The sequence below is a fragment of the Elgaria multicarinata genome, chromosome 20, assembly GCF_023053635.1.
Source record: "Elgaria multicarinata webbii isolate HBS135686 ecotype San Diego chromosome 20, rElgMul1.1.pri, whole genome shotgun sequence".
NCBI lineage: Eukaryota > Metazoa > Chordata > Lepidosauria > Squamata > Anguidae > Elgaria > Elgaria multicarinata.
This window is the reverse complement of record NC_086190.1, coordinates 11820683-11930364: the sequence shown is the minus strand read 5'-3', so window position 1 is coordinate 11930364 and position 109682 is coordinate 11820683. Positions and strand designations below refer to the sequence as shown.

Below are 109682 nucleotides of genomic sequence, written 5' to 3'. Positions count from 1 at the left end.
GCCATTGAGAGCCTTCTCCTCCAGGAATCTATCCAATCCCCTTTTAAAGCCATCCAAATGGGTGGCCGTCACCGCATCTTGTGAAAGCGAGTTCCATAGTTTAACTATGTTCTGTGTGAAGAAGTCCTCCCTTTTATTTGACCTGAATCTCCCACCAATCAGCTTCATGGGGCACGTCTGTTAAGGCATCCTGACAGTAGGGGGAAATATTAAAAACATAATAATACTTGGAACGTTCCGTGAGTACTCCGGAACATAAGAAGAAAAGGAACATAAGAAGGGGAGACATGATAGCACTCTTCAAATACTTAAAAGGTTGTCACACAGAGGAGGGCCAGGATCTCTTCTCGATCCTCCCAGAGTGCAGGACACGGAATAACGGGCTCAAGTTAAAGGAAGCCAGATTCCGGCTGGACATCAGGAAAAACTTCCTGACTGTTAGAGCAGTGCGACGGTGGAATCAGCTACCTAGGGAGGTTGTGGGCTCTCCCACACTAGAGGCATTCAAGAGGCAGCTGGACAACCATCTGTTGGGGATGCTTTAAGGTGGATTCCTGCATTGAGCAGGGGGTTGGACTCGATGGCCTTGTAGGCCCCTTCCAACTCTGCTATTCTATGATTCTATGATTCTAAAACTCTGCCCAAACTCCAAAGGAAATGCTAAGCAGTGCTGATTTCATCAGCCAGCTGTCAGAAACAGACCACTGAGAGGCTGCAAATGTATTTGACATCAACATTCATTGTCTCCTCCTCTCAGCCCCTCCGCTTCATTGCATTAATATTCTTTTCATGTCTATCTATTTTTATACCTGTCGGCCCCAGGTGGTTGAGACCACAGATGTTTTTGAAATCCTACCCAACTTTTCTTCCCAGGCTTAGAGGAAACCCACCCACCCCCAAAAGCATCCCAAAGAATGAAAAATAAAATAAAAGCTCTTACTTTTGCTGCCTCCTGGTTTCTAAAACGAGCAAAGCAGCTTCGCCTGGCCTGCTCCAAATCTTTCTCTTTGCGGAGTGTCAAGAGGAAAGGGATTAGATGCTCAGAAAAAGCCCTGCCCACGTGTTTCAATACAATGTCATGGGCAATATTGTTGGCTGGAGAGACTATTCCTCATGCATTTCTGTACAAGATCTGTGACCTTCCCTGTGGCAGAAAAATGAAACAAGCCCCCTCCGTAAAAGACTCAGCTGTCCTGTAACACTTGCAAAACGAAATAGAATTTTAGCTTCTTTTAAGCTTCATCCTTATTTTATTTATTTATTGCATTTTTATACTGCCCAATAGCTGAAGCTCTCTGGGCAGTTTACAAAAATTAAAGCCAGAGAAACCATTCAAAATATAAAACAAACAGTATAAAAGCATAATATAAAATACAATATACAACAAAACACAGCCAGGATAAAATCAAGCAGCAATGCAGAAATCGATACCGATTTAAAATCCAAATTTAAAACAGCAAAGTTAAAATTAATTTGATAGACTGTTAAAATGCTGAGAACATAAAAAAGGTCTTCACCTGGCGTCTAAAAGAGTAGAACGTAGGTCCCAGGCGAACCTCTTTAGGGAGCTCATTCCACAGTCGGGGTGCCACAGCAGAGAAGGCCCTCCTCTTGGTAGCCACCTGCCTCACTTCCTTTGGCAGAGGCTCACAGAGAAGGACCCCTGAGGATGACCTTAGAGTCCGGGCAGGCACATATGGGACGAGGCGGTCCTTCAGATACTGTGGCCCCAAGCCATTTAGGGCATTGAATGTTAATACCAGGACTTTGAATCAGGGTTCAACCTGGACAGGCAGCCAATGAAACTGGAAGAGGACTGGTGTGATGTAGTCTCGTTGGCCAGTCCCTGTTAGTAAACGTGCTGCCCTGTTTTGTACCAGATGATCATTTTCAAAGGCAGCCTCGTGTATAACGCATTGCAGTAATCCAAAGGAGAGGTTACCAGAGCATGGATAACTGTAGCTAGGCTATCTCTGTCCAGATCAGGGCGCAGTTGGTATATCAGCCTAAGCTGATAAAAGGTGCTCTTTGCCACTGAGTTCACCTGTGCTTCAAGTGACAGTTTTGGATCCAAGAGCACCCCCAAACTATGAACCCGATCCTTTAGGGGAGTGCAACCCCCTCCAAAACAGGGTGAACACCACCTAGCCGGACAGGTGAACCACCCGCTAACAGTACCTCCGTCTTGTCAGGATTGAGTCTCAGTTTATTGGCCCACATCCAGTGCCCAGGCACTGATTCAGAACAGCCACTGCCTCACCTGGAACGCTTTTCCAGAACATTTGAGAACTACAAGTTCAACCGCAGCTTTTAAAGCTCAGCTAAAAACTTTTCTTTTTCCTAAAGCTTTTAAAACTTGATTTTGTTCTGACTTTATACTGTTAGTTTTACCCTACCCAGTGCCTGTTTACCCTACCCTGTGCCTGTTTGCTTTCTCTTCCCCTCCTTATTGTTTTATTATGATTTTATTAGAATGTAAGCCTATGCGGCAGGGTCTTGCTATTTACTGTTTTACTCTGTACAGCACCATGTACATTGATGGTGCTATATAAATAATAATAATAATAATAATAATAATAATAATAATAATAATAGATGAAAAGGACAGGTAGAGCTGGGTGTCATCCGCATATTGATGACACCTCAACCCACATCTCTGGATAACCTCTTCCAGCGGTTCCATGTAAATGTTGAACAGCATAGGGGATAAAATAGAGCCCTGTGGAACCCCATGGTCTAAATGCCATCTCACACAGAGCAATAATTCCCCAGCACCACCTTCTGGAATTGGTCATCCGAGAAGGAGTGGAACCACTGCAACACAGTGCCTCCAATACCATGGTCGATGGTATCGAAAGCAGCTGAGAGGTCCAAAAGAACCAACAGGGTTGCACTCCCCCTGTCCCTCTCCTGGCAAAGGTCATCCCGCAGGGCGACCAAGGCAGTTTCCGTTCCAAAACCAGGCCTGTAGCCTGATTGAAATTGATCTAGACAATCCATTTCATTCAAGAGTGCCTGGAGTTGTTCTGCAACCACCCGCTCAAGCACCTTGCCCAGGAAGGGGATATTAGCCACCGGCCTGTAATTGTTAACATCCTCCGGGTCCAGGTTAGGCTTTTTCAGGAGTGGTCTGATTACCGCCTCTTTTAAAGTTGGAGGCACTTATGGTTAAGACTGTTGGCACCAATGGACACCCAGGGCTCCGTGGAATAGATCCAGGGCTGAAGGAAATAGATTCAGGGCCAGGCCCTGTGGGTCCACACCTAGAACATTCCGAGGGAAGCTCGGAAGGTGGCAACAAGGGAGAGGGCCTTCTCAGTGGTGGCCCCCCAACTTTGGAATGAGCACTGAGGCCAGCCTGGCACAACACGGACATAATTTTGGCGCCAGATGAAGACCAACCTCTACTCCCAGGTATTTAATGGTATCTTATGAGGCATTTATGTCTGCTGTTTTAGAAAAGTCTGTTAAGAAAAAAAAACACATTTATTTAAATTGCTTTTAGCTGTTTACATTGTTTTATTTTTTTCTATGTTAATATTTTTAGTCTATTTTGATTATGTTGTGTTTTGTATTGTTATGCATTGTTGTAAACTGCCCAGAGAGCTTCGGCTATAGGACAGTATAGTACATCATCATCATCATCATCATCAAGATTCCTAATAGCCATACAAGATCAAGTTATAGCAACCAAGAACTACCAAAAATACATCATAAAAGATAACAGTGTAACAACAGATTTATGTAGGAATTATCATCAATTCCAAGAAACAATAGAACATGTAAAAGGAGAATGTAATTCACTAAGAACTGAATTTGTGTAATTCACAAATTCAACCTCATCAAACAAACTACACCATACTGTACATACTCACCCAAAACAATCTTGGAAAATGTAAATCATAAAATACACTGGGACAGAACAATTTGTACAGACAAGACAATACCTTGCAATCGGCCGGACGTAACAGTTGTAGACAAAAAAGAAAAAAAACACATACCTCATTGACATAGCAATACCCAATGACAAAAATGTTGTTGAAAAGGAAGAGGAAAGGAGAGAAAAATATACACCTCTGGCCATGGAAGTCAAAGAACTATGGCAACAGGAAAAAGTCACAATTATTCTGTTAGTCACATCAGTCACCGGCATCACATCAAAAAACTACACAGAAAACTTTCCGAAACAGGGCCTACCAAAATGTCTACCAACATCCTCAATAGGAAATTCCTGAATCTATAAAAGACAGCATTTCCTGGCAAAGCCTGCACTGTCAAATAATTAAATCCTTGGGGAGGGGGAAGAAGAAATAATGGAAGAAAAATTCAAAATTATCTGTCTACAGATCTGTAGCCTTGCTTGGACCAATTGAAGCAATACTGTTGACGGGGCACCCTCTTGTGGATGCAGTGTATCAGTACACATCCTAAACCAATTGCTTTATTTTATCTCTTTTTTAAACAATACAGGAAAAAAAGAATGAGGGGACATGATCCTTAAGGAGTCACTGAGAGAATCCATGACATAGAATGAACCCTGACAGCTTGACCATTTAGGATAACTTTGCAACTTTAATCTGATAAAGCATACTCTGGTCCACAAAAGCTTTTGTCATGATAAATGTGGTTGCCTTCAAGGTGCCACAAGATTCTTTGGGGTACCGGTTCCCCTCTATTCGGCACTGGTTAGACCTCATCTTGACTATTGCATCCAGTTCTGGGCTCCACACTTCAAGAAGGACACAGACAAGCTGGAGCGTGTTCAGAGGAGGGCAACCAGGATGATCAGGGGTCTGGAAACAAAGCCCTATGAGGAGAGACTGAAAGAACTGGGCATGTTTAGCCTGGAGAAGAGATTGAGGGGAGACATGATAGCACTCTTCAAGCACTTGAAAGGTTGTTATACAGAGGAGGACCAGGATCTCTTCTCAATCATCTTAGAGTGCAGGACACAGAATAATGGGCTCAAGTTACAGGAAGCCAGATTCCAGCTGGACATCAGGAAAAACCTCTTGACTGTTAGAGCAGTACGACAATGGAACCCATGACTTAGGAAGGTTGTGGGCTCTTCCACACTAGAGTCATTCAAGAGGCAGCTGGAAAAGCATCTGTCAGGGATACTTTAGGGTGGATTCCTGCATTGAGCAGGGGGTTGGACTCGATGGCCTTGTAGGCCCCTTCCAGCTCTGCTATTCTATGATTCTATGATACATCTAGATGCCTAATCAAAAAACAAAACCAGGTTGTGGGCTCTCTCACCCTAGATGTATTCAAGAGGCAGCTGGACAGCCATCCATCAGGTATGCTTTAGGGTGGATTCCTGCATTGAGCAGGGGGTTGGACTCGATGGTCTTATAGGCCCCTTCCAACTCTACTATTCTATGTTAGGTTTAGATGGGTTGTGAACTCATGCCTTCTATTCCTCCATCTGGGCAGCAGGTGGCAGCAGGGGCTCTCCATCGCATTTGATCTCCACCCACTTAACTAAACAGTGCAGAAGACATAAGTTCCACATCTTGCCTATTTACAATAGCTGTCAGCTCTTCGCTCATGCAGGATTCTCTCTGCAGTATGAATAAGAAAGTCTATTAGTGGAGCAAACCATGGTGGTGCAATAGCCAGTGTGCAACCTCTTAAGGATGAATTAACTAAGGAAGCACCGTACCATTGGGCATGTCTACACCTAAGGGGAGGGGGGATGATTCCAGGCTTACCTGCTTTCGGGATCGTCCCTGGCCATCTAAACGGAAGCGTGGTGTCCCAGAAAGGAAAAGGGACGTTGCGCCGTTGTGCCCATCATTTTTTAATTTTTTTTTGCTCCAGCGAAAAAATAAATCAAAACCAAAAACCTGCAGTCCTCGGGATCATCCCAGGACTGCGGGGAAAACCAGGATAAAAGTGTTTCCAGATATCCCGGGGAAACGGCGGGATCGTATATACTATATCAGCCATAAAGACTGATCTCTTCCGGCAAGCCTACCCAGTTGAATTTTAATTTGCCTTTTAATAATGTGCTGCTTTTAATGATGTAGTCGTTTTAAATGTTTTGATTAGTTATACCTGTATTTCTTCGATTCTAAGACGCCATCGATTGTAAGACGCACACTAATTTCAGTACCACCAACAGAAAAAAAAGAGCTTTGATTCTAAGAGATAATAAACGCACCCGCGATTCTAAGAAGCACCCCGTTTTTAGAGATGTTTATATGGGGGGAAAAGTGTGTCTTAGAATCGAAGAAATAGGGTATGTATTTTATGGTGTTTTCATTATTGTTGTACCCTGCCTCGATCCAGAGGGAGAGGCGGGTCACAAATTATTATTATTATTATTATTTCAGATGCCAGGTGAAGACCTCAGCATTTTAACAGTCTATAAATTAATTTTAACTTTGCTCTTTTAAATTTGTATTTTAACTTTGTATTTCTGCACTGCTGCTGATTCTATCCTGGTTGTGCTTTTTTTGTATCATATTTTATAACAGGTTTTTGTACTGTTTAACTTCGAATGGTTTTGATTTTTGTGAACCGCTCAGAGAGCTTCGGCTATTGGGCGGTATAAAAATGCAATGTATAAATAAATCGTCCCTGCCTGCTCCCGGGATCCCCTGTGCGCCACGTGGACAATTCTGGGGTGGGGGGAAGGCAGGTGTAGACAGCGCCATTGTGTGAAAGAAAACAGGAGGGTTTAGCAAATCCTGCTCAAGGTGGGAGGACAGCCATGCTGGATCGGATGAAGAACAAAAAAAGGTGCATCTTGTGGTAGAACTACTCCATTTAATTTAGCGATTCCCAGGGTGGAGAAGGGGGGTCTGACTCAACCAGCCCAGACACCCGCCCCTTCACTGCCGCTTGTTCACCCTTTATAGTCTAAGTTCTCAAGGAAACCACGCCACACTCCAGAAATAGGGACTAAACACTTTTATTCTTCACACTACACAGTTCCGTAAGGGTTCACACATTAAGGTAAACACATAAGAGGTTTGGGGGGGAAACACGGACAAAGGAATGACACATTTAGGACAGCAGGGACTAATACCTCCCCCTTTACACGCTCAAGCCAATTGAATTCACACTCTCTCTCCACTTAACCACCCACCAGCCATAACTCCAGCAAGGTCCCTTGCCCACTTGTTCCCAAACCTGGACTAAAACAAAACAAACATTTAACTCTGCGACTCAACCTCTTTGTTGCTCACTTCGACTTGGCGTTACGCCACTCGAACTGGAACTCTTTCCTTCAGCGGCCGCGTGGAGCTTCCGCCATCCAGCCGGCCCGGCCTGGATGCACTAACTCACCACGCACACACTGGACTCCTGACACCCACAGGAAAGAGACCGGACTCTTAGGTGCCTAGGCCTTTTATCCCTTTCTGGGACCCCCTTGTCACCACACCCACCCTGACCAATAGAAACCCCATAGCAACCCACACCTCTCCCGAAGGGTGGGGGGAATGCTCCCAAACATTGCACAGCTGCAACTTGTTACTCTCCCCCCCCCCCCCCCCGGTACCAGCCCGGGGAGACGTTATCAGGTGCCAGGCACTTCTCATCCAGCACGGCCTTGACATTTCGCTTGCTACTCCCTTTTCAGACACAAAGAAAACCCACTCCCTCTCCCTGGGATGATGCAAAAAGATGTTCTCTTAAAGGAACCATGGGCTCAGCCCATGACACATCTAACTTCAGCATCCTGCCAGGTTGTCACGCTGTCAGTCAAATCAACCGACAGCTCATCAGGCTGTCACACAAACAGTCAAATCTTCCAGCAGCATTTTCTTTAGGGACCAAATAACTTTGGGGGGGGGGGGGAAACGTTGCTGAAGCATTTGGTGGCATTTCATGTGTGTTCTGTATAACTGATTGTTTACTAGCTGCACTGTGCGTTCATTCTGAGTGTAGGTGTGTGTTTTTACAGTAATGGATTTGGGTGGTTTTTTTTGTTAATGTTGTAACAACCAGCTTGGAGGCCTATACCGGTGAGAACGAGAGGAAGGAAGTTAGGCAGATGTTCAGAGGCGATAGAGCTCGCTGTTCCCCCCAGCCTGGTGTTGGACTATAAACCCCATTGTCCCCAGACAGCACAGCCATTGACCATGCTGATGGGGATGGTGGGAACTCCTGCCCAACAGACTGCAAAACAGATTCAATTGAAAATGTGTGAAATTGACACAATAGCACAAGAAGAAACAGTTTCCTAAAGTGACTCTTCTTCTCCACGCTCAGCTTTATATCATTTCCACAGTTCTTTGGCAGGTCTACTTGGGAGTAAACCCCACTGAACTTACTGGAGCTAACATCTGATTAGACATGAATAGGATTGTCTTCTTCATTTCACCCTCTTCCTCTCCAGCTCATCCCAAAAACACAGCATGTGACACCTTTGGGTCTGCTCTCAAAGAAAACCGCTTTGGATTCCTGCAAAACATTCTTAGGGTGCAACCATATGCATGTTTAGACAGGGGGGGAAGTCCTACAACTCCCAGCATCCTCTAGCCAGGGAATGCTGGGAGTTGCAGGACTTTTTCTTCTATCTAAACATGCATAGGATTGCCCCGCTTTTATTTTATTTTATTTTATTGCCTTGGAATGTGTAACGCATCAAAGCACCCCATTTTGAGCAGGGTGAAATGACTTCAGGCTTGGGCTTTATTTTCAGCATGCATTCCGGAGACAAAATCCCAGGTAGGTTCAAGCCCTGCCATCAGCACCATGTACATTGATGGAGCTATAGAAATAAATAATAATAATAATAATCATCATCATCATCATCATCATCATCATCATCATCATCATCATCTCCAGGTAAGATTTGGAAATGCTCCTGTCTAAAATCCCGGGGGTGGGGGTGGAGAATGCTGCCAGTCAATATAGACTCTGCTGAGATCGATGGATCAAGCAACGAGGATGATCAGGGGTCTGGAAACAAAGCCCTATGAGGAGAGACTGAAAGAACTGGGCATGTTTAGCCTAGAGAAGAGAAGATTGAGGGGAGACATGATAGCACTCTTCAAATATTTGAAAGGTTGTCACACAGAGGAGGGCCAGGATCTCTTCTCGATCATCCCAGAGTGCAGGACACAGAATAACGGGCTCAAGTGACAGGAAGCCAGATTCCGGCTGGACATCAGGAAAAACCTCCTGGCTGTTAGAGAAGTACGACAAACATCAGGAAAAGCTTCCTGACTGTTAGAGCAGTACGACAATGGAACCCATGACCTAGTGAGGTCATGGGCTCTCCCACCCTAGAGGCCTTCAAGAGGCAGCTGGACAACCATCTGTCAGGTATACTTTAAGGTGGATTCCAGCATTGAGCAGGGGGTTGGACTCGATGGCCTTGTAGGCCCCTTCCAAATCTACTATTCCATGATTCTATAAGCATCTGATCCATCTATAAGGCACCTTCTTATTACCATATTTCTTAGATTCTAAGACACACTTTTCCCTATAAAACACACTATAAACATCTCTAATAACAGGGTGCGTCTTAGAATCGTGGGTGCGTTTATTATTTCTTACAGTCAAAGCTTTTTTTCTGTTGGTAGTACTGAAATTAGTGTGCGTCTTACAATCGATGGCGTCTTACAATCGAAGAAATGCGGTATGTTCTTGTTAAAATCAGCCCTTTATTCAGAGTCATGAGGACAGGACACTTGCTTTATTTTCAAGCAGCTCAATGGTAGAGCGTAGGCTTGGCAGGCAGTACGTCTCCAATTTGATTCTGTGCATCTCTAGGCAGGTAGAAACCACCGCCTGAAAGCCTGCTGCCAGTCAGTGCTGACAATATTGGACTAAATGGACTGTAATCTAATGCAAACTTCGAGAAAGCCCCATTGATTCCATGCATTAAAACACAGCCATTTTATTTATATACTGCATTTCCAGGTATGTCATGCTCAAACTAGTTTACATTTGGGGGGTGGGGGGTGGGTAGAATTGCATCAATAGCTCAAGTAGACTTGCAACCATATGCCACAAACCCTAACATAAAAAAAAAACCAATTCAAACCAAGGTCCTAGTGTCCAAATCTAAAAACAAACACACCAATTCATTACAAACGTCTCATCAATTAAATAAAGTGTAATATATACCAATAGCACATTCAGGTAGAGATGTCAGAAGAATTTGGAAAGAAACAAATGGTTTTGGATTTCTATGAATCCACAGCAAACTGGCTTTTCTCAAGTTGCATGGATTTATTTACTTACTTACTGGGATTTTATGCAAATTTAGTTGTAAAAATACCCACATAAATTTTTTTTTTAAAAAAAAAACCAGCCATAAATGTGCATTTAGCCCCCATAGGCTAAAGCATTGAAATGCGCATTTTGGAGAGGGATTTGCATGCGTTTGCAAATACAGATTTGCGCAAATTCAGGAAATCGGAAAACCTCCAATTCCGCCAATGAGTGTACGACCGAACAAAATGTTGGAAATGGGCAACAATGCTTGTTGGTTGTTTGGAAAGAGTTAACTTAAACTTTCCTTGATTTGGCTTAATTGATTTAATTGGTTCTGCCCTTTCTTCCGCTCCTATATCTTGACTACTACCCTTCTAATTTGTCTTCTCTGCTCCTCCCTTTTCTTAACTCTCTCTTTCTTGCTCTGCAATGAAGCTTTAGTAGTCGAAGTGACTATATATCTTAGCATAAAGCTATTGTTTTCTTTTTCGCCTTGGCCAGGGTGCCACAGCAGAGAAAGCCCTCCTCATCAAGATATTTGCATATTACCTACACAAAAGATGCCAGACAATTGGTGAAATGCAGCCGGAATGGCTTTCACAAAATTCGTACATCCCTAAATTCAGGTGCTGAGTTATCATGACCCAATAATCAAAGGGGTGGGGAGACAGAAACAAAAGATACCAATGTGATCAGAGGCTTTCCAGAAGTAGAACAAATAACCCCAAAAGGGTGGGATTCACCCCCACTCCTAAATCAGCCTAATGAGAACAGAGCATGCTCAGTGGCTAACAGTTTGGTGGGTGTCTTTTGGGGGCAGGGGGAGACAAGAAAGCCTGGGAAATGGAATGGAGTGCCCAGGAAGAGGGTGTGGCTGGCTGGAACCCTGATCAGGAGCGCGCCATGCTGCGGAGTTGCATTACACGCCCCACGTCAAGCTAAAATCACAGTGTCTCCATATACAGAACACGCACAGGGCTGTGATTGAAGTCCTGTGCAGGTAGTGCAAGGATAACCTTTTCCCCTCCATACGTCACACACTCACCCATACATATATTCCTAAGGGAGGGGAAATGCTCTAACCTACTCCTACCGATCTAGGATTTGCCTGGCTATTCAAGCACAAAAGAGTTCCTAAATAATGTATTGAGACCAGCTGGCAGGGATGCGGCTGATGCACATTTGTTCTGACAGAGCTGAAAACCTCAGCCTGTACCGAGCGAGGGCTGGCAGCCGCTCCCAAGAGGAGAATTCAAATCCACAGCCGGCCATTCTCCCCGTCCCCTCTCCAATCTGCTTGAATGGAGTGGAGCACACCCCCATTTCATTCTCTCTCTGTCTTCTGGTTTATTAATTTTGGCGTCTCTCTCTCTCTTTGCGTTGCAGGCCAGCCTGTATTTTTATTTTATTTTTTGCCTTTTGTTTTCCTTTCCAAATAGCTTCTGCCGCTCCTCCTACCGCTCTTTCAGCCTGGCCTCTGGGTCGCCTCCTTCATATTTTTTATTTTTTTTTAACAAGCCGGGAATGTCTCTACCGCTTCGGAGCAGAAATTCGGCTCGGTAGCCGTGTTGCCGGTTGAAGGTTGTCGACTGGAATCGGCTCCCTACAGAGGAATTGACGGGCGCATCCTTGTTTAATTTTATTCTAAATCTTTCTAGGCCTTCTTTCAAAGGGAGAAGCCGCTATTCTGCATCTGACGCTGGTTAGAAGACCTCGTAGATCTAGAAAAACGAAAACAAAGAAAGGAAAGAAACCTCTCGTGCAAGCACTGAGTCATTACTGACTCTTGGAGGGACGCCAGCTTTTGCTGACGTTTTCTTGGCAGGCCTTATAGCGGTGTGGTTTGCTGTTGCCTTCCCCGGCCGTTATTCCCTTTCCCCCAGCTAACTGGGTACTCATTTTACTCATTTCTGGCTTCCCCAGAAGAGCTCAAAGATGTGAGGTTGTTCCCCTGATTTGTTTTCGGTAGATTTGGGCGACGTTAATCAGCAATCATTTCTGAGCCGAAAACACTTTCAAACACGTCCGTTACAATTTTGCCTGTGTCAGACTGCATTTCCCTTAAACTATAAGGAGAGCACGCTTGAAATAATCTAACAAGGAAGCCACTCAGCAGCATCCAAATTGAACGTCGTAATGTTCCAGATCTGTGTTGCTGTTAGTCGTTTTCCAGTCAGTTTCTTCCCCTTCTCCCCCCCCCTCTCCAAACTGCTCCGTCATAAAGAAATCAATCATTCTGGAAACCAATTAAGGAACTGTAGAGAACTCCGAGAGAAGTTTGAATAAGAAAACACATAATTCCATCTTGAAGAGGGATGACTCACGACGGCAAATCAACAGCCACACACGTAGGCTCTCTTCACCTTCTCTCCTCGGGTGCTGAGTTTTCAGCTTAGGTTTCTTTGGGGGACGATGTCTACGACCTTCCACCCCACGCTCCATCCCCCCCCCCAAAAAAACACACACACGTAGACGGTCAAAGCTGCAAAATGTGCACCACACATACTGCTTCTTGAAGGATGTGGACTCTTCTTATTCACAGCAGAAGGAAAAGATTCCCAAAGGATCATGTAAAACGCAGCCCTTGTGATAAATATTCTCCGTTTATTCCCACCCACCCACCAGTATTTTGAATTTCACTCACACACACTCTCTCACACACATACATACGGGTTCAAGGCAGAACATATTTTAAAGAATATGTTATCTATGAAATATGTCACCAGCTACAAAACGTTGCACTGTCAAGGGCTCCAATTCTGTGTTCCAGCCGGCCATGCCCATTTCCATAATTTACATTCCATCCTGCCCCTCAATAGTCAGCAACCAGGCTGAAGGGACTTGGGATATTCATTCTGGAGAAAAGAAGACTGAGGGGAGACATGTCAGCAGTGTTCAGGACCAGAAATAAGCTACAGCTACCTAGATGCCGATTAAATATAAGGAAAATCTTCCTGATGGTAAGATCGGTGCAACAGTGGAATGGTCTACCCATGGAGGTTGTGGTTTCTTCATTTCTGGAGGTTTTTAAGAAGAGGCTGGAAGAAGAGCCACCTCTCATGGACGGTTTAATTGGTTTTCCTGCACATGGCAGGGGGTTGGACTAGATGATTCGCGTGGCCCCTTGCTGCTACTTTGAGTGGGAAATAGTTCTGATTTGGTTACATAAGCATCCACACTCAGAGAATTGAGTTTGCTTTTAACGTGCGGGATTTACAATAAAGTATTATGGGTCTGGGGGCTGCAAAGGCCTGGGGGCCGTTGGCCATGCTGGCCAGGGATGATAGGGGTTGATAGGATGATAGCCTGGAGAATGATGATAGGATGATAGCCTGGAGAATGATGATAGGATGATAGCCTGGAGAAGAGAAGATTGAGGAGAGACATGATAGCACTCTTCAAATACTTAAAAGGTTGTCACACAGAGGAGGGCCAGGATCTCTTCTCGATCCTCCCAGAGTGCAGGACACGGAATAACGGGCTCAAGTTAAAGGAAGCCAGATTCCGGCTGGACATCAGGAAAAACTTCCTGACTGTTAGAGCAGTACAACAATGGAACCAGTTACCTAGGGAGGTTGTGGGCTCTCCCACGCTAGAGGCCTTCAAGAGGCAGCTGGACAACCCTCTGTCAGGGATGCTTTAGGGTGGATTCCTGCATTGAGCAGGGGGTTGGACTCGATGGCCTTGTAGGCCCCTTCCAACTCTGCTATTCTATGATTTTATGAGAAGGCAGGGTGCATTGTACTGGCGACTTTCTGACCGCAAAATATGGGCTCCACCACTGAGCTGTGCAGGAACAACATTATCATCTCCCGATATCGCAAGGGAGGTTGCAGAGGGGTGGCGAGGAGGCGCTGGGAGGCGTGCGGGAGGCCTGGACCCATAATTTCCATCCTGTGCCCTCCCAGGAGGAGGCTGCCAGCCACAGATCCGTTGGAAAGAAGCAGGCTTTCCGCTCTCGGCTTCCAGCTCTCCAGGTGACGCCTTCTAGGGTCAAGGATGTCAGGTGGCACTAATCTATGGCCGATGAATAATTCAGGGGAAATGAAAGCAGCCTTTTTTCCTTTGAAATCACCCTGAAAGCTCCACCACTTTGGTTTGCGCTTGCATTAAACACACACACACACACACACACACACACTTCCTCCCTCTTTAGGAGTTGGCCATGTAAAAACAGCCACCGCAATTTATGTGTTTCCAAAAAACTCTCAAACAAAAGGTAAGGCGAAATTTGCGCATTCGGATTTGCTAGGCGGCCTGCAGAGTTTAAGCCTTGTGTGTGATGACCTGCCTGAGTGAGGATATGGCCTTCTATTCATTCCTGCTGATATGTAAAGCTAGGGTGACCCTATGGAAAGGAGGACAGGGCTCCTGTATCTTTAGCAGTTGCATAGAAAAGGGAATTTCAGCAGGTGTCCTTTGTATGCATGCAGCACCTGGTGAAATTCACTCTTCATCAACACAGTTAAAGGTGCAAGAGCCCTGCCTTCTTGACCAGATACAAAAGAAGCAGGGTTCCTGCAGCTTTAACTGTGGCGATGAAGAGGGAATTTCACCAGGTGCTGCATGCATACAAAGGACACCTGCTGAAATTCCCTTTTCTATGCAACTGTTAAAGAGACAGGAGCCCTGTTCTCCTTTCCATAATGTCACCCTATTTAAGGCCGTATTGTCATTTACAGTGCAGGAAGCATGTCCTATTGAGGGCAACGAGGCCAACTTCCAAGCAAGCATCGGGGCGTTAATGTGCTTTGTAATGGCGTAGTGGTTGAAGTGTCAGACTGGGAATCGGGAGATCCGGGTTCTAGTCCCCACTCAGCCATGGAAGCCCACTGGGTGACTTTGGGCCAGTCACAGACTCTCAGCCCAGCCTACCTCACAGGGTTGTTGTTGTGAGGATAAAATGGAGAGGAGGAGGGTCGTGTTCACCACCTTGGGTTCCTTAATGAGGAAAAAAGGCAGGATACAAATGCAATTAATTAATCAATTAATTTTAAATTTAGAGAGGATAGCCACACAGCATTAACAGTCAATGTCCTATAAAGCAAGGGTTGCAGTCCTCAGGCTAAGGGGGGGGGATATGCCCCTCTGAGTGTTCCCCATTTAGCCACGCCCACTTCCCCTTTCCCCATTTAGCCACACCCACTTCCCCTTTCCCCGATCGCTGGGTGGCTTCCTAGCCTTTGGGCGTTTCCCCATTCTAAAAGGTTGACATGCGTCTCCTTCAGCTTAGTTACTGGCAGGAAGGGCTTTAAGCCAAAGTATGTTGTTATTTGGGGGCTTTTAGCCACACCTCCTCCTGCCTTTGTCCCCGCCCATCACTGAAACGTGTCTCAAAGTAGCTTCTCTGAAAAGAGGCTGAAAGGAGTTCAGTCATCCCTGCCAGAAAGAACTGCTGTCCAAACCCCGTGAAAAAGGATTGAGTTGTTGCGATCATATGCGAAAGGGAAGTTGGCTCCACATGAGAAAACAGAGATCTACAAAGAGGGAAGAAGGGAGTGCTTTTCTAGCATTCTGGAAACACTGCACAAACAAGAGCCTTTATTTATTTATTTTTTTGGCCACTGACTGGCTAACCAAAGCCCTGGTCTGCTGTTCTGTCCTTAACCAAAGGAGAACTTTAAAAGCTTCTTTCTATTCAGCTGACCTTTTTGTCCATGCCAGTATTGTCTATTGAGTAGGCCAGGGTCTCCCAACATTTCTGGGATTGGTGGGCGCACTGGGGATTTTGAGTGTCGTGGGTGCTCTCACAAAATGTCTGTCACTAGGAAGGTGGGTTGTCCATTCATAAAATGGCTGCCATGGTGCACACGGCTCTCCGACAAAACAGTCATTTCCCAGAAGGCAAACTGGTGAGGTCCAAAGAAAAGTAAAATGAGGTGAAATCCTACGCATGTTTGGATGGAAAAAGCATCCTACAACTCTCAGCATGCCCCAGCCAGGGAATACTGGGAGTTGTGGGAAGTTTTTCTGTCTAAACATACATAGGATTGCACTCTTAAGGCCAAGAGCACAAGGCGAAGGTGAGTTCTGAGCTTCAAAACCTCCAGACACTCTTTCAAACTGAAATCAAGATAGCGCTGGAAGGCTACTGTTCCTTTTACAGCATGGCAGTTTCCCAATTATTTAATTAAAAAAAAAAATCTGAAGAAATGAATTCAAAAGCCTGGTGGGCTTCTAGACAGGTGTCTGCAGGCACATTTGGCACCCATGGGCATCATACAGTTCCACAGGCTCTCCTCTGTCCGGAATCATGGGCAGAGGTGTTTTTTCCATCGCTCGCGACTGGATCCTTTAAACTGGAGATGCCAGGTGTTGAATGTGGGACCTCCTGCATCCCGTGGTTGGTGTTCTACCCCTGTGCTATGGCCCATCTTAAGGGAAGTGAGGTTCACAGCTAATCCAACTTCCTCTTTCTTGGTAGTGGCAAAACAGGCAGGAGAAAGCTGCCTTTATCGATTTACTGGCATGGAAAGTGGAGGGTTGATAGATGATTGGGTGTATGGTCCGACGTCGTTACGGAAGGTGGTCACAACTGCATAATGAACTCACTGACAGCAGAATTCCCTATTAAGGCAAATGCTAAGTTAAACCTGAAGGGATGGGCAACCCATCAGCCCCATAGAATCAGAGAATAGTAGAGTTGGAAGGGGTCTATAAGGCCATCGAGTCCAACCCCCTGCTCAATGCAGGAATCCACCATAAATGCTTGTCTAGCTGCCTCTTGAAGGCCTCTAGTGTGGGAGAACCCACAACCTCCCTAGGTAACTGATTCCATTGTCGTACTGCTCTAACAGTCAGGAAGTTTTTCCTGATGTCCAGCTGGAATCTGGCTTCCTTTATCTTGAGCCCGTTATCCCGTGTCCTGCACTCTGGGAGGATCGAGAAGAGATCCTGGCCCTCCTCTGTGTGGCAACCTTTTAAGTATTTGAAGAGTGCTATCATGTCTCCCCTCAATCTTCTTGTAGAGTTGAATGACCACAGCAATGGCACTGCTAGGCCTCCAGGCTAGATTGAAATCTACAATCAGGCAATTCCTTTATGTACAGCACTAGACTTCTGCAATCCCTGATTCGAGGGGGGCATTTTGAAGTGGAGGCACTCCCCACGGCAAACCCAGTGGCCACACTCCCAAGTAAGAGTCCTGAAATGTAGGGATCCGTATCAACGCACCATTTTTTCAGAGGTTTTCATCTCCATCAGCAGGGCTGTTGCAAAGCTCAGGGGTGTTAGATGTCCAAGCCAGCCCAACATACTTTGCATCACAACAGGGATCGCTCCTAACAAAATAATCTTTGTGGGAAAATCCATTTCCCCGCAGCTACTATGAGGATTGCAGCTAAGCCCAGAGGGAACAGCGAAGTCTGAAGCAGCAGATAATGCCGTCATCCTACATCTCAAAAAGTCCTGGGCTACAACCCTGCTTGTCTCATCACTAATGGTGAGCAGATTATGTTGTGACGTAGGAGCTCTATTTTTGGAGAGGGGAGAGACAGAGAGAGGGAGAGAGAATCCCGGAAGGCTAAGCATTTCTATATTTGCAGCCTTTAATTTGGGAAAGGTGCAGCTGCTACAATAACACAAGCCGTTATCTCAGCAATTTGGGAGGCAGCACAGATCTGAACCAGCAGTCTGGTGAAGGTTGTAGTTTACCTTATGAGTCTCGCACTCCCTCGTCAACGATTAAAGCTTCTTGCAGTTGGGAAGAGAAAACTTTTCTCGCTACTATATAGAAAGGGCAAAAGAGCACGCTTCCCTCGTAATAGCAGGCTACCAACCCACACAAGTGCCGGAACAAAATTTCACCCTTCTCAACCCCAATCTGCAACACGGGACCCCAGTTTTTTTTTTAAAAAAAATTAATCACATATGCCTCCTTTTTCTTACCTACACAGCGAGTATACCAATTTTAACGGCAATTCCTTCTTCCTAGGAAACTGTAACGCTAACGTGCAGAGCGGTGCAAGAAACCTCCAAAGGATGATTAGCGACCGCCCCAAACTACAATTCCCAGGATTTTGCACGGGGGTGAGAAAAGTCGTGACAGGCGAACTAGCATAGATCTCACATACAAGACCATGAGAGGTTTTGCTGGTCATTCCAAAAATGAATGGAGTGTCACCATGAAGATCTTTGCTGGAGGGCCTTCTCTGTAGCGTCCCCCCCCCCCCCATCCTCTGGAAAACCCTCCCTTGTGCAGGAGGCAGAAAATGTAACCTCTTCTAAACACCTCCTGAAAACACACCTTTTCACACAGGCTTTCCCTGGGCTGCAACTGCTGCTGGGTTTTAAGTCATACTTCCGAATTTGTAAAAGTTTTATATTGTGTCTTGTCACGTCGTATTTATGGATTTAATTGTGAACTGCCCTGAGTGCCTTGGTTATTGGGCAACATAAAAATGCAATAAATAAAAATACTCCCACTCTTCCTCAGTGGACTTCACTCAAAATATTTTTTGGGGGGGTGTCATTAATGACCAACTTATAGTCCCAGCCCCACTATTTAAAAACTAGCGTGTCGGGGCAGGGGGGGGGGTCATAGGCAGAAGAGAATCCCCCAACCTTTTAGGGTCAGTGGGCACATTTTGAATTTTGAACCTTCGGTAAACCAAGGCCTCAAGGCCACTCTCACAAAATGGCTACCCGTGGGGTCCTTGTCCTTTTGTAAAATGGCTGCCATAGTGGGCATGAGTGGTCACAACACTCTCGTCCAGACTGGTGAACAAGTTATTTGTTCAGGAACCTAATTACAGGTGGGATGAACTCCAAGACCCGCAGCCATTCTTTTGAACCTAAATAAAGACGGAGGGCCAAGAGACAAAGGAAATCCAAAAGCTTTTAGGGCCAGTGGGCACATTTGAAATTTTGACTATTGGGTGAACCAGGGCTGGTGCTAAGGGTATGGTCAGGTACCTGCGAAGGCTACCCGGCATGGGCCCACTGACAAGACCCCCCTGGAACTACACACACACACACAGCATGCACACTTGTACAGAGGATATATGAACTGCATTTAGAGCGCAAGGTGACGGCTTCCGCGCACGTATTAAGTCATTGTTTGGTGGCCCAATGTTAGAATCCCGTTGATGCAATCATCAGGGACAAAGTGACATCCTATTCCTTGCCATCCCACTGCCTGTCAAGTAGGAAGGGAATTGTGCGTTAACTCAATACCTATTCCCAAGGACGTGGTCTTTCCTCTTCCATCAATTAAAAAAAAAGGTCCATTTATCAAATTCAAAGTGCAGGATCATTTAATATCTTAAATACTCCATAAAACACATGAAGGGTGCCATCCTGTGCATGCCAGCTGGAGCATGCTGGGAGTTGTAGGACTTTTTCCTGTCTAAACATGCACAGGGTTGCACCCTAACTTTTCTTTAAATTACCCTGATCAGACCTACAAAAGAGTGGTAATGGTGAGTGTATACAGGTATAAATGTATACAGCTGGGATTGGAAGGAATCCAAAGACATCATCCAAGCAGGATGACACTTTCTCTTCCCCCCCCCACCGCCCATAGAATAACCCACATAAGCCAGCCCATAGAATAGAATCATAGAATAGTAGAGTTGGAAGGGGCCTATAAGGCCATTGAGTCCAACTCCCTGCTCAATGCAGGAATCCACCTTAAAGCATCCCTGACAGATGCTTGTCCAGCTGCCTCTTGAAGGCTTCTAGTGTGGGAGAGCCCACCACCTCCCTAGGTAACTGGTTCCATTGTCGTACTGCTCTAACAGTCGGGAAGTTTTTCCTGATGTCCAGCCGGAATCTGGCTTCCTGTAACTTGAGCCCGTTAGTCTGTGTCCTGCACTCTAGGAGGATCGAGAAGAGATCCTGGCCCTCCTCCGTGTGACGACCTATCAAGTATTTGAAGAGTGCTATCATGTCTCCCCTCAAACTTCTCTTCTCCAGGCTAAACAGGCCCAGTTCTTTCAGAGGCTCAAAGGCAATACAGAGGGATTACCCAATGCCTTGAGGGGAAGCCAGCCTATCCACTCCACTCTCAGTTCCTGATCGTCAGCCACTATGACAGGAGGAATTTTCCATCCCAACCTATCACCATTCAGATTTGTGGCTCGTGCTTGTCAAGAATTCAGGGAAACGCACCCTAGCAATTCCAGTATGCAGAGCTAACTTTACCAATACACATCCTTGGGTAGCTAATGAAGGCAGTTATCTCACTGCAAAAATGTAGGAAATAAAGATGGTGAGGTGAAGAGTTCCTACCCAAGCGGTACACTGGAGAACAGAGAAAGAGAGCTAATCACACAACCATCAAAAATACCTAGTGGTTGCCCATTTTCACATGCAAAAGCCTTCCACCCTGGTAGCGAGGAGGAGAGAAATCACAGGAGCAAATCCCCCCCTTTTTTAAAAGTAGCACTAGCAGGAGGCAATGTTTTCCAAGGTGCCATCATCTGGCCCTCTGAAGGCTTGGAAAGTGGAATTTCTGCAATGAAAATCTTGGGTGAAGATGTGCAGAAATTACAGCTTCAAGTATCAGACTTTAAAGTTTGGCACGACAGGATTTGAAATCCTGCTATTCACTTCAGAGAAACTTCCTTAGTGCGATTAAGTCATGAAACAACTGGGGGTGAACTGTTAAAAATAAATAAGATTAGGAAAACATATTTTTCTCTGCAGGGAAAAACAGGCCTGTACAGGTTTTCCCTCCTCAAAGCCAATCCAAACCTGCTAAGAAAACTCCCCCATCCCTCTAGAATGAAGCTTTGACGGAAGGCCTGTTTCAACAAATTACTCCTATTACTGCCTGCATCACACATGCACAATGATAAGAGAAACGCATGCACAATAGTTATTTTTAATTAAGTGCATTAGTATGATATTCATTGGCCGTGTTCAGAAGACACCTTAAACCACAGCTTTAACCACGGTGGTTAAGCCAGAAAGCCAGGTCGTGTTCAGAAGACACTTTAAACCAAGGCTTTAACCATGGTGACTAAGGCAAAAAGCCTTATTCACTGTGGTTAAAGCCATGGCTTAAGTTGTCTTCTGAACACGACCGGGCTTTCTGGCTTAACCACCGTGGTTAAAGCCATGGTTTAAGGTATCTTCTGAACGGGGCCATATTGTAGGTCAAATGTGTACATATTAACAGAAGCAGGTACCTGAGAAGAACAACAGGGAGAGGTTGAGGGTGTGTGTGAAGCCACACACAGGCCATGAGCAGCAGCGTGTGTGTTCTGCCTTCCCTGAAAGCTGACAGGGCCCATCCCAGCTGCCCACAGTGAAACATCAGCCGAAGTAGCTCCTTTGCTTTAAAACACATTCACACACACACCCCGTTTGGAACCACGATCACCCCAGCTTCAAGCTGGAAAACCAACAAGGGGCCAAAGGCAGCTCATGTCAAACTGCTTTATTACATCTTAAATAACAGTACATTTTAATATAGTATCTATCTTGCATCCAGCTTTCTTGAAGTACACTGACTTTAAAATTAAATACAAAAGGTGAAGGATACAAGGGTGTGGAGAAAGCTCTACGGAGAGTAAAGATTCATGAGAAGGGGTGGGTCGGTGGGTGGGTGGGGAAGAGGGTTTTAAAAAATTTGAAATGCCAAATCCAGGCCTAAAAACGCACGATTACAGCACATTTTGTACAGAATGTTGCAGAGAGAGGGAAAAAGAACCCAAAATGGATAAAAGCCACTGCTGCAGCGAAGAAGGAGGGGGAATTCTGGTACAGTGAAAGGGAGAATCAAAGTTTGACAAAACATTTGCTACTCTTTAGGGTTTTTTTCCTTTCATTTTCAAAACACAAAGCCAGGAAATGCTGCTTGATTGGGGGCGACGGGACACCTCATCTGATTAAAAAGGGCTCATTTGAGGAGAGCCAACCGGCTGTTAGAGGAGTTTAAAGAATGATCTTCCCTTCCCCACCCCGGAATCAAATCTACAGCAATTGTTTAAAAAGGTGGTTTCTTTCTTTCTTTTAAATTAAGAATAGTGACTACTCCAAGATGTGCATAGCTCGGTACTTTTCATTCTTCATCGGTTTCGTTGTAGGCGTTATGCACAGAGTAGCGACAAGAAATGAGATCAGCAATGGTTACAGCTTTTTTTTTTTTCTCTTTTCCTTTTTTTCCTTAGAAAAATGGACAGGTTATTTCTTGAAAGAAAACACATATAAGGACGCGTTAGTCTCATATGTACTTGAGCATTTCTATAGCATGCGATTCTAAAGAGTCATCCAACCCAACATGGCAAACCAAAAACATTTTTTTTCTTCTCTCTCTTTCCGTTGTTCTTGTTTAACTTAGAAAGTTTAAGATCATTATTTTCAAAAACATTAATTTGTACATTTGTTTCATACACAAAGAACTGATGGAATAGCCAAGCGCTGAACAGGTTTTTCTTTTCAATTCCCCCCGCCCCGCCCCGCCCCACAACCCAAAGAATCTTGTTTGCTGAGATTATGGGGTAGTGTTAGGGCTATAAACCGCCCCCGATTAGGCATCAGAAATGCAAAACTATGCCAAAAAAACATATAACAAAATTGGAACAATGATATGTGAAGGTGGGGTGGAAAAACCTAGACTGCATTTGTTACCCATAAAAGGTGAATTATTTTTTTTAAAAACAAACATTCAATACCATGTACAGCGTGTGCTTGGTTATCTTACTTAACATTATCCTATATATGCAATATTTGTGCAACGATTTGTGACACTAAAGACAGAAATAATAATAAAAAATAATAATTCAGGGACTAAATTAATTTACAGCATTAACAATCCCAGAAACATCTGGGTTTGGATTCCCTTGCCTTGGCTCAACAATTGACTGCAAAAGCAAATTTGCATTTTAAAAAAAAGGAAAGGAAAAGAAATGGAAATATGGACAATTTTTTGTTTGATGTCAATCCTGCTACAAACACGACTTTAAAGTTTGAAAGTGAGATTAAAACAAGGCCCACCCACCCCCAACTCATAAAGTCAGTAAAACCAGATCAATGGTTTGCAATTTTTAAACTACAGTGAAAGTTAAAAGTTGTCTGCTTCACAATGTATTTTTTTTTCCTCTTTTTTTTTTTTTGTCTGGACATGCTTTACACAAGTGCGTGTTTTTCTTTAGTTTTCTAGACGAAAAGTGGTCCCAAAAGGAATGCACAATTTTTACTTCTTTTGCTATTTTGTACGCAACCACAGGAATTCTTCTTTGAGAGATAATTGTGCTCTTCATTTCAGCAATAGGAGATGTGAGAGATCTTGGCCTTTTGGTGGCTGGGTAGGAATGGGGGGGGGGGAGAGGTGGGGGGGTGTCCAAGTTAGTAGATTGGATACATTATTTGAAACCGTTGGAAAAGTCTTCCAGTCAGTGAGGAGTCCACCGCTATTCTGAAACAGAACACATACAAAAAGGTTTAGTTAAACCTTTATAGAACATCATAAACCCTACCAACTTTTAAATAATAACTTCCCCACTCCCCTCAACTAGTTTTAAGGCTAATCTGTATGAAAGCAAGGGAGTCTACCTTTTCTCCCAAATAGCTAGCCTATTCATTGCCTACCAATAACCAATTTCAAGGTCACATAGAACACAATGCAACTTCATATGGCTACTTGGAACCCTCTCACGTATCAACACAGTGGCCCTGTTCAGGCTAAGCCATGATGGGTAAGCGTTCTGAGCTAACCGTGATGGCGTAGCGTGTCATTCGACTACATAACCACGGTTAAACCATGCTCACTAGCCACTTGCTGCAAAGGGGTTAGCGGCCTAACCACGGCTTAGCGTGTTGTTTGAACAGGCCCAGAATGTACGGGAGGCCTAAAACTGCATCCACCAAGTACACAGAAGTTGAACGTGGACGAAATCTGGGTGAAATCTTTGTGTGGGGCGGCTGCTGCGCACAACTTATGCACCGCCCAGCTGTACATGAGAAGGAAAAAAAGCCAGCTCAAGGCGATCGGTCCAGCGGCCCTGCTGGATCACACCATGGGCCTATCTGGTCTAGCGTCCTGTTTCCCACTGTGGCCAACCAATTGTCCCTGGGAAGCCCAGAAGCAACACATGAGAGCAATAGCCCTGTTCCATGGCTGTTCCCCAGTGACTGGTATTCAGACGCATGGCGCCACCGATCCTATAGGTTCCACATAGTCATCATGAAAGCATGAAGGTCCAGAGGAACAGACAAGCTGCAAGTGACCACCTGCCACAGGGATGCCATTAAAAGTTCCCTTGACAAGCACTCTCCATCTCGGTTAGGAGCCCTGGATGGGCACATTCACAGAAGTGAAGGATTTTCCTGCTTATGCAACGGATGTGCGTTCGGGTACCAGTGCCGTGTGTTTGACCCTCTTTTGCTCTAGCTACCCTTAACAGACGCAAGGCACCGTTGACCAGATCTCCTTTCCCTATGGAAATGAATGGGAGCTGTGGTGGAGCAAGGAACTGCTCTTGGGCAGACCCCCATTCCTTTCGACTAAGCCTGGACGGAGCTTCCTGACCGAGATTGCGCTTCATGCTTAGAAGAGCGTTTTCTGAGCGGAGTGCAAAATTCACAAGAGCCTTATTTCGTCCCACTCATTAAGAACATTTTACACAGGAGAGATGGACTGGAACATGATATGTTAAAATGAACCAGCTTTGATTCTTGGGCAGGCATTTCTCCCGTTATTTTTTATTATTATTATTATTATTATTATTATTATTATTATTATTATTATTATTATTTCAGTGCACTAAGCACCCTACACAGACATACAAATTCCTGTGCATTTCACCAGCACAGACCTCGTGCCTGCACAAATTCCTTCTCTAGCCACGGTAAAGAAATTAAAAATACCAGCAAGGGTGATTAAGAGTCCTTGCTGCCCCATTCAAGCTCTACTGAAACAAGCAGAGACCACAGAGAAGCTGCATTGCGATGGGTTCAGGCTACCTTGGAGTGTGTACGTGCACACCCAGAGAAATTTAAGATCTTGTACAACTGAACTGGTAACTCTGTGTATTTCTGTGTGTGTGTGTGTGTGTGTTTTCCCACCCCACCCACCTTTTTGTTGTTTTGTTTAAAGGTACCTACAGACTTTAGTTCCAGATCTTGAGGAAGCTATCCCACGATCCTGTTGCCACTGCCATGCCGTCATCAGTTACACCTAAGCAACTGACACGGTTATCATGGCCTGCTAGGACGCCTAGGAAATGAAGAGAGAGAGAGATAAAGCAAAGCAAAAGCAAAACCCTTTTTCAGATTTGACAAGTTCTGATGATTGTGGTTATGAGAAATCGGCCCAGAAATGCAGGTTGCTTCCCTGTAACGGTAGTTCTTCGAGTGGTCATCTGTGCGCTCACACATTAGGGGCTCTTTGCCTGTGCTGAAGGCCCATAATGTGTGATGCACAGAGACCACAATGAAGAACCCACAGTGCGAACAGAGCCCGGCTTCTTTATTTGTTATTTGGCTCCTCAAATAACAAATGAGAAGGCGACTTCCAAAGGAAGTGATGTGATTGTACTCTTCACTCTGTTGCTCCGATCTTGAGTTTCCTTAGGCACAGGAGGGCCCTCTGAGGTGTGTGAGCAAAGTCCCCCCACACACACATTTTCTTGTTAATCTGAATGCAAGAGAAATCTCAGAGAAGCATCTCTTTCAGGACGTCAGAGCTCCTCCTGACTACCGTATTTCTTCGATTCTAAGACGCACTTTCCCCCCTAAATAAACAGCTCTAAAAATGGACTGCGTCTTAGAATCGATGGCGTCTTAGAATCGAAGCAATACGGTAAGAGGAAAAGAGGAAGCTCCTGCAGCAGCCGCGAGCCGTGCCAGCGAGGAGCTGGGAGGGTAAGCGCCTGGTTTTTTGTTAGGCAAATTTATTCGTAAGTCCCATCGATTTCCATGGGACTTACTCACATCATCCCCTGGTGCACAGACAAGTAAAAAGCGGGACTGGAGAGTTAAGTTTACTCTTTGTTTCAACGCCCCTCCTTCTTCCTGCGCAAACGGCAGTTTCTTCTCTCACAGAGGGAAAAAAGAAAAGGACACAACCATTAGAAGAAAGCGCGGGGCGGGGGGAGGAGGTTGGCTGGGCGGTGAGGGAAGTATTTCTTTGATTCTAAGATGTCCTTTTTTCCCCAAATAAACATCTCTAAAAATGGGGTGCGTCTTAGAATCGATGGCGTCTTAGAATCGAAGAAATACGGTAACAGAGATGTTCTTGCACACAGGATCTCCATGGGCGCATCGGAGCAAAGGCGGAGCTTTTGGCAGAAACAACTGAGTGAATAAATGACTGGAGTCCAAGCGCTCTTCAAGTCGATTGGCACACTGAAAACCTTAGAGAATGGAGCCATTTTGAGGGCAGGGGCGTTTGACCTCTTTTAGCTTGAGGGCTCTTGGGGTCCAAGAGGACAGAGGCATTTCGAAGTTTTGGAATCTGGGAAAAACTGCGCAAACGCTGGGTACACCCAAAAATTGGTGGTTGGAAGAAAGAAGCGTGGCTATCTTGGGAACCCGAGAGGGACAGACTGGGATCTCGGCAGGGAAGGATTTGGCCCTTGGGGTCATGGGGACGGTACCTAGGGGGTTTGTATCCCTGATGCAGAGACTGGATTTGGACGACACACTGCAGCTCAACTGGGTTCAGACGACATGCCGCAACGTGTGGTGAGTTGCGGCGCCCGTGGACACCAGGGTGCATAGCCAACCCCCACTTGGGGGTTGCATCATGTGAACCCCGCCAGCGTGGTTTATGTGAGGGCTGTTATCCCTCACTTAACTCACACTTGCTGGATTCACATGACAAAACCACCCCCCGAGCGGGGTTTGCATATTCAAAATGGCAGCCACATGTGCCCCACGGACTCACTGTGGGTTAAATAACCCAGGGTGGGCTGCCGTGTCATGACACAATGTAAAAGGGTAGTTTCCAGTACGTTTATGAATCTCAGCATGACGAGCAAGCCTGAGTGAAGCCTATGAAGCCACTGTTTAGAACGCTTTCGCCAAATGTTTAGAACGCATTCGGATAGACTTTCCGTATAAAATATGTATAGTGCCAATTGTGACGTTGCCCATCTCAAAAACCCATTAGAGCTTCTGAAACGTCAAGGAAGCCTCCAGTTTGAGTCAGCGGCAGCAGCACTTCAAGCGATAAGAACCCTCCACATTCTGAGGCCCGGCCAAAGCCTGGACGCACGAGCAGCGAACAGCACCTCGGAATAGTTATACCACTGCATAGAAACCAAGTCCAATGACATGGCAGGGCGCCATTCTGATGCAGACGCTGTCACAATCCCTGGTGAGTTTACAGTTAAACCGAGGAGGGGGAATAAAGCTTCATCTCTGAACGTATAAGCTAAGAAGCCTACTCAGGAAACGAAGAGAGCTAGGAAAGACCAATTGTCGGAAGAGCTGTTCTGTTAGCAAGCGGCACGGTGATAGCCAACTTTCTTTAAAACTCAGATTTCCTTTGACTTAATCCACCTTTTGCCTCCCTCCCACCAGACTTTTTTAAAAAAATAATCAGTTGATTGCTTAAAATGAATGGTTTTTAATGGCAAATTTAAAGAAACCACAGTGCAACTGGCACGGATTTTTTTTAAAAAAAACCTCACACTTTCCCCCTCTTCATAAGGTGAGTTATAGGCTCGTCCCACCTTACCTTTTGTGAGTTCTCACCTCCCTGCTCCCCCCACTTGCTGGACCCATAATAAACCGGACAAGGCATACCAAGACAGCCAAGTATTGGCACCTCGGCTGCTTCCTGCGGCTACTGAACCCTCAAGCACCATGGCTTCCCCATCATTATATTTCTAAATTCTTCGCAAAGAAATGCGTCAAAGTATGTTAACAGTGAAAGCCTTGGAATGTATTTTTAACTTTAAGGGTGAACGCAGGCAATAAATGTTATTCACAGAAGGAACGTTTTGCTGAGTGCAGAGTTTTAGATAATAAAATCAGCAGCTACAAATCATTAGTTGGCCGTTACCACTACCTTACCAGCCCACAGTGTGAATTCCCAGAGGAATACTAAGCAGCTTTAAGTATTTCTGTACAGTGTAACTGCCAACTCTTCACCTGAATCGTCCTGAGGAAATACCGTCCTATTAATATCAAGCAGCTGGCGGGTCACATCCATTTTGTTAGGAATTATACAGAATATATACACAAACATACTGGCTGGGTTCACACATCATGCTAACCCATGGTGGGTGGCAAGCTATGCTGGGTAGGTAGTTATGAAAACAACCTACTGTGCTTCTGTCAGACAATCCGCCATCAAGCTACACGGAGGATTCCTGCACTGAGCAGGGGGTTGGACTCGATGGCCTTGTAGGCCCCTTCCAACTCTGCTATTCTATGATTCTATGAGTAGTTTATTTCACACACACACACCCTCGCTCCTCCTCCTCCTGTAGACTTCCCGCCCAGCCAGGCAAGTATCCCAGCTTCCTTTGCGGTGGGAATAGAGATTGCTTGAGAGGAGCAGAGCAGTGGCAGCTTTTTTGGCCACTCTTGCTGAGCAGCTCTGTAGGCAATCTCCATAACCCATGCTGTGCAACAGACAACACGCTAATCCACCATAGGTAAAATAACCCTTACTGAAGACCATGGGTTATCATGGTGGCTTGTTTAGGGGAAATAACCCACCAAGGGAGTTGAGGAATATCTCACAGACAACACACTAATCCATCATGGGTTGTTCCAGAAACTAAACCATCATGGGTTAGCGTGTTGTGTGAACCCAGTCTCTCTAATAAAAGGATTGTGGCCAAGTCCATCTATGAATGTTATGGGCAAGTAGAATTAAGCTCCCACCCCACCCCATTGCCCCAGTGTTGGAGGACTGCATTACCTAAACATGATTGTGTACCACAAGGTACTGGAATTTTGATTTCCTAAGAATTGGTTTTCAAGAAGCATGTTTCTAGTCCTGTGTGTAGGGAAGTGTTTAGAAATGTATCGACCGGAGAGAACCTTTCACCCACTCCTAGGCCCAACGGTGTGCCTACTCTACTTTTGGACAACGCCACATATTTGTTTGCCCTCTCCCACCATACACTTATCAAAATATTTGTGAACAGATTATTCAGCGTAAGCCCATGAATATGCAAATGGGCACAATCGAAATGCTGCATTTGAGGGAGATGTAGAGCTTTTAGAAATCTGAACAGCAATTCGTGATCGGCGATGGGCACAGGCTTCAGATGCCCAGTTTGCAAAATTTCGGCTGGTCGTTATTTTCCGTGACTTCTTGTTCTTTCAAATCTAAACAAGTGGTATGGTTTTTACGAATGCCTCCAGCTGCCATTAGATGCGATAATCACCCAGCAAGAGTTGAATTTTGCCGTGGGTGTAGCTTGGATCTCAGGTTTTTTTTTAACCTGGGCCCTGCCCACCCCAGTTCTAAAATACCCTTAGTTAGTGCTCATACTAGAGGGGGGGGCTTTACCTTTTAGACGGCCATCTTAAGTTACTGCGTTTAGAAGGCTGTAGGGGATTTCATTAATGCTGGGGAGAGTTAGGGGTTCAGACCTTCTCACCCTAATAATTAAAACACTGCCCTTTAGTTGTTTATCCTTTTCTCCCCATCTGCTGTTGATTTCACCCTCCTTTATTCAGGAACTATGTTTGCTTCTCTCTCTCTCTTTCTCTCTCTCTCTCCGTCAGACACACCGTCCCCCCTCCGTCCCTATTTTTAGCCAAAAAGACGCCAAAAGCTCACCTGCTCTGTCAGCTTTGAGCGTGTCCCACACATTGCAGTTGAAGTCATCATAGCCAGCTAGAAGAAGACGCCCACTCTTGGAGAAAGCTACAGAGGTGATGCCACAAATTATGTTGTCATGGGAATAAACCATCAGCTCCTGGTCGGCCCGGAGATCAAAGAGCCGGCATGTGGCATCATCAGATCCTGTGGCAAACGCGTTGCCATTTGGGAAGAACTTAAGGGAAACGAAGAAACACAGAGATAATACACACAGGCAAGGCGATCCAGTCTCCAAAAGCCTTCAACAGCAGCAGGAATGCTATTTCCCACTCCATCAAGAAGTTCGCCACAATAACCGGGAGGCATCTGATGTACACAAGGACGGACACACACTTAACGCCCCATTTCCCCACAAAGAGCTTACGTACACAGATGGCGTTGATGTCAGACTCATGGCCGGTGAAGGTTTGCCGGCACATCCCTTCTCGGACGTCCCACAGCTTTGCAGAGGCATCGCAGGCACCAGAAACAAAACACTTGGAATCAGGAGCAAGGGACAGGCTCATGACATCTCCGGTGTGACCAGTGAATGTGGTTGTTTGCTGACCTGTTTCTATGTCCCAAAGGGCGCTGGCAGGGAAATGGGTTAAAAAGGAACAAATGTCAGAAAACCTTGTCCTGCATCTGATTAAGTGGACTCCAGTCCACGAAAGCTTATGGCATAATAAGTGAGGGAGGAAGCAGCAGCCAGGCACCTCTCCACCGTGCCTGGGTCCAGCTCCAGCTGAGAGCCCCCTCCCTCCTGCTGCCAACTGTCTCTGCAGAGGCCACCAGTGAGGGAGGAAGCAGCAGCCAGGCACCTCTCCACCATGCCTGGGTCCAGCTCCAGCTGAGAATCCCCTCCCTCCTGCTACCAACTGTCTCTGCAGAGGCCACCAGTGAGGGAGGAAGCAGCAGCCAGGCACCTCTCCACCATGCCTGGGTCCAGCTCCAGCTGAGAGCCCCCTCCCTCCTGCTGTCACCTGTAACTGCTGAACTTTCCAACTAAGATTGTAGTGCCTGAATTTGCTTTCCTTTCCCCCCTTCTCCTCCTCCCTCCCAATCCCCTTTCCTTTTGCGTCATGTCTTTTAGATTGTAAGCCTGTGGGCAGGGACTGTCAAGAAATACTTTTGTAAGCCGCCGTGAGAATCTTTTATTGGCTGAATGGCGGGATAAAAAAAATGCTTAAATAAATAAATAAATAAATAAATAATACTTATTTGCTAGCATTTAAACTGTTGCAAGACACACTGTTGCTTTTAACTTTTTACACAACCCCTCGAAAGAGCAATTCTCCCAACATCAGTCCTGGACACCACATTCACACACGTAAACGAAAATAACTGTGCCTGGGAAGGAAAGATATGTCTATGAGGTTCAGGTCTCTTGCTCTCAGACTGGCGGGCCTTAAAAGATGGAAGTTGTTGTCGTCGTCTTTAAAGCCTCCATTATCCCCACCATTAGGAGTACCCAGAGAAGAGCTGTGTTTATGCCAAAATTGAATTTATATTTTTACACACACACTCGATCTCCCCGCAAGTAGAAAGCAGGCTGGGTTAAAATGCCCTACTAACAAGGGAGCAAGAGCGATTCGCCCTCTATGCAGCCTGAAGTGGAACAGAAGAGGGTCAAATCCTTTATTCTGCTGCATGTGTGGGCCAAGTCTCAGCCGCTGCTTGGAGAAGACCTGTGGCATCTAGGAGTTTACCTCCTGGTATAAACAACTAAGGAATGGGCATAAGGCCCCCATCCAGCACAGATTTAGACTGTCACAGCATGACAGGAAAGGTTCTCCCTAATTTCGTTTAGCACACAAGCCCATCTCTACAGTAATGCTACTGGTCTTCTCCTTACCAAGTGGTATCTCCAGAGCTGGTGACAATTTGATTATCGTCCACGAAACGGCAACATGACAAGTAGCCTGCAATGGGAAAAGGGTAAAGAGAGCAAAATATGATTCAATAATACAGACAACACTTTGTGTGCTTTTCCACAGCTACTGCTTTAGTTATGAACTGCCACTTTCCCCAACAGCTGGGCAGAGGTGTAGACCAAAAGACCCCGAGCATCTCAACCCGTTCCAGGTGAAGTTTTTACCCAACAAACTCTCACAATATTGCTCCTAAGAATGGCAGGTTAAAATGCAGGCTGAGGGGCCCAACTCACACGGCTAGAGCGAGCACAGCCGGCCACTTGGCCCTCAGCTCCAGCCCGTTAAACAGGTGATTGAATGGACCTATGTGCCGCCGGCGGAATTGCCATTCCAGCGTGTGAGGGCTCCACCCACTTCCGAAAGGGTGGCTGTTGTGTGCCTGACGGCAGTTCCCCGAAAGCACAGGTCGGCCGGATCCCCTCTTATATCCAAAATAAAAAGGTGATCAAGAAAGCTGCCTATCTGAACCAGGGCATTTTCGGAGACTCAACTCAGAGGTCTCACATTTCTTGCAGCTTGTGGTCATTTAATAACTATCCCTTTGCAAGAACATCCTTGTCAGGTTATCTCAAGATTAAAGAAAAAAGGAAGAAAGACCACCACCACGACAGGTATTCCCATTTCCCCCCCTCGGAGAACGAACCCTTTGGCTGGGCATGATTTTCCACTAGTTACCACGCCCATGAAGAATTAGTTTTAACTTCGCAGCAGTACACAGAAGAGCATATACCTCCTATGAATTAGCTAAAAGTCAGGCCATGCAAGCAACGTACCACAAACACCAGCCTGAATCTGGCTCGATCCATTGGTTATTCATTACATTAAATTGGGAGTCATAAACACTTTGAATTCACTGGATTATAAATAACTATTCATTGCTGAGTAACCTCAGTTCCCCTCTGTGAGCCGTTCTCAGAGAGATCCCTTTCGTCTGTATCAGTAAAGCCATGCAGCGGTGGAAAGACAGCAAGACACAGAGGCCGCCTGAGGTTTCCTCTTAAGAACTGTTAAAGGTTTTTTCCGGAGCCAAGCTGGCAACCGCTGGAGGAAGGAGCCTATGCGCTTGGCCACACCTCGAGATTTTGTTCTTTTACAGAAACAAAAGACAGCGTAAAGATGCGACATAGCTCTGGGGAGAGGGAGGGCTGCAACCTTGAAAGATGGAACGCCTTCTGAGCCAGCTTTTCCCTGCAGATCATCTGATGTATTACTACCGATTTCAGGAGCAAATGGAAAGTTGCAGAGGTTTGCTGAATGCCACATCCGATGGTTATTAGCATAAAGGCACACTGAGCAGCGTCGGAGGATAAATTCTGGAGACCGACAACTTGTCCTCAGTTCCACGGAGCATACTGGCAATACATCAGCATCTAAGAGGCTCACTCCTTTTCCCACATCTCTTTGCCCTCCAAGGGCACATCAATACCACAAAGTAGTTTAACCATCATCCCCCTTCCCAGGGAATCCTGGGAAGTTAGAGGAAGGGATCTCCAACACAGAATTCTCTTTATCAAACTACAATCCCCAGGATTCTTATGGGAAAGCCGCAACAAAAACCAGCATACAAGCAATGTCATGTTATACTCTTTTCGGTGCCTCCTGAAAACATCTGTATTCCAGGAAGCTTTTCCTTAATGTCCAGCCAGGAGTCACTGTATCTGCTTCTTTTAAAATCTGTTTTAAGTGTTTTATTCTGTTTTTCTTTTCATTTTATCTTGTACAACGCTCCGAAAGTTTCAATGGGGAGCGGTATATAAATATTGTAAATAATAAATAAATAAATAATAGTGTGAACAAGCCCTGAGACAGAGTTGATTTTTCCATCCACATACTTCCTTAGCCTAGCCTTAGCCTAAAAAATTTCTATTCACATTTTAGGAACTTTGACCTGAGTGAATCTTATATTCTAGGCTTAAATAATCAGAAGGAATAATTTAAACTAGACCATGGCACTGGACAACAAGAAAATGTTTCGAGATTCCGTCATCCTGTTTACTATGGAAAATTATTTTCAATTTCCACAGGGTAGTTTTTGACAATATTTGCTTCTTCCAAAGGACCACCGTGTCAATTTAGAGAAGGGAAGCAGTAGGATTTATGATGCCAAGGGAAACGCTTGTTATTTAGGTGTAGCTACTTGCAAAACAACGTATTTGTTAATATATTTGTCCCTCAAGCCATTTCTCCTGCTACACAGCTCTAAAAAGCCCCTAAGTAACAGAAATATATTATTATTATTATTATTATTATTATTGCTAAGTTGGCAAAAATTTAGATCTGCAAGAACACATGGGTGCATGTGCAAACATACAGAGGCAGACATACAAGATTAATTTCCAACAATGTCTTTTATCTTCTGGGATGTCTTTAGAAGGACCCCTGCTGTCTGTATACCCCGTTCTGGCCAATTAACTCCAAGCAAGACAATTAAATGAAACTGTATTATAGCCCCTCACTTCAGCATGTTGTACAGATGAACCCTTTTTGATAAACTCATTTCAAGTATCCTGCCCTGCTGTCCATACATTACTGGTGGTACAAGAGCAAAGCATGACAGTCAAAAAGCACATCTCCCTAAAATGTATGGTGTAAAGCAATCAGCCACCACTGCAGCCAAATAACAGCTCCTGTTTTCTCTACCCACCCTGCGATATAGACCCTGGATGGGCACAGAAATCACATTATTTCAGCCTTGCAATTAATGTCCCCAAAATTATTATCCCGCCTGCTTCGGAATACCTCTGCAAAGTCATTTGCCACAAACACTGTCACACCAGCAAGATGGTCACCAATTTTTCAGGGGAAGTCATAGAAGGAACACAGATTAAGAAACCAGAGAGTCGAAACATATCTATTGAAAACAGACCATTCTCACCTGTATGGCCAGCCAGTTCACGGCTTACACGTACGTTGCCTTCACGTGTTTTCAGGTTGTAAATGGAACAGATGTTATCGAGGCCACCACAGGCCACGTAGTTTCCAGATGGAGCGTAAGCACAGGTCATTACCCAGGATGAGCGCAGGGGAATGGCATGGACCTAGAATTAAAAAAAGAAGACATTACGCCGGCCGTTTTGTCAGGTTCCTTCTCCCAAGACAGTCTTACCATGGGCCTGTTAGGAAAAGTGAGTTAGTTGCCACAGGCAGTAGATTTTGGGGTGGCAGTTAAGTGTAACATAGTGAGGGGCAGACAGATCTGACGCATGGGGTGGGGGGAATCCTACAAATCCCACTGAAACAAGACAGGAGCTGCACAAGTGTTATGTAAACACGGTAAACAGGAAGATGGAGGCCCATTTGAATATTCTGGCTCAGCAACAGAATGTCTTGCATTAGGCACTTCTCCCGGTGATGATTCACTTCTAAATTTCTTTTCAGGGTACAATTTTATGCAATTTACCCTCACATTCATCATCTTAGTATTTGCAACAACCTCTCCATGTGTGCGTATGGGGTGGTTGTGGGGAATCCTCACACTGTACTAGACAGAAAACTATCTTTGGGACCTAGCTAAAGGCAGCAGATTTTTTGTTGTTTATTCGTTCAGTCGCTTCCGACTCTTCGTGACTTCATGGACCAGCCCATGCCAGAGCTTTCCGTCAGCTGTCGCCACCCCCAGCTCCCCCAAGGTCAAGTCTGTCACCTGCAGAATATCCTCCATCCATCTTGCCCTCGGTCGGCCCCTCTTCCTTTTGCCTTCCACTTTCCCTAGCACCAGCCTCTTCTCCAGGGTATCCTGTCTTCTCATTATGTGGCCAAAGTACTTCAGTTTTACCTTTAATACCATTCCCTCAAGTGAGCAGTCTGGCTTTATTTCCTGGAGGATGGACTGGTTTGATCTTCTTGCAGTCCAAGGCACTCTCAGAATTTTCCTCCAACACCACAGTTCAAAAGCATCTATCTCCCTTCGCTCAGCTTTCCTTATGGTCCAGCTCTCGCAGCCATAGGTTACTACGGGGAGTACCACTGCTTTAACTATGCGGACCTTTGTTGTCAGTGTGGTGTCTCTGCTCTGAACTATTTTATCAAGATTTGTCATTGCTCTCCTCCCAAGAAGTAAACGTCTTCTGATTTCCTGGCTGCAGTCAGCGTCTGCAGTAATCTTTGCGCCCAGAAATACAAAGTCTGTCACTGCCTCCATGTTTTCTCCCTCTATTTGCCAGTTATCAATCAAGCTGGTTGCCATAATCTTGGTTTTTTTGAGGTTTAACTGCAACCCAGCTTTTGCACTTTCTTCTTTCACCTTTGTCATAAGGCTCCTCAGCTCCTCCTCGCTTTCAGCCATCAAAGTGGTGTCATCTGCATATCTGAGATTGTTAATGTTTCTTCCTGCGATTTTAACTCCAGCCTTGGATTCGTCAAGCCCAGAACGTCGCATGAAACCCAGAATTCCACTTTTAAGCTCTAGGTTCTCCTAATGGTTGCAAACAGGGTTTGAAGAATATTTCAAACGTTTTCGGAGAGAACGCTCAAGGAAAGTGAGCGTCAATTTTTTAGAAGCCCAGGAAGTTGGGATTTGTCCAGGTTCTACAGTTGGTTGATGATGTGGTCTTAAGCTTTCGTTTAGAGCAAGAGTGAGCTTTTCAGGCCAGCGAGCCACATGGCAACTTCTCCAACTCCTATTTTCACTGTGTGCAACCAGCAGAGATCACAGCCTCCGTATTGGAGAGCTACTATGGCATGGTAATTAAGACACTAAGCCATGTATTCTGTATGTCCCCAGTTCAAACTTGCCTCTGCCATGAATTCACTTACTAGGCGGCTTTAGCCAGGCCACCATTCCTCAGGCTCAGTCCTTCATCTGCAAGGGGAGACGCCATGGCTCAGTGGTAGAACACCTGCTTTGCATGCAGAAAGTGCCAGGTTCAATCCCCGGTAGATCCAAGTAGGGCTGGAAAAACTCCTGCCTGAACACTGGAGGGGCGTTGCTGCCAGTCAGTGTTGACAATATTGGGCTACATGGACCATTGGCCTGAACCTTTATAGGGCGGCTTCCTATGTTTCTAATGTGTGCCTTGAGTTTCAGTATGAGATAATGCTGTAAAATTTTAAAAATGTGTTTTTTAAAATATTTTCTTGTTTGAGGATTAGAAGAAAACACCCAGCACATTAGCTAGTTCCTAGAGATGTCGGACCTGGCCACGGTGACGCATGCCTTAGTTACATCCCGATTGGATTACTGTAACGCGCTCTACGTGGGGCTGCCTTTGAAGAGTGTTCGGAAACTCCAGCTCGTTCAAAGAGCTGCAGCCAGATTGCTTGACCGGGGCTGGTTACAGGGAGCATACGACTCCCCTGTTAAAACAGCTCCACTGGCTTCCAGTCTGTTTCCGGGCACAATCAGAGTGCTGGTTATGACCTATCAAGCCCTATATGGCTCGGTTCCAAGTTATTTGAAAGACCGTATTCTCCCTTATGAGCCTGCCTGTGCTTTGAGATCTTCTGGAGAAGCCCTTCTTTCAGTCCCACCATCTTCACAGGGGCGCTTGGTGGGAACATGGGAGAGGGCCTTCTCAGTGGCTGCTCCAGTGCTTTGGAACTCTCTTCCCGGGGAAGCTAGACTGGCTCCCTCCTTGATGGGCTTTCGGAAGCAGGCTAAAACTTGTTTGTTCCAGCAGGCCTTTGGAGAATTATCTGGTCCTCCATCTATGTTAATGACTTATAATTTTGTCGTGTATTTAAACGTTTGTGTGTGTTTTTAATGTTTTTTGTACATTTCTTTTCCTAGGTTTTACAATGTATGTTTTAAACTTTGTAAGGCCGCCTTGAGGCCCAGTATTGGGCAAAAGGCGGGATACAAATAAATATAATAATAATAATAAGCTGAGCATGCCACTGCAATAAGTGTGATGCTCTATTACTAAAAATACAGCGATTTAGGGTGCAATCCTATGCATGTTTAGACAGACAAATATCCTACAACCCCCAGCATTCCCCAGCCTATTTTAGGCCAATTGTAGGCCTATTTTTCTGTCTAAACATGCATAGGATTGCACCCAGAATCACCAAAGAATACGTTTCCTACTTGGCAGCCAATGAAACGCCTCAAAATGGTCGCTTCTACCGCACCATTTGGACATAACACTTTCCCGTCTTTCTTACAAGCACCTACTTTTTTAGAATCATCGTTGCATCCTGTCCAAGTGCAGGACTGCTTAGCTACAGCCGGGCTGTTTCGAGATATTTTTAGACGTGACTTTGTATGTGCAATCTATTCAGAGACTTCTGAAAATACTAATCTAAACCTGCATTCTGGTTATTACAGAACTGTCATCCAATTTCCTATATTTGATGAATACTCTTTACTGACAAAAGTCTCCTAACCCTCACAGGGCCGGGGAAGGAGACACTGCAAGGAGCAAGGATGTGATTTGATAACAATCTGTTAAGGACTTCCTCTAGTAGAGAGTTTTCCAGCTCAAAATGTTTGATCTCCTTGGAGGCAATCCGAGCGTGCTTGGTTGCTTTGGGGTCGATTTTTGCTGGGGAAGCAATGGCACCCTACTGGCTTTCACAAAATTGACTGGAAGTGCGTGAATGGCAAAAGCAAAGAAATAATTTTGGGGGTACAAGTCTTAACCCCCCTTCCTGCTCACTGAACCTGGTGTGCGGCGCTTTTCCAAGTGTGAAGAGAGAATTGTCTTGTAGATTAGTTACCGCCTTACCATTCTCACAACCATGGTGAAAGAGTAGATTTTTCACCCACCCTTTCGATGTAAGTTTCATGTGACTATGTTGAAGTATCTATGAATTTAGAACTGGCAGGGATTAGTTATTTTGGCCTAATCAAATGTAAAGTGCAAGAGTCTTGTATGCGTGATATCAGTGAGAGACAAAACATACTGAAATGAAAGACGTGGATCAAACTTGGCCTCACGTCTTGGAGAAGGTGAGGTGGGAGAAAGAAGAAGGCGAATTTGTAGAAAGACTGAACAACTGCCCTGTAAGGCTGCTAGCAAATAGTAATTTCTGACTGTTTCTCCACACTGAAAAAGCAAATCTGCCACCATACTCTTCAGCGGCTGAAATGCTTCTGTAGGCCCTGTCCGCTTCCTCTTTTTCTAAGTTTTGAAGCATGTATTTCGGCTAAAATGTATTTCCCATTTTTGTTTGCATATCCCTGTTTCTTACCCAGCTGTGCCTTTTATTCAGAAATCACTACAGTGCTCTCTCTTCAGCTTCACTAAGGCTAAACCTTTCCATGTGCTAAGTAAATCTTTTATAATGTGGATCCTTGTCACATGTACCTACAGCCAGGATGTGAAGGCTCTAGAACAGTGGTTCCCAAACTTTTTCAGGTAACCGCCCCCTTGGTTCCACAAACTCATGCCCAGCGCCCCCTACCCTACACTATACAAATCATTATTCAGAGTAGCGGTTTTCAACGACCCACTAAGGAAGATAATAACAATAAAATTCAAAACAGTAACAATTAATGGAAAATTTATTCCAAAGCACCGCCGCAGGCTTGTCGAGGGATGGAGGGAAAAGAGAGCGAACACCTCTGTTTTGCAGCCGGCATGGCGGGGCACACCAAGCAGGGTATGTCTCTTCATTAGTGTTTTGGTGCTTTTGAAATATTTCAATTCACCGTTAAAAGGACTCTTCTTAAATAGTATTAATACATGTGTGGATTCTTCCCCTACATGGCTTAGGACCAAACTACCTTCTCCCATAAAAGTATCCCTGGGTTTTAAGACCTTCTGGAGAGGCGCTTCTCGGAAAAGACCACCTCGAGCGCCCCCCTGCCGCTTCCTTGCTTCTTAACGCCCCCCTATGCAATCCCACCGCCCCCAAGGGGGCAATACCGCCCACTTTGGGAACCACTGCTCTAGAAGGTATTCCCGACTGTTTTTACTACAGAGATCAAAACCAGAGAGGCGATGGGTCACTTCACACAGCACACACCTAAGAAAAAAGTTACCATTCAGCTCCTCTTTTCCCTCATCTCACAAAAGCACCCAAAACTGAGCCAACCCTTGAATTACTCTATACCTGGCCCTCCATATGACCCTCCTTGTCAGAAAACAAAAGCCAAACCAGAAACGACAACAAAACTCAAAGGACTCCTTTGTACGTTCTCTTCCTTTGGTTTATTGTTCTTCTTTTAGCCAAGTTGTAATTAAATAGCAGAAGACTATTAATTGCTCTCACCTTGTTTGTGGTGTAGCTGTCCCAAATGATGAGCTTGCCATCCTGTGATGCACTAACGAGAAGCCTGGAAGGGCGATGTAGGGAAGATAGAAGATAAATGGTAAACAAAGCACACATCAGAAGTGCAGGAGACAAAGTATTAGTTTGAGCTAGCAGCGACTGCTCTTTATCTGAAGATACCATAGTCTTAATCATTTGCATAATTGATATGCAAAATCCTTTACTCCCTTTAACCCCTGAAGTCGTCCTCAAAAGTCCCTTTTACATACGGGAAACCAGAGTAGTGTGAGCTGTCCAAAACCACACAGCCGAGATTAGCAAGGTCTCCTGCTAATCAATTTATTGAACTAGTTCTCACTGGGCACATTTGGACGATCAAATCCAGCATACAGCCTCTTTTGTGGCTGCTTCACTCCTCTGTTCACGTGAGCAAATCAGAAAACCACAGTTAACGGGGGCTTTCTGATACATCCAAACTGGGAACTAAGATTAATAGCTTCCAAACAAGCCAGGATTCAGAAACCAACTTGAAATGACGGGGCTGTATGTGTGTGTGTGTATGCCCCAAACTTGTGCATCTCTGGCCTTGTTAAACCAGGATTTGATCATCTGAACTGGGTCACTGAACACATCAAAATAATAAAAGTTAACACACTCAATTCAACTGGACGTAAGAGGTGTCCTTTCTCTGACACACCCAAGTCTTTTCTATTCTTGAGGATATAAAGAGCTAGGATTCTGTAAGATGCTTAAGAGAGTAGAGATTATTTAACTTGTATAAACAAGCTCAAGTGAATTAATAAGATTGCTTTCATTAGATTAAAAAGACTCGCTCCAACAGCTTCTGCTGATTCAATCAGTATTTGCTACGAGCAGACAAACCCACAAATTTAAAGAAAAAAAGATAACGAGGCAAAGCCAAATATTTATACAATTAAAAAATTATTATGAAGAGATGCGTTGTGGCAGCCAACGGCAAATTCATTCACACTGCTCACTGTGAACTTGGGATCTCTGAACAGTTAAAAGTGTCAGGGATTCAGAAAGAGCATTTGAAAACAATTTAAGGACAGCCACAAAGCTTTCTCTATCTTTAGAGTTCTCCAGAATTCCTCCAAAACCACAACCGTATATTTTTCCTCATACAAGGAGAAAGGGGCGACAGTATTTTTGAAAATGAACATCAGTTCTGCTGCTACCAGAGAAGAACAAGTGTCAATATTAGCTGCAAGTGTTGCTAAATTCCCTCTGTAGGTAAGAGGAAGCCCCACCACCACCACAAACGTACAAAATCTTCACTCGGGGGATCCAAATAAACACCAAGCTTATAATTTAGTAGATCTGGCAACACGGCTGGAAAGTTGAAACGGGTGCCTGTCTCATTCACCACAAGTTCCAACTGCAGATTCATGATTTGCAGTTTCGGTTGTTATCCTTGCTATCCCATTCTTTCCTCCTTCAACTATTCCCCCCTCCCTCTTCCCTCCCCCTGTACAAATTTGTTTATGAACTCCTTCAGGCAGGGACTTGTCGTTTGCTTATATCCCCCACCCACCCCTGAAAAGTGCCATTTACACCGATGTAAACAGCCAGAGAAAGTATTTGAAGCAGCAGCAAAATATATGGATCCTTCAAAGGACTTCCCATGTTTGTCTCTCCACCCACCCACCCTCTCTCCTTGGTAAATTGCCCTGAAATCTCTGGAAGAAAGAATGGATCCAGGACATGAGCATCCAAAACCTAACGCTCTTAGGCCGTTAACAGTTGTGTCAGATCTTGCACGAGGGCAGCCTACCCCAATCTGGCACCTGGAGGTGGTTTTGGATTCCACCTCCCAGCATTCTTGACCGTTGACCAAGCTGGCTGGGGTTGATGAGGTTTGAAGTCTGGAAAGCACCAGGCTGTGCAAGGGAGTCAGGACAGACTTTTTGCAGAACAGAAACATACCTGGAATCAGTCCCCCAGTGCATTGCATAAATTTTAGCCAAGTGTCCCCGCAGTGTTCTTCTGGTGCGCATCTGGATACGGCCCACTGGATCAATGTTGGCTGTGATCTAAATGGGAGGTTAATTGCACACGTTTGCAAGCAGCAGTCACAAAAGCATTTTCTGACAGGAAAACTGTACTGTACAGTAAGACTGTACTGGTTGTGTAAGATCTGTCTCTTGTTGACGAAGAACAAAATACAAATCACAAATCCCAGTAAGAACATTTGGGACATGTTTCCCCATTGCACCAAATAGTTTGGCCAAGGCACTTTACTAACTGCTTGCTTAGGAGATTGTCATGATCAGATCTGGTCTCCCTGATGTGAATCCTGAATTGGACTTGGAGCCTGAAGAAGACGACCAGTCAAGAGAGGAAGAGGGGGAGGAAATTACCTAGGGAGGTTGTGGGCTCTCCCACACTAGAGGCCTTCAAGAGGCAGCTGGACAAGCATCTGTCAGGGATGCTTTAGGGTGGATTCCTGCCTTGAGCAGGGGGTTGGACTCGATGGCCTTGTAGCCCCCTTCCAACTCTGCGATTCTATGATTCTATGAAATTCTCCAAGTCTCTCCAGGAGCTTATTGAACAGGGGTCCAGGCTCAGAGATCATCGCCCCCCCCACTGGAACTCAATCTTTGTTAGAGGGGAGGGAGCATCGGAATTGACAGCTCCCAGAGTCTGCCGCAGGGTCAAGCAGGCAGAGTTGAGAGGAGATGAGAAGCAGTCCGCTAGACTAGACATGGCAGAGGTTACAGCTTGAAATACTTAAAAGGTTGTCTCACAGAGGAGGGCCAGGATCTCTTCTCGATCCTCCCAGAGTGCAGGACACGGAATAACGGGCTCAAGTTACAGGAAGCCAGATTCTGGCTGGACATCAGGAAAAACTTCCTGACTGTTCGAGCAGTACGACAATGGAATCAGTTACCTAGGGAGGTTGTGGGCTCTCCCACACTAGAGGCCTTCAAGAGGCAGCTGGATAACCATGTCAGGTATGCTTTAGGGTGGATTCCTGCATTGAGCAGGGGGTTGGACTCGATGGCCTTATAGGCCCCTTCCAACTCTACTATTCTATGATTCTATGTTTCTATGAAGGAGGGGTCCAATTGGGCACTGAGAGAAAAGGTCCATTTAGTTGATAAACAACTGCCTTGCTTTGTTAGGCTAATTAAGCCTAGAAGACCGGTCCTAGCATTCACACTCCCTTCAGGTGGAAAGATGTCTATTTACTGAATAAAGCTTTGTGGAATGCACAGCAGACCTCTTGATTGTCTCACATCTCGGCAGGAGGGCTTGGAATCACGAAAGAGGTGATTACTACCACTTCTTCCAGAAAAAGCTGCTCATTTCAGAGTTCTACTATAATAGTAACACAGATGGACCCAACTATTATTTTGTAGTAGACAGATCTACACATATGTTCTACTCTTTTGTTTTCGTGCAAAGAGCCACTTCGAGGGGACATGCCTGCTGGATGTCCAGGTTTATATAGTCTCCATGGAGAAAGCTCAAAGGTTACAATCTCGGGGTGGGAAGCTTAAAAATACATTTCTCTTCTGGAGTGAAAAATTTTTAGTGCGAGGTTTTCCGCAACAAATGGTGCCTCACTTATTTATTTAAATATGTAAATTTATATACTGCCGAACTAGCACATCCCCTCAGAGCAGTTTACAATCTATTATTATTATTATTATTATTATTATTATTATTATTATTATTATTAATTATTAAAATCAAAACAGATTAACTGGCAATACATCAGTGAAATATTAAAGTATTAAAACATTAAAAACATATTAAAGAGCCAACAGTAAAGAGATTAAAGAATTATTATTATTATGAATGCCTGCTGGAAGAAGGAGGTCTTAACTTGGCGTCTAAATGTATACAGTGAGGACGCAAGGCACATCTCCCTGGGAAGGGCATGCCTACAGAGGGTGCACATTATAAAGGAGGTGGTAAAAAGACCAGGTGCAAGAACCTACAATGATAAACCAGCAGAGCTGTCCCGAAAGTTACTTGTATACCTGAGCTCAGGATCTTGCTCTCCATAGGAAGGCAGGGAGAAGCTCACTCATACGGTCTTGGGGAGCGGCTGAACTCACCTGCACTGAGGATGCCGCAGGGAAATGTGACAATAATACTGCTGAGCTTTGAACCCCAGAGGACGGGTAGCGAAGTCTTGTGGCATAATATTTCATAGTTAAGTCACCACAGAAAAGAACTGCCCCTCCTGAAGGTATATGTAAACTTTTCATCTTGCTTCACCAATTCATTACCAATTGGGAATGACTCACACCAGAACCTGCTACCAGATCCTTTACTTTTAAGTCATATATACAAACACACCATACCTACTCACAGAGGTTCTCACCATCATGTACCTGATGGAAAAGAGTTCTGGTCCATGAAAGCCTGTAGACTGACTCCAAGGAATCTGTTAATCCTTAAGGAGCTAACAAACTTTGTGGTGTAAAATAAGCACACTTTCTAAGAAACTGCCACTTTCTAGGAAACTGTCCGCCACACATTCCCCGTAAATGTGGCCAAATACATTTAAGACTTGTTTGTCGGCATACTGCAGCGAACTCAGGGACGTTTATAGCACGCACACCTTAAAAACAATAAAAGAAGCCTGCATTTTTTGTTCTTTCTCCATGTAACAGTTATTTAGCTAAAGGACACAGACACAGCATTCCTGCTTCCTCTTAAAATCTGTCAAAGTGGCTTTAGTGGGATACAGGCCGCTTTCCGGATTTAGAATTCCTATGTAACAACCTTTTTTTCTGCTGGATGTCAGGTTCTTAAACGCTCCCTTCCCTGCTACCATGGTCTAGGTTACGGCATATGTTAAAGATTGAAACCGTTAATTCAGCATTTATTTTATTTTATTGGTGACTTTGCCAAATGTACATATTTCCCATGAATTGTGCTAAAAGGCGGCCCCCGCATCTTACCACGTCAGATATTTTATGGAGTGACTCCGGCAGAGGCTGCTTCTGAGGCAACCAACTGACACATCTCTCTCCCTCACTATTACTAATAGTACTAGCTTGTTTTCAGTACTGGCAAAAAAAGGGGAAAAAAAGGTTCAGTAGACAACAATGTAAAGATGGATTCAAAACACAAAACAATTGCTGCTGGTTAATTTTTATAAATGGCCGGCTGCAAGAGATTGGATGGTCTTGGGTTTTTTGATGCCCAAGTTCTCAGGCTCTTGAGCAAAAAACAGAATGAAGAGGCAGCTGGAAACCCATCTGTCAGGGATGCTTTAGGGTGGATTCCTGCATTGAGCAGGGGGTTGGACTCGATGGCCTTGTAGGCCCCTTCCAACTCCACTATTCTCCAACTCCACTATTCTATGATTCTATGAAGATTGACATCCTTCATGCTGTATGTGCCATTAGCGGGCTAAGCAGTGCTTATAAAAGACATACACACTTAAGGCAACTTTCTGAAGAATCAAATCCAACAGAAACAAGAACATGGACTCTCTTAAGATGCTGTAGGACTCTTAGTTGTTTTTGCTGCCACAGCTATTTACCTCTCTCAAGCTTTTTCTGCTACACATGGCTTCTAATGGTGAGTAGGGAATGTAGTAGAAGCACTTCTGGAGGCACACGTATCATAGTTCTGACATTATGTGTCTGTTCATATTCAGACACAGGTATGACACTTGGGGCAGCATCTGTACACTGGTGCACATGTAGTACTCAACATCCTAATCATTGCAAAGGGAGGAGAAACAGGCTGCAGGACCCCACCACCCCTTCCCCACCCCTCGCTGGCTCTACATTTTTAGCAGTGCGCCTTATTTATTGTTTTATGCTGTTTGATTTTATCTGTGCACTGCTCTGAGATGGCCATGATATAGGGTGGGATACAAATGTTTTAATAAATAAATAAACTAATCTTAAAAACCAGCTTCAACCCTGGTTAACTGCATACCTGGGTTAGCAATACCTGCCAAAGGAAGTGAGGCAGGTGGCTACCAGGAGGAGGGCCTTCTCTGCTGTGGCACCCCGGCTGTGGAATGAGCTCCCTAAGGAGGTTCGCTTGGCACCTACGTTATATGCTTTTAGACGCCAGGTTTATTTTTTATTCTCCCAGCATTTTAACAGTCTATAAATAAATTTTAACTTGGTGTTTTAAATTTGTAATTTTGCATTGCTGCTGTTTTTATCTGGTTGAGCTTTTATATTGTATTTTATAGTATGGTTTTATACTGTTGTTTTATACTTTGAATGTTTTTAATTTTTGTGAACCTCCCAGAGAGCTCTGGCTATTGGGCGGTATAGAAATGTAATAAATAAATAAATAAGCAATAATCAGTGTTAAACCTTGTACCGATGTAAGCCTCGAACATGTTTAAAGCTTCTAGGGGGAGGCTGAGAACACAACCCTCCAATCTCGCTCCCTTAACCATGGTTAAGGAACTGGGAGCATTCCATAAACAACCTCATGTAACACTGGCCCCGTTCAGACAACACACTAAACCATGCTGCTTAACCACAAAATGGTTAATGCATTCCGTTAACCATTTTGTGGTTAAGCAGCATGGTTTAGCGTGTTGTTTGAACGGGGCCAATGAGAACCTTACTCAGTGTTAAATGAGGGTGATTTAAGGAGTCTTTATTCCTGTATAAGCAGAGTATCTGTCGCCAAAAGAATCCAAAAACAGGATCATACAGAAATTTCTCAAGTGAAATGTTTCTACTCAATGAGCTAAGAGAGTCAAAGCTGTATCTTTATGTAAGCAATTTTTGTTTGTTTTTTAAGTAGTTTGATGACATGAAGATGCACACCTACCTGGGCCAACGTAGCATCCGCGCATGCTTTCCTAGCATCCTGGGGGGAAAGGGAGAATGAAGAGACACCATGTCAGAGAGATGGAAGACGCTCAACAAATGACTTGACTCTAAGCTACTATTACACAAAGGCCAGAACCTAAGAAGAATCCAGGAAGATCCTTTCCTATTGACACCCAAAAGCAGCAAAGGAAAAGCAAATATCTGAGTCAAAGACATGTATGTGTACTGTACCTTGAAGGAGGACGCTCTGAATTTACCAGAAGCTTATAATCCACTAGGAATTTAGAAAAGAAATTATGGCATATTTGGACATGTCCATCTCTCTCTTGGTCAACTTTATGAAGTTACGTTAACTGTGTAAGTAGAATTCTGGATGACAAAATAGACACTGAAATCTTACAAAAGCTATGTAGGATAATCTCTTTGTGAAACTCAAACCAGCTGAATACATTAAGCTACATTGCCCACATTTATACAAATATGACATCTATAATCTGGCTCCCAAACTATATCTTATTACTTTAAGTAGTCTGGTGAATTCCGTAGTCAACTTCAATGGAGCTAAATACGATTTAAATCCTGTGGTCTCTCTTAACTGACCAAAGGATCTGGCTGCAGGCGATGCACCCATCAATATACGAACAACAAAGTTAGGATGCCTTAAACCGATACATCATGTACATCCTTACAACAATCCAGATAGGTGGGAAATTGCTCTCCTTTCCTTAGAGACAGGAGCACTGGGGTCAAAATTATGTGCTTTTCCCAAAGCTGCTTGAGAGTCAGTTGCTTTGAATCTTGATTTTCTTTCCTATCCTCATCACAGACATGTCCACTCAGTTCTTGATACACGTAAATACCCATGTAGGAGAGGTTAAACATGTTTATGTCACATAAACCATAATCTTCTTCACTATCTATGATTTATGAAGCACCTAAAATTCACTAAGAGCTGTACAGACATTCCCTGCCCACAGATTTGCAATCTAATAAACAGGATACAAGAGGGAAAAGGGCTAGAGAAGAGGAAATCCATTTTCTAAAGCTGTACAGAATGGAAACAGTTCAGGAGAGAGGAGAGGACAAATGTCAGCTGGTCTCACAGCAGAGCCAATGAAGTAGGCTTCACTGTCCCTTTTCTCCCTCTGCTGCAGCCAGATTATTATTATTATTATTATTATTATTATTATTATTATTATTATTATTATATTTATTTAGCACCATCAATGTACATGGTGCTGTACAGAGTAAAACAAGAAATAGCAAGAGCCTGCCGCATAGGCTTACATTCTAATAAAATCATAATAAAACAATAAGTAGGGGAAGAGAATGCACCAAACAGGCAGTATAAAAGTCAGAACAAAATCAAGTTTTAAAAGCTTTAGGAAAAAGAAAAGTTTTTAGCTGAGCTTTAAAAGCTGCGGTTGAACTTGTAGTTCTCAAATGTTCTGGAAGAGCGTTCCAGGCGTAAGGGGCAGCCGAGGAAAATGGACGAAGCCGAGCAAGGGAAGTAGAGACCCTTGGGCAGGTGAGAAACATGGCATCAGAGGAGCGAAGCGCACGAGCGGGGCAATAGTGTGAGATGAGAGAGGAGAGATAGGAAGGAGCTAGACAGTGAAAAGCTTTGTAGGTCAACAGGAGAAGTTTATATTGGATTCTGAAGTGAATTGGAAGCCAATGAAGAGATTTCAGAAGTGGAGTTACATGGTCAGAGCGGCGAGCCAAGAAGATGATCTTAGCAGCAGAGTGGTGAACAGAAACCAATGGACTGATGTGAGAAGAAGGAAGGCCAGTGAGAAGATGGGGAGGGAGACACTCAGGAAAATGCACATCACCCCTGCTGCAACAGGTATGGCATCTAAAACCATGCATAGGTGCGACTACCATGCAGGGAGAGCAACTATGGCAACTTGGAATGCGGAAAAAAAGTCCATGGAATGTTGAGCCCAGATCTGGGGAAGAAATGGATTCAAAAACAGACAAAGGCAATGGCTGAAGAGGCCAGTATTCCCAGATTTAACCTCCATGGGAACGATTTCCCATAAGAAAAGCTGGAAGCCATCACTGGGTTGCAGGCACCTAGGCAGTCAGTGTCACATTTCATGACACTAGTGGGTGGAAAGTATAACAAAAATAACATGTCACTGCAGTTTAGGAAACTGTTACATATATTATCTCTTTGGATATTAACGTCTTCGGGTTTTAGCATCACTCTCACACTTTGCATAACACAAGGAATCTTTGCGCACCAAGATTCTGTCAGGGGCCTGTGAGGTGACGCATGGAATAAAAGGCTGGAGAGACTTCCGATTAGGAAAGGGAAGACTGCACAGAGGCAAGCAGCACAACCCACAATTCATGTGCCGGTTAAGTGTGCCCTCGCACCAAGTCCTAAGTTCAACAGGGCTTGAATTGTTACTACAGCAGCCTTTTCCCCAGACGTCATCGCAGACCGTGAACCATGCTGGTTGGATGTGATGGAAGTCCATCATCACCTGGGTGAGACAAGGTTGGGAAAGGCTGGTATATAGGACTGGACTATAGTTATGGTAACTCTTCTCAATTACTGGGGCTCCAGAAACTAGTGCTGCATCATGGCGTTTCCCCCTAAATACCTCATGCTGTGTGGTGTATTTTTTCTTATTTTAAACAGAAAGCGACACAGGAAAGCAAAATACAGAAAGTCTCCTTACTGGAGCCAAAAACTTTCATTATGTTTAAAGAAATTTAGAAATAATGAAGGCAGGAAGACATGGATATTAATTTCTTCCACTAGTTATGTATACAGTAGCGAGATAATTTGTGAGAAGTCCCACAGCAGTCGTTTATACAGATGGATTTCACACTAAGCGATTTTATTTGGCTAGGGAAGGGAGTGAGGAAGGATGATAGAATGAGTATGTAGACTTGTTTATAAGAATATGCTCGGAGTCTAGCTTGAATTTTGTGAGAAACCGGACTTATTTAGCACCTTCATCAAAGGCTTGACCGACAGTTTTAAAAAATAACAGCAGCCTATAAAAGCAGATTGCAATTAACATGAATGGGTTAGAACAGCAGTTCTCAACCTGTGGGTCGGGACCCCTTTGGGGGTCGAATGACCTTTTCACAGGGGTCGCCTAAGACCATCGGAAAACACATATTTCCGATGGTCTTAGGAAACTGTATTGACTGAACTATGTCCTGTATCATCTTTTGTATTATTAAAGCTATTGTTATGTATTATTTTCATTAGCAAACCATCCCATGACAATGGATCGTGCAGAGAAGAACGAAAATAATTTTATGGTTGGGGGTCACCACAACATGAGGAACTGTATTAAAGGGTCGCGGCATTAGGAAGGTTGAGAACCACTGGGTTAGAAGAATGGTCAAAGGATCCCAAGGATGGTCAAGTTGTGGCCAATGTTATGCAGTGGGCAGGGCAGCCTTGGCCAACCTGGTGCCCTCCAGATGTTTTGGACTTCAACTCCCATCAGGCACAGCCAGCATGGAAAATGGTCAGGAATCCGGGGAGCCCAAAACATCCAGGTTAGGAAAGCCTGGGATACGGTGTTGCGTTCAGATATGGGAAGCCTACACTGAAATCTTGGCATGTTTCCTCAGCCCTCAATTTCTAACCTCTTCAACACCACCCAGAACCCTATGAGCTAAGTTTCTCCTGCTCTTTTACCATTGCCTCCATGAACAGAGCTCTACATTAGCGAAAAATTACATCTTAAACCAAAGCCTTAGCTAGACATAAGGATTATCTCAGGCAAATGGAGTTGTCCCTGCCTGCTCCCGGGATCCCCTGTGTGTTTGGACGCACAGGGATGATCCTGGGACAATCCCAGGATATAGGCCTGGTCTAACCATGGCCCAAGTCTGCCTGATTTACCCAAGTTCTTCTGTTCATGACACATGGGACTCATCTACACCAAGCAGAGTATTCCACTATGAAAGCGGTATATAAAAGGCAGGAGCCACACTACTGCTTTATAGCAGTACTGAAGTGCACTGCAGGATCTACACTACTGCTTTATGGTGGTACTGAAGTGTACTGACAACTGTTGGGGCCCACTGACACATCTACACCAAGCAGGATATTCCACTATGAAAGCAGTATATAAAAGGCAGGAGCCACACCAAGCAGGATATAACACTATGAAAGCGGTATGTCTCAATGGGCCCTAACAGTTGTCAGTGCACTTCAGTACTGCTATAAAACAGTAGTGTGGCTCCTGCCTTTTATATACCGCTTTCATAGTGGAATATCCTGTTTGGTGTAGATGAGCCCTGGATTTGTAGACCCCTGCCCATACACTGGCAGGAACCTATTTCAATAATCTGCTGGGGTTAACCTCAAAAAGCACACACAGCCACAGCACGACTCATAATAGGATTTCATAAACAGGTATGCGGTGTTCTGCTCTTAATCACTTGACAAGAGAACTCAACTATAAATAACGCCCTTTGGGAGAAAGTAGGGTACAAATGTAAACGTAACAAAATAAAATGGGCTCAAGGCATTCAGAAGTTAAACACATGTGCGTGCGCACACACACAGGTTTAAGGAACCTTGTGTGGAGCCATGGGCTTTATTTTGACAAGCACACACATATACCTCTGCAACTTCCCTCTATGGTGGTGTCAACATTTTGAGATCTAATTGGAACTCCTTGTGTTTCAAAATTTAAAATGGGGGGGGGGGGGCGGACTGTCTCTTGTTATTTTCTTTTCTTCTGCCAGTCTGGAAAGCTGAAACCCAGTTCTATGAGGTTCCTGATTACTTTTGTTTACACAGTGTCTGTTTGGTTAGATGTTCTAATTTATTGACACTAGTGTGGCTGCCCATCGCCTTGTTTCATAAGGCATCTTTACAAACTTGAACATATTGGATCCAAAATGAGGTTGCCCCTTTGAACGTTATTTCTAAAACATAGAACAGCAGTGCATTTCAGAGAAGCAAAATTGGCATATGCTATTCAGTTAACAGAAGCCTAGATTTACAGTGTTTTGTGTGACCTGTGCTTTTAATGCCAGGTTACGAAGACGGCCTTGTTTTACTGTTTGTAGAAGCTATCAACGGGAAGGAAAGAAATCAAACGTATTTACACTGAAGAATGTGCCTTGACAGCAAACAATGGGTTGGATCCATAGTTCGTCATGCTTATCTATATAGTATTGTGGTGGTAAAACTTTAGGCACAGATTGGCTGAGTTGGAGTGGTGGCTTGGCATACTCAGTTGCCTGGGGGGGGGAAACAGTGTGCAAGTCAAGCTTCAGAAACAGAAGCAAACATTGCAAGTTTGGCTGGAAGAGATCCCAGGAGGAACGGAAGCTAAGGGACAAGGAGTCCAGAGTTAAGGTGGATGAAGGATGGGTGCAATGAACTGAGAAACAAGAACCTGAAGCAAAGTTAGGGGGAGAATGAGGCTGCAAGGAAAAAAGGCAGAGAGGAAAATGAGGTAGGTGCGTGTGTGTGTGTACGTAAAGAAACGTCATGGCAAAGATCAGAAGGAGATGTTATAATGAGGGGAGAGGAGTTGACAGCCTGGTCAAAAGACTGAGTGGCTAAAGGAAGTAGACACTGGCCAGAAATGAAGAACCTGAGCAAGCACAAAGTTGAAGAAAGGAGAAGCTAAAAGAAAGCAGGACTGGGGAGAAACTACATCAAAGGCCTAGCAATAGAAGGGGCTAGGAAGGAAATGGGCAGGCAAGGAAGCATAAAGTTGCTAGGTCTACTGTGGCTCGACCTGGACTGGAGACTTCAGCCAGCTGTCTCTGCAGTGTTCTCACCTAGCAACCCTATGGGGGCATGAGGTCCAAGAAGCAGTGGGTGGCAGCAAAGCTGAATTTCATGGACTGATTGGGCCCGAACAGCCAGTCCTTGGGCTGCAGGCTTTTAGGATGGTACAACATGGCTTCCGAAGCAGCCTCCCTGTGCAGTCCTTTCTCCTTTGCATATTTACTGTTTTACTCTGTACAGCACCATGTACATTGATGGTGCTATATAAATAATAATAATAATAATAATAATAATAATAATAATAATAATAATACAAGGAAGCCAGATTATACTGGCCTCTGAAATAAATGTATTAGGCTGTAACTCTCAAGACTGTAAATCACAGCACATGTCACATGCTTTTCCTCTTCTACAGAAAGCCGGCAAAGGAGCTTGGAAAAGTATTCTATACTGTACTTAGCAGCAGTAAAGTAGCAGCTTAAACAGGCCAGTATAAGTAATAAGTATGAAATGGCGACAGAACAGGCATTGAAAACGTACTGCCATGAACAACTGTTTAGCTGCTCTTTTAACTGTCATTTTTTCTTTTATTGTTATATTTGATATTAATGTTTCTCCTCCTTGAAGCATCAGCTGAAGGATGGCAAAGCAATCTTTTAAATAGCATAAAAGCCAAAACTATCTGTCTATAATTAAAAAAAAAAGAGTAGAAAAGTGTCTCCCCACCCCCACCCCAATCCCAAAAAGGCAAGACTGCTGGTCTTAAATACATACCCTAATTTGGTTTTTCAGTTGCTCCGCCTCCTGGCGTAACTGGTCAAGTTCACTCATCTTCCCGTGCTAAAGGTGTGCTTCTACGACACCTCTCAGATGCTCAAAAATCTGGGGGGGGGAAATAGAACAAGATGAGGTCAGTTGAATTTAAAACAGCATACTTACAATACAATCTCACGCATGTTACTCAGAAGTGAGCCCAAGCTAGTCAATATAGGATTGCAGCCTCAGTTTATCTTACTTCAATGTTTAGGTCATAGGACTGTGTGAATATTCTCAACTAAACACACATATACAGATTGTGCTCCAAAGTCTGTGCTAAATCAAGCTCATTTCTACAATCTGTGTAAATTACAAATTTTGCATATTTCCTATATTTTGCATGATTTATTCTGGTCGTGGGGAGGCGCAAAAAGCTGTGCGTGGCACTGAAGCCCTATACCTCTCTAATGGAAACGTTCAGCAACTTCTCTGGCTTGACATTTTGGAAGGTTTTCCTCACACACTTTCTAGAACCGTAAGATCATCCACAGGGGCCCTTCTCCGTGACCCCTTGCCAAAGGAAGTGAGCCAGGTAGCTTCCAGGAGGAGGGCCTTCTCTGCTGTGCCACACCAGCTTTGGAATGAGCTCCCTAGAAAGGTAAGGCCTTTTTATTTTCTCAATAGTTAAACAGTTCATCATCCAAGTCTTTTAACTTTGCAGTTTTAAATCTGTATTTTAAATCTGAATAAATCTGTGCATTTCTGCTTGGTTTTATCCTGGTTGTGCTTTTATATTGTGGTTTGTTTTATACTTTGAATTGCCTTCACGGTTTTTAATTTTTGTGAACCGCCTAGAGAGCTTCGGCTATTAGGAAGTATAGAAATGCAATAAATAAATAAGTAAGTAAATAAATTTCTTCTCAATGAGCCAACCCATCATTTCCCCCATTTTCCGCAGGCTGGTTTCTTATCTCTATAAAGATTTTCCCACCACCACTCTTCCCACCTCCTCCACTTAGGCAACTATTTTTTTCTCCATGCTATATGTAGGGGAGAGAGGACTGCGGCAAATCTATTTGACTTTTCCAATATGCCATGCTTGAAAAGCTAGCCAGATTTTTTGAAAAACAACAACCGCCCCAAAACAGGCAATCCAGCTGTATCAGTACTTAAAACACATTCTACCGTCAAATCACCAGTTGGAAGTTCTGAGATTAGAGATGGCCAAAACTGAAACTAAAGTGCCAATTCCGAGGCTGCGGCCTGCCGATGATGCTAATCATCCATTCAAACATCAGCTATATATACTCAAGATAATATTCTCTCAAAATCCACCCTTTTAACAACTTGCCTTTTGATATAGTTCTGCTTAGGCCTCGAAAACTACCACCTTCAGGTTAACAGTCAAGTCCCCCAAGTGTCTGACTACGTTCTTAGCAAAGATACTTACAGGATATTGTACTAGTAAACTTCCAAGTCCTTATAATTTCAGCAGCTCCTGGTACAATTTTCACATGGACACAGGTTTGCACTATTTGTCTTCTGGTTGCAGTGTCATTGTTAAGCTTTAATAATCTCTTGGCTGAGCTTAGCTACTCATTCAAATCCAGTTAAGATGAAACCTGCATGCTGTCCTTTTAAGACCTATCTCCAATCTGGTCTCCTTGAAATCGTGTGTTTCAGAACGCTTGTCCCTTAGGAAGGAGGGGGGGGGGGATTCCATTACTAAGGAGGCCACGGACTACACAATATACGACTTTAGCAAATATAACGGCCTGTTCCTTCTAATTTGTTGCAGATCGCTGTTCTGCTAGTTTAAGTCTGAGAGAAGTGGCTGCAGTAGCATTTCACTGTTCGTGCCCTAGATCAAGAACAGCACTGAGATGTCATTGGAGACTTAAAAGCCCCAGTGAGACTGCTCTCATACCAATCCTCCCTCCTGCTACCAACTGTCTCTGCAGAGGCCACCAGTGAGGGAGGAAGCAGCAGCCAGGCACCTCTCCACCGTGCCTGGGTCCAGCTCCAGCTGAGAGACCCCCTCCCTCCTGCTACCAACTGTCTCTGCAGAGGCCACCAGTGAGGGAGGAAGCAGCAGCCAGGCACCCCTCCACCGTGCCTGGTCCAGCTCCAGCTGAGAGCCCCCTCCCTCCTGCTACCAACTGTCTCTGCAGAGGCCACCAGTCCACCATGCCTGGTCCAGCTCCAGCTCAGAGCCCCCTCCCTCCTGCCACCAACCGTATCTGGAGAGGCCATCAGTGAGGGAGGAAGCAGCAGCCAGGCACCTCTCCACCGTGCCTGGGTCCAGCTCCAGCTGAGAGCCCCCTCCCTCCTGCTGCCAACTGTAACTGCTGAACTTTGCAACTAAGATTGTAGCGCCTGAATTTCCTTTCCTTTCCCCCCTCCTCCTCCTCCTCCTCCCTCCCAATCCCCTTTCCTTTTGTGTCATATCTTTTAGATTGTAAGCCTGTGGGCAGGGACTGTCAAGAAATACTTTTGTAAGCCGCCGTGAGAGCCTTTTTTGGCTGAATGGCGGCATAAAAATCCTTAAATAAAAATAAAAATAAATAAAAAAACCTGTTGCCCTTCCTGGCTCAGGGAACAGATACTGCAATATCAGTGTGCCCTCCTACCCTTGCCTTGCCAAGCCTCACTGGTTTCCCCAGATTTACCAAAGCTTGTGGAGGTAGGAAAGAAAAAGAAAAAATTCATACTTTACTGCCCCAATGTTGTGAATGGAGATTCATGTTCTCTGCAAGTTCTTTATTACAATTTGCCTAAATGAGATTAGGGTGATAAGAGTAGTAGGCAAGGAAAGTCATAGGGCTTGCAAGATGACACTGACCAGTATTTTAGTCTTTTGCACATTCTTATAGCATTGCTTCTTCTGATACCAAAATCAGGTGGTGGGTAGATGGCGACAGGAAGGGAGCCAAAACAGGGCAAGAGATACAAAAGCGAAGTTATCAGCACAGCCTTCCATTTAATACTATGCCTGGTAGCCATAGGTGAGCACATGGAATCCCATGCAGGCAAGAAAGTGGGGTGGTGGAGGAGAGATAGATCACTCCGTCCCAGCTCCACCAACCCACTTGCTCTCTATGCTACTTGTAGAGGAAGCGAAGTCTCTTCCTCCATAACCATCATGGAAATGCAGCTAGCTGGTGCAGTGGAGTAGAGCAGAAATCTTTGCTTCCTCCACTATTTTGTTTTGTAGAAGGGCTTTTTCTTTTAACACCAGCCTGCTAAGAGGATAGTAGCTTGCATCTCCATGCTAGCCAGGGAGGAGGGGAAACCCCCTCCCTTCCACAGCTAGCATGGAAACACAGGTCTGTTTGCACATTAGGAACTTTGGGGTGGGTGGGTGTTAACAAGTCTATATCAACATAGTTGGGGAAACCCTGAAGTTTGCGGAAGTAAACAAATGCTTTAAAACACAAAACCTAACACACACACCCCAAAACACAATGGCTCAGTAACCACAGAACATTGAGCATCAGTTGGAAAGGGAAAATGGGGGAGCAGCCAAGAAGAGCAGGATGCCCTCTTTGGAAGGAGCAGCAGCTGAAAGGAAACCTTCACAGGGAGAATGCAAACTTTTGAAAATGTTGCAGTGCATTTTGTTGTTGTTGGGAGGTCCTACTTTTCTATAGGTTAGTTTCAGATAGATTCAGTCCACTATTTCCCAACATGCTGTCACGTACAGGAATGCCAAGCGACAGGGTCAAAGGCAGAGAAGAGATAGCTCAATTCTTAATAGTTGGGTTCACAAGGAACAGGGAGCAAGTTTCACCTTGATCCCAATGGTGTCCCATAAGAATGAGTGGCTGCCATTCATCCCTATGAAGGAAGTGTACTGCAGTTTGGACTGGTGCTGTGAAGAACAAAACATAAAAATAATAAAACGAATTTCTATCCCAACACTAGAGCCTGTGCAGTAAAGATGCCCTTCCTTACTCACATAATTATCAGCTGGGAGAACATGAGAGATTTTGCTAGTATTGTATACAAAAGAGTGTCCGAAGCCACTATTCAACAGTATAATTATTGGTTGGGGGAGATTATTTATCTGTTACATTTAGATCCCATCTTTCCTCCAAGGAGCCTAACGCAACATACATGACCTCCTCCATTTTATCTTTATAAAGGTAGATTGGGCTGAGGTAGATTGGGCTGACAGTCAGTGATTGGCCCAGAGTCACCCAGTGGGTTTCCATGACTGAGTGTAGACTAGACTCCAGGTCTCCAGAGGTCCAAAGCTCTAACCACTACAACTGTATCTCATCACTAGCTACATTAAATGGCAACTGGTATCACGGATAACATACTGAGAAAAGGCTTTTGGATGCAAGGTCACCTGATTATTAGAAACCTATCTAATCTGCTGTCCAATTTAAATCCTCTTATTGAAACTGATGAGTGGCCTATACACTTTCACAGTAGCACACGTACAACAACTTGCTCTACAAGCTCAAAACCTGGACGAAAACATGGTTAATTTAGTTATTAATTTACAAAATTTATATACCACTTCACATTCAAAGATTTCGGAGTGGTGAACAACAGATAGAATTAAAAAAACAACACCACCACTATATTAAACAAAGAAAAAAAATCCTATTTTTAAAAGAAACAGAGTTCTGATGAAACCCAGGTTCTGATAAAACTGTGGCCGGTCAAAGAAAGCTTCCTGAAACAATGACATTTTGAGGAGGCACTGTAAGCAACACAACGTTGGCACCTCCAGACCTCCAAAGGCATGAAGTTTCATAGGAAGGGGGAGACCACACTGAAGGCTCTTCTCCTGATGGGCTCCAATTGGGCCATAGGTCCATGCGGAACCACCAGGAGCATGCCCTCCAGTGACCTCAGGGCAGTAAGGGAGAAGGTGCTCTCTTAGGCATCCTGGTCCCAAGTTGTTTAGAGCTTTGTACACTAGTACTAGAACCTTAAACCTGGCCCGGTAGCCAAGAGGCAGCCAGTGCAGTTCCCTTAGCAAAGGAGCTGCATGCTAAAAAGGGACAGCTCCCAACAACAGTCGAGCTGCTGCATTCTGCACTAGCTCCAGCTTCCAGAGTAGCTTTAAAGGCAGCCCCACTTGGGATTCCAGCAACAGTGATGGATCTAGGAGTACCTTCAGACTGCAAACCTCCAGAACAGGCAATGAGCTTATCTCCCACACTCTGAACCACTCACCCACAGGGTGTGTCTGTCTTGCCAGGATTCAGTTTCAGTTTATAGGCCCTCATCCGGCCCATTACTGAATCTAGGCACTGGACTATTAAGATGACGTGGGAGGAAATATGTGGACCTTTCTTAATTGTCCCCTCCCCCTTTGAAGTATTCTTCAATAATTTGAGGCTGGACAGATGTAGTTCTGGTCAGTGCCTGGATGGGAGACCACTTCTGAGCCCAGTGCGTTTTACCTTGCACTTCCCACAGGGAACACGGGATAGAATAAATAAAATAAATAGGGTTGCACACCGAAGGCAAAGGAGAAGCTTGAATCGGTTTGGTGTGCATTTAGTGGAGATTTGAGAATTTCATAGAGATGTTAGAATAACCTTCCGCAGGCTAGTGCCTTCCAGATGTGTTGGGTTGCAACTTCCATCATTTCCAGATAATTGGGAATGATGGGAACTTTAGTCCAACACATCTGTAGGGAATCAGGCTGCAGACTTACAAAACAGACCTATTCTGCTTTTAAATCATCAGGGGGAAAATGTTTCTTTATTTGGACAGGGCTGAACTTTGCATCTTTTAATGTGGCCACCGCTTAATGTTTTGATTTGGTTTTATCCGGCCTTGAGTTCCATACATAAAAGTGTGGGAGTCTGGTAAAATAAATATAATACGCCTCTACATCTGCACTGAAAAGTGCAAGTCATTTGTGCAATCTACTCTTCCACCACACCGTAACATTTGAACAAGTCCCAGGACTTTGGCTTGTCATGGTACAAGTGCTTAAAAGCAATACAGTTTAAATAGCTGTCTTCTTTGGCAGGTTGAGATCTTAGACAAACGCTTTGACTACAGACAACATTATTGCTTAATAGATCAATTCCTAGCATTGAGAGAGGCTAGTAGACTTTAACAAGGGACACACAAAAAGTAATGCAAAGGAACCTTTTCAGAAGTAATGTATATGCAAATTCTACAGGCAGGTAATTGAAAAACATATTCAAATTCAGCGCTAAAGCTTTTCCAACTTACATTTTCCCCCAGTATAATGGAAAGCCAACTACTACACCCAAACATGTAACTGATAAAAGAAACTGAATCAGCATTTTAATGATAATTTGCAAAGGACTGACATCTTCATGCCTACCTGGCAAAAGTTTTTCCCACAGAACCGCCGCACATATTTGTTAAATATGTACGCTGCATATGTCAGCGTACATATTTAACAAAAAAAAATAGGTTGAGTTTCTGCCTCTTAACCTTATGAAGCTACAAAGAACTAGAGTGGAGGAGGGATAAGAATTGGCAATTTGATCAAAGGAAAAAAGGACTTGAATCAACTGAGATGTCAAGTAATGGCCAAGTATTTGAAGTATTAACAAAACTAACAGAGAGAAACATACGCTAATTACCAAAATCCAAGTTAGTTAATTGTATAACAAAAAAATTCAATTCTATTTATAGCTGACAATGTTACACAAATATAAATGTAACTCATATCCACAAGACTCAACAGTTCTTCTTGGCTTTTATCCTAGAACCCCCGGGAGACAGCTCTAGCGTTTACAAAATGGATTTAAAATGGCATTGGACAGTTTTTTAAAGGTAGTTGTGGTTACATTTCAGAGCATGGGGTGCCTTTTCCTGGAAGGACAGGTAGAAATTAGCTCTCACTCAAAAGAAGCAATCAAGGCATCACTTCCACAAGGACACTCCTGGTTTCATAAATACTTCACTATGGTGAATTATAAAAGACAGACATGCTCAATACAGATGACCAGTTTTGCCAAGTAGTAAAGGGCTTTTCTGCTATAGTTTTGCTCGAACATCTGCAGGAATGAAAACAGGTAATATTTCATGCCGCCCATTCTAATGTGTGGCAAACGGGGCTTCCTCCCATTTACCACTTGGTAAGTGTTCTGTATTAATTATCCATGGCAGGTGATTCTGAGTGGAGAAGGTATTCCACCAAGCTACAGCCATATATCTTTTAAGGAACTACTCATCTTCTCTTGATTTTATTCATGATTTTCAAATGCTCTAAGAGTTTACACATTCTGGAAGATGTAAGTAGTTGCCTGACAGATTTCCCCGGAAAACCGATCACGCCAGCAAAAACTATTGGCATTGCACTAGAGGTATCTTAACATGAGCACAATGTACATGTACATTGATGGTGCTATATAAATAAATAATAATAATAATAATGTAATTTACATTAGCACTACTGTTGAATAGGATACTGCCCGTTGTGAAGTATTTAACTGCCAATACAAACCTATTGTGTGACTACACTTGGAACACTGTATGGTTCTGGTGACTGCAAAAGGATATTGTAGAGTTGGAAAAAGTGTACAGAAATGATCAAGGGACTGGAGCAACGCTCCTGTCATAGAATCATAGAATAGCAGAGTTGGAAGGGGCCTACAAGGCCATCGCGTCCAACGCTCATGGGTTCCTTGTTGACAACTGTTGGAGACTGTGTGAACAGAGTACTGGACCATATGGACTCTTGCTCTGATCAAGCAGGGCTCTTATGTTCCTGTGAAAAACAGTTACAACGTCTAGGGGTATTTAGCTTATAAAGAAGGTAAATAGACATGATAGATGTGTACAAAATTAAGGACAGTGTGGATAAAGTGCACAGGGTGATATTTTTCTCCCTCTCTCATAATATTGGCACCCAGGATCATCCCATGAAGCTGAATGGTATGAGATTCCAGAAAGATAAAAGGAAGGACTTTTTTTTTTAACAGTGGATAGTTAAACTATGGAATTTGTTACCACAAGATGTAGTGATGGCCACCAATTTGGTTGGCTCTCAGTGGGGTTTAGAACAAATTCACAGAGGATAAGGTTCTCAATGGCTACTAGTCTTGATGGTTATATGCTACCTCCAGTTTTACAAGCAGTATGTCTCTGTATAGCAATTGCAAGGATCACAAGCAGGCCGGTCCTGTTGAGTTCATGTCCTACCTGGGAGTACCCACAGACTAGTTGGCCGTTGTATGAACAGAAGCGGACAAGATGTACCCGTAGTCTGATCCAGCATGGTTCTTATGTTATGTTCTCAATGTGCTGTGCAGTGAAAGGGCTGGGTCTATGAATATCTATGATGGATTCCTGCATTGAGCAGGGGGTTAGACTCGATGGCCTTATAGGCCCCTTCCAACTCTATTATTCTATGATTCTATGATTTTATTTAGTTATTATAAGAGAATTTATAAACCACACCTTCATCTGAAAAAGGATGATGTTTGGGCAAATAAAAAGGTTTCAACTTGGTACCAAAAGGATACATTTTCAGCAGGCTTGGTGCCTGGCATAATCCTCTAAGGAGGACGTTCTAAAGTTAAGGTGCCACTACAGAGAAGGCTATCTCTTTTGTACTTGCATAACACATTTTCTCCACAGATGGAACACAGAGAAGGTCCTTAATGCACAGGTAGGTTAGAATATGAGTAGGAACTCCTTCAGATATTTGCACTCAAAGCTTGGTAGTGAAGCTACCATGGCTTCATCTTTTTGCCATGTAAAAAGGGTAGAAATCACATACAAAATTATGCAGGTATTAGAAGCAGAAACCTCCTCCTACTTTCTGCAATGCTATAGTGTCATGACTACATAAACCAGCCGGAATTCTAGCAGCCACCTTCTGTATTAGTTGAAGCTTCCAAACATTTTAAAAGGGCAACACAACTTGAAGGTAACCCTGCGTGGATCACTGCAGACTAGGCTACCCCTATCCAGGAAAGGTTTCAGCAGATGAACCAACCAAAGCTGGTAAAAGGTGAATATGGAGGTGACTACTGATGCATAATGTGAGGAATACTGGTGCGGAATATCAAGTATTAGCTTCATACTCAGAGAAGGAACTTCATAGTCAGACCTCCTTTCCTTTTGGAAAAGGGCTACTTGGATGCAAAACATCACCTTTTCCCCCCTTAGAAATTGACCACCTGCATACAAATACACACAATAGATGACTTCCCAGGCTTAAAAACAACACCATCTTCTTTAGAAAGTGCCAAACATTTTGCCTGGGATATCTACTCCACAGAGAGGCGGAAACATTTCATTGACCGCTTTGAAACACCACCATTGGTATGAATAAGCTTTTAAGTCTGAAAGAACATCTACTTCCCTAAGCAAAGAACCAGGAAGTAATAAAACAACACTGCAGTTATGCAGAGCGGCATAGGCCTTCACTGCACAGCAACGGATCAAGTCAGGAACAACTTGTATTACTGCTCTTTAGCACATGCTTAATTAGTAGGCAAATTTCCCTAGACTTACTATATAGTAAATTGGTCCATATTCATCCAATTGACAATATCTCTAACCAGTTATCAAGCAATATCCACATCTTATAGGATGCAGTATTCAGTTCTGAGTTCAGATTTGGAAGCCAACACCGTAAGAACACAAAAATGAGCAACAGCTTGTATCTGGATGACATCTAGAAGAGTTGACTTGGTAAAAACCATCCTATGTGTGACTGTGTGTATAATATATGCGTGCATATAGAGATGCAAACATTATAAAATGTAAAAGTAACCAACATCTCATATGATGCTAATTTTGTTCTATTGGAGATGATTAACTCATAATATCAATACAAATGAGTTAAAAAAACTGTTTTTTAAAAGTGTATTTCAGATGTCAGAGAATACAATGGAAATACAAACATTTCACCCATGAAAATAGACTTGTGAGTGTGTGTGTTTTTAGTGCAGCAGCAGGGGAAGAAAAGACAGAAGCTCCTCTTTTAACAGTTGTTTAAATAGTGGCAAAATGAACTATGTGGGTCAGTTAAACCTCTTCTTTCTACCTTTGGGGAAATGAAGATGACAATAGAGAGAGAGCAATAGCTTGTTACAGAATTGCTTTCTGTTCTGGAAACTACTGTCCTTGCATTTCTATATAAGCACGGCATTCTTGGCTTCAGCATTGTCATCTCTCTTTCTGGAGGCGGAAGATTGGAGGATTTGGGGATGTTACTTACACCAACAGCCATCTGCACAGCTGGCTGTCATCCAGATGTCAGGGTAGCCTGGCTCAACAGATCATGCTGTGAGCATTGCGTTGCTTCCACAACTTTCCTATGCTTTCCTTTCCTTAATATTGGGGCGATTTTTCCAGTTATCCACTTTAGATTTCATTATCAGGGGAGCACAAAATAGATTAAAGTCAACTGATTCTGAGACCATTTGGGGTGGACTATTGTGGGTGGAACAGAACCTGTGCTTCCCACTCTCTTAGCAAATTAGGAACAGCAGCAGCATCTATAGGACAAGCAAATGTATGTAGAAAGCTAAGGCAAAATCTCTTTCAACAGCTATTAGCTAAACCCAATTTGAAAAACAGGGATAGCATTTGTATAGCACTTTGAAGTGGTCAATACGACTCAGATTATATTGCCTCAGTAAACATCACAACTATCCAGTGAGGTAGTTCACTATTGTTGTCCCCATATTGCAGATAGAAAAGAGAATGCCTAAGGCCATGTAGTGAGCTCACAGCAGAGGCAAGATCTAAAATAGGAATAAAATAGGAATAATTTCTACAGCAGACGTGTGCCACCACTTTTGGCATTGTCTCACTCTTAAAATTTTATTCATTTCCACCCATGCTTTCAAATGCAGAGCGTGGCCCTCACTTTCTGCAATGCCACCACATCTAGCATTTATATGCAATGTGTCAGCATCTGGTCAGATGGATTAACTGAAACCAGATGTTGTGACATTACCAGATCAGGAGTCAAAGCATAGCATCATCCTGTGTGCTGCATACTATTAGGTTCAGGGATGAGAAGACACAAAGATCTCAGTTGTAGTACTGTCATTGCCAAAGATGGGCAAAGCAGCAGGAGCAAAGAAATAAAAGTACAATGCATTTTAAAGACACCATTTTTTTTCTTTTTTGGCTTAGTTTGACTGAAGTGTCTACCACAGCAAAATGCAAATTTCAGTATGAAAATTGGGGGGAACCCCAGTTTTTTTTTAAAAAAAACCCACTGTCACTGAAGAAACTCTCTCAAAAAAGAATATACTGAGCAAAGTCTTGATTCAAACAGTGCCTCCGGCATATGAAATCACAGGAAGTAGTTCTGGTTCTCTGGAGCCAGACATGTGGTGATAGCTGACCTGTAATTTTAACATTCCTTTTAAAAGAATATGTTTTCTCTAAATATGGAAGTTGGTGTGGCAACAGAGAGATATTTTGTCTCCGTTTCCATGGTTCCAGAGCAAGTTAAAAGAAATAAAGGGTGAAGTGTGGAGGGTTTTGCTTTGTTTTTTAAACCAGGAGCCTTAAGATCTCTATAAATAGCCTGCTGGCCAGTGCCTCTGTCCTGCACATAGCAATAGGTTGTTGAGCTCCTGTATTTGTGATCATCCCTAATACCTTAATCCTGACCCCTTCCCCACCTGTTTCTTCTCATTATCCCTCAACCAGTTCCTAGTTACTACTGTTGCTATAACGACCATCTCAAATTTATTCAAGTGTTCTAGGTGCTGTATAGAATAGTAACGCAAAGCCTGGCTAGGGGGCTTTCAGCCTATTTTACAAAGACAGAACAAGAAACAGAAGACAGTTAGTGAGGAGGAAGTGAGGATGTAAGCACCCTGCTGGATTAGGCCAAAGGCTCCATAGTCCAGCATTACACTTCCCACAGGGGTTAACAAGTTCCTACAGGAATCCCCCACACAGGACATGAGAGGACGACAGCCCTCCATCCTTAAACTGGTGCCTCTGATCCTGGAGGTAATAATATAGCCATTATCATCAATACCCACTGATAGGCTTATCCTCCATGAATTCATCTAATCCCATTTTAAAGACATCGAAGTTGGAGGCCATCACAATTTGCAGTAGCAAACACCATAGTTAAACTACACATAGTGAAGAGGTAATTCCTTTTGTCTGTCCTGAATTTCCCACTATTCAACTTCATTTGATGCTCCCAGAGTTTTAGTATTGTGAGGGGAGAAAAACTCCTCTATCCACTTTCTCCACCCTATACATACTTTTATAAGTCTCTGTCACATCCCCCCTACTCAACTTTTATTTAAACTAAAAAGGCCCCAAATGTCCTTACTTGTTTCTCCTCACCTTTCCACACAGATAAGTTGCTCCAATCCTCTGATAATTTTGATTGCCCTTTGTGTATCTTTTCCACCTTTTTAAATAAGGACATAAAACCTGCCATGCTGTATCAGGCCAAGGGTCCATCTAGTCCAGCAATCTGTTTACACAGTGGCCAAATAGCTGCTGACCAGGAACCCATAAGCAGGACCTACCCACAGTCACCAGCAACTGGTGCATTTAGGCTTACTGCCTCAGATACTGGAGGTATTGGGCGGTATAAAAATGTAATAAAATAAATAAATAAATAAATAAAATAAATCAGGGTTAGTAGCCATTGATAGCCTTCTCCTCCAGGAATTTATCCAACCCCCTTTTAAAGCCATCCAAATGGTTGGCCATCACTACATTTTGTGGTAGTGAATTCCATAGTTTACTTATACGTTGTGTCAAGAAATACGTCTTTTTATCTGTCCTGAATGTCCCACCCATTAGCTTCATGAGATGACCCCATTGGGTTCTATTTTTATAATACAGCTGAGACCCCGTAACCAGAAATGTGTGCAGCATTTCACGTGTGTTTGCATCACAGATTTGTATACAGGCATTACTCTATTGACAGTTTGATTTCCAATCCCTTTCCTAGTGATCAACAGCATGGAATTTGCCTTTTAAACATCTGCCTCACTGCCATCTCAGACTCCATTACTGTCTATGTGAAGTTAGGGGACAGGATATGTGTGACGCCAGATGTGGTGTGCACCAAGAGGGCTGAGTGAACTTGCTCTTGGCAAATGGATTTCTGGATGCCTTTACATAAACAGAAATTTGGGAGTTCTCTTCTGTGAGCTACTTCTATCAGTATCTGAATGACAGAGGCCATCCTAAGTCTTCATTAGCCCCCTTTAAAGGCCTATATGAACAAGCTCTGAGACTCCTGAAGCATCCACAGAAAATTGCACTGAAGCATTAGTATGATTTTTCCAGATCAGGCCAAGCGCAATAGAAAAGGGAAAAGCAGAAACCACAGACAAAGTGCATACGATCTATCAGTGATAGGGACACTCAACGCAAAGTACCCTTTGAAAGCTCTGATGGAGAAGAACATCAAAGGAGGAAACTAGTGTGCAGGTGGAATAAAAATGCTCGTGACAACATCCATGGTATATAAACTGTAACACAGTAAGAAACTGGGTCACATTTGGGGGTCCACAAAATATGGATAGCACTGAACACAACTCTAGCTTTGGCAACCACCCTTTTGTTGCTCAGTATGAAGAAAGAAACATCCTTTCTCCAGGTTTCTGTACTCAAGGAGGGAAAGTTATTTTGTTCTGGGGACATTAGACAAGGCCGCTCCCCAAGTCTTCCAGGAAAGTCAGAGAATTTGGGGGTATCTTTTTTCCCCCTCCTGCTGCTGCATTTATCTCTCTTCAAACCTCAGCATACATACAAAGAGAGAAGACACCCTTCTCCTGTCGCAAGTTCTCTGAGAAACTACAAAAGTTCAAATGTGTCAGTGGCTACAAATAATGGCTAGGTAGCAAGCCAAAACAAAGATTCACTGAATTCTGGTCCCATTGCTGTGGTCACTAGAGCCAGCTAATAAATTCCAGCCCTACAACCTTAAAGCTCTACCCTCCCTCACTGGTAATTCTAAAGCCTAGTCTCATATAGGACTGAAATTATGCTATACACTAAAAGTATCTCTCAACACAGTAGGGACATAATAAAATGGGCTAAGCATCACATTTCAAGGCTATCAGGCTAAATAAGTGAGCCCTAGGCAAAATATAACCAAACACTATATACACAAAACTTTTATGTCATACTTGTGAACAGCAAGTTGTCCAGTCACTTGAGGCAACTGAGGAAAGAAAGTTTTACAAAAGCTGGTTCTTTCCTTCTAAGCCATAAGTTACTAATGATGACATGTTTGTTAGACAATGATATTTGTGGATAAATTTGCAAGATTAACCCAGAATAGGGCCTTTTTTGTGGTGGTGCCTGCCTAAACTCCCTCCCCATGGAAGTTTGCCTGGCACTATCTGTTACCTTTTCAGGACCAGGTGAATTTTTCACCCAAGCCTTCCAAGATATTTATTTTACTGCAATCTTATTGTATTATTTTATTCCCCCCTCCCCAAAAAAACACGCTTTGAAAATTGTTTTTATTCCTGAAAAGAAGTATACAAATGCTTTAAATAATTTTAAAATTTTATTTCATTGCTGAAAGAAGTCACTTAAGGGAGAAGAATATTCCAAAGAAAAGCTGGTATCTGACCACCAGAGGATCAACACCTCAAAGTTAATGATTATTCTATGGATGACTTAATTATTGCTACAATAGGAATGTGGCAGTGTGTCAATACATCCTGCTTTTTTTACACAGCTTTCTCAAAATATCAGCCTCATTTATAATTGAGAGGCTCCTCCTCTCTAACTTCACCCCACTCCCCTCTGGGAAGATATATCTGGTTGCAAAAGCATTTACTTTCACACTTGGAAACTGAAGGATAATAAAATCCAAGCCATTTTTGTAAGAGTTACAGAGCTATTGAGGTTTTTTCCCCCAAGCTACAGAAGGGTTGTCTTTGAACAAAGAAGTACTTTTTAATTCCTTTGCTTTTTCAAACCATGTTGGAAGGCCCTGCTGCGTACATTCCAGTTCTCCAAATTACTGGTCTGTGCCAAGTGTTCCAACACGAGCTATTTGATGAAGCAGCTGCAAGTTAGAAGGGCACCATGGGTATTAGCATGTAGGCGAGAACTCCAAATGCCCAAATGCAATTCTGATTTCACTTGCTGGCATAAATTCCCTGTCCAAAAAGGTTCCACCCATTTATTTCACTGAAACTATTGAATCAAAGTTCAAAATGAACACAGCCCAGCAAGTTAAATGCTTCTTCACTCAAGGTACTCTAGTTAGAGGTAGTAAAAGATGCAAACGCCTAGCCATCTTATGCTTAAGTTCATGGAATGAGCAGTAATCTATACTATAATGCATTGTGGACTTTTTAAAAAAAGTTACGAAGGCAGCACTGGCTGTGATTATCTTAGGTCACCCAAAACAGAGGGAAGGGGAGAAATATCTCTGGCTGCCACTGGCAAATATGTTCTTAGCCTGGGGCGGGAGGGGGGGGGCGCTCAGGGAAGGATGGACAAAAGTTGCAAGAGCAAAGGCAGCAGCCCAAGAAATGGGGGAAAGAATTTGTAAAGGAGGTGCCCAGGGGAATGAAGGAAAAAGAACGGAAGGAAAGCTGGAGAGGGGGACTGAGAATGCAGAATGAAGAGATGAAAAAGCAGGAAACTCGTAACAATTTTAAATAATCAGCTGGGTTGTACAACTCTTAAGTACAGCTATGAATTTGTAAAAACACCATATAGCACCTTGGCATTTGTTAAACCTGTAGAATCTTCCCATGTCTGGGCCTGTGGGATACTCCCCTGCACAGACACAATGATGAGTGGATACCTTGTTTCAGCTTCCCAAAAATGAAGTGGACTTTCTTACAGGGAGAAAACCCTTGTATAATTAAATAATGGTGGAGATACCATCATGAAAAGATGGGAGTTTGAAAGGTTAAATATCACGTTAGAGAACAGAACACACAGCAGCAGTTTCTGCAGCCGAAACTCTCCCCACGGCCTGAGTTCGATCCCAGCGGAAGCTGGTTTCAGGCAGCCGGCTCGGGTCGACTCAGCCTTCCATCCTCCCGAGGTCAGTAAAATGAGTACCCAGTTAGCTGGGGGAAAGGCAATAACGGCCGGGGAAGGCAACGGCAAACCACCCCGCTATAAGGCCTGCCAAGAAAACGTCAGTGAAAGCTGGCGTCCCTCCAAGAGTCAGTAATGACTCAGTGCTTGCACGAGAGGTTCCTTTCCTTTTTTCTATAGTGATTGCTGCATCCAAAAGACAGATGGGGCAAAGGTTAGCTTAGCCAAACACTCTCTACATCAAACATTTGCCTCTGAATGGACAGATTGGACCTGTTTAGATGACTTCTTAAACCACTGCTTTAACCACGGTGAATAAGGCAAAGAGCCTTATTCACCGTGGTTAAAGCTGTGGTTTAATGGTGTCTTCTGAACAGGGCCATTAAGTTATTGTGTTAAAAATGAAAAGTATCTAAATCAAAAGTAGAGGCCAACCTCCAATGCATTAATTTCAGGATTTTGTACATAGCAGGAATGCAGTTTGGTTACCCAATGTCAATGCTGAATTAAATAGTAATTTGGACCCTAAGCTGAGGCATACATTGGTGCGCTACACAGTACATACATTTCTCTGCCTGCAGCTGGACAAACTTCACATACCTGAAATGTGTCATGATATAAAAGCCACAGGTCAGAGCTGCCCTGCACCTGCCAGCATGCTGGCAAGTACTGTGCCATGTCAAAAGCACAGCAGCAAAAGCTACTTTAATGGGCAAGTTTGTCAGCACATGCACACCTGTGATGTATCACAGGAGGATATTGTCAGCACAAGTGTTAAATCACTGTCAATCTACCTAGGAATGAGGAACATCTTTCCAGCACCACACACACACACACACACACACACACACACACACACACGCCTGGCTGCAGAGAGAACAGTTTTATTACTTCAGTCATAACAAAAACAATGGAGAATTGCAGCCATTTTGAAAGAGGACAGCTTATGGGAACTGTGAATGTTGCAATTTTACAACAGCTGAAGAGAAAGTACACTTAGGGAAGGAACTTTTAACAAGTATATGTTAAGCAAGCTGTAATGACACTGCTCACTGCCATCTTAGCAGGTTGTACATTATGTTACCTGGAAATATTTTCCTTCCCCCAGCCCACCTCTTGGCAGAAAGCCTACCACACTTGTTTAGAAAGTGTGGCTGTTAACTTTCCATGATTGTGGTAGGGTAAGTTGTCACATACCAGATGATCAGTGTATTGACAGAATCATCTAGCCAGCCACTTCGTCACAGAATCTTGCTGTTCAAGATAGCAGTGGCTCAAGTGACCTCATGATATTAAAGGGGGGAGAGAGAGAAAAGAGAAGAGATGAATAAACTACATTCCACAGGAAAGATGTAGGAGGTGTGTGCCTTATCAATCCTCTCTTCAATTTGAGAGACAGCTAGAAAGGGATAAATAATATTTGTAACACGGAAGCTTTGGGGTTTCAACCTTAGGAAACTTATTTACAGAAGTGAGTCAAATTTGCATTCTGTCTTTCTCCAAGTAGCCCAGTTTTAAAATATCAGTAACAAGTGCAGCTATTGATAACAAAACATCTGCAGTTCTACAATTAGGCCTAAATGCTGGAAAAGGGGGGGAAATCCTTTAGAAATGTGGGAGATTTTTAACAGAGCACTCCATACATCCATTAAACTGTGCACTGTATATATTAGAAGATACTGACAGGAAGCCACCAAAGTTTTCCAAGTTGTGGGTAGGAACCTAAATACTCCAGTTTGCTTCTTGCTTTCTCATCCATAATGGCTCAGTTCAGACAACACATTTCTCAATGGCGATTTTAGAACTCCACGGTGGAGTTTTTACACCACCATTCAGAAATGTGTTGTCTGGAGGGAAAACTCCACCCCATGGTGGAGTTTATTCAGAAAACATTCCACGTTGAATATCTAAGTTGTGCAGACAAGAGCTCCTGCACAACCTGTTGTGTTGTGTGGAGGGCTCCACGGCGAAAAGAGGGAGTGCCGCTCTAGGAGAGCTGCTGGGATTTTTTGTCTGTTTGTTTTGCAACAATGGCTGATGGGATACCATCAGGAGGGCTGGGGGGAAGAGAGAGGGTGGAGGAACTGTCAATCAGATGTCACATTGCCTTTTACTCAACTCCACAGTAGCCCACAGTCACACAACAGTGGAGTTAGAACATGTTGTGTAGGGAGTACCCCCTACAAAGTCAACCGTTGAGTGGCGTTTTCCCACTGCATAGGGAAATGTGTTGTCTGAACTGAGCCAATATGTTGCCAGCAGAGAGACTGAATACTATCAAAACTTTGCTCAAAAGGCAGCCACCCGAGTGAGCTATAGGCATACAACATCGTTTGAGAGCTCTCAAAAACACAATTCAGTATTCATAGTGAGTTAAATGTGGCCGTGCAATCAGTGCTGATGCAGAATCCATTTAAGGTGACAGATCCTACCTACACAGCGCAACCTCTCAAAAGGTGCTTTGGGGAAGGCGAAGTAGGAAAGCAGCTGGGGACTTCAAGAAGCCCTCTGCCTCTACTGTGCCACACCAAGATATGCTCCTTGGGGACTGCCAGTTGCACAAAACACAAGTGGGTTTATGCCCTTTATGTGCTGGCTTTTGCCAGAGCTTGAGGATCTACTTAATCCCTTTCCAAAAAGGTTTGTAAAATTTGCAGTTGTATGAACTGGACACATCAAGATAAAAGGCAAGTGTTAAATTAGTATTTTAAAAATATTTTCTTGGGTACAGGGCTCTTTCTTAATAGCCCAAGCCCCAGGAGCGTTCCTTGTCAACAACAGCCAACCCTCCAGTGAGCAAAATTACCAATTAAATCAGAATGCCTGACTCTTGTTTACCACTGGCAAAGAGAAAAATAAGTAGAAAAACAAGTTAGAAACTATAATCTGTGCAAACCTTTAATTTCTAACTAGATAGATAGCTCTGCCTTTACTTTTATTTTCTCTTACGGATATCAAGTTTGTTAATAGCATATTTATACTCCACTTTTCCATGCATTTAGGAAACTATGCATATTTATCGGACACACAAACTTCCAACATGTAAGATGCTGGAATGACTCATTTTTAAAGGGATCATTTAATGTTACAGGAATGTCAGTAAGAAAGATGGCAAGATGCCTTTGAGCGAGATTAATGAATCAAGGAAAGGCAAATGGCATTTTGTGGGCCAATTTCTGCACACTACAATTTGCCTGGGCTCTTCTTCAGTCAAAGCTGCAGGTCAGCATCCTCAGGTCTAGCGTACAGAAACGCTAGTTTGCAGCTGTTTGTGACTAGGCTGAAACAAAATTATTTTTCCCCCTGAATGAAGCTAAATTAGCCCATCACGTAGTGCTATATTACATAGGTTGGGCTTCAACTAAAATATATTGCTCTTTCACCCTGGAATAGAGCACAGCAGCAAAAAGACGTATTTGCCACAGCACTTCTTGTCATATTTAGCATTTATTTAGCACGTTTCAACTGCTCCAAAGGCTGCCCATATTAATTTAGCAATCCTGTAAAGCAGGCCAGTGTTAGCCTGCTTAGCAAGGCGTAGTGTTAGCAACTCATATCTGGGCAGAGGTGGGATGAAACTAAGCCACTAGTTAGTTCACAGCTGGGTTAAGATTTGAACCAGCAACTTCCTAGTTCATATTCTTAGCTACTAATCACACTCAACTTTTAGTATTTTTCCAAATAATGCAGGTTAGTGCTGTTATTTCCCTCCTACTTTCAGTTGCGCATTTCTATGCCGCTATGTCACTTCTTCAGATGATCAGTAGGGGAAACAACATAGCAACCGTAATTTCCCCCGCCACTGCGCTAGCAGGTCGCACGACCAGGATTACCCTAATGATCTGTGCCGCAGATTGCTGTGTCATCCGAACTCGGCACGTAGCATGAAAAGTCACCACAGCTGGGACAGGTGCCAGGTTCGGACAACACAGCAATCCGCGGCATGGTGGGGGAAACAACCAATGCTGCGTTGTTTCCCGCACTGATCATTTAAATCCAGTCTATGTTTGTTTGCTTGAAATTCCAGTTTGAACAAACCGTGGTCTGTTAGAAATCATAACTGCCTGATATTCAGCCTCTTTATGAAGTGCAAATAATGTGTTACACCTAGATGGGTAGAGCAGAGACCGGGGCTGGGGCGGGGAGGAAGACAGCAGGAAAGAAGAGAACAGGGATAAAATAGCATTATTTCCAACACAAGGAGATGACTAAGCATTTGATTAACACAAAACTTCAAGCCTTCACTAACCCACTTATTGTTGCAAAAATAAAACACTTTCCCCCCCTGCTCACGCAGTTGCAGGGTAATCTCTCTCTTTTTTCCCCCTAAAGAGTCAAAAGAAGGAAGCCTGCATGAAATGAAGACAAGAAATGTTCATGATTACTAATGAAAACTGGAAAAGAATCAGAATAAAAAAGGAAACCACACCCTAAAGCTGCACACAGATTCAGACCACATCCAAAGTTCTTTTTCTATTGCACAGAAACCAGCACATAACGTCGCTCAGATTTTCTGAGCATTTCTAAATTCACTTTTAGAACAGGGTTACAATTACAGCTTTTAGAAAGAACACAGTCTACAAGACTTTGGGCGTGGATCACAGTACAAGTGTACAATGTACGGATAAGCAAGATGATACGCGCACACACACACACACACAAAATAGCAATGTAAGGGTAAGATGACTTCTGTCTACTTTTTTAAAATTAAGATCCCCAAATTCCGTTAATGTTCATTAAATTTACAAAAGTGCACACTCAGCAGGATCTCAACAGGCACTCTTCCTAAAGAACATATTAAGTGCCTTTCTAGAGTACCCTGAAGTCTACATAACCCAGAATTTGTAGCAGAGATTCCAACGGTCAAAGGGTCTACATTTTGCACAGCCCTGCTGTAAGAGTTCAGCTCTTTAATAGGAACAGATATCCTTAGAAAAGCAAAAAATTCTAATTTGCAACCCTCACCATGCTAACCCTCACCATGACACGTTACAGACCAAGGCAACCAAAAAACGCCCCCCCAAAACCCCACAGGCTACTGCCCCAAAGAACTTATAAACAAAATTTCTCCCTAGAGAAAAGAGGAAGAAGCAAAGGCAAGAATGGGAGAAAGCAAGCCAACAACTGATAAAAAAAATCAGAGGTACACAGTTGTGTTGTAAGATTGGAATTGTAGAAGTGCCTTACTATTTAATTTAGCCATCTAAAGGGGGGATTTGGGGCCAGTTCCCTGGGCAAAGAAGACAGTTTAATATATGTTTATGTAACCATAGATTGAAGATCCAGAGCATGCAGACTGCAGACAACAGAATGAGCTGTATGCGTTTATTTGGAATGGAGAGCTTCTCTTACGAATGAAGTCCCACTTCACCTTGGATTTTAAAAGCTGATTAGTAACAACTCTTCTAGATAGCTGGTTAGGATGCCCAACTCTACACAAAACCTGTTGACACACATTTGGATTTTCAGAAAGTTTAACATAGCAGTATCTAGTTTGACGCTAAAGTATGTTTAAAGTATCCTTGTACCACTGAGTTGATGGTTTAGCAGAGCTCAGAAAGCAAATTTCAAAAACAATGCACTTTTCTCCATTAAAAACAAAAAAAATGGGTTGTTTTTTTTAAAAAAAATCAAATAAGTGGAAACAATCACTTGTAAACTGCTTAGATCAACTACTTGCCTCCAACTGTGGCACAGCAAGCAGCGTAAACCTACAGAAAACACATATTTTGTACAGAACACACATGGCTTTGGAAGCAAAATGAAAAGCTCTTTTCATTCACTTAAAATATTCACTTCAGCCATTTTGTAGTGGTACCTTGGAATTAAACGCAAGGCCTTTGCTAGTCTACTAAAACTTTTTTCAAATGTCTTTTATTGCAAGGATGCAAACTAGTTCTACACAGTGACTGGGTTCAGACAACACAATAACCAATGATGGTTTAAATAGTCAACAATTGGTTATTTAACCCATGATGGTTTATTGTGTTGTTTGGAGGGAGTTTTATAACCAACGGTTGATTATTTGGCCGAAATAACCAAATAGTCAACAATTGGTTATTTAACCCATCATGGTTTATCATGTTGTGTGGAGGGTACTGTTGGTTATTTCATCAGCCACTGTTGATTATTTCATCAGCCACAGAGTCACAAGGCAAAAGTGGTCAAAGTGGTGGAAGTCCAGTCAGCAGGATGGATTTTTGGCAACAATGGCTGATGGGATACTAGCGGGAGAACTGAGGGAGTGGGAGAGGGAGGGGGATGAGTCAACTCAGCATGGACTAATAGTCAACTCAACGCTGATTCTAATCCACACTTCAGTTGATTGTTATCGTGCTGTGTGGGGAGTAGCCCCTAGATAAACAACTATCAAGTTGATTATTACCCCACCATTGACTATTGTGTTGTCTGAACACAGCTACGGTTGTATTTTGTTTATGTGCCCTTTATTGCAGGATGACTGAAAGAATAATAGAATTTTAGAGTTGGAACAGACTCCTAAAGGGTGATCTAGTCCAACCTCCTGCTCCATGCAAGAATCTTGCAACTGCACTGTACTTACAAAAGTATCCCTGGCACACACATAGCTGTCAAGCCTCTGCTTAAATAGCTCATGTGAAGGAGAATTCACCACCATCCAAAGCAGTCTGTCTCACCGTCATACAGTTCATACACCTAGGATGTTTCTCCTAACATTAAGTTTAAAACCTGCTTCTTTGCAATTTCCACCCATTAGTCCTCTGGGAGCAGTGAATAAGTTTGTTCTAACTTCTGTGTGACACCCCTTCCCCCTTCATATTTGTGAAGAAAGTCTCCTTTGTTTTCTTCATCTGGAACGTACTACAATTCTTTGATTCCATAAATGTTAAAATGTAATGTACTTGCCACCCATATCACTTCATAACCTTTCAGGCTTGTGCACCTAAATGACTTGCAAGTAGCCACTTTCAAGGCTGTCTGCGGCAACTAAGAATTATCCCCCAAACCAGATGCGTTCTTCTTCTTGTTGTTGTTAGACGGCTGCATGCAGGTTAACTCCATTTATCTTAATAATCAATACTTGTATGTTTGGACTGGCCTTTGAGGATAATGTTTAAATCGGGATTGAGAAGGGGTAGGGAAAGATCAATTATTTTGATTCAACTTTAAGCTGTTAGGAGATTAATTTTATTTCTCATCCTGAGCAAATGGGATGGTATAAATCAAATAAAATATTTGGCTAATGACAGAAATGTGGGAAGCCTCCTTATACGGACGATTGTTCCATCTAGTTCAGTATTGTTTACACTGACTGGCAGCAGCTCAACAAACTATTATTTATTTATTTTATTTCATCTCATCTCTATACCGACCAATAGTCGAAGCTCTCTTGGCAGTTCACAAAAATTAAAAACACAACATAAAATATAGAAGCTTAAAACCACAATATAAAGATACAACAAGAATAAAACAATGCAGGGATTTAAAATAGTTGAGTTAAAAGACTAGGATGCTAAAATACTGGGAAAATAAAATGGTTTTCACCTGGCGCCAAAAGGAATACAATATAGGTGCCAGGTGAACCACTCTATTCCACAGCTGGGGTGCCACAGAAGAAAAGGCCCTCTTCCTGGTTGCCACCCAGGACCCCTGAAAACAATGCAACATATCTAGATTATCAGATGTATCCAGAAACAAACGTGATTAGTCTACACTACTAGAAAATTCCCTGAACATTCTTTAGATGGGGGCTACTATAATCTGGATGATATCAAAATACAATATTCCAAAGTTGGAGACCTTTTCCTTTCAACCAAAACACAAACTGGGAAAGGAACAAAGACTTTATAGCTTGTATCACACATCTGGCAAACTGCGTAAGCCACTTCCTGTTTAGAGCAGGCGTTTCCAACTGCTTGGCTTCCTGTAATGCAGAAGGCACTCTGCGTGTGTGTGTACAGTAGGGAAACAGAATGAATTCAATAAAGAAGAGTGTAGACCAGAAAACCCATCAGCTTGTTGCGCTCTGAAAAGTTGAAGACTATCTTGGTTTGATTTTTAGAAGCTTCTTGCTAAATTAGTACTTGGATTAGCAATGGTTTGATTTGGAAGTGTATCAAGTGTTTCAATAGCTTCCTAGTGGGCAATAGGTTGGTGGAAGAGTGCATGATTTGCATACAGAACAAACTCGGTTCAATTCCTGGCATCTCCAGGTAGGTCTAGGAAGGAATCTGCCAGAAGTCCAGGAGAGTCACTGCCAGTCAGACAAGACTGACCTAGACGGAGTACGATATAAGACCTGGGTGGGATGTAATATCAAACTGTGCTTCATTTAAACCAAGAAGTAAACACTTCTAGTCCCCTCCTCACAATGCTGCCAGGGAAGAAGGGTGGAGGATTTACAACAGAAGCTCAACTGGGCTCACCCCCGTAAACCACTAGCTCGGTTATGTTTAAACTGGGCCAGTGACTTGCCCAAGGCCACCCAAGTGGTGAAGCAGGAATCTGGACCCACATCTTTCTAGTCTGTCCCACACTCTATGTTACACCAGGGATGGGCAAAAGATAGATCTTAATCTACTAGTAGATTTCTGGGTGATTTGCAAGAATTCAGCAAGAATTTCTGACTCCCAATTGTCTAACAATAGCAGCAACAAAATGACTCCCTTCCTCACCACCATCCAAGATTTTACAGCTGAAATGAAGAAAGCTTGAGATAACAATGGGTACATTTTTGATATAAGGACTGTGAGCTCAGTTCAGTTCTGGCACTTAAAACAGATTCCTGAAGCCTGTAATTCAAAGTGAAGACCTTTTGTATTAGGCTCCAGCTGGTGGATCTTAGGGTTCTAGAAAGTAAAGCTAAGTAAGCCTGAAGTCTGCCTATCCCTGCACAATGCTATACTGGTATAGCAAACACGCACTATGAAACAATAATCATAAAGGGAAACACTCTAGTTATTTGATATTCTGCTAACAGATATCACAGCTACATTTTGTACATATCTTGGAGAGATCATAAATTTCAAGACTCTTAAATTTCAAGTATATAAACAAGACTAAAACTGTGAAAATAGAACATAGTAATTGATAAATATCAACATGAATTATTTTTACGGCAACCTTTAAGGATTAAAAACCCTTTGATCCTGGGGCATGTGTGCACAGGATATGTGACTTTACTTTAGAGGTTTCTTAAAGCATTAGCACCACTCAGCTATAGCTTTTACCTCCAGCTTTTTCTAACTGCTGATGTTTCTTTCACTTTACAGCAACACAAAGCTGGTGGCGTGTTGGGATCCGGAACGGGGAATATTTCCCCAGCCCTACATACCTGAACCAAAGTTTTAAAAGCAATTATAAGCCATGAATCACTTCTTCCATCCCTAGCTGAGGCCAACTGCCATTTGCTTCTTCCTATTCCAAAATTGTCTCTATCAGCAGCCATTCCACCTGACTGCATCAGAGACAGAGAGAGAGAGGTGACACACAGGCACTCTCCCTCAATGGTTATTCCACATATTCAAGTATAACATTTATTTCACTATGCAAAAACGATGCTTATATTACTCTTTCCTCACGATCCCATTCCTTTTATATCATGTCTTTTACACTGCGTACCATTGTTTTAAATCGTAAACTTTGGAAACTTGCCTTGGAAACTAGGTAAATATACACATGATTTTTTAAATATATATATATATCTGAGACCAAAACAAGTTTCAGAAGCAGCTGCAGAGCAGATACATGCCTCCCGAACACAAGCATGGACTACAATTTTATTGATTCAGAGTGCAAATGTTATAAGCTCCTATACAGGGAGTGCATTATGTTCCCAAGATCTTCATTAGTATAGATCACAAGAAAGGCTGTTACTAAAGAATCCTCCAACACAGAAAGCTCTCTAATAGACAGAACCATTATATGAAATAATTTATGTGGGAGTGTTTTATACAGATGGAAAGAAAATGTTGACTACAAGGAACTGATACAGATGCAAAGCATCTCTGTATGTAATACAGAGCCTAGTACTGCAATTTTTTGTCCTACATTAATTACTGAAGGCTGGGTGACACTGCAATGCTATTCTAACGCCTGTCCATTCAAAAGGATTTGCAAAGGGTTGCATGCTTTGGAAACTAACTGCCTGCTCACTAGAACCTCACAGCTCTTTGGGGGTGCTCAAATCCTGAGTGAATGCCAAGCATGTGTTAACAGTTGCTCCCCCTACTGTTCCTGGAGGCATAAGCAGAAAACAAGGTAACAAAACTTTGATGTGGGCAATTCAGGTAGGCCATCCTTCCCCAACTTGGTGCCTGCACAAGTCCCACCAGCCCAGGCAGCATGATCAATGGCCTGGAATGATGGCAGTTGTTGTCCAAAACATCAGAAGGCACCAAGTTGAGGAAAACTGTGTTAGGATCTTCATTACAAACACCGATGTAAAAAAAAAGGCAAATTGGTTATTAATGTAAAATGACTTGCAGAGCGTAATAAGAACAGATTTTTAAATTTTATAATAAATAAAACTGCAGCCTGCAATATTAAGGTTCTGGCTATTGTATGACAGAAAGAAACCATGGTCATTATGTCGCAAACTGCCTAAGAAAGGTAAAACCCTATACCACTACTGAAATGGTGCCATTGTTTATACGTGTACAGGAGACCACATCTTAGACCACACCCAGTTTGTATTGAAAGTGGGGTTACAGTGCCATGCCTTTGTCAAAACTCCACCCTTGTTTATGATGGACTTCAATCTGGCTTATGCTACAATGTAAACATAGCTCTTAATTACGGATGTGAATCCGATTTGGCTGCTGTGCAAGCTGAAGCAGCCTTTCTGGTGCTTCCCGGAGAGAAGCAAGCTTCCCTCCAAAGTGACCAGAACTGAAACTGGATCCTGCGCAAGGCTTCATTTGCAATTCTGCTTCAGAAAGGCAGATGTTAAGTTTTGAAAAATAGTTTCTTTTGCTTTCATTGTCCGATCTTTTTGGACTCTGGGCACATTTGGCAATTTATTTATTTAGTACATTTCTATACCGCCTAATAGCAGAAGCTCTCTGGGTGGTTCACAAAAATTATGGAATTTTTGAAAAGGGCCCTGGGCACTACCATGAATTTATTGCTGTAGGGGGATGGGGGGTGATCACAAAAATGTTAGAAGTGCCTTCCCTGTGTGATCACAAAATGTTAGAAGTGCCTTCCCCACTCATAACAGTTGCACAACTGGTATTACCTTAATCACTCGCACCACAACCCAGGTTTTCATGTCTGCCATATCATCCCGACCCAGTATACAGTGCAAGCGTAGTACATTTCCACCCACCTTACAACCCATACTGAAAGCTGTGGGTTGTAGGGTGAGCAAAAATGCACTATGCTAGTTCGGATCAGCACACGGAGGGGAATCAACCAACACTGCATTGTTTCCCCCACTGATTGTCTGAACCCGGACTCTGTTTATAAGCCACTCTGGCTTCTCTCTCTCTCTGGTTCTTTTCTTTCTCTCTGGTTCTTCATGCTTTCGTTCCCTGTGTTTCTAGGTTCTCTCTCCTTCTTTCTTGGGGTGTTCAGACGATCACAACAAGAAAAGATTAAGCTAAAGATCAGAATGAAATATTTTTTAACATAACATTCACTAAAATGAGAATGCTACTACACTCCTTTTCATGAGGATCTATTTGTGACAGCAAAATATGCATTAAACAGTGCTATTATATATAGGCATTTTAACTATGCAAGGTCTTCCTACTAAGGTTCTTTAATACTATTGAGAGGGCTTGCAACACAATTCACATGAAATCTATGAATTTTTTTGTGTTAAAACTATGCTTTAAAAATTGTAAAAATTAGCATTTCAAGTATAGATAAGGACTGCAATTGCTGCCTCATTTAAAAACAGGATCATTAGTTTAGGGCATTTGGGGAAGTAACAACTAATTCCAGTGTTAAAATATGAGATTTATAGGGCATTCTTCCATGAAGTCCTATGAATACAACCTGCCAGGTTCTCAAAAGCAATGAGAACGGATTGGCCAGGCTACCGACCAGCCATAATAAACCTAGGACTTAATAACCTGCACATAAAAATTAGGACTGCATATAATTTCCTATAAACATTAAACAAATGGTTGATCTTTGATCAAGCACCTCCTGTCAGCAGCTATCAATCCCTATCTCTTCAGACTATCATGCCAGCCATGAAAAAGTCTGTTCTATATGAAAATAATAACTACCACCATGTATTTATATAGCACTTTAATAATACTCTTCAATCTGTTCAGACCAAGGACCCACCTTCAAGCCCTAACTGCAATTATTACAATATTTGCAGATTTGGGGCACTAAGGCTGCATTCTGGGTTAATAGTCAACTTCACAGTTGATTATCAAGGGGGTACTCCCCACACAACATAATTATAATCAACCATGGTGTGGATTAAGGCCAGCGTTAAGTTGACTATTAATCAAAGGTGTGTTTGATTGACAACACTGTTGGTATCTACTGCAAGTCCTGCTTTGGCCGGATAACCAACCATGGTGTGAAAAAGTTCCAAAAGATTACACAATAAACCACATTGACTATTTACCCCACAGTCAAGTATTTAATCTACCATTGGTTATTGTGTCACTGAACCAAGTAACGCCACCTCAAATCTCACTATGGGTAGGCATATTTTCAGCTCTCACTCTTAACGCACTATTGTTAAAACCATGAGAACCATATACAGATATTCTTAAGATATATAGAACATTAGTCTTCTCATCAAATGTTATTAACATTTACCAAATGTTATCATTTGGTAAAGCCTTGCAGAAGTCAATGGGACAAACCAGAACACCACAGGGCCTAAAACTACACAAATACCTACTACTAAAGTAGTATTTATAGAACAATATGCTAGTAGATTTATCCTCTTTTTATGAACTTTCAACATATGGTATTTTGAAGATCAAGTTGAACTTTTCTTAAATGCAGCGAAATAAGCTATTGCAATATTCTCTACATGCCACATGCAAAATAACTCAGAAAGATTAAATTCAGAGTTTTGCAACAAATATTTCAAATAAGGGGACTAAAAGTGTCCTTAGGATTAGACCATTATAGTTTGCAGCTTGTGTTAAATTAACAAGTGCTCACTTCACTTAGTTTGCTTTTAAACGATTAGGCAACAAACATCTGGACCTGAAGAACAGCATATAATACTAAGGGAAGAATCATAACTCAGTGCTTGCAAAAGGTTTCAGGTTCAATCTCTGGCATCTCGAGGTATGGCTAGAAAGGACTCCTGCCTGAAACCCTGGAGAGCTGTGGCTGATCAGAATAAACAATATTGAGCTAGAAAAACCAATGATTTGACTCTGTATAAAGCATCTTCCTCTGTTCCTAAAATACAAAGTTATATTTATTCTCTCCCCAATACTCCCCAGTAATAGCAAGCAAAATGGAAATACACACACACTGAGCTAGTTCGCACATAATGAGAAGCCACTGAGAGTGTATTTCCCTACAGAGCTTCCTACTGTGGTGCTGGCCGCCATTTTGAAAATTCAAGCCATGGTGGGAAGCACGAACCTGGCAAGGATGGGCTGTTGGGGTGTTAACAAGCCACCCGCAACCTTTAAATAGGCCATAGGTTCTGATTGGCTTGTTAACCATCCCAACAACCGACCCTTGCCGGGTTCACATGTAACAAGCCATGGCGCACCTGCCCCCCACTGCAACCTGAATTTTCAAAATGCAAACCGGCAAACCCCATGGAGAAATTCACCATCCGTGGCTTGCCATTGTGTGCAAAGAGGTCTCTCTCACACCCTCTCTGATGGGGTTTGCACAATCACAGAGCGGGAAATAAGCTGTGGTGGCTTATTTCTCCCATCGTGCGTGCTGTTCATAGGAAGGCTTATACGGAGTCAGACGTTTGGTTCATCTAGCCCAGTACTGCCAACACTTGGCTGGCAACAGCGGCTCTCTAGGGTTTCAGGCAGGAATTTTTCCATCCCAAGCTGGAGATGCCGGGGATTGAACCTAGAACGCTGTGCATGTGAAGCATGAGCTCTACCACTGTGCTATGGCCCCCTCAAGGTCACATGCCAGAGGGATTTGCATTATCACCCTCGCTGGCGTGGCTTCCGGGTTGTGCAATCCTGGCAATGGTGGCTTGTTGCTGTGGTTAACAAGGCACCCAGAACCCATGGGCTGTTTTAGAGCCAGTTCACACGTGATAATAAGCCACACTTAAAACAAGCCTTGGTGGGTTGGTTAATTGGTCACTAAGCCACATTGCTGCAAACAAATGATCAGGTCCTCGCTAGCTTGCCATGGTTTGTTTCCTCATTTGTCTTCTCGCTCACTTCCAGCACATATCCCAGAGGCCTTTGCAGCACAACTCCTCTATACTCCTACCATGGTGAGATGCTCTCTGCCCCTCTCCCACTTTTTTGCCTTGCAAAGCACCTGCATTGACATACACATTATTATTATTATTATTATATTTATTTGTATCCCGCCTTTTGCCCAATGCTGGGCCTCAAGGCGGCCTTACAAAGTTTAAAATATACAAGGGGGGGGGGAGGGAAACAAAACCATAAACAATTAAAAAATACACAACAAAATTATTAGACATTAACATAGATGGAGGGCCAGATTATTCTCCAAAGGCCTGCTTGAACAAAAAAGTTTTAGCCTGCTTCCGAAAGCCCATCAAGGAGGGAGCCAGCCTAGCTTCCCCAGGAAGAGAGTTCCAGAGCACCGGAGCAGCCACCGAGAAGGCCCTCTCCCATGTTCCCACCAAGCGTGCCTGTGAAGAAGGTGGGACTGAAAGAAGGGCCTCTCTAGAAGATCTCAAAGCACGGGCAGGCTCATAAGGGAAAATGCGTTATTTCAAATAACCTGGACCCGAACCTTTGGAGTGAAGAGAGGGGTTTACTTTGCTTTTTAGGATGAGGGGGCTGAGGATTTTATTTATTTTCTTTAACAGTTAAAAAAAGGCTCCTTGGCTGCTCCTCACAGCCCATTTGTCTTCGCAGCGTAGCTATATGTCTATGTGTGATTGACTTACCTCTGAGTAAGTGTGCACATCTCAAATTCAGGGCTATGGTGATTCAAGAGGGGGAATGTAAGCTTTCCTCCCTATTTTCATGCTGAAATTCCCCCCCAAAAGGAAATGGTTAAAAACACCCTCCCCTGCTGCGGGGGGGGGGGGATTTCACCATGAAAACAGGAGAGGGGAAGGTTAAATCACCCCTCCCAAGTCACCATGTTCCTGAATTGGGGTGGGTGGGTTGCACTTACCCAGACATAAGTCAATCATGCATACACACATAGCTGTTCTAACTCCGCTCATAAGGGGATAAAGCCACTTGCTCTCAAATGAAACGCAGAGCTGGAGAAGGAAGAGGAGGGGGTGCGGAAGGCAGTGCAAGGAGCGGCTGAGTTTTTCACTGCTCTAGACAGGCAGCTCTGTAGCCCTTTGCAACAAAACATGTCCAAGCCATTCTGCTGGGTTCAGATGCACAAAAAGCCATCTTAAAAACAAGCTACCTTGAACGACCCAACGACAACCCATGGGTGGCTTGTACATAGTTAACAAACCAGGCTGAGGAAACAGCGATGGATTTGGGCATCATAACAAGCCACCCTGGAACACTGTGGGTTGTCAGGTCATGCGAACCAGATCTCTCTCACACACACCCACACACACAGAGAAAGAGAGAGAGAGAGAGATTGGGTAATTTTAGCATTCCCACAGGCATCCAAGGGGGAAAAATACAAGTATTCCCAAGAATGCACTGGAAATTACTTCTGGTCATTTAAATCAAGCCTTTGAAACTGCTAACTTGTAATTAGAAGGCAAATTATAAAAAAACTTTTCAGAAAAAAGGAATCTGATTCTACACAAGGCTCACATCCTGCCCTTACTTTCCCCTTGTAAATGTGTGTATCAAAGTTCTAGATCATCTTTATTTTATCCAAATATCTTTGATGCCTCAAAAAGACGGAGAAATTATCACAGAAACACATGAAATAGATTTCCATAAATATGGCAACAATTGTCAAATTATCAAAACAGCAAAACCAGAACACACATTTTAAATCACTTGAAAGACTTATACATTTCACCTTGGGTTAATTTGTACCTAGTTTAATTTGGGTACAACCCAGGCACTAGACTTCTATATCACCCTTTCATTTCATTGGGCTACACGTGTTAAGAGCTCAGTATAGTATCCGTTGATAGCAGGGGCTATCAAAGTTTGCATCAAGGGCCTCCCTAGTGTGTGTATTCACATGTAAATGTTGAACATATTCAAGTGTTAAAAAACTTCACTCTGTATTCAAAAAGTAGGATTTGTTCTGCTGCCACTACTTGATTTCTCCTCTCTTGCCCAAGTTTCAACAGTACCAGAGAAGCCTTCTTCTAAAACTGTAATCAGTCAATATCTTTTCCATCCTATTATATGCAGGCATTCCATCTAAGGCAAAACTTCATCAGAAAAAAAAAGAGAATCTTACTACAGCTCGCTATGTTGAGAACACCATCACCAATCACTGAAAGAACCAGCAGCTTGTACCTTAACCTTCATGCTATGGAGAACACTGAAGACACTGCTCTTCAAAAACTTTACAGCAGGAATGGGAAAGTATTCTCTTGTGCTGAATTGCAAACAGTGAAGTAAATTATGTACTTTCTTCACCACTGCTAAAAATCTTCCCCAGGAAGATAGTCTTCCGTGGCTCCCTCTGGAGACCCACACTAGGGAGAATCAGTGTTTGAAAATCGTTAAAACTGAGTATCCCCCCCTTCCAAGATATGAAATATTTCTACAAAACCCATCTTTTTATATATATCTCACTAGCAAGAGAAAACAACAGCAATAAGAGTTGTTATATTTCCATGTTAACCACTTTTAAGGTGCAAGAGATCAGTTATCAGATGAAGTTTTACATATCAATTAGCTCGTGGGTGTTGCGTTTTACCTTAACATGCCTTGGCCCTCATCATCTTTTCTATTTGCCTCAGGTAATTATATTATTCTTATTTAACAAATGATTTAAACAAAAAGCAAAGTTAACTAAACTAAAAGCTTCTCCTTGCCCCTCCTTTTTTAAAAAAAAGATGAACACACAATTTTTTGAGTTTCTCACAGATAATTTTTTAAAAATGGTGCCAACTGGGAATTATTATTGCTATTGTGGCAGGCATGCAGTGGAGTCACTAGACAAAGAAAACTATATGCAGAAGAATACCCAGTTATCAGAAAGATTAACATACACCCCAAATTTCTCAATACCATGAATTGTGCAAGCAATAAAGATCAAGATAATGTATGTACATGCATGTAAATAAATGTTTATATACGTCAACGCTGTCATGCATTTGATGGTGGCCTCTTACAATCATAAATTATCCTTAAAAGGTACCACAAGACACTTTGTGTTGTGACACTTGCTCTGGGTTTTGAAGCAGACTTAGAGAAGAACTAGATTATGGCAAGAGATGGCATGTTTAGATCTCTCAGAGTTATCTAAAAATGGCAAATGACATGCAGTGAGGGATCCATATTAGGATCACAATCCTGGGGGAGGGGCTTTAACCCTCTGCCCCCCCTTTCCCAGTTAACCCCACCCTCTACATTGTAGGTACCAATCTGCAAATAGTGGGGGGGGGGTTTCAACGGGGAAAATGAGAAAGGCAGGCAATCTTCCTCCTGCAGTAGCACTTTCCCAATCCAATTTACCCCCACTGCTACATTAAAAAGAAGAAGAAAAGAAACCTGTGGGAGCGTCAATCATGCATCTCCAATCTCTAGTTAGACCTCAACAGACTAAACTTTCTTAGAAAAAGCAGAAACTACAACAAGGCTGGAATAATGAGCTAACACATATAGCAAACGGCCATTTGTTGGTACCCATTCCCAGGTTATCCACATTTTATAATGCAGATATCCAAACATATATCTTCTCTGAAATATCTCAAATATAAGAGCCACTTAGAAAGTCAACATCAAGAATTTCACATATGCAATACTTCTCAGCCACTTTGGATACCATCATATACTAATTCTGGAGCAGCATAACACAACGTTAATGACAGGAAAGCCTCTTACGGAATGGGTGGCTCTCAATAAAACGTTCTTTCAACGCAAGACAAGCAATCCTATGAAGTTTAAACAGTAGATTCTCCACCTCTCCACCCCTGATATTCTCCCTCCTTTAACCTCTATAGCCACATGTTATGATCAGCCTTCTTTGTTCGCTTCTTCCAGTCCTGACATCATGCTATTCATTATGACTGGAATAGGTTCCTGCTCTTTCATTATTAAGGCCTTTAGGTTCCACCTTAGGATTTGCATCTTCCAACAAAGCCGTTCCTAAACCATTCTTTTCTATTTTATTACCAATCCCTGCCCCTTTCTTCATCTTAGCTCTATCTGACTATAAGCCCTATGAGAAGTGACCATGCCCCTTCCATTCTTTGCAATAATGCCACACCAGGCCCGAATATAACCAGTTGTTTTTAATAAAATAGTCAAACCTTAAGCCTTTCAGAATTATCTATATTCTTAAAAAGACCAGATGGCAATCTTGGAACATACCCCCTTTTCTCCCATTATACCTTTTGTAAGAGGTTTTTTTTTTTTTGCGATATTCAATATTATTCTCTCCCCCCCTTTTTTTTTTTACTGTCAGGCTAGTGTTAATGGCAATCTCAAAACAATATGGAATGCCATATGGCTACATCTGGATATTAAAATTGAGAATATCAATTACCAATCCACTAATGCAAAGCCAAAATCCATGGACAGTAAGAATTTAATCCAATTCAGGGACTGAAACTTGAGCCAATTGCAACATACCGGAAGCAAAAGCGACAGTATTTTGAGCAGAAGTGCGATTTTTCCACTGAAAGTTCTCAGTTAATAACAGAATACCCCCACACACACACTCACTTTTAATTGCTGGGGGGGGGGGGGAAATGACCAAAAAACCAAGGGTAGTGACCCATTATTAATGAAACTTGGCTTCTATTAAGTGAGGTTGTGGAATCAATTTCCCCCCTAAATGCAACTTTACAAGATACAATGTTACTTTTAAAACTTATTTATAGATCGTAGATTAGAGTCTTTACCAAAGTTAAAAGCACTCTGTCTGACTCCACACTGTGGTTGAGAAATCACAGTAATCCCTCCTAGAACAGTTAGTTGCTCGTTTAATGACCTAACTTTATTTCCTGGTATTTCAAGAAGCATATTGCACACAAACTGCCAACCATGGGCTGGGTTGATCTGAAGGCGTGATGGCCTACAAGCACAAGATTATAATGTGTTCTCTACTCATTGTAGAGTTAAATGTACTTCAAAAATACAGCATTTCTCTAGCAGCTATGTAACCCCTATTATTGAAATCTAAGTCAAAGATACAAAAGATATTAATCTCTCTTGCACCAAAGGCTAGTTTTAATTAGCATTGCTTTTACTTTTTAAAAAATGTTGAAATGCTAAGCACTTACTAAATTATTTAAGTCAGCAGAGCATATTGCTGGTTTTGACCCTCTCCCAAGTTGTATTAGAGAATAACTTATTTTCCATAAGACCTAGTATTGCAACATCAACCAATGTCCCCACACAATGATATGGTTATCTTCAAAGTTCAAACATTTCCAACTGGATTAACAATTGAGGTTCTCATGCCAGACACATATAATATCATGACAGATTGCCTACTGCACACTGACCTAGCAGCTGCAAGGAATAAATAGGGATAAACTCTACTGTGCACAGCCCATGACTACAGGCCCTTAGGTTATTTTACCACCTGCTCTTATAGAGCAAAGGCCAAAGAAAGGAAAATATGAAACATGATCGTTCCAACAGTGCATACATGAAAATACAAATAGTGATAAATAAACCAAATGCCAATTTGGTTTATTTATTTTTGAATAAATAATTTTATTTATTCAATTGAATTTGTTCAAACATTTACTTTTTATGTGCAGCTCAACTACAAAGTACCAATGTGGACACAAACCACACAAAAAGGAGATCCTGAAAATAAACCTGATGCCAAATGCAAAATTTGTGCTGGGGGAGGAAGAGAATGAGACTTGCCTAAACTACTAAAAATTATGATCTATAATAAAATGCTTAGAAGTAACTTTAAAACTTAAGATATAGCATTTGATGGACTGAATTGAATTTGGGAATCGCTGAAGTTAAGATTTTATTTTTTGTTGTAATTCCATTGTATGATAATGATCTGAGGACAACATTTAAAGGGAAAAGTGTAATAACAAAAAATATTTAACCATTCCTAAATAGTTTTAGAAATTTTAGGTCTTTTAAGCAAATTTTAAATGTTTTTGCTCTCTTATCTGTGATGCATTGATCATGTTCTATTGCTAAGTTTTATTTGTATTGATTTTTAATATTATGTTGTATTATTTTCTGCTGTTTGTTGAATGTAAGATAGAGGTTTACTAAATGAATAAACGTTATTTATCCTGCCCTAACAAGCCTTCCAGTGTAGGCTAAAAATTCAAGTAATACAATTTTAATTGCATTACTTTAATCCAGTATTTCCCAACCTGTGTTCCTTGGAATCCTGCTGTTCCACTTGATGCGAATAGAGTTTCCATGAGAAAATTTCAAGACCTGCAGTATTTTTCCATCTAAAATATTTAAATATAAAATTATATATGTATCAAAAATACTTAGTTGAGTAGTACTTAGATTGTAAACACTACTACTGTGATGTGAAGCCTTCATTGGCTCCTGTAAACTGGAGGCAATGAAGAACATATAATAACCCCACCACACCTCACGCCATTATGGCTAGAATGCACACCTCTATCAGAGCACAGTATTTGCATCATATGACTGGTGTATGTACCTAGAGTCAGGAAATAAGGAAAGGAAGCAGCCAGGCACTTCTCCATTGTGCCCTGATCCAGATCCAGCTGAGAGCCCCCCACCCTCCTGCCAACAGAGGGAGAGGAAGCAGCAGCCCTTCTACTGTGTTCATGACCTTCTGAACTTTGCAACTAAGAATCTAGGGCCTAAATTAGCTTTTTTCCTCTTCCCTCCCAATCCCCTTTCCTTTTATGTCATGTTTTTTAGATTCTAAGCCTGTGGGCAGGGGCTGTCTTAAGAATTATTTTTATAAGCCACCTTGAGAGCCTTCTAGGGCTAAAGGGCGGGATAAAAGTGCTATAATAAATAAATAAAGACCCAGGTTGCACGTAAAGCTAAACTGTGCATTATTTAACCAATTAATTGCTAGGGGGCAAGCAAGCTCCTCACTACTGCTTTTCAACATTAGCCCTGTTCGAAGGTTAATAACATGATGTCCAACAACAAATCATAGGTTAACTCTGGGTTGTCTAAGCCCTAAACAACACAGAACATCTGGGTACGGATGTTACACTAACAACCTAAGAACAGGGCTATTGTAAGTTGCTCATTGACAGCAGAAGTGAGGAATACATCAGTGGCAGCGTGGTCACTCGCTCCCCCTTACTCCCAATTTGAATCCTTCCAGACCCTTAGCAGACCCATCAGCAAGAAGGTAGGATAGTTGTTGTTTCTTTTCTTTTCCAACTTGGGTGCAACTCCAGGCACCGTAAATTATTTTTTAAGGCTTGGGTGCAGCTCTAGGCTTTGTAAATTGATTTTTAGGGCTCTAGGTTCTGTAAATCAATTTTAAGGCTTGAGTACTGTTCTAGGAGGGGGCTCTGACTAAGTGATAGAGCCCCTGCTTTGCATTCAGAAAGTCCCAGCTTCAATTCCCAGGATCTCCAGGTAGGGCTGGAAAGATTCCTGCCTAAAACCCCGGAGAGCCACTGCCAGTCAGTGTTGACAACACTGGGGTAGATGGACCAATGGCCTGACTCAGAATAAGGCAGCTTCTGGTGCTCCTAAATTAACTTTTAGGACTTGGGTGTGGCTCTAAGCTCTGCAAATTAAATTTTAGGGGCTCCTATAAGGAAGTCAAGAGTTCACTCAGATAATTTTTTGCCATTCTGCCCTAATTATATTAAAATATGAAACATCCCCCCAAAACTAACTTTTGAAAACCCAAATAAAATATCAGATGCACTTTTCAGCATTACATGTGGCAATATGGGTTCTGTCAATATATTTCTAGCCCAAAAGTGTTCCATGGTCAAATTAGTTTGGGAAATGCTGCTTTAAGCCATTAATAGCAATTTGACACCAAATGACATCTTTCCAAAGCTGAAATTTAGGGCACCAGTGTGAACCCAAATGTCAGTGGAGACTGCCGGCACAATTCCAAACATACTCTGAAACATGTTCCACTGAAATCAATAGACCTTGCTTCCAAATGAATTTATTTTGGATCAGTTTAGTCTGCAGTACTTCAGCCCAATTGGGATATGAACACTAATAGCTTTATAATAATAAATTACCTAATTTTAAAATCTCATCCGAGTGTACAGCCCACTTTAATAAGCATTTAGGCTGCAATCCAACAGACCCTTACTTAGGAATAAGTGCCATTGAACTCAATGGGACATACTTCTGAGTAGACATGCATAGGATTGCACTATTAATACAATATTACCACTTGTGTTTTTCATAAAGCATACAGGACATATAAATGACAAGGGAAAATGTTTTACTAACCCAATAAGCTTTTGTTTCATGCCAATTTTTATTCATATTTATTTAACTAAAGAACATCAGGTCAAATGCTACTGCAGGAACAGCAACATATTAAAGGGTTCTGAAGCAGAACCGCATTCCCTTCCCATCACAAAGAGGTCACATGTGATCCCACTGACAGATTACACAGTTCTACAAATAACGCTTGTGCAAAATTTATATAAGCTGCACTGTAGAAGAAAACTGGTGGCAACAATATACTATACAGTAAAATGGCTTTAAAAACTTACGTGGTGGCTCTGAAAAGTTAAAACCATTCCTTCTCACTTTATCTAGTGAATTTATGCCACAATGTAAACATTTCAGTAAACTATTTACTCCACCCACCCACTGTTTATTTGGGGACTGAAAAGCACCGAAAGATTAAAAAAAACAGGACATCTGCCACTTTCCAAGCCCCAACAAAACAAACCTATTAATTAAGAAAAGAAAAGATGATCAAAGTCAGAAAACAAATCTCAACTGCAGGATTTAGTTTAGCGAAGCAGTGATGTTGAGTTGAAAATGAAGAGTTGCCTTCCTTCAAACGCCATCTTGTTGCAGTTACCGGGCCGACACAAAAAGATCCATTCATTCCCAGGGGAAAAAAGGGGGGTACACGCACACCCTCCATAATCTGCAACCACTAAGACAATTGACCTATTCAATTCCTTCTTCCAAAATTATACAAGGGAGAGAAAATGCTTAACACATTAAGATGAATTAAGGTTTTATCTCCTTCTCTACTTCTAACATGCATTTCACATAGACAGCAACCTTGTGTCTCTATTTACAAGCTGTGCTTAGAAGAAAAGTCTTAAAATATGCAACAAATCTCAGGTTATGCACGCAAATAACCAAGCTGGGACGAGGGCCTCTTCATGATTTTTGGTTTTTTGCTTCCCCACCCCACATCCAGATCCACATGGATGGGAGGGTGCATGAGCAGCACTTCTCTGACTGTTCAATCTTTCTTTTTAATGAAAACAGCATTTGGCTTGTTTAAAGCGGGGAGGAAAGGGCAGCCAGGAACCACATCTTACATAAAATGTGGCCCAAGAATCAGTTTTGCTAAGGCAATCATGGCAAAAATCACATTCGTAAAATTTTAAATTCATCTTCACAAATGATAAATTGATAGCCTCTATATCATGCTAATTTTCTTACTGACACCATGTCTTTCTTCTTCTAAAATAAAACCTTCCCTATCTTCTGGATTTATTCTTTCTTTAGTGTCACTCAATGGTCTCCACGCCCCTTTCCCTCATTATAGGTAATTTTAGAAATTCAGGTAGATTTTTTAAAAAGATGCTGCTACAAAAATGCCATTTCCCTTAAACTGTGTGTGTGTGTAGGGGGTGTTCCACAAATATTATTGCAGCCGACTCCCTTATTCTTCTGCAGCCAACATCTACCCTGAGCTGACACATTAACGGCAAAATTACACAACACCTATTAAAACAGAGAAGCATGTTTCTCAAATAAAAAGGCAGGTAATTCTCTCAACTATGACAAGAGAAATAGAAAGCATTTCTTACCACCTATGCACACACTCACCCTTTCCTACTGTAAAAAGGAAGAAAACCACCAAGATCCCATTTTCTTAGCCCTTTTTTAAGGGAGTCTCGCCCTGTTTCTCCTCCACCCAATCAATCTTCCACCATTACAGTATCAGCCATACATACAGCACTCTTGAAAATTTCTCCCAAGCTGCCTCTCTGTGGACTTGGTTGCCTCCCCACAACTCCCTCCCTTTCTAGCCTCAACGCAGAAAAGAATCAACCCCCCCCCCCATACACACACATATTTCTGTCCAGCAGCTACAGAGAAACACTCCCCTCTGATGTTCTGAAATGGGTGGGACAGTGATGGAGACAATGAAAGCAAAAACAAATCTAAATGGTTATTTCTTGATTTCCCTATGTCAGCAGCCTTTGGAAAAGGACTAGGCACTTCTGAGTCGGGAGAGACGGCACTGCTGGGTGGACAGAATTGAGTAGCAGCAAGATTGGAGGCAGTGGGGTGGGGAGGAAAGAAAGAGCAAAATGGAGGGGAGTCAGTAGAGAAAGGATTTGAAGCAGATTGGGAGGGGGGAAGGACAGTATTACAGAAGGGAGCGGAAAGCAGAAGTAGCAGCAATAGGGAAGAATGGCCAAAAGCGGCAAAGAAGGGAGAGGCATTGTGGCAGCAGCAGAAAAATAGGATAGAAGGGGGTGGGGGGGAAGAGAAGAAACAGGATTTAAGTCATGAAGTGGGAGGGAGAGGGGTAGGGGGGAAAGGAAGAGGAGGGGGAGGGAGGAATGAATGTGTGGGAGGTGAAAAGGGAAAGAGAAAAAATATGGGAGAAATGCTTAAATTACAAGGCCCCTTTTAGCCTTTGTGTGTCCCCCTATACACACACTTCCAAGCTTCTGTTTTTAGAATGCCACAGGAGGGGCATGATTTGACTAAAGTGGGGCGGGGGGGGGGGGAGAGAGACTTCAGGGGTGGGGCTTGTGGATTTCATTAAGCCCACACCAATAATTCAGACTCTGAAATCAAGGATGTTAATATACTTACACATATATATGTGTGTCAATGGTGCTATAAGGGGTCATATGGGTGAAGAAGTGGAGAGATAAGGAAATGGTTCGGGGTGGGGGTGAGAATAGTATTTTAAGGCCGGGGAAGGGAGAGGTGATGAAAAGGAGGGGGAAGAATGGAGGCTTTTGCGGGGGAGGCAGAGGGAAGAAAGGCGTGGGGGGGGGGGGAAGCGTAAGAATGAGTTGAAGTGAGGGAAATGCAAGACAGATTTAAGGGGTGGGGAGTAGAAAGATCTCAGTATGGAAGGGGGTTTGGAAAGGGGCCTGTGGAGGGATATTTGGGGGGGATTTAAGCTCTATGGGTTTTATTTAGGGGGGTCAGCATGCTTGGGGGGTGTATTGATGGGCATTACGGGGAATCAACATGTGGGAAGGGGGTTCTTATGGGAGCCAACATACTTTGAGTGTGTGGATGGGTGTTAATAGGGTCTCAGAGTTTCCTATAGGAGAACATGCTGTGGGTGTAGTTGATGGGTATTAATAGGGTCTCAGGGGTTCCTTTGTGATTCAGCATGTTGGGGGAGGGTTGAGAGGTTCTTAAAGGAGTTAACATACTGGGATGGAGGTTGGATGGACATTAATAAGGTCTATGGGGTTCCTATGGGATTCAAGATGTTGGGGGGGTTGGGGAGAAAGATTTTTATGGGAGTCAACATGCTAGGAAAAGGGGGGTGGATGGGAATTAATAGGATCTCAGGGGTTCTATGGAAGAATATGCAGGGGGTGGGAATTAATAGGATCTCAGAGGTTCTTATGGGGGAATATGCAGGGGGATGGGAATTAATAGGATCTTAGGGGTTCTTATGGGGGAATCTGCAGGGGGATGGGAATTAATAGGATCTCAGGGGTTCTATGGGAGAATATGCAGGGGGTGGGAATTAATAGGACTCAGGGGTTCTATGGGAGAATATGCAGGGGGTGGGAATTAATAGGGTCTTAGGGGTTCTTATGGGGGAATATGCAGGGGGTGGGAATTAATAGGGTCTCAGAGGTTCTGATGGGGGACTATGCAGGGGGTGGGAATTAATAGGGTCTCAGAGGTTCTGATGGGGGACTATGCAGGGGGTGGGAATTAATAGAATCTTAGGGGTTCTTATGGGGGAATATGCAGGGGGTGGGAATTAATAGAATCTTAGGGGTTCTATGGGAGAATATGCAGGGGGTGGGAATTAATAGGATCTTAGGGGTTCTTATGGGAGAATATGCAGGGGGTGGGAATTAATAGGATCTTAGGGGTTCTATGGGAGAATATGCAGGGGGATGGGAATTAATAGGATCTTAGGGGTTCTTATGGGAGAATATGCAGGGGGATGGGAATTAATAGGATCTCAGGGGTTCTATGGGAGAATATGCAGGGGGTGGGAATTAATAGGATCTTAGGGGTTCTTATGGGAGAATATGCAGGGGGATGGGAATTAATAGGATCTCAGGGGTTCTATGGGAGAATATGCAGGGGGTGGGAATTAATAGGACTCAGGGGTTCTATGGGAGAATATGCAGGGGGTGGGAATTAATAGGGTCTTAGGGGTTCTTATGGGGGAATATGCAGGGGGTGGGAATTAATAGGGTCTCAGAGGTTCTGATGGGGGACTATGCAGGGGGTGGGAATTAATAGGGTCTCAGAGGTTCTGATGGGGGACTATGCAGGGGGTGGGAATTAATAGAATCTTAGGGGTTCTTATGGGGGAATATGCAGGGGGTGGGAATTAATAGAATCTTAGGGGTTCTATGGGAGAATATGCAGGGGGTGGGAATTAATAGGATCTTAGGGGTTCTTATGGGAGAATATGCAGGGGGTGGGAATTAATAGGGTCTCAGAGGTTCTGATGGGGGTTAGTTAGCAAGCTGGGGGGAGGTTGATGAACATTAACAGGGTCTCAGGGGGGCCTTATAGGAGTCAACATGGTGGGGGGTGGATGTGCATTAATAGTGTCTATGGCAGTGAGCATAGTGGGGGGGGGATGGACGAGCATTCATAGGGTCTTGGGGTTACCATGCTGGGGGGGGTTGATGGGCATTCATAGGGTCTTATGGGGGGGCAACCTGGTCTGTATGGGGGAGGGGTGTTGGGGAGGTAATAATGAAAAGAAGGGGGTGGGGGGGGACAACCCCTTTCTTCCTCGTTCCCTCCCTCCCTCCCCCCCTTTCTCACCTTCCTCGACGGCCGCTGCTCATTCACTGCCACCGCAGCCGTCGCCCCGGGCCAAGATCCGCCTCCCTCCCCCCTTCGCTGCCCCGTCGCGGGCGACCCTCTTCAGACCCCCCCGCCGCTGAGGCGCTGCTGCTTCGTCGTCGTCGGTGCCTCAGTCCGTCCAGGCAACGGTGGTGGTGGGGAAGGAAGAAACGGAGAGGGGGGGGAGGCTGAGGAGAAAGAAATCAACCGGGAGAGGGGAGGCCCCGCCGCCGCCGCCGCCTCGTCGCCCGCCCCGCGCTGCGCGTGGCAGCCGCTCCGTCCCCTCACGAAGGCACGAAAAAGGAGGGCGGCGGCTGCACCAACAACAGCAACAGCGACGTCGAAGGAAAAAAAGCCCCCTGAGGGGAGGCGCTCGGGCGGGCAGGCTTTCTTTTCTGGATTTGTTGCTTTGTTTTCCGTCGGCGGCGGCGGCGCGGCTCCACCACTCACTCACTCACTCACTCAGCTGCCGCTCGCGGCCATAGGGAACGCGGAGTGTCGTCTGGGCGCGGCAGGGCAAAGTTGGGCGGGCGGGCGGGTAAGAGCCGCTTCCTTCCTTCCTTCGCTTTCCTTCGCCTTCGCTCGCGTCCCCGCCCCTGCGGCCCGGCTGGGAAACCCCGCGCGCGGCTCCGCCCATGTTTGGCCTATGTGTGTCTCTCTCCTCCTTTCTCTTTTTCCCTCACAGGGTGGCTCTGAGGTGATTTTGAGGCGCTCTTTCCCGTTTTATCATAAAATTTTACCTTAATAAAGGCTTTCTCATTCCCCCAAAAGTAGCCTTGTAGAAACTGAAACAAACAAACAAACACAAACCCGACAAAGGTGTTTTTTTTGGGGGGGGTTTGTCCCTTTAAAAGCTTGGCATATTTAGGATGGCCTCAGTTTTGCTTCATGGCGGTTTCTTTTGAGGCCTGGCTGCTGCTTTTTAATGGAAATAAAAGATGGCAGGAAAACGAGAATAAAATACGATTATATACACAGAAAGAAGCAGCAAGAAGACAGGGAGCTGCTGAGTCCAAGGAGCAGTTAGGAGGAATAATGAAAAATATTTCCTTTATTTAGGGTGACCCTATGGAAAGGAGGACGGGGCTCCTGTATCTTTAACAGTTGTATTGAAAAGGGAATTTCAGCAGGTGTCATTTGTATATATGGGGAACCTGGTGAAATTCCCTCTTCATCACACCAGTTAAAGCTGCAGGAGCCCTGTCCTCCTTTCCATAGGGTCACTCTAGGTTATGGTCATTTGGGTACAGATAGGGTGACCCTATGAAAAGGAGGACGGGGCTCCTGTATCTTTCACAGTTGCATAGAAAAGGGAATTTCAGCAGGTGTCATTTGTATATATGGAGAACCTGGTGAAATTCCCTCTTCGTCACAACAGTTAAAGCTGCAGGAGCCCTGCCCTCTTTTAAATCTGGTCACTCTAGTATAGCTCCTGCAGCTTTAACTGTTGTGATGAAGAGGGAATTTCAACAGGTTCTCCATATATACAAATGACACCGGCTGAAATTCCCTTTTCAATGCAACTGTTAAAGATACAGGAGCCCTGTCCTCTTTTCCATATGGTCACTCTAGGTTATGGTCATTTGGGTACAGATAGGGTGACCCTATGAAAAGGAGGACAGGGCTCCTGTATCTTTAACAGTTGCATAGAAAAAGGAATTTCAGCAGGTGTCATTTGTATATATGGGGAACCTGGTGAAATTCCGTCTGTATCACAACAGTTAAAGCTGCAGGAGCCCTGCCCTCTTTTAAATCTGGTCACTCTAGTATAGCTCCTGCAGCTTTAACTGTTGTGATGAAGAGGGAATTTCACCAGGTTCCCCATATATACAAATGACACCTGCTGAAATTCCCTTTTCAATGCAACTGTTAAAGATACAGGAGCCCTATCCTCCTTTCCATAGGGTCACTCTAGGTTATGGTCATTTGGGTACAGATAGGGTGACCATATGAAAAGGAGGACAGGGCTCCTGTATCTTTAACAGTTGCATAGAAAAGGGAATTTCAGCAGGTGTCATTTGTATATATGGAGAACCTGGGGAAATTTCCTCTTCATCAAAACAGTGAAAGCTACAGGAGCCCTGCCCTCTTTTAAATCTGGTCACTCTAGTATAGCTCCTGCAGCTTTAACTGTTGTGATGAAGAGGGAATTTCACCAGGTTCTCCATATATACAAATGACACTTGCTGAAATTTCCTTTTCAATACAACTGTTAAAGATACAGGAGCCCTGTCCTCCTTTTCATAGGGTCACCCTACCTTTATTGTATTTCAGTACCGCCTCATAGGCAAAGCTCTCTGGGGCGGTTTGCAGAGATTAAAAGCTATTAAAATACATCATGCAAAGTACAAGAACACATTTACATGAAAACATAATAGGCCTGGTTCAGACAACACGCTAAACCATGCTGCTTAACCACAAAATGGTTAACGGATGGGTTCCATTAACATTTTTGTGGTTAAGCGGCATGGTTTAGTGTGTTGTCTGAACCAGGCCATTCACAGATAGCAGGTATAGAAGTGCAATAAAATAATCACAGACCATATGTGTTTTTAAATCAGCCAGAGACAATGCAGGACCTGATGAAGAGCTAATTTATATGCTGCCGAAAAGATAATGTTGGTGCCAGCCGGGCCTCACTAGGGAGAGATCGGTCCGGAATTGGGGGGCCACCACTAAGAAGGCCTTCTCCCATTTTGCCACGCTGCGTGCCTCCCTCGGAGGAGGCACCCAGACGAGGGCCTTGGATGCTGAACTAGTGTATGGGTCGATTCATAAAGGAACTCATTCATTACAGACTTTAATATATATAGGGTGACCCTATGAAAAGGAGGACAGGGCTCCTGTATTTTTAACAGTTGCATAGAAAAGGGAATTTTAGCAGGTGTCATTTGTATATATGGAGAAACTGGTGAAATTCCCTCTTCATCACAGCAGTTAAAGCTGCAGGAGCTATACTAGTGACCAGATTTAAAAGAGGGCAGGGCTCCTGCAGCTTTAACTGTTGTGATGAAGAGGAAAATTCACCAGGTTCCCCATATATATCAATGATACCTGCTGAAATTTCCTTTTCAATACAACCGTTAAAGATACAGGAGCCCTGTCCTCCTTTTCATATGGTCACCCTAATAATATATACAGAAGAGAGTCTTGTGGCATCTTAAAGGCTAACAAATTTATTATGGAATAAGGTTTTGTGGATTACAGTGGGCTACAGTCCATGAAAGCTTATGCCAGAATGCATTTGTTAGTCTTTAGGGTGCCACAAGAGTCTGTTTTCGCTGCAAATAGACCAACTCAGCTACCCCTCTGGAAAATCTTTTAATATAGTTTTAAGTGGGTTTTTTTCCTTAAAGCTTTAGCAGTATATTATAGTTTTAGCCTCTTTTATTGAAGTACACATAATGAGCACTTCAATAAAAAGTATAAAGGAAAAGAGTTATCCAGCACAATATTTTTTAAATCTATTTTATGTCTACTCAGAAGTAAGCCTCACAGAGTCGAATGGGACTTACTTCAAGATAAGTGTATAGAATTGTATCCTAAAAGAGTAGGAAAAGCGTTGACAATAAGAAGAAAGCAAGTGATTTGAATTTTTTAAAACCTATTTTTTTAAAAAAAAATGTTTTCAGATTATAACAACAAACATTACATTTTGTTTTGTTTTTTAAAAATATGTTTTATACATTTGTACTGGAGAGGCTATTTCTCCATACCTTTCAAATTCTGCTGTAAGCATACATTGCAGTTGTTAAATTACACATATAAAATATTTTTACAAGCACAAGCAAGAGAAACAACCAACAAGGGAAATAAACAAAATATAGGAGCAAAGAATGCTATTGTGGGGCTATATTTAGCAGAACAATCTTCTGCATGGTTACTCAGAAGTAATCCCACTGGGTTCAATGAGGCTTACTCCCTAGTAAGCATGTTTACATTTGTATCCAAAAAGACTGACCGTTTTATTGTGGCATAAGTATGAAAGTCACCCCCCCCACAACTCATTTACTTATCAAATAATTTATTTGCAATTTTCAGAGCAACTTACAAAATAAACCATACAAATTCAGTAAGAATCCAACAAACAAACAAATTGCAGCAAGTAGTTAAAAATCCAGTATAAATAGAGAGGAGATGAAACTAAAGGTTTTCATCTGATTCCAAAAGGAAAATATGGACAGTGCTCAGCAAACCCCTCTGGGGCCACAACCAAAAAGGCCCTGTCTGTGGTCCCTGGGTGCTTTATTTCAGGTGGCAGGGAACACCGAGCCAGGCTTCTGAGGCTGATCTTAATGTCAGGGCAGGCTTATTTTGCCGTAATAAATTTGTTAGCGTTTTAAGGTGCAGCATTGGTGCAACTTATGGTATTTTATGAGAAACTGATTTGGGGAGGGAAGTCTACTAGGTGACGTCAGTGATTGGGAAGGACTCTGTTTTATTTGGGGGCAGGGCTCAGCCTTCAATTGCTTCTTTTCAACAGCTGACAACCCGCCTCCATGATATGAGGTAGACGGTAAAGATGGGGGTGGTTTGCCGTTGCCTTCCCTGGCCGTTATTCCCTTTCCGAGCCGGCTGCCTGAAACCAGGCCGAACTCAGGCCGTGGGGAGAGTTTCAGCTGCAGAAACTGCTGCTTTACCGCTCTGCGCCACACGAGGCTCCTTTTTCCACCAGCCCGTTCACAGGGAATTCCTTGTTGCCTGTGGCTACTGGCCTACTCTGTTGTGGCAACCCAGTTGTGGAATGCCTTCCCCTTGCAGGCCCAACTGGCACCAACACTGGCTTCGTTTCAGTACCAAGTTAAAACATGTTTTTTTTAATCAAAGCCTTTGTGGGCTAAAGCTGCACATAGTTCTAATTGTTTTTATTGCTTTTAGTTTATTTATTTTTACTAGCTTGTTAATGTTTTAATAAGCTTTAAATATTATTTAATAAATAATTTTAACAGTAAACATTATTTATTGTTGTATACTGTTTGAATTTATTTTATCTGTACACCACCCTGAAATCCTGATGCTATAGGGTAGGATACAAATCTTTTAATAAATAAATAGTCTAGTGCTAAAATACAAGGCTTGCCTAAGTATGTGAAATAAGCACATTATTAACCGTTGCCTCCATTTTCCTCACCTTCCACTGTTGTCTCCCTTGTGTTGAATTTTTGATTGTAAGCCCCTTGGGGCAGGCACTTGGCTCATTCCTTGAAAAACACCATGTACATCAGTGGAGCTTTAGCAATAATAAATAATTAGAGGGGAGAGTTTGAGTTCTCTTAGGTAACATGACATGGGAAAGGAGCACATGCCAAAATGGTCAGGTTTGGGGATTGGGGTGGGTGGGTATGTGGGTAAAGGTTTAACTTGAGATTTGTAATCTTTTTCAAACTGGAGGCTCTTAAAATAATTGGAGGAACTGATATTGCTTTATCAACAATCGGTTTTAGCGAAGGAGCAGAACCTGCTCTTGCGTGGAGGAGGGACCCACGCAAAAATGCATCTTCTCTCAAGCCATGTGGAGAGGAATCACGTAATTCTCAACCGTGAGACAACTAAATCAAGTGAAAAATCAACTATTATTAGGAAGAGAATTTACCCACCCCAGCATGGGTTATGACACAGCCTTCTTCAAACAGCTTGTATTCATAATGAAACTTTTGGAGCATGAACGACAAAGAATTCTTTGAACTGTTCCATTTCCCCCCATGACCTGGCCTCATAATAAAAGTTCTCAGTGGCAAGGTTATATTAGTAGCGCTCCCCCATCCCGAAAAAAGAAAACCCCGAAAAAAACAAAAGAATAGATGACTTCATCTCTCTCTTTCTCTCTCTCTCTCTCTCTCTTTAGGTGGTGCTACATCTAGACCAGTCCGGACCTTGTTCTTTTGTGTCTCAGAAGCTGCCAGAAAGATGACATGAATTATTGATAAATGATTTTCCGTGCGGGGAAAAGCACTTGCATCCTTTGCCAGAAAGCGGAGACAGAGCGAGCAAAGCACCTAGGAGTAGTTTTGGAGTGTCTTGTATAAGCCCTGTCAGGCTGCAATCCTATGCCCACTTCCCTAGGACGAAGCACCGTTGAATTCAATGGGACCCACTCCTGAGTAGACTTACATAAGCTTTCCGCGCGACTATTTCTGTTTAAACGGCTTGCTTTTTGAGGTAGAGGTGGAATTAAGCTGGTCGAGGTTTGAGTTTCTTACATTGTTCTTTAACTGCTTTAAAATGAACCTGTTTCAAAAAGAAGCTGGATTATATATTTGGTTCTATATCAGTGTCACCAAGGCATGTTGGAGAAATCTGCGACGGAGTTTGTATTTATATGAATCCGTCGCAGGAATTCCACAGCAGGTCAGCTTTTCCTGAGTCGCGTGGATTCTGCGGCTTTTTCGACCACTGTTTTTGTTTTCCAGAATTTTACGCAAATTTAGTCATAGAAAAATACGTTAAAAAAAAAAAACGCCAGCCAAAAATGCACCTTTCCTCCATAGGGTAAGCCTGAAAATGTGCATTTTGGGGGGATTTGCAGATTTTTGCGAATGAGAATTTGCGCAAATTTGAGAAATTAGAAGAAATCTGATTTCTTGAATTTACACAATTCCTTTGTTACATAGCTAGATCATAGAATCATATAGAATCATAGAGTTGGAAGGGGCCTATAAGGTCATCAAGTCCAACCCCCTGCTCAAGACAGGAATACACCCTAAAGCATACTTGACGGATGGTTGTCCAGCTGCCTCTTGAAGGCCTCTAGTGTGGAAGAGCCCACAACCTCCCCAGGTAATTGGTCCCATTGTTGTATTGCTCTAACAGTCAGGAAGTTTTCCTGATGTCCAGCCGGAGTCTGGCTTCCTGTAACTTCAGCCCGTTATTCCGTGTCCTGCACTCTGGGATGATCGAGAAGAGATCCTGGCCCTCCTCTGTGTGACAACCTTTCAAGTATTTGAAGAGTGCTCTCATGTCTCCCCTCAATCTCCTCTTCTCTAGGCTAAACATGCCCAGTTCTTTCAGTCTCTCTTCATGGGGCTTTGTTTCCAGGCCCCTGTTCATCCTGGTTGCCCTCCTCTGAACACGCTCCAGCTTGTCTGCGTCCTTCTTGAATTGTGGAGCCCAGAACGGGACACAATACTCTAGATGAGGCCTAACCAGGGCCGAATAGAGAGGAACCAGAAGCTATGCTTCTATTAATGCAGCCCAAAATAGCATTTGCCTTTCTTGCAGCCATATTGCACTGTTATACTCTTAGAGCCTCTATTATCTTTGCAAAATCCTGGGGAATGGGTGAAGGACTGGAAGAGGACAAATGTTGTCTTTATCTTCAAAAAGGGCAAAAAAGGAAGATCTGGGGTGTTATTGATCAGTCAGTCTGCCATCAATACCTGTGAAGATTCTAGAGCAGATTACAAAGTATTCAATCTGTAGGTACCTTGGTCACCAGAAGCCAAGCATGGATTTTTCAGGAATGGATTTGTCAAGAATAAGTCCTGCCAGACTAATCTTGTTTCATTTTTGAATTAGGTAACTTCCTTAGTAGATTGTGGGAATGCCGTTGGCGTAATATATCTTGACTTCAGCAAGGCATTTGACAAAGTGTCCCATGGTCTTTGAACGAGCAAGCTAATTAAGTATGGGCTGGGTGGCGTTACTACTAGGTGAATCTGGAATGTGATGTAGAACCATAGTCAAAGAGCACTCGTCATTGGTCCCACTCTTTTGAACCCAAATAAAGATGGTGCTGGAGGACAGCACTTTGCTTGGCAGGATGCCAGCCTCCCAATTTTTTAAAAAATGGGGGTAGACACTTAAATAAAATAAAACTCAGGTGGGGCAGGAAATTTGACAGGAGCCAAAAGAACTGTCCACGGGCGCCACTTTGGAGATCCCAGGTCTACAATGTTTGACAACAGCTCTCCAGGGTTTCACAGAGATTCTGGGGATTGAAACTGGGAGATCTTGCATGCGAAGCACACACCCTTCTCAGCTAGTACCATTTGCTGCTGCATTCTCCCTTCCTGTATTCAGCAGACATGTGGGGGGAGCATATGAAAAAGTGTGATGTGTGTGTGTGTGTTCACTGCCGGCCCTATCATTAGGCAAGATGAGGCAGCAGGAAGGCCTTCAAGGAGAGAACTACATGCCGTGCAGCCAACTCTGCACCCTGTAACTCAGTCAGCTGCCTTCAAATTCACTGGAGAACGTTATGCCATCATTATCCTTACAGCTGCCAGTCCAGGTCTGGGCCCAAAATCAAATTGCTGGTATTAACATTCAAATCCCTAAAAGGCTTGGGGCCAGGTTATCTGAAGGAACGCCTCCTCCCATATGTACCTGCCCCATCCCTAAGATCATCTTCAGGGGTCCTTTTCCGTGAGCCCCTGCCAAAGGAAATGAGGCAGGTGGCTACCAGGAGGAGGGCCTTCTCTGCTGTGGCACCCCGGCTGTGGAATGATTGTTGAAGACAGACTCATTTGCCAGCCCAGTCAGTTTTTGTACACGGAATGGTAGGAGGCGCCATCTTGTCCTTCATCTCAGGAAGTAGGGTGACCCTATGAAAAGGAGGACAGGGCTCCTGTATCTTTAACAGTTGTATTGAAAGGGGAATTTCAGCAGGTATCATTTGTATATATGGAGAACCGGTGAAATTTCCTATTCATCACACCAGTTAAAGCTGCAAGTGCCCTAAATCTAGTATAGCTCCTGCAGCTTTAACTGCTGTGATGAAGAGGGAATTTCACCAGTTTCTCCATATATACAAATGACACCTGCTGAAATTCCCTGTTAAAGATACAGGAGCCCTGTCCTCTTTTCCATAGGGTCACCTTACAGGAAGCAAAATGAGGGAGGCATTCTTGCCCTCCATTGGGGGCAGCCTTTTGACTGTGGGCAGCTGTTGGAACTATGAAACAAAAAATAAAAATTAAGCAAGCACATACCTTTTGATGGTTTGGTGAAAATCCTCTGTGTACATCCATTGTATATGCACAAATTAAAAGATTGGGCTTAAAAGCAAAAAAACACAAAAGGAAACACAGCTACTGTGCCACTGATTGGAAAGTTAATAGCATCAAGACGTGCGGTGATAGGGTCACTCACCTGAGACATTTCAGCATATTACAACCATGCCTTTAAAAAAAAGAAAAGACAGAATGTTAGCCCTGAGGCAATCCAATCCTGTGTAGACTACACCGCTATTCTTAAAAGAGCAGAATGCTTTAAAAGCTCAGAGGATTCACAGGGAAAACATAGGAGAAAGACAGCAATTTCATGATAAGTACATAAAAAGTGCAATGCTGGGTCCGACCAAGGGTGCATCTAGTCCAGCACTGTGTTCGCACAGTGGCCCACCCGCTGTCGACCAGGAACCCACACGAGTGCAACAGCACCCTCCCACCCATGTTCCCCAGCAACTGGTGTACATAGGCATACTGTGTCTGATACTGGAGGTAGCACATAGCCATCAGGACTAGTAGCCACGGATAGCCTTCTCCTCCAGGAATTTATCTAACCCCCTTTTAAAGCCGTCCAAATGGATGGCCATCACCACACCTTGTGGTAGCGAATTCCATAATTTAACTATGTACTGTGTGAAGGAGTCCTTCCTTTCATTTGTCCCGAATCTCCCACCAGTCAGTTTCATGGGATGACTCCACTGGGTTCTAATATTATGAGAAGGAGAAAAATGTCTTCTGATCCACATTCTCCACACCATGCATAATTCTGAACATCTCTATCACGTCTCCCTTTGGTCACCTTCTCCCACCCCCAGCTAAATCCCAGCTGTTGTAACCTTCACTCACAGAAGAGATGATCCAGCTCCTTGATCATTTGAGTTTCCCTTTTCTGCACATAGGAACATGCAGAGCTGCCTCATACCAAGTCAGGATCTCTTCTCCATCATCCCAGAGTGCAGGACACGGAATGATGGGCTCAAGTTACAGGAAGCCAGATTCCGGCTGGACATCAGGAAAACTTCCTGACTGTTAGAGCAGTACGACCATGGAACCAGTTACCTAGGGAGGTGGTGGGCTCTCCCACACTAGAGGCCTTCAAGAGGCAGCTGGACAATGATCTGTCGGGTATGCTTTGAGGTGGATTCCTGCATTGAGCAGGGGGCTGGACTTGATGGCCTTATAGGCCCCTTCCAACCCTACTGTTCTATGATTTTATGAAATATTCTTCTGCATCACTGGCTAGCAGTAGCGTTTCAGATGGGTTTTATTCCAGCCCTACCTGGAGATGCTTGGGATTGAACCTCGGACTTTCTGCACATGCTCTAGCACAGTGCTAAGGCTCTTCACCTCTCTGTAGCACAGGAATGCATACATCTTCTTTTTAGTGTTATGCTTTCTAAACAATCTTTTTGAGAATATCTGGGAGAGGCTAAGCTGAATAAAACTGTATCATTCTTTAGGAAGAGCTCAAAAGCAGATTATAAGGTTCACAGTCTTAGCCCTCGAGGTTCCTTTTAAAACACTTTAAAAAAAAAGCCTAATCTCAGCGATTAAAAATATTCAGTTAGCACAGGAGGAAGAAAAATGGTGGGAGTAACTAATTCAGTCTCCCTAGTTACATTCTTAAATTCCACATTCTTCCTTTCAGCTTGACTATTTCTCAAGGAACAAAGGGGTTATTTTAAATACCTCCTGAAAATAGAGAATTTAAGAGATTAGCAACAGCATCTTGGTCATGAGGCTTTCATCGGAGCTGAGCTGTGTAAAAAGAACGTCTTAGTTGAATGGCCATAACTGAGTAATTTAAAATACCTGGAGAAAACCTAGAGTCCGTTGCTTCTTTCCATCACTTTGTTCTTGTCCAGTCTGGCTCCTCTACCTACTCACCTGTGAAATGAATGCATGTATCAAAGTTAAGCATTTGAGAGGCCTTGCTTCAGTTATTGTGTTACAATGTACAAGTGTGACCTGCAACAAATTGTTGCAGTGTGGAGTTGAGGATTCAAACTAGGCATCTACTAGTTCAAAGGCTGTCCCATCCAATCCCAGTTGAAAAACAAAGAACCAAGATGCTCTGACAGGCAGCAGCTAACTACGGCTTCTAGCAGGGGGGAAAACCCTCTTCCCTCATTTGCTCCGTGATCCTGTGTAAGTGGAGATGTCAGGATTTGAACCTGGGCCCTTCCACATTCAAAACATGTGCTCTACCACGAAGCGATGGGTCTTTCCCCAAACCTCACAAAATTGTGGAGCCAAAACAGGCCCACATATTTCTTCCCTAGCAAACGGAGCTGCCGGGACCATCTTGGGTTTCGGCCGGGCTTTGTTTTCGTCAAGGAAGCCTATTCTCTCCTCCCGCCCTATGTGGAGGTCATGCTTCCATACATCATGAGGCATTCTCTACATCCTCCTTCCCCTCCTCCAGGATCTGATTACAGGGCAGGCCAGCCTAGACTTATCAACAAGAGACCCCCGTTCAGCCGAGGCCTCTCCAGTAAGCACCTGCTGCTTTAGAAATTGGATGTTTCCACGCATCAAGACGTACACAGAGCAAAAACTTCTCCTGAGCCATCACTGTAGGGACCAGACAACACGCGGTTGCATCGTAGAGCAGAGATCATTAGCTAAAAGCTTGATCAAGGGTACAGTGGGAGTCATTAAAAAAAAAGTAGCTGATTAGGAGAGGGAACTTTTTAAACACAGACACCAACTGTACAAAGTAAAAGAGACGTGGAACTAATAGTTTAAGAAGTTGGGTAGAATCATGGAATCATAGAATAGTGTTCAGAGGAGGGCAACCAGGATGATCAGGGGTCTAGAAACAAAGCCCTGTGAAGAGAGACTGAAAGAACTGGGCATGTTTAGCCTGGAGAAGAGAAGATCGAGGGGAGACATGAGAGCACTCTTCAAATACTTAAAAGGTTGTCACACAGAGGAGGGCCAGGATCTCTTCTCAATCCTCCCAGAGTGCAGGACACGGAATGACAGGCTCAAGTTAAAGGAAGCCAGATTCCGGCTGGACATCAGGAAAAACTTCCTGACTGTTAGAGCAGTACGACAATGGAATCAGTTACCTAGGGAGGTGGTGGGCTCTCCCACACTAGAGGCCTTCAAGAGGCAGCTGGACACCCATCTGTCAGGGATGCTTTTGGGTGGATTCCTGCATTGAGCAGGGGTTGGACTCGATGGCCTTGTAGGCCCCTTCCAGCTCTGCTATTCTATGATTCAATATTCTGTGTAAAACCTAGCAGACTTCAGATACTTAATAATATGCGTGCTATCCAACCAAAATGAAGGTCTTTAAAATCCTATTTATTTCATTGGGGAAAATATTGAGGGAAGTAAGTCCAATGCCAGGTTGTAGGCCTCTTCGAACTCTGCGATTCTATGATTCTATGATGAACCTAGGCAGCTGCCTTACGCTGATTCAGAACGTTGTTCCATCAAGCCCAGTATTGTCGACACTGACTGGCAGCAATGACTCTCCAGGGTTACAGGCAGGAATTTTCCAGCCACACCTGGAGCTTCTGAGGCTTGAACCTGTGACCTTCTGCATGCAAAGTAGGGGCTCTCTCCCTGGGCCACAGGCCTTCCTTTGGAAAGCCATCATGAAAATAAGAGGACACAGGTTTGCCTAAAACGTTCATGCCCTGATTTTACATGCACAGATGCAAATTTAGAAACCAGCAGTGTCATTTAAATGAAAATACAATACATCTCACCGTGAGCAGAGTCTGTGCGCCTACTACTCAGTCCACTTTCCAGCTGAGGGACAACTTCATAAAAACTCTTTTTATGACTCTTTATCTTTAAACCTAATTTGGACCAGGCAACCTTTCCAACAGAAAAAAGGGTGAGGAACCTGGGGCCCTCCAGATGTTTTTGAACTACAATTCCCATCATCCATGACCAAGCCGGCTGAGACAGATAGCAACTGGAGTCTAACAAGAGAGGCTCGGAGTGTGGCAACGAGGGATAGGGCCTTTTCGGTGGTGGCCCCCAGACTATGGAATGATCTCCCTGACGAGGCTCGCCTGGCACCAACGCTGCTATCTTTCCAGCGCCAGGTTAAGACTTTCCTCTTTGCCCA

General features: G+C 43.4%; 1 protein-coding gene across 3 annotated transcripts; it reads right to left on the bottom strand.

The window, feature by feature from the left end:
* Window positions 1-21547: 21547 nt before the first annotated feature.
* GNB1 (G protein subunit beta 1) lies at window positions 21548-96720 on the bottom strand. Of its 3 annotated transcripts, none has more exons than XM_063145384.1 (11): window positions 96624-96720; window positions 53281-53388; window positions 46774-46812; window positions 41929-42035; window positions 39982-40045; window positions 34703-34865; window positions 31749-31815; window positions 30283-30484; window positions 29873-30089; window positions 25227-25342; window positions 21548-23542 (listed from the first exon to the last, which is right to left on the bottom strand). In XM_063145384.1, exons 2-10 carry the CDS (start codon window positions 53335-53337, stop codon window positions 25236-25238), a joined length of 1023 nt encoding a protein of 340 aa, XP_063001454.1. In that variant the 5' UTR covers window positions 53338-53388; window positions 96624-96720; the 3' UTR covers window positions 21548-23542; window positions 25227-25235. The 3 variants fall into 3 exon arrangements, with proteins under 3 accessions (XP_063001454.1, XP_063001452.1, XP_063001453.1); XM_063145382.1 differs by having other exon boundaries at window positions 25231-25342; XM_063145383.1 differs by having other exon boundaries at window positions 21548-23537; window positions 25231-25342.
* Between the last annotated feature and the right edge of the window lie 12962 nt (window positions 96721-109682).

Coding starts and splice junctions, on each gene's coding strand:
- GNB1 (XM_063145384.1), bottom strand. CDS start 53,337: ATGAGTGAACTTGACCAGTTACGCCAGGAGGCGGAGCAACTGAAAAAC. Junction 46,813..53,280: donor AACTGAAAAACCAAATTAGG/GTATGTATTTAA, acceptor CTTTCCCCCCAG/GATGCTAGGAAAGCATGCGC. Junction 25,343..29,872: donor GCTCAAAGCTGACAGAGCAG/GTGAGCTTTTGG, acceptor TTCATTTCCTAG/GCGTCCTAGCAGGCCATGAT.